At 35.7% G+C, this 137,758-nt stretch overlaps 2 protein-coding genes and 1 long non-coding RNA gene across 4 annotated transcripts in view; 1 reads left to right on the plus strand and 2 right to left on the minus strand.

Moving 5' to 3' along the window:
• Window positions 1-3,951, minus strand: part of ADAMDEC1 (ADAM like decysin 1) — a 15,232-nt gene extending 11,281 nt beyond the window's left edge. The window contains exons 1-4 of the mRNA XM_072796245.1: window positions 3,804-3,951; window positions 1,735-1,850; window positions 803-879; window positions 1-54 (exon numbers count right to left, since the gene is read on the minus strand). The exon at window positions 1-54 is cut by the window's left edge and continues 25 nt beyond it. Of these exons, the coding sequence (XP_072652346.1) occupies window positions 1-54; window positions 803-879; window positions 1,735-1,850; window positions 3,804-3,891 (335 nt within the window). The 5' untranslated portion in view covers window positions 3,892-3,951. The remainder of the gene's footprint in view (window positions 55-802; window positions 880-1,734; window positions 1,851-3,803) is intronic.
• A 31,112-nt stretch (window positions 3,952-35,063) lies between these two features.
• On the minus strand, window positions 35,064-90,293 carry ADAM28 (ADAM metallopeptidase domain 28). Of its 2 annotated transcripts, none has more exons than XR_012016524.1 (23): window positions 90,115-90,293; window positions 83,400-83,503; window positions 81,485-81,561; window positions 79,647-79,725; window positions 78,429-78,505; window positions 76,597-76,780; window positions 74,199-74,270; window positions 73,209-73,280; window positions 68,273-68,442; window positions 65,534-65,618; window positions 59,724-59,854; window positions 58,542-58,719; window positions 57,082-57,171; window positions 54,467-54,662; window positions 49,357-49,459; window positions 48,038-48,197; window positions 47,210-47,290; window positions 46,801-46,883; window positions 39,675-39,783; window positions 38,672-38,750; window positions 37,827-37,892; window positions 37,300-37,362; window positions 35,064-35,737 (listed from the first exon to the last, which is right to left on the minus strand). XR_012016524.1 is itself a non-coding variant. In XM_072796246.1 (23 exons), the coding sequence occupies exons 1-23, from the start codon at window positions 90,284-90,286 to the stop codon at window positions 35,717-35,719; spliced, it is 2,448 nt and encodes an 815-aa protein (XP_072652347.1). In that variant the 5' UTR covers window positions 90,287-90,293; the 3' UTR covers window positions 35,064-35,716. The 2 variants fall into 2 exon arrangements, 1 of the variants encoding a protein (XP_072652347.1); XM_072796246.1 differs by having other exon boundaries at window positions 46,805-46,883.
• A 4,611-nt stretch (window positions 90,294-94,904) lies between these two features.
• On the plus strand, window positions 94,905-118,954 carry LOC140616491 (uncharacterized). The gene is made up of 3 exons (XR_012016961.1): window positions 94,905-94,981; window positions 118,199-118,319; window positions 118,789-118,954. It is a non-coding gene; the product is annotated as an uncharacterized lncRNA (long non-coding RNA).
• The last annotated feature ends 18,804 nt before the right edge of the window (window positions 118,955-137,758 follow it).

Raw genomic sequence — 137,758 nt, forward strand, 5'->3', positions numbered from 1 at the left:
TCCTCTCCCCTGGGTGAGTAATATGTTTCAGTGTAGTCTGGCCCCAGGAGATGTCTGCAAAGTTCAAAAAATTGCAAGATACACTTAGGGTGGTAATAGGGGCTAATGTTCCTGATATGATATTCAGCACTAAAAGAATGATTATGCCTACAGTGAGAAACAGCAGACATTTTGACCCGTTGATCCTTTTTCTAACATTGAAATGCTGCTACTGAAGCAAATCAAAGCATTAATTATATCCATTAGATTAAAGGGAAGAAATGCCCCCAGATACTTTTCAGCTGCAAATTCTCTGTCCTCAGATGGGTTATTTCGGAATTCTTTGTGCCAAAGGCCCAGCCTGTAGAGGGTCTCTGAAGGGTGCTGGGTCACAAATATGCATAAAAGACCATTATATTCAGGGAGAAGTTTACTAACAGATGTAAAGCTCGGTGGAGCCCAATCCCCAGAAATCTATCTCAAGGCTATGTGCCCTGAATGACTCTTACATATGTTCTTATCAAAGCAATGGGAAGCCACATCAACATTTTGAGTTCATATGGGTAGATTTTCAGTAAATTGGGAGAAGATTAGGAAGAAAAGCTTTTATCTGCGTTGTTCTCCTTGCTTTATATTTTGCATGAAATTTCCTTAGAAAGCCTCAATCTTCTTAGATAACATTAGCACAATATAATAATAATACCTAGAATTTAATATATTTCATGTCTTCTATCTCAAATCACAGTAAATAGGGTCTTAAGGTTTGTTTTTCATATTCTGTTAATATAATGTAGTGATCAGACTTTCAGGAAGTACAACTTACTTGCTTTTTTTCAGGTGAAGAACAACTTCTTTTCCATTTAATACAATCTGATACTGAAGTTCAGGTTCATATCTTTCCTACAAATATTTAATAATATACTGATATCAATTTATACTTCTGAGTCTATCTAAAATAATTATAATACAATGATAAATTTAGTATACAGGGAAGCAGAATTGCAAGTACCTCTACTATAAAATGGTTCTTATAGATTTCAAATATATAAAATAAAACATGAATTTTATATTAAGATGGATTTCCAAAAAGTACAATAATGCAGTAATAATACTCACAGATTAAACTAACTCTACTATGTAAGATAGGAACTTACTATTTGCCCCACTGTAAAGTATACTGTCCTGTGTATCCTAATGAATCATTCATGGTATAATAATAGTAAGGCATGTATTTTTATTACTTTAAAGCCAAGTAAAATATACCAAGGAAAACTAACTAGAAACACTAAGGATTAAGGTCAAAATTATAAATATTTGCAGTAATGTAACCAAAAGTTAATATCTTTAATAAATTTTGTAAATCTTGCCAATTAATGAGATAATGGTGAATTCTCCATTAAAGACAAAATGGCCAAGGAAAAGGCAATTCAGTGGGGCAGGAGGTGATGGTAGGGTTTGGTGAACTTGGCAAGAAACATTTCTTTCTAGAAATGATTGCCCTTCATGTGCTTCCCCCTATCCTCCAAACTTGAAGAAATGTCTAAGCAGCTTTATTCTTTCTGATAAAATGATATAGTTAACTCTCTTCCTACTGCTTAAATGTAAAAGCATCCTGAGAATTCTGCATTCTTTCCTAGACCAAGGGAGCTGTAGATATGGGCTTCAAAAGGAACTATTAGGCATCACCTCTATTAGTAAAAAGGCTCTTTGGTGGCTCTTTGATTGTGAAATCTCACCATCATTCACATTACTTACATCTTTGCCATTCTCTGTCTGGTGGTTTTGTATTTCCCTTTTGTATAAAATGTGTAGTTTTTTAGGTCGAACTACTTCATAGAGCTGTAATTCAGGTGTTTGCTTTATGGCTATTGCTAGAGAAAAAGAAATAATATTGATATAATACATTTAAAGGTTTTGGGTTTTGTTTTGTTTTGGGTTGGTTGGCTTTGTTGAGATGGCCTAAAAGACTCCATTCCCATCCAGAAAGTAAGCATTAAGAAAAGCAAGGTCTTCCTTCCTCCTTCTCCTTATCAGCTTTGATAACAAAGAATTTAATTTTGCTCTATCTACTTATTGTGGAAAGATATGGAGATGATGAAATAATTCTTCAGATGATCTCTCAGTACATCAGAGATTTTTAGAACCAGAATTCTTCCCTGTGGCCCAGTTCACTCTTCCAATGTAGTCCTCTTCAAAATTGTTGATTTTCCTCTCTGTGTTCTCAAAGATCTCTGTTTTTACTTTCTATGTCTTTTTCTCTTTGTGGTGCAAAGAGATTACCCCTGATTACCCCTTCCAAAAATCCAATATTTCATTAGCAGATAATACCTCATTTTGGGGACACCTGGGTGGCTCAGTGGTTGAAGGCTTGCCTTTGGCTCAGGTTGTGATCCTAGGGTCCTGGGATCGAGTTCCACATGGAGCCTGCATGGAGCCTGCTTCTCCCTCTGCCTATGTGTCTGCCTTTCTCTGTGTGTCTTTCATGAATAAATAAATAAAATCTTTAAAAAAATACCGCATTCTTAGGGAAGACACTACTTCTGTAATGATAAACTATTATGTTCTTTCTCTCATTAGCATTTGCTCTCAAGACTTCAGGTTTCATAGTAAGCAAAGTTTTTTTTATCCCCTGCTGGGGCAATTTCAAAGCATCAGATAGCAAGTAGGAAAATTAGATAGCAAGTAGGCTAAATGTGCTTCTTGATACACTTGGTATAATAGTACATAGACTGTTTTGTATTTTGCTTGCATCTAGTAGGAAAAGAACTGATATCAGAGCCAAAATATGTGGTCTTAAGTCCTAACTAAATGGTCTTATAAAAATTATTTTGCTTTCCTATCAGTTTACTTATCTAAAATGGGGATTCATGTAAAAATTAAATAACATGAAAAGTATAAAATTATGTAGCACCAGTCTAGGAAGATGGGAGGTGCACCTTATCTACTTTTTCTTTTAATTGTTCAATCACCCATCAAAGTCAGTCTTATTTTTAAATGCTCCCATTTTCAAAGATAAATGTCAATGCTTAGAGACAATTCCCCATTGAAAGACAGGGTGACCTTGGGAACACCAAGAAGTTTTACACCTGATTGAGGTGGGGAACCTAAAGGAAAATAATCAAGCAAAAATTTTCTCCTACTCAACCCCCAGAGTTTGGCTATGGTGCTATCCCAATAAGGACTCCTTACACAGGAAAATAGAAAGTCTATAAATATATTTCTAAAAGTTTTTTTTATTCAATGGAGAATAAGAATCCAATTAATGGAAAAAGTTAGGGGGTTGAGGTTAGAATAAATTTAATAGATCTTTATGAGTAACCGTTCAGTTGGTTAAGTTTTAATTTTGCTTAATATTGCTGTTAAGTCTAATTCAGTGCTAATTTTACTTAAAAGTCTTCCTTGTCATCCATCCTAGCACAGTTTTTGGTCAAATTCTATCTTGATAGATGATTTTCTCCTTATGGAGTAGAAAATATCAATGTTATTCAAGATAACATTGGAGATGGTGAGAAAATTCTTGATTTCTGGCCTGGAAGTTAATCCTCTGGTGTTATTTGGTTTGTGTGCATTTTAGAAAATACAATTATAGATCTAGTAGCATTATTGAATGAGAAATGAAATTTCAGGTACATCCTAACTAAATTATTATACCAATCACAACACCTTGACTATAAGCACGGAGTTTATGTAAATTGAGTAAATATACCAAAATGCCAACAGTAGTGAGCTTTGGGTCATACAAAAATGTTGCTTTCTCAAGAGTACTTTAAAAATGCATAAAATAATTTGACTTTTGTATAAGATGTCAGTATTGTAGTGCTTACCTTGAGTTTGAATGATGAGCCAGAGGACAGAAAGTAGGGTCAAAGACATGTTGCCTACTGCAGTTAGCTGAGAAGTGGCACAGAGCATGAAACTGGTCTTCCCAGCACTCTAGTTTTATCTTCCAGTACTTATCTTTACAAATTGAAAAAAAAAAATTCCACAAAAAAAAACCTCAAGCATTCTTTGTGAGATTAGAGAATGTTTCTTAATAGTATTGGGAAATTGCCAAGAAATTGCAGTGTCAAGATCATGAGAATGTTCCTCATTTAAGAGAGGTGTTTATGTCTGTGGTTACAGCTTGTTAAGGAATTTCTATCTGGACAGCTGCTTAGCCCTGGTGTTTCTATATTGGTGGGAAAGAATCAACTGAGACTGAGATGCTTATGTACATATTTGTATATTCACCAAACTGAACCATCACAATTGCTATTCAGTAACCTTATAGAGATTAATATAAAATTTTAAAAATATATTAGAAATCCATACATATTTTGAGAAATTGGCACAGAGAACACAGAATCTATAAAGCAAGTAGGTAAGATCTTACAATCTTACATGATGTAATCTCTTATCTTTAGTCTCCTTATATATAAAAACAGGTAATAACAATACTTAGCTTCTTTTTTTTTTAAGAAATTTTTTTTTTTTAGATTTTATTTTATTTAGTCATGAGAGACACAGATAGAGAGGCAGAGACAAGACAGAGGGAGAAGCAAGTTCCCTGTGGTAAGCCCGACGCAGGACTCGATTCCAGGACCTTGGGATCATGTTTTGAGCTGAAGGCAGATGCTCAACCACTGAGCCACCCAGGTGCCCAGACCTCAAGCTTCTTATAAAATTCATATAAGATAATACACACATGCATGCACACATACACATGTAAGATACAAAGAAATGCCCAATGTAAATTATTTTAACAGTATGTGCCTCAACCAAATTATCTTGTGTATGAAGTATATTTGAAGCATACTATGAGTTCTACTACAGAGAAATACAGCATTTTTCTGATTACCAAAATAATGCATTTTTATGGTCATAAATATCAAGAGAATATTGAAGAAAAAAGTTGATTACCCACTGGCCTATTAGAGGAAAGTACTTCCATTTACATTGTAGCATTTTTATACATTTTCTATGTATTAATAAAAAAAGAAATAAAAGAAAATTAAAATTTATAAATTTTAGTTTTTATTGTATAGAGGATTTTGGGAACCTGTTATTTTTTTGCACAGCATGAAGCATTTTTTATATATGTCTCAGTATGTGTATATTTCTCTGATTGCCACTTCTAACTATTCTTGTGGGTAAATTACTAGTTACTAGAAATGGTATTATTTAGTTAAAAAAGGAAAATCAATGTGAGATGCTTCATATACATTGACATGGGACTTTGCAGAGAGTTATCACCATATACATTTCCATTTATAGTTTTCCCAGTCTAGAAATCTATGCTCTTTAACTGATGAGGCTACTTTTCATCAATACATTTGGGAACTTGCTAAGATCTGATTGTAAGTTTTATAGTTACTTCTCTATGTCTAGCCTGTTTTCTATCCTCTTGCATTCTTTTGAGTCATTTAAGTTTTCTCTGTAATTTTATACTTGTTTTGCTGATCCAGAAGATAAACATTTTACATACATCCTATTGTGGTTGCCATTGAAATTTAACAGAATATAATCTTAATTAACATCTCTACTATCAATAATACAAAGCTTTGACATGATTTAACTCTTCTCCACAACACACTCCTTGCTACCTTACATGGTGTTGTCAAATATTTTAGCTCTATCATGATTCTCACCCCCCAAGTTATTCGTTATCATTAGTTGTGTGTTTATACAGATGATGCTAATTGAAATCACTCATACACACACACACACACACACACACACACACACACACATATGTACCACCTTTTTTGCCCACAGGTTCTTTTAACCCCAGTTCTTTAAAAAAATAGAAATTTCCTAGTGAAACATATAGTTGACCCTTGAACAATGTGGTGGTTGGGAATATTGAACCCCTGTGCAGTTGAAAATCTGGTTATAGCTTCTGACCACCCAAAAACTTAACTAATAGCCTACTGTTGACCAGAAGCCTAATGATAACATATTCGATTAATGCATATTTTGTATGCTATATGTATTGTATACTGGGTATACTTATAATGAGGTAAGATATAGAAAAGAAAATGTTGTTAAGAAAATCATAAGGAAGAGAAAGTGGATTTATAGTATTGTACATATTTTTCTAAAAAAAAAAACAACAATCCAAGTATAAGTGGACCTATGCAGTTTAAACCTGTGTTGTTCTGGGTTAACTGTATTCCTTGATAAACACTTCATTGAAATTTTCTCAGAGAAGTACTTTCATGATTTGTTTTGTTTTGTTTTGTTAAATTTTTGCTAAGAGTACATTTATTTTACTCTATTCTTTAATGGTCGTTTAGCTAGAAATATAGTTTTATTTTTTATTTTTTTAAGGATTTTATTTATTTATTCATGAAAGACACAAACACACACAGAGAGAGAGAGAGAGAGAGAGAGAGATAGGCAGAGACACAGGCAGAGGGAGAAGCAGGCTCCATGCAGGGAGCCTGATGTAGGACTTGATCCCAGGACTCCAGGATCACACACTGGGCCGAAGGCAGGCGCTTAACCTCTGAGCCACCCAGGGATTCCCAAAATATAGTTTTAGAATGAAAATGTCTTTCGGTATTTGGGAGCTATTTTATTACCTTTGGCAACTATTTTTGCAGTTGAAAATTCTATTTTCACTCTATTAATTGGAATTTCCTTTTGTTCCTATTTGTAATTAATAAATTATCCAAGAGTATTGCAAAATAAGTTAAATATTTATGGAGACCATGTTAAGTTTGAGTTTATATTAAGTTAATACTACATTTCTGGGCTTTCCAAGATGACTCTAATACTAACTCTACTTTTGAGATATTCCTGAAACAAAGTCTAATTAAGATAAATCTACAAACAGATACAATTTATACAAATGGTAAACATGATGATTGAGATAAGTGTGTTGTGTTAGGGTAGATTTTAGAAGTATATCATTTGGTGGGTGGAGAGAACTAGATAATATTAATTGAAAATTAAATAGGGAAGAGAAGTTAAAATGCAGGAGAAGTAAGGAGACCCAAAGCTTGCCTTATTCCTTGAACACAGTTAGATAAATATCAAATCATTTTGAACATCCAAAAAACTGATCTGAGGATAGAAAGAGCAAAACTGCACAACTAGAGGTAGAAAACACTGCCATAACCTGGAAGGCTGATCTGTGGAGAGTTGATTTGGGGGATAGAAGCTGCAGCTGGTATGAAGAAGAAGGAGCCTTGATCATGGAGAGAGGAGTGAGAGAAAAAGAAAGAGTGAAACCACATGGAAGGAATTGCACAAGAAAAACTCTTTCCCAAAACCATTGACTGGGAAAGAGGAGGAGATGAATACCACAAGGTTTTTTTCTTTTGTTTTGTTTTTAAGATTTATTTATTTTAGAGTGAGGGAGAGTGCAAGTGGGAGGAGGGGCAGAAGGAGAGGGATAGAATCCCGAACAGGCTCCCCACTGAACATGAAGCCTGTTACGGGATTTGATCCCAGGACCCTGAGATCGTGACCTGAGCTGAAATCAAGAGGCAGACATCTGACTGACACACTCAGGCACCCCCAAATACCACAGGTTTTTAGAGAGCACAGAATCTGAAGTTTTAGAGGTCTGTACCATCATTACGATCATGCCTGGCAGGCTTCATGGTATGCCAGTGGGGAAGGAAGATGGAGCCCCAGGAGTGGGCAGCATGGTCTGAAGAACCCCTGGGTCATAGGGAAGAGGCTCAGAGTACATTTTGGGGGTGATGGCACAGCTTCTCCAAGAGCAAGAGAACTGGCAGCACCAGCATGCTGTCCTGTCCTCTACCACTGGAACAAAGACAACAGCTCAAGGCAGCAAACTTTCATGCTGGCTTTTAGCTGCACTTTACCACAAACCCTGAACTGCTATATGGTTGCACAACTTATTTCTGGGACAAGTCGGCACTGGCTGCAGTGCAGCAAGACCCTTACTCAGAGGATCAGCATGGGTCCAGGCCATGTAGATCTCTAAAACTTGGAGTTTTGAAATCCAGTCATTTGTGCCTGAGATAAAACACAGGAGTGTTGTGCAGCCTGACAGGCAGACAACTGGAACACAGGCAGGATGAAGGCAGGGATCTGGCAGCAGCCTGAGACACAAGAGAGGTAATTGTTTGCTCTTCTGAGAGGGCTTCCTGAAAAGTGGTGGGAACAAGCTCTTGCTCTAAGGATGAGAGAGCATGGCAACGCCATTCTCTACCCCCATCAGCCTTGACTGACTTCAGGGAGCAAAACAGCACCACCCAGTGGAGGCCAGAGGGGCTTACACTGAGCCCCAAGTCCTGTGACCTGCAGGTGCATCTTCATTAGGGGAGTTCACCTAAGAATCAGAGCAGCAGGCCCCTCCCCCACAAGGCCCCTACAAACCACTCACTTGCACTGAGTCTACTAATTTAGAGTGCTGCAGAGCTTCAACTCTAGGAGAAATAAGATATAGCTTCCCCTTTTTCTTTTTTATAATTTTTTAAAAGATTTTATTTATTCATTCATGAGAGACAGAGATCGAGAGAGAGAGAGAGAGATGCAGAGACACAGGCAAAGGGAGAAGTAGACTCCATGCAGAGAGCCCGACATGGGACTCAATCCCGGGTTCCCAGGATCAGGCCCTGGGCTGAAGGCAGCGCTAAACCACTAAGCTACCTGGGCTGCCCACCCCTCTTTTTCTTTTTTAATCTAACTTCTTTTCATGAACAGATCAACACACATGTAGGATCTAACTTCATTTAATTTTTTTTTTAATTTTTAAAAATTTATTTATTTTATTTTTTTCTAGATCTAGCTTCCTCTCATAAGCAGACCAAAACACACCTAGGATCTAGCTTCTTTTTGTTGTTGTTGTTATCTGTTTTTGTTTTATTTTGCTTCGCTTTGGACCACTTTTTAATATAGTCATTACTTTCAGGAGCAGGAATACAACAGGCTTTACTAACAATCACACACACCAAAAACCAGTGACCCAGACAAAACAAGATAGAGGAATTCATCCCAAAAGAAAGAATAGGAAGAAGTTGTGGCCAAGGATTTAATCAATACAGATACAAGTAAGATATCAGAACCAGAATTTAAAACAATAATAATAAGGATACTGGCTTGATTTGAGAAGAGCATAAAAGACACTAGAGAATCCCTTACTGTAGAGATATAAGAACCATAACTAGTTAGGCTGAAATTAAAAATACTATAACTGAGATGTAAAACTAAACGGATGTAATAACAATGTGGATGGATGAAACAAAAGAATGAATCTGTGAAATAGAAGATAAACTTATGGAAAATAATGAAGCTAAAGAGGTAAAGAAAGATATTGAATCACAAATGTAGACTTGTAGAAATCAGCAACTCCATAAAGCATAGTAGCATTCATATCAAAGGAGTCCCAGAAGAGAAAGAAAAAGGAACAGAAGGTTTATTTGAGAAATTATACCTGAAAACCTCCCAAACCTTCTGGAGGACACAGATATTGAAATCCAAAAAGCACACAGAACTCCTATTAAATTTATCAAAAGCCAGTCATCACCAAGACATATCATAGTCAGATTCACAAACAAACAAACAAAACAAAAAACAAAACAAAACAAAACAAACAAACAAAAAACACAGACAAGGAAAGATTCCTGAAAACAGCAAGTGGATAGAAGTCCTTACCCTATAAGGAAAGACAGATCAGGTTCACAGCAGATCTATCTATAGAAATTTACCAGGCCAGAAGAAAGTGGCATGATATATTCAATGTGCTGAGTGGCAAACATATGTAGCCAAGAATACTTTATCCCACATGACTGTTATTCAGAATAGAAGGAAAGATGAAGACTTCCTAGACAAATAAAAACTGAAGGAGTTCATGACCACTAAACCAACCCTGCAAGAAATATTAAAGGGGAATCTTTGAGTATAGAAAAAGACCAAAAGCAACAAAGACTAGAAAGGAACAGAGAACATCACCAGAAACATCAACTTTACTGGTAATACAATGGCACTAAATTCATATCGTTCAATAGTCATTCTGAATGTAAATGGACTAAATGCTCCAATCAAAAGACATATGGTATCAGAATAGATAAAAAAAAAAAGACTCATATATGCTGCCTAAAAGACAGTTTAGACCTAAAGACATCTGCATATTGAAAGTGAGGTAATGAAGGACCATCTATCATGCTAATGGATGCCAAAAGAAAGCTGGAGTAGCTATATTTATATCAGGCAAACTAGGTTTTAAGTCAAAGACTATAACAAGAGATGAAGAAGGGCATTACATCATAAGTAAATGGTCTATCCAACAAGAAGATCTAACAATTGTAAATATTTATGCTCCCAAGTTGGGAGCATATATATAAATTGATTATTTATAAATTGATTATTAACTAACATAAACACATTGATAATACAATTATGGTAGGGAACTTTAGCAACCTCTCACAGCAATGGACAGATAATCTAAGCAAAAGATCAACAAGGAAACAATGGCTTTGAATGACACACTAATATAGGTAGGGATAGATGGAACATACCTCAACATCATGAAAGATACACAGCTAATTTTATTCTCAATGGGAAAAAACTGAGAGCCTCTCCTTAAGGTCTGGAACAAGACAGGGATGTCCACAATCACCACTGCTATTTAACATAGTATTTACTGGAAATCCTAGCCTCAGCAATCAGACAACAAAAAGAAATAAAAGGCATGTACAGAAATCTATTACATTTCTATACACCAATAATGAAGCAGCAGAAAGAGAAATCAAGGAAACAACCCCATTCGAAATTGCACCAAAAGCCATAAGATACCTAGGAGCAAACCTAACCAAAGAGGAAAAGATATGAACTCTGAAAACCATAGAACACTTATGAAAGGAATTGAAGAGTATACAAAGAAATAGGAAAAAATTCCATGTTCATGGGTTGAAAGAACAAATATTTTTTAAATGTCTATACTACACAAAGCAGTCTACACATTTAATGCAAACCCTATCAAAATACCAACAGCATTTTTCACAGAGCTAGAACAAATAATCCTAAAATGTGTGTAGAATCACAGAAGATCCTGAATAGTCAAAGCAATCCTGAAAAAGCAGAGTGGAAGGCAACATGATTCCAGACTTCAAGTTATATTACAAAGCTGTAGTTATCAAGACAATATGGTACTGGTACAAAAACAGACACATAGATTAATGGAACAGAATAGAAAACCCAGGAATGGACCCACAACTATATGGTCAACTAATCCTTAACAAAGCAGGAAAGAATATCCAATGGAAAAAAGACAGCCTCTTCAAAACTGGACAGCAGTATGCAGAAAAATGAAACTGGACCACTTTCTTACACTATACACAAAAATAAATTCAAAGTGAATGAAATATAAAAATGTGAAACAGGAAACCATCAAAATCCTAGAGAAAAACATAGGCAGTAACCTCTTTGACCTCAGCCACAGCAACCTCTTACTAGACACATCATGAAAGGCAAGGAAAATAAAAGCAAAAATGAATTATTAGGGCTTAATCAAGATAATAAGATTCTGCACAGGGTAGGAAACAATCAATAAAACTAAAAAGAAGCCTATGGAATGGGAGAAGATATTTGCAAATGACATTTCTGATGAAAGGTTAGTGTTCACAATCTATAAAGAACTTAGCAAACTCAACACCCAAAAAACAAATAAGCTAGTTAAGAAATGGGCAGAAGACATAAACAGATATTTTTCCAAAGAAGACATCAACATGGCTAACAGATATATGAAAAGATACTCAACATCACTCATTATCAGAGAAGTACAAATCAAAACCACAATGAGATACCATGTCACACCTATCAGAAAGGCTAGAATTTACAACACAGGAAACAACAGATTTTGGTGAGGAAGTAGAGAAAAGGAAACCCTCTTGCACTGTTGATTAGAATGCAAACTGGTGCAGCCACCATGGAAAACAGTATGGAGGTTTCTCATAAACTTAAAAAAAGAACTTCCCTACAATTCAGCAATTGCACTACTAGATAGTTACCAAAAGGATACAAAAACACAGATTCAAAGGTGTACATGCACCCCAATATTTATAGCAGCATTATGAACAATAGCCAAACTATAGAGAGAGCCCAGATGTCCATTAAATGATGAATAAAGAAGAAGTGGTAAAAATATACTATGGAATATTATTCAGCCATCAAAAAGAATGAAATCTTGCCATTTGCAACAATGTAGATGGAGCTAGAGTGCATTATGTTAAGTGAAATAAGTCAATCAGACAAAGATAAATATTATATGATTTCACTCATCGGTGGAATTTAGGAAACAGATGAATGTGTGGGAAGGGGACAAAAAGGAAGGAGAGAGAGAGAAACAAACCATAAGAGACACCTACTGATAGAGAACAAACTGAGGGTTGATGGAGGGAGGTGGATAAGGGGTGGAGGATGGATATTAAGGAGGGGAGTTGTTTTCATGAGAACTGGATGTTATATGTAAGTGATGAATCACTAAATGCTACTCTTGAAACTGATATTACCCTATATGTTAACTAACTGGAATTTAAATAAAAACTTGTAAGGAAAAAAATAAAACAAGAACAAATAAGAGAATGGGCATTCCAGTGAGAGAAAACTATGAGCACAACCATGAGTATGTAGAAAATCATCATATGCTTGTAGAACTATAATATGTTTTCCATGACTTTATTTTTTTTAAAGATTTTATTTATTTATTCATGTGGGAGAATGAGAGAGAGAGAGAGAGAGAGGCAGAGGGAGAAGCAGGCTCTATGCAAGGAGCCCAATGTGGGACTCAGTCCCGAGTCTCCAGGATCAGGCCCTGGGCTGAAGACAGAGCTAAACCACTTAGCCACTCAGGCTGTCCTCCATGACTTTAATATAACATTAAAAGTCTTGGGTAAATTACACAAAACTTGTGGTATATGGAGATGGAGAGACAAATGCTAAAGAACTTAAAGAAGATGACACACACTTGAGAAATATTTATCTCATAAAATCGTCAGATTTGCTAATTGATTGAATGTAGCAACTGACAGATATAGAGGAATCTGGAATGAGTTCTAAGGTACAATGGAAGCAACTGTATGGATCTTTTGATGGCATCTTCAAATTTGGTCAGCTGATGTGAGTTACATTTTAGTTATACTTCTTAAAAGCAGGAGCTATATTTCCTGATATACCTTTCAGAAGCACAGCTCCTTGAAGATAATAGATGTTCAAACATGCTCGTTGAACATGTACATCATGAAAGAAGTTGTAAACTGAACTATCTGGTTGGGCTATGAATGTGTTTATTAGATGGTTGAATATAAGCCTGTAAATTAAAACTGTGAACATAACAGTGAAGTGATTGTTTATCTGCTGCATCTGGAGGCAATGAGGAATGACAGATATGTGTACCCTTACGAATACAATATCCAAGGAATGACTAAACATAGGACTTAATTTATGATGATAAACCTAAGAAATCATTACCAACATCCTGACCACAGAGAAATTTGTTTTCCATAAAACTCACAACATAACATTCTGGAATTTTTTATAATGAAGCATACTTAATGATTGGGGCTATGTGTTTAAACATTGTCTAACTAGAAATGAAAATAGTGCAGCATTATGGATAAAAATGGCAATAATCCCTTAAAAAGTAAAAGTTGTTATATATTACCTTATTTTGTCATCATAATAGATCTAAATAGTTCAAACATTTCAGTTCCCATTTTATAGATGACTCAAAGAGATTAAGTGACTTACTTCAAATAATCTGCAGCGTGTGCAACATATTCCCTAAGTCATTTGAGGTAGAAGAGTGTTTGGTATAAGAACTAAAGTAATTCAAACATTTTATTGTGGGAGAGATTATGATGGCTTCAGTTGCCTCAAAGAAGAACCCTATTCTAAGAATATGAGAGGATAGGAATTGGGTACCAACCAAGAGATATTTCGAGCTCTGGTGGATGAGTTTGTATCAGACCATTCATCCACTAATGACATCTTAATGAGCTAAAGGGGGAAAAACGCCTATTTCTAAGAATATGAAAGGAAAGGTTTGAGAAGAGAGGACTCAGAATAATTCATGAGAATAATGGAAGAGCTAAGGACAGGTTAAAAGATTGGTTAATATTGACAAAATAATAAGGTTACAAATCACAGAAATAATTAGATGTACAAGAACTTCATATTAGATAATGTGTTAGGTTTTCTAGTTTTTTGAAATGGAAGTGAAGTTTGTTACCATTAGAGTTAAAGCTGTCTCATGGTAAAGTCCAAGAACTATGATGTTAGTATACTTTTTGGTCTTAAAATCCTAAAAGTTTTAGAATTATAACAGAATATTTCAATAGGGAGAAGTTGCATGGTGCATTACCAAAGGTAATTCCAAGGCTAGTAACATGTCAATTTCAAATCTCAGAGGTTTTACACATAATATAGTTTATTTGAAGTTCAATCAGCTGCAAGGGGCTCTGCTCCACACAGATGGGGGCTGTGCCATTTTCACAGTAAGTTTCAGTGTTACTATGGAAATCAACATCCAGATGGAAGATGGAGAAAGAGAAAGAGTGAAGCTCTTTGGGGATAAACTGGAAATGGTGACATCACATCTTTGGAACTCCATTGGCCAAATTCAGTCACATGGTCATATGTAGCAGTAAGGGAGGCTGGAACTGTCTAGCTATACCACCCAGAGAAAGGAAAATGGGTGTGATGAAGAACTACCAATGCTACACAGCTTTAACATGGGTTTGTTAGATACAAAGTCATTAGATATCAAAGATAAGTAAGACTAGAAGAGCAACATGTAGCTGAGCAACATGAAACACCACAGAAACAGAAGTGAGGGCAGCCCCGGTGGCTCAGAGGTTTAGCCCAGACTTTGGCCCAGGGCGTGATCATGGAGACCCGAAATCGAGTCCCACGTCGGGCTCCCTGTGTGGAGCCTGCTTCTCCCTCTGCCTGTCTCTCTCTCTCTCTCTTCTCTCTCTCTCCCTGTGTCTCTCACGAATAAATAAATAAAATCTTAAAAAAAAAAAAAAAAGGAAACAGAAGTGAGAAAAGCAATAGTTCTAAAGCCACCCTTGGTGAACTAGCAGTTTTCCCACTAATATGTAAAATACTTGGAGTATATGAAAACTATCCCTGAAATAGGTGGAAGGGAACAAGATCATTGCATGGATAGTTGACTGCAGGTACTATGGATGGTAAAAGGATTGAAGAAGAAGGGTAAGTTTGCGGTGAACAAAGGTCTTTAGATATTTCAGTAAAAGGAGTGAGAGAGGGTACAGTAGAGTTTGCCATTTGTTCAACAAATATTTAGAATTATTTACGCTCCAGGCTTTGTACAAGTTTTCTGGGGATGTGAGAAATAGCAGAATAGTAGAATTGTGGAGAAAATTATTCTGAACAGTAGGTGGAACAATGCAAAAGGGGAAAATATAAAGTTGGACATATATATATATATATATATAAAATCTCTATATATGATCTATCATCTATCTATCATCTATCATCTATCTATCTATCTATCTATCTATCTATCTATCTATCTATCTGATCTATTAAAGGGATTTGAGAATAGCTGAGGCAACAAGAACTAGAATAGACGTCCAACATCCCAGAAAGTGAAAGGCAGTACACAGAGGGGAGCTTGACATTCCCCTCCAGATACTTGGCAGTTCTTCAGTTTCAGCTAAGACATTAATTAAGAAGCTGTGCAGAGTTCTCAGTAGTTTTACAAATACTATGAAGGTAAAAATTGGAATTAAATGTCCCTCAAGAAGGAGAGGAGTCTAATAAACTCCCCAGGATTAGCTGGGATCTGTGAAAGAATGTACTGTTAGTAAAGCTAAACAAAAAATACTCTAGCCTTTACAGAGATTGAAAACTAGCTTCGGATCAACTTAGTCCCAGACTGTACTAAGGTGATCTACCTTGATACTGACTGCCTGCAGAAGATAAGGTACAGTTTGATATATTTTGAAATATTTACCCAGTGAAATACAACACAGCAATGAAAGTGTACTATCTGCTACATGCAGAATCATGAACAAATATCACACACATATTTTGAAAAAAGTCAGGCTCTGTGATCCTCCTGAAATGAATTCCTAAACAGGCAAAACTCAGCTCTGCTTTTAGATATCATATAATGATTTCCTGTGAGAAGGAGGAAATTTCGTGACTGCAAAGATATATGACTGAATCTTCCAGGAAATGTTAGTGTTACATTTCTGAATAGAAATGGTATCAAATAGGATATATATCTTGTGAAAATCCATTGAGCTGCACCACTATAAATTTTGTGTACTTTTCTGAATATGCACATACATATTATACCCCTGTAAAACTTAAAGTTTGTATTTTAAAAATACATAAAAATATCAACAATTTACAACAGTTGGTTTGTTGGGAGCTATCTTAAAAAATTTTTAAACTGTTATTGCTACAGTCTTATTTATGCAACAAAGACTGCATTTTAAAAATAGGCTGTTATGAAATCTGCATTCTTTAAAAAGAAAACATTTCTAGGAGCCACTACACAGTTTAGGCTGTTATTATAAAGGCTTTCACTACAACAAATTATTATAAGCATATGTCATCTCAAATTTGTATACTTCATCTAGACTTATTCCTGGAAGGAACATAATGATTTAATCTGTTTTAAGATTAATATCTCTGATAAAACAAATAATAATTTCAAGAAAGAATTATATTAAATTCTGCCAACATTTTCCATCCATTGAAATTCCTATAAATCATTCTGCAGTTGCAGCAGAAGGAAGTTAAATGTGTATTTCATTTTCCTTGGGAAAGTATTTTGACTAATAAAAAGACCCTGAAGCCAGGTAATAACAGACAAGAGAAGAGTAAGAAAAGAAAAGACTAGAAATTCTAATAGGACCTAATAATATTTGAGACTGGAAATTTTATAGACTCTACTATTTCCATAGATTTTTTGGCTTAATTACAATAATTAATTTATAACACATTATCGGTCTACACATAGCCCAATTAAAATAAATTAAGATTAAAATTTAGTTTAATTATCCATTTTAATAATTGGTTAATACTCAAAAAAATAACTACCTAAAACAAAACTGCATCCTGTAACAATAATGTACATTTCACCAGTATCTAACTGACACATCTGTCTTGCTGCTCAAGCTAAATTAAGCATTGCTTTGAATTCTGCATTCAACATTTCTTTCCTTCTCTTTTTTGCAATAATCTATTTTATTTTCATATGGTTCTACTTGCCTATTGGTGTACAACAAACTACTCTAAAACCTTAGTGGTTTAAAACAACAACAACAACAACAACAACTATTATTATTAGTAGTAGTAGTAGTGGTATTCATTTCTCACTACTCTGTAGGCCAGGAATTTAGGCAAGGTACAGTTTGTCTCTATGCCATGATGTCTCTGGGGTTTCTGCTGAACTAACGCAAGTGGACAGGGGCTGGCACACAAGCAGTCCAGTAACATCTATCTGTCTGCCTCTCTATCTCTCTCTCTGTCTCTCTGGTTAGTTTTGCCTTCACAGCATGAAACACTTAGAGTACACAGACTTCGATCTTGGTAGCTTAGAACTCTGGGGAGCCAAACCCAAAGCTGTGAGTTCTCTTAAAGGCTAGGCCAACAAATGGCTTAACATCACTCCATTAGCTAAGCCATTCAAATATAAGAGAAAGGGAAACAGGCTTACCTCTTGATCAGAAGAGTGTAAAAATTTTAGTATCACCCTTACTCAACTGCACCTTTCCACACACGTTTTAGAATAATTTCAAAATTTTTAAAAATTCTGGGAATTTTATTGAAATTTTATGTAATCAATTTTTGGATAACTGATATGTTTAAAATACTAAGTTTTCCCGCCTAAGTTCTGATCTACCTCTTAATTTGTTTAGTAATTATTTTATTGTATCTAAAAAATGTATTTTTTTTCTGTAAACATTTCCCACATCTTTCAGATTTATTGCTAGCTGCTTGGGACTATTGTAAGGTACTCTATTTTAAGCACTTTTGTTACTTTTTAATATTTTTAATATTTAATATTTCTTGCTTTGTTTTTTATATGTTTATGCTTTCTACATGTTTATGTGTTGTTTCAACAACATCAGACATATTTTAAAAATCTGTTTGGCTTTTGTATGGAATGTAATGAAATTTACTTTTTCATTTCCTCTGTATTTCTTACTTTTTCACCTTTTCCCTCTCTCTCCTCTCTCCTCACTTTCTGGAACTCCAATGAAATGGATGTTACTTTTTTGCTGCACTCCCACAGGGGTGTGAGGTTCTGTGTGTCTATTTTCACAGTATTATCTTGCCTGAATAATTTCTATGGTCTATCTTCAAATGTAAGGCTGTTTTCCTCATTCTGTTCTTTAATTCATCTTTTGAGGGTTTTTTTTTTTTAATTTCAGTTACTGTATTTTTCAGTTATAAAATTGCCCTTTGATTCTTCTTTGTGACTTCTCTTTCTGTACTGGGACTTGCTTTTATTACTGAGAATGTGTTTTTTTCTTTTGTTTCAAGCTTGTTAATAATTGCTTCCTTGTGCATCTTTATAAGGACTGTTTTAAGAGCTTAATCAGATAATTCTATAATATCTGTCATCTCAATGTTGCCATCAATATTGTGGTTTGTTTTTTATTTGTTTGTTTTTTTGTTTGGGGGGTTATGTTATGTTTTGTTTTGTTTATTTGGCTGGAGGCATCCCTAGTTCTAGGTATGAGAGGTGATTTTTTTTTTTTATTAAAACTTGGGCTTTGGAGATATTATATTTTGAAACCACATATTGCTTAGGTTTTCTGTTTTAGGTGGCTTCTTCTGACACAACCCTGACAGAAAAAGGGGGATACTGACTCATTACCTCCTAGTGCAGATAGAAATCCACATTCTCTACTTGGTTTTCATTGACTGTGAAGGTGGTGTGTGTTTCTCGTTACTGATGGGTGGGAAGGAAGGTTCTAGCTCTTTACTAGGTCTCCACTGACACTTCCTTCTTTGGAGGGGTAGGAGCACCTTGTTACTGAATGGTCTCAATTGACACCTTGTTGGGGAAGGTGGTCTTGTTACACCTGGGAGGTAGCAAAAGATTTGACCCTCCACTAGAGGTCTTCTGTCAAACACCCTGCAGCGAGTGGGTAGGGAGCACCTCATTATTGCAGGTAGGAGTAGAATCTAGGCTCTCTACCTCATTTCCACTGAGACCAAGGAGAGGGGGCTATCATACTCATTACTATTCAGTGAGAATGAAAAGCTCAGGCTTCCACTAAACTCTGTCTGACATCACCCCAGTATTAGGTTCAGGTAGTTGGAGGCAGCCTAGCAAGAGTGTAGACTCACCAGTGAGTCTGTATGCGTGTATTAGGAGTGTAGCTGTACATTATATTTCTGTAGTGTTTGACTGGAGCAGAATATTTATGGTTTAGAATTTTCTGTATTGCTAGACTGTCTTGTTCCTAGTCCTCTGGCTAAAGTAAAGAGATTTTTTTGGGGGGGAGCTTTTCTTATCAGTAACCACTGACATGTTCAGATTAATGGCTTTTACAGATCCAACAATCTGGGCAAAATAAAAAACCTAGGGAACTCACCACTATAACTTTTCTTGTATCCTGAGGTCCTAGAAGTTCTGTAATTCTTTCCACCTTTCAGTTTTATTATGTTTCTTATATATATTCCATATGGAGGTTTTAGTTGTGCTTCATGAGGGAAATAGGGAAAAGTACATCTATTCCATTTTCCTGATTAAATTGCTTTTAAAGGATTTTCCCTCTATTTTACTAAGACATTGAATTTTTTGAAATAATGTTTTCATACTACTTCACTGTTGCCCTTTTAATAGCTAAAGGATCTGTTGTGATGTCATTTCTCTCATTCCTTATACTAACAATTTCTACTTTCTCTTTATACTTGATGCTTTTTGATAAATTTTGTCAATATAATTTTTCCTTTCAAATAATCAAATTATGATTTTGTTAATTCCTTAATTGGTTTTCTGTGTCACTTCATTTTTCCTTATTTTCACAAATTTAAATTTAATTTATTTTTTATTTAAGTCACTAATTTTTCATTATTCAAATAAATCATGGATTTTAAATGTCTAACATAAGCACTGGGATACTATGCATTTCCTATTCTTGTCCAACAAATTCTTATTTTCTATATTTGTTTATCTTTTGGTTAAAAATATCTCCAAATTTCAGGGTTTTTTTCATTAAACCATGAGATTTTGAATTTTGCTACTTAATTTTTCAGATATTTGGAGCTTTCCAAGATATCACTTTTTTAAAAAGATGTTATTTATTTGACAGAGAGTATGAGTGGGAGAGGTGGGGAAGAGGGAGAGGGAGAAGTAGACTCTCTGCTAAGCAGAGAACCTGTCTTGCTGCTGCATCCCAAGACCTCAAGATTATGACCTCAGCTGAAAGCAGATGCTTGAGCCATCCAGGTGCCCCAAGATATCATGTTTTAATACAATTCTAATATATTTCTGTTGTTTGCTGGGAAACACTTTGTAATATTTCAACCTTTTGAAATATATGAAACACATTGATCAGCACATTATCTATCTTAGTGGAAAATCCAAGTATGTCAAAAATTATATATATTCTGTGGTTATTAGCATAGTATTCTTTATTAATTAGGCCATACTAGCTGCTTTATTGATAGTGTTATTTAAATCTTCTGTAAACATACTGCTAACATTTTTCCTGGTTATTCTATCAATGATTATGGATTTACCTATGTCTCCCTAATGTTTATCAGTTTCTGTTTCATGTATTTTTAAGTTTTATTACTAGGTGCATATCATTTAAGATGATTATGTCTTCATGATAAATACCCCTCTTTATTTCCAGCTGGAAAAAGCCTACTTTTCTCTGAAATTTATACAGCTATACTAACTTTTTAATAGAATGTTTATGTGGCATGTTTTTTATATTCAATTTTATCTTTATAGTAACATTTAACGTATGTTTCTAATGATATAAACTGGACTTTTCAGAATCTTTCTGGAAAATTTTCTCCATTTGATATTTGCAATTTATGAATTTGTTTTTCAATCCATTCCCCAATACTATTCATTGTATTTTATTCTGTATTTCAACTATCGTATTTTTTTACCCTTAAATGTTTTCTTTGTTCCTATTTTTAAACATTTGCTCTTCCTGGTTTCATATTAGGATTATCTTCCCTTATACTTATTAGTATATTTATACCTATAATATTATGTTTAGCTCCTCTCTTCTAATATTTCCGCATAGGTTGGAATCTGTAATCCAATATGTTGGTTTTGTTTGGAAATGTTTGTGTTCCCTAATGTGTTGTTTTTTTATCTCATTTGTACATTACACAATTGCTTATTCTATTAAACAATGCACATGGAGATGGGCAGTCCTATGTTGTCAGCTGGAAAAGGTTAGGGGGTGGGGAGCTGATGAATCTTCTGCCAAGTGGAAAATGGAAGATACCAGAAAACGAGTCAATTGCTCCCCACCCACAGACAGCTCTTAGGTCAGATCGTCACCTTTTGTCCCCAGAGAAGCTGTGTTAGAGAGATAAATTCCTTAGATGCTGCTTCCCTTGTGGGTTTTGATGGGAGAGCATGAGAAAGCCACAGCCAGAGATTAGTCTCATTTCCCCTGGCTTGATACACTGTACAGGGTTTCTATCTCTTCCTGACTTTATTCCTTTTTTTCATAGTTTATTTTTTATTTACATTTTTTAATTTAAATTCAATTTGCCAACATATAGTATAACCCCAGTGCTCATCCCATCAAGTGCCCTATTCAGTGCCTGTCATCCAGTTACCCCATCCCCCCTACCCACTTCCTGACTTTATTCCTGATTTCACCTGGACTAGCCCCAGTTCCTGCAGGTATGCTGTCAACACTGTGTATTCTTGGCAATGCTGGCAAGCAGCCAGCAAAGCAAAATTGCAGATTCTATTCCTCTTTCACCGTCTCTCAGACTAAACCAAACTGCTTACTATCTGTTCCACACTACAGCCCCACACAGAAATGTGGAAGCAAATGCCCCCCTCCCCCCCATTCACACATTCCTAGGGGATCTTGCCAGTTTTCCGAAATTCTGGGACAAAGGAAAAGGATAGCTGCGCCACATCAGCAATTTGCTTGAAATCACTGTGTTTTGTTTTAATGCAAACAATATATACATGTATTCTTTTCTCATTACATTTACTTGGAGTTAGATCATTCAATTGAGTGGGTCCTTCAAAACCTCTTTTTAGTATAGAACCTATTTGTATCAATCTAGCTTCATTTCTTCCTCTTTGCTTTTACATTTCCTGTTTTAAGAAGAAAGCAGAAGTGTAAACCAAACAGCTCATGTGCTTTTAATTGTGAGACACTGTTGCACGAAGTTGCTGATGGAGGGGTTATCTGAAGTCATCTGAGTCAGTGAGTGGGAAATTCACCCTCTGAACTTAGAGGCCTCAAATGTAAGTTCTACCATGTTATTTCCAGTTGCGACAACATAAAAAGGTGCCTGTATCAGTTCAAAAGGCTATGTCTGGAAAATAAGCATATAAAAAATGCTTGACATCATATATCATTAGGAATTGCAAATGAAAACAATGAGATACCACTACAAACCTATTAGAATGCTGACCAGAATGCTGACAACAACAAATATTGGCAAGGATGTGGAAAAATAGGAACTCACATTCATTGCTGGTGGGAAAGTAAAATGGTACAGCCACTTTGGAAGGAAGTTTGGCATAACATACTCTTAATGAATGCTCCAGCAGTTGTACTCCTTGATATTTACCCAAAAGAGTGAAAATTCATGTTCACACAAAAGTGGGTGTATATGGTAGTTTTATTCATAATCGCCAAAACCTCAAAGTAACTAAGATGTCCTTTAGGGAGTGGATGGATAAACTGTGGTACACTCAGAAAAAGGAATTCTATTTAGTGCTATAAAGAAGAGAACTATCAAACATGAAAAGACATGGAAGAAACTTAAATGCATATATTATCCAGTGAAAAAAGGCTATATGAGAAAGGTTATATACTATAAGATTCCAACTACATGACATTTATAGAAAGGGGAAAACATTGGAGACAGTAAAAGGATCAATGCCAGGGGTTGAGGAGGAAGAGACTGAATCTGTGATGCAAACAAGATTTTTAGGTCAGTGAGATAGACTGTATGGTACTATAATGGTAGATGCATGCCATTATACATTTGTCCAACCTAGAGAATGGATAACACTAAGAGTGAACCCTAGGGTAAACTATGGACTTTGAGCGATAGAGTGATGTGAAAAAGTAGGTACATGGAACATACAAATGCACCGCTTTGATAGGGATTGTTGATAGTGGGGAGACTAATGCATGTAAGGGGCAGAGCATATATGGGAAATCTCTGTACCTTCTGTACTCAATTTCTCTGTGAACCTAAAACTGCTATAGATAATATAAACTATAAAAAAAGTTATGTCTTTTCTGTTTGAACATGGGCATGAAGCACAAAAGAACAAGTTCATGACAAGTGTGCATTGCAGCTGAGTAGATGATTCCCAAATATTTGGCTTCCTTCTAATTGCATGTATCTTCTTGTGTATGCTTTATATACAACTTTTTGTTGTTGTTTATCAACCATTAAGAGAGAAAAAAGACTCAAATTTCTTGTTCTTGATTATTTACAAGCTGATTTTTCAATATTTTCTGTAGCTTTAGTTTCTAATACTTTGTTTTCCTTCTATTCCAGTTAAAGCACTGAGGTTTTATCAAGAGCACAAACAAAATATTGTATGTTTAGAATTTAATTACAATACTTTGGATAAGAAGTTGAGATTACTGGAAAACATGTATTTTTAAATGCTATTAATCCAGTTATTTTCTTTTTCCTGGCACTAATTTGCATGAATAATCAAAATCAATAATGGAAATAAAACATAGGTAGCAAAGAGTGGCTGAAATATTCCCATTAAACCTTTGGTTTCTAATCAGGAGTATTTTTTAAAGTAATATAGATTATTTCATTGCTCACTTTTGGTCATTATTATATGGTGTTGGGAAAACTGGACAGATACATGCATGCAAAAAAAGAAACTGGGCCACTTTGTTACACCATGTATGTGTACATGCACACATACACACTCAAAATGTATTAAAGACTTAAACGTAAGACCTGAAACCATAAAATTCATAGAAAAAAACATAGGTTGTAAGCTCTCTGCCATCAGCAACATTTTTTTTGGACATGTCTCCTCCTGTGTGGTCAAGAGTAGCAAAAATAAACAAATAGGACTATATTAAGCTTAAAAAATTTGCACAAAGAAATCATCAACAAAATGAGAAGGCAACCTATTGAGTAGAAGATACTTGCCAATGATATGATGATAGGAGTTAATATTACAAAATACATATAAAGAATTCATACAACTCAACAAAAAACAAACAACACCATTAAAACATGGACAGAGGACCTGAATAGACATTTATTCAAAGAAGACATACAGATGACCAACAGACACATGAAAAGATACTAAACATCACAGATCTTCAGGAAAATTCAAATCAAAATGACAATAAGACAAAACCTCACAGCTGTCAGAACAGCTATTATCAAAAAGAAATAAAAAGTGTTTATGAGGATGTGGAGAAGAGTGAACTGTTGGTAGGAATGCAAAGTGGTATAGTCTCTGTGAAAAACAGTATGGAGCTTCCTCAAAAGCTAAAAATAGAACTACACTACGATCCAGCAATTCCACTTTGGGATATTTATCCAATGAAATAAAAACATGAATTTGAAAAGATATGTGTATCCCTATATGTTCATTACAGCCAAGCTATGGAAGCAACCTAAATGCTTGCCTATAGATGGATAAAGAAGATATGGTATTACATAAATCTTACTCAACCATTAAGAAAAATTCAATCTTACTATTTGTATCAACATGGCTGACCTGAAGGGCATATGCTAAGAGAAATAAGTTAGACAAAGACAAACACTGTATGATTTCACTTACATTTGGAATCTAAAAAAAACACAGCAAATTTACAAATAAAACACAGACTCATAGATACAGAGAACTGGCAGTTGCCACAGGGGAGAGGAGGTTGGGGGATGAGTGAAATAGGTAAAGGGGATAAAATAAGTAGGACAGCATCGGGAATATAGTCAATGATAATCACTTTGTGTTGTGACAGGTGGTAACTAGACCTTATCAAGTTGTTCATATCATAATGTATAAAAATTTTGAATCACAGTGTTGTACTCCTGAAACTAATATTGCATGTCAATTATAACTTAATAAAAATCATTATACATGAAAAACGCTCTTGTTATTGATTTTTAGGAAATGAAAACGTTATATATAACTTTGTTATTCATTTTACTCCAAGCAGAGTTGTTTATAAATAAAATCATTGTAGGGATAAGAGACCAAATATTGTGATACTCTGTATATACTATAGTGAACAGAATGATCAATTCAGTGAGCCTAGGAATGATTCAGAATTCTCAAATAATCAATTGAGATAGAAACATTTGTAACTAATGGCTGTGCAGTGATATAAAATGTAAGCAATTTCACTTAGTGTAAAAGCATTGTTGCTTTCAGACTTAAATTCCCGCAGTAGAAAATTTAAATATGTTATGATATACATTTACAAAAATTCCCTTAAGTACTGTTGAAATAGATGAAAATGCTTATTTTATTTGTTTAGTGTCGATACGAGATCATAGCTTGAGAAGGAGCTATTACTTTATTTCTCAATTCATGATGTGAAGCTCAGTTAAAAATAATTACTCCATTACTTTGACAAATGATAAAAGTTACTGACAAAAAGTATGGGCAGATGCCTTCAACTTGAATCTAGGCATTGTTCCCTACTGGGGTTCATTTCTTACTGAGTATCCAGAGCGTGGATTAGGGCAAGGAGCCAAAAGTCTGTATATGTGAAATACCTAGGGCCTACTGGCATGAGAGCCCAGGAGAAAGGCAGAGACCTATTCCCAGATTTAATCTGAAATTAATACCATCATGAAAACTTCAATCAGATCTCAGAGACAGAAGAGCGGTACTCTGGTTTTGCTTTGTTTATGGGGTTTTATTATCCTTCTTGATAGAATGTGTGTTCTTTATTTAATGGACACTACAAATCTAGAATCAATCCTGTTTACTTCTCATTTGTTTACTTTTTTGTTTGTAGATAGTTTAGAATAAAACTTGGAGCTCATATTCATCATACTGTTATATTTCACTGGTCTCATCTGATCCATGGCTTTACAATTTCTACAACGTTCTTTGCTTTTCTGTTTTCTGTTTTCTTAACTGTTTATTTTTCTTCTGTTACACTTTTCTAAATCTCCTCAATTTGTGTATGCACAAATGTGTGTGCATGATTAGTGCAGGGTGGTACCTTTAAACATATAAATGGGCTCATTAAAAATAAACTGTTTTAACTTCAGTCTAGCCTCAATAAACCTGATGAATCATGACTTCATACATGCATTGTTGAACCTCATTCTCTTCCTAAAATGCCCTTTCCTCCCTTTCCTTTAATAGTCTTGATAAACTACCTATATTTTAAGATTTAAATGGCACCTCCCTGAGAAACATTCTTTTTAAGATTTTATTTATTTGTTCATGAAAGACAGAGAAAGATGCAGAGACAGGCATAGGGAGGGGCAGACTCCGACAGGGGAGCTGGATGTGAGAATCGATCCCAAGACTTCAGGATCACAGCATCACGACCTGAGCCAAAGGCAGACGTTCAACCATCTAGTCACCCAGATGCCCTTCCTGGGAAACTTCTCATGCCCTCCTTAGATAAGCATTTCCTCTAAGTCCCCTTGTGCTGGTATTTTAGCAAAGTACCTCTATTTTAGCAATTACTTGATTTCTGTATTTATGTTGGTCTTTAAAAGGAGGCTGTGAGTCCTTGGGCAGCAGGGGAAGAGTTTAATCCTTCCATTCCCAGTGGCAACATAATAAATGAGGGTTTTGTAAATGTTGGAATTAAAGAACAAAAGAAAACAACCAGTACAACACATAAATCCAGAATCTTGATGGAAGACCTTTGTTAAACAAAGACTTTTTGAGGATCTCCATTTTCTAGGCTCTCTGGTGATCACTAGTCACAAGAATGGGGACAAAAATCAAGTGATTTTCAGAAAGAGTGAGCAGTCAGGGGGCCTAAGATTTGACTCCAACATGAATTTTCACTGGAAACACTGTATAAAAATAAGTAATATAAGAAATGTATATTAAAATAAAGCAAACAGTAAAATAAAAACAAACAAAATAAATTGTGGTTGGAAATAAAATGGAATGCCTATACTTGCAATATAATATCAAATGTGCCTTTTTGTGCAAAATAGTTTTGCTGCAAGCAATGTGGTTGTGTAGAAAGAACTAAAAACTTTGATTCAGAATAGTTGGATTTGAGTCCCTATTCCAGCACTTACTTGCTGTGTGAAGTAGGGAAAAACCACCTATTTTCATTTTTATTTTGGTTTCTCATCTGTTAAATAAGGACAATGATTCTTCACACGGATTTGTTGTAAGGATTAAGTAAGTGGAAGTGAAATCATACATACACACATCCATGTATGTTTCTATAAATCATACTGCATGCTACAAATGTAAAGTTTTATTATTATCCTATGATATTCGCATTTTAAAAATCATCAAATTGACAATCAGCTGAAATTTCACTGTTTCTAAAGCTTCGTGGATTAAGTACATATTCATTTCCTCAAATCATCAATTCAGGATCATTGCACAGGACCGCCTCAGGTCTAAGACAGTGTTTGATTTTACCCAGAAGTTCTGCTTGATATTTAGACTTAATGTCCCAGGAGAAATCTGAATAGAAATGTGGAGACAAATTCTGAAAGGACTTGTAGAGGGTGAGGGAAGGCCACCCCAAAACAGGCCACTAGAGCACGAAGTTTATTCTGTGTTGAAGGCAATTAACAGCCCTAGGAAGCTCAAGAGAAACTTGTGCTTCTCCCTGGACTACACAGAAAGGTTTAAATTGGAGGGCTTTCCTAGAATAAGGCTTATTAGCAGAGGTAAATTTTATCAGAGTGATCCATCTGTATGGGAGGGCAAACATCTAGTTACCAAATACCTATTTTTCTTAATGCCCTGTAAAGGGCATTCCTTTTCTCTGAAGTCCCAGATATCTCCTCCTTGTTTCAGAATGACATTTACATCTCATTTTGCCTGTCTTTGCAATTTCCTTGTGTGTTGGATCCTCCTTACATACTCTATTAAATTTGATTTTCTCCTGTGAATCTGTCTCCTGTCAATTTGGTTCTTAGTCCTTGAAAGAGACAGGAATTCTTGCTTCCTGACACATTTCAGAGGAAGAATGAAACACCAAGAAAGACATAGTCTCATCATGAAATATGTACAAATAATGAGTAATTTTTCCCAGATTCCCACTCAAAGCTGGTGAAACAGTAGCCCACACAGAAAGGCCTCACTTCTGACAAATCCAAGGACAGAATCATCCTTTTAGACAATGGACTTCACTTCTTTTTCATTTTATATATTTTTTAGATTTATTTTTATTTATTCATGAGAAACAGGAGAGAGAGGCAGAGACACAGGCAAAGGGAGAAGCAGGCTCCATGCAGGGAGTGACGTGGGACTCAATCCTTGGTCTCCAGGATTGCGCCCTGGGCTGAAGGCAGCGCTAAACCGCTGAGCTACCCAGGCTGCCCCATTTTATATTTTCATATTGCCTTTACATGTTTCTAAAACCCTATTTGGAAATTGGTAAGTCATTAATTGTTAATTCCATTTCATGGATGAGGAACTTTCAAGATGCCCAAAGAATTGAAATTATTTGTTAAGTCTAAAAAGCCTTTTATTGATAGAGCTAGGGGTTTGTCTTTGCTTTTTATTCCTGAATGTTTTCTACTTCCCTTGATTTCCTTTCTCTTGACTTGCCCTGTTTTCCCATCAGATTCTTTAGCTATCCATTGGATCTGCTCAGCTCTGCCACTGGCAAGTAGAACTAAAGGAGTCTATGCCTAGAATTGACTTCTGTAGACTCCATTCCAATTATAGCTACAACATGTCCCAAAAGACACACAAATCTCTGTGAGCTACTTCACAGCAGTTAAAGAGTTTAGAAAGCCAAATTGGTGACACACATTGACTTACAAGGGAAAAATGCTATGTGCTGAATTAGAACAGCTGGCCTGTGAATCAAGTCTTTGCTATGAGAAATACAATAATTTTTACAATTCAGAAGCTATGACTGTTTTCCTCAGAAGTTACTAGGACATCAGGAGGAGACCATTATCTACAGCCATAGTGTCACCACCACGTTTTTCACTGAGATATATTCTTGAACTCTCTTGTTATTCGGGGTTGTACACCATGGATTTCAACACTGAGCTGAGGCAGAGGGTTGATAAGGCTAAGAAAGCAACCTCAGATATGGTTCTTTGCTAAGACAAAGATAGAAATAACCCTGATTTAAAACAAGGTTCTAAAATGCTAGGAATAAAGTAAGTAAAATTATAACTTAAAAGTATGTTCACCATGAAAGAAGTACAGTAAAATAAAGTGTCAAAAGCATTATTTGTCTGGAAAATGAGCAAGGATAAAAGCAATCTTAATGTGAATGAGTATGTGGAACTCCAGAAATTATCCCCAGCAGCTTCAAACAGAAAATAAATATAATAAAATGATAATAGGCTATCCAACCATGAAAAGAATGAAATTCTGGCCCATTCTACAACATGGATGAACCCTGAAAACAGTGTGCTACATGCAATAAGCCAATTATATAAATTAAAAAATATTATGTGACCTCACTTATATTAAGTACAAAGAATAGGCAAATTTATATGGACAGAATGTAGAGTAGAGGTTATTAGGGGTGGGGAAAAGAGTAATGGGAAGATATTTAATGGATACAAAGTTTCTGGTTCAGATGATAAACAAGTCTGAAAATGGATAGTAGTGATGATTGTATGGCATTGTGAATGTACTAAATGCCACTGAACTTTAAGCTTGAAAAAAATCAGAGAGGAAGACAAACCATAAGAGACTCTTAATGCTAGGAAATAAACTGAGGGTTTCTAGAGGGAAGGTGGGGGGGGTAGGGGTAGCTGGGTGATGGGTATGGGGGGCATGTGATGTGATGAACACTGAGTGTTATACGCAACTGATGAATTATTGAAAACTGCATCTGAGACTAATGATGTACTATAGGTTGGCTAATTGAATTTAAATTTAAAAAAAGAAAATGGTTAAGATGGTAGTTTTTTTGTTATGTATATTTTTTAAAAAACCCACAAATAACTAGATTATAAAAATAGGTAATGGACCTAAACAGACATATTTTCCAAGGAAGGCATGCATACAAATGCCTATATCTGTTGGTCTATGAAAAAGCATTCATCTTCACTAACCATAGGGAAACACATCAAAACCACAAAGAAATACCACTTCACAACTGCTAAGATGATTATTACCTAAAAGTCCAGAGATAACAAGAGTCTGGGAGGGTGTTGAAAAAGAGAACCCTTGTACATTGTTGGTTGGAATTTAAAGTGATGCAGACACTATGAAAAACATTATGGAAATTCTTCAAAAAATTAAAAATTGAATTACCGTATGGCCCAGCAATTCCACTTCTGGATATTTATCCAAAATAATCGAAATCAGAATCTGGAAGAATTATCTATAATCCCATGTACATTGTAGCACTATTCACAGTACCAAAACTATAGAAACAATATAAAACATCCAACAGTGGATGATGGATTTTTTAATAAGATTTATTTATTTATTTTAGAGAAAAAAAAGAGAGAGAGGAGAGAGAGAGAGAGAGAGTATGCACTCAGGGGGAAGGGTGGAGGGAGAGAATCTTCAAGCAGACTCCCTGCTAAGTATGGAGCCTCACGTGGAACTGATTTTAAGACCTTGAGATAGTGACCAGAGCTGAAATCAAGAGTCAGATACTTAACCAACTGAGCCGCCCAGGCACCTCTGGATGATGGAGTTTTAAAAATGTGATATATACATATAAAGAAATACTATTCAATCTTAAGGAAGAAAATTCTGTGATATGTAACAACATGGGTGAACTTGGAGGACATTATGCTAAATGAAATAAGCCAGTCGCAGCAGGACAAATATTGCATGAATCCATTTACGTGAAGCATCTAAAGTAGTCAAACTCATAGAAGCAAAGCATAGAATTGTGATTTCCAGGGACTAGGAGAGAGAATTGGGGAGTTCCTAACCAGTGGACATAAAATTACAATTATGCAAGGTAAATAAACTCTAGAGATCTGCTGTATAACATTGTGCTTATAGATAACAATGTCACATTGTATACTTAAAAATCTGTTAGGAGGGTACATTTCATGTCAGGTGTTCTCACAACAATTATTTTTTTTTTATTTTTTTTTATTTATGATAGTCACACAGAGAGAGAGAGAGAGAGGCAGAGACACAGGCAGAGGGAGAAGCAGGCTCCATGCACCGGGAGCCCGACGTGGGATTCGATCCTGGGTCTCCAGGATCGCGCCCTGGGCCAAAGGCAGGCGCCAAACCGCTGCGCCACTCAGAGATCCCTCTCACCACAATGATTTTTTAAAATTTATTAAAAAAAAGAGTTTGGATTTCAACACTAGGTATGAGAGACAAAAGAGTCAAATTTTAACAAGAAGATGCCTTCACAATAAATTACATACCATAATTTTCTTCTGCTTAGGGATTTAGCTTCTATAACAATCTTACTTACTTAGCATGATAATAATAGTAATATTATACTAGGTATGAGCAGCTTTGCAGACCGCCTGGGGCTAGTTGCTAAGCAATGTCTAAAGTTGTCATTGGCAAGGGAAGGTTTTTTTCTGGAAGCAGCAGAAAAGATTAGGCAAATTCAAGAGCAGATATGCCAAGATGGTTTCAGATTTTGTTTATGGAGGCCTTCCCATAATGAGTCAGGAAGGCCTGATGAGATAGATCTCAGTATCACCACAAGGTGTGCCATTCCCTGTGTGGCCCAGGTAGACAGTGTTAGCTAAGAAGAAAAGAGAATCTGGGCAGAGGAGAATATGCAAGATTTATTCAGGGCCCCAGCTACTTACAAATTACACTCAGATACAGAAGTTGCTTTTCTAATTGAATTTTAAAAGTAAAATTCTGGAAACAAAAGGCAAAAATAGTTTATTAGCAGGCTTTTATAAAACTGAAGTGAGATAAGAGAAGATAATGTTATTAAGGAAATGTGAGAATCTATTATAAAATGCCTCAGAATTAGTAAAAAGGAACATTTATAGTATAAAAGGGAAATTAGAAATTTAAAAGGTAAACTTAAGGAATCTTCAAAGAGACCAAGGGAAGCAGGCAAACAGATGTGAGAAAGAACATGATATATGAGAAAATTGGATATCAGAAATCTCGTGTAGATAACGGATACACTTGAAAAAAAAGAGAATAAATGAAAGAGAATATAGAGAGGAAAAATTTTTGAGATGACAGAATTCCTGATAGTGGTAAATTATATCTAAACCAGTCCGGAGTATTTGAAACATTTGATCTCTACTCCTTTGTGGTAGTTATCTATTGCTGCATGACAAATTTCCCCAAACCATGGCAACTTTAAAGAACACATTTATTTTCTCAGTTTCTGTTTTTATAAAATCTGGGCAAATATTACCTGAGGTTCCTGCTTCAGTCTCTCTCATGAGGTAGTGATGAGGCCCAACTGGGCTGGGAACTGCTCCCAAGATCATTCAGTGGTTATTGACAGAATTAGTTCCTTGAGTGTTGTCAGACTGACTGGCTCAGTTCCCTGTTGGCTGTCACTCAGGGGCCACCCTCAATTCCTTACCATATAGGTGTCATTATTACTCACATAAGATAGCTCCACCCTTTCCATAATTTCTGATTACAGCTAAAAGTTGTTCTTTTTCATTCATACTTCACACAAGTTTGTCATTTCATCAAAGTTAAAAGCATTTTCAAAAATCATAAAAGCAATAACTTGTTGAAGTACTAAGGAGTATTTAGAGGAACCATATGGTCTATCAGTCATAGAGTACTTGAAAAAGACCATAATTTAATCTATTTTTCTAAAGTAGAGAAAGTGAAAATAACTAATTATAATAGTAAGTTGTGGCATATCTGAGGTGGTTAAATGTCATGCTGTGGAATTCTTTTAAACTTTGTAAGTGGCAGGGGCACCTGGTGCCTCAGTCAGTGGTTGAGTATCTGCCTTTGGTTCAGGTTGTGATCCTGGGGTTCTGGGATTGAGTCCTGCACAGGGCAAGCCGCGGTGAGTCTGCTTCTCCCTCTGTCTGTGTCTCTGCCTCTCTCTATGTCTCTCATGAATAAATAAATAAAATTCTAAAATAAGGTTGGTAAGTGGCATATCTCATCTGGAAATAGGACTGTGAAATCAAAGTCTTTGCTTTAAATTGTCTAAATTGTTCTACAGTTCTACTCAGTAGGAAACTCTGCAGGGCTTGGGTTCAAAGTCTTAGGATAAGAGAATCATTTCCCCATCAGTATCCTCCAGTTGCGTGTCTTCATAAGGAGCTATGAGATCTCCACATCATAGACTTAGTGTCATCATTTCCGAATTTACAAGAAAGTTCTACTTGAGAGCATATGTTTTATTTCTAGCTCAGTTCGTGTGGTGGCTAACTGAAGATTCTTACGTTAAAGATTTCCATTTTGTTAATATTGAGAGGAATGAGACAAGGACAAGAATTAAAATAAAAATTAAAAAAAAAAACAAAGAAATAAATCAAACAATACAGCAAAGATCCATAGGTTTGTCTTAAGTAAGATTGTGGCCTCATGGGAAATAGGGATTTATTTCTGGGTTAGGACAAGGTTTTCCAAAACATCACCCCACAGATAAAGCCATAGTTTTTAATGTGTTCTCAAGTAAACTCCCACATGTAAAGAAAGCCTGCTATAATAGGAGACATTTGACAGATGGACTCTGGGTTTGTTGGGGATTGAGTTTATATAGAAACTCATACTGCAGAAAGAAATGAACTTCTTGTGGAAAAAGAAGTCCCCCCCACCCTTGGAAAAGAAGGAGTATGGGACCAAGTCCGTGGTGGAAACGGGTAAAGCAGCCCAAGATCAAAAAAAAAAAAAAAAAAAAAAAAAAAACACACACACAAAATTGTGGTGATGATGAAGTGGCCCTAATTGCACATGTGGAAAGCATGTGCCCTAATAATGGAAGCAGCAACTTTATTAGTTAGGATAATTTCTGTAGCAAAAAAAGAAACAACTTCAAATGGCTTAAACAATATAGAAATTTTACTGATCACATTATAGGACATCCCAGCAAAGTTTAGGGTAACTCCAGCAGTTATTAGCCTACCAGTTCAATGACATCATTAATAGGTCGTGTTTTATTCTTTTTATCTTCCTGCTCTATTTTATTCAGTATATCAGTCCTGCCCTCATAATCACAACATGATTGCAAAACTTCCAGATAGGCTATCCAGATGCCAACATCCAGAGGAAGGGACAAAGCTATCTTTTGAAAAATTTCCCAACTTATCTTTTCTCTTATCTCACTGGCAAAAAAAAAAAAAAAAAAAAAAAAGATGGTGGCTGGGGGAGCCATACACTTACCAAATCAAGCACTAGTAAGGGAAATAAGATTATTATGATTAATTTAGAATTATAGAGATTTATCCTGGAGATGGAATAAGGATTGCCTTTTCTAAAATATGAACAACTGAATAAAACTGTTGTTCTAAATAACAAGGAAGAATAAGGTTTTTTGGAAGGCAACCAACAATGTTTATTCCAACATCAGTCAGCTAAGCTAATGATTGCTATGGGCATTCTTATTCCAATGCTGCCAAATCATTTGATTACTTTTATGAAGCTGGAAATCTGGATGTTTATGCAAGATCTCCCAATTTTTAAATATTGGCAATAAATTCAAAACATTTAAAAATACTTTATGACCAAAATTACTCCAGCCAAATAAAAGAATTATGTAGTCCAGATATGTCCTGCAAGCTATTTGTTGACAACCTCTGGTTTATGCTATTAACTTATGTAACTAAAACTTTCTCTACTTCGAAAGTGAAGTTCATATTAAGCTTGTCAGTCACTGAATTATACAAATTCCTGGGGAAAATTTTTTTGATTAATAAAGTTTTATTAATTTGTAGCAAACTTCAAATGGTACAGCTAATAAGGATTGCAAAAGATAATGTAGGAATAAGATGTTTTATCAATCAGAGAGAATGTTTATATACTTTTGTTCCTAGGGCTCTAATTTGACAGGTTAATGGTTAAAACATCAAGATGTTGTTAGTCATCTAATGATAAATATACAATTTTCTTCCATTGCCCCCAGTTTCCTGTGATTTCTTGGGGGATTTTTTGTTTTTTTTTAATTTGAGGGTAAATTATTTCTTACTAAATGAGAAAATCAAGATGTTCAAAATATTTGAGGAAATATTAGCCAACATTACAATAAGAAAAGGGAGGATGTCTAGAAATGTCACCTAATTAGAGATTTCAGATTCACAGCTGCTTGTTTAGAATCCTCTTCTTTCTCAAGAGTATGGAGGATAGAGATTGCAAATTCATACAAAGATTCTCAAGAGTATATCTCTCTTGAAAATTTCTGTTTAATCTCCTCAAAGTATAAGATGAATCAAGAAATGTTAACATCCTTAAGTATCAAGAGCAAATAATGAGAAAGTAAGTATATTTCTCTTCCATCCAGATTATCCAGTTTTCCAAATTGATCATTACCCCATCCATCCTTGCTTTGTTGCTGCTTTAGACTTTTGGATCGGATCCCTGAAAAAAGACAAAGTTCTTAAATTATCAACTTAATTCTAAAAACTTAGATATTCTCTAACTTTGAACTATTAAGAAATTAAAATCAATTCTGTGTAGTCACACTTTCTATTTTATAGATCATTTGATATTTCACAGTGAAGCAGCGGAAACATGTGAAGGCAGGGAAAGAATGTGAGAAAAACACCACACTGGAATCCAAATATACATCTGATTAATTGGTGTAAAATGGAAAAGATGAAGGATCAAGAGAAGAATTATGAGACACTGGGTAATTAACCTATGGGAGATGTCCTCTATCTCAATTCCTGAGGAATATTTCTGAGAAAATAAAGAATATTGGGATCATCAACACTTCCTAGCTAAAACTCTCCCATCTTCTTCCACTTGGTTTTGACCACACAAAGAAGGGAGACATATCTTAGATCCTATAATCATACACATACTGTTCTTCATGAATATCTTCTAGGAAGATAGGGTTAGAACTTCTCTCCTTGATAGTAGGAGTGTGACAAGATTACAGTAGTTTGGCTATGGATCTCTCACTTTATTTTATCCTTAAAAACAGATGGAAGTATTTTTGTGGTATTATGATATATTAAAGACAAAAATAATAGTAGGTTATTAGAAACGCTATGTTTTTCCAATCTTAAGCATATTTATTTCCTTATTTAAATCATCCTTTATCTTTCCATCACTCTAGTTCAAGTTCCAACCAGTCAATGAATCTTTCTCCTACTTTAACTACTCTGAGTTCATTCATTTTCCCCTTTACCATATTCTTCTCAGTACCATTTGCTTTGTCAGAAAAAATATGTGAGGAATTAAGCGCTCTATACATATATGACTAGCTTTCACACTAAAAATGTAAACATTCTTGAAAAAATGATCTTAAGTTTTAGTTCTTTCTCATTTACCCACAGCAGAGTATCAAGTATGAAGAAATATGTTCAGTAATTACTTGAGTGAATGAATTCTACTTTTACTTCTTAAGTGCCTAACTTTTATTACAGATTTGCCTACATATGGTCTATTTTTCATACCTTGAAAACTGTAGCTAATATATATACCTTATTCTATCTACATTAAATTAAAAAGTAAAATATATAACAAAATTTTATATTCTCCAGAATAAGCATCTAGAAACTAACCTTTGAAGGAAACTGTTTACCTCCTACAGCAAAACTATTTATCAATTCATGATGATTATGTAACAGTAGAACTATTTTTAACAATAAAAATTAATACCCATACTAATTTTAGATAGTAAGTAGGACTTACTTTCTTTTTTTTTAAGTTTTTTTTTTTAATTTATTTGAGTAATCTCTACACCCAACATGGAACTTGAACTCTCAACCCTGAAATCAAGAGTCACATGCTCTTCCAACTGAGCCAGACACATGCCCAGCGTAGTAGGCCTTGCTTTCTTAGATATACCTATGTGCTAAAATATCTCAGGTTACTCTAAGGAGCATGTATCCTGAGAAAGAATCTATAGAGACATTATTCACATGGGGCCCAAAGGACATTTAAAAAATCATTAGTGACTACCAGATACTTACAAGGAAAGAAGATGACACAGATGTAGGAATCGGTGGTGGTGGAAAATCTGGCTTCGTAATTAGCTAGTGAAAACATAAAAAATTAATTCTAAGATGGGGCCTTGAAAACATGTGCTTAATGGAAAGGCTTAAATCATTCTCAGAAAAGGAGAACTCATGATCTTACTCATGAAAATAGTCTAAATGTGTAAGTTCAAGTGCTTTCATTAGGCATACATATATAAATCAGAAATCAGGCCAATGACAATTGACAGATGGTGAAGACACCACTTTATGAAGCAGATAGATACTCTTGTAATAAGTCACCAGCTTTTCATACCCAGTAATTCAGATTTAGGGGTTAAATGTACGAATATAACCTTCTCACATGTTGCATTTTCAAAAAGTTTTGGCGGAAAATCTATGTTTTATATTAATATTCACAAAGATTTTAACATTCTTCTGAGGAAATAATTGGGTATTGTGGGTTATGTCTCTTACTAGTTCCTTGAGATTAGATTGGAAGTGATCTTTAGTTTTCAACTCACAAAAGAAGCTGGAGGCTCATTGCCCTCTACTGGCAGATCAGGTGAATGGAGCTTCATCTGACTCATCTAAAAATAATAATGATATATTTTTTAATGAAATGATCAGTTTTCTAAGTTCAACTTTCAAATAAGCAGTCCTTTCAAGACCTAGGAGATCAGAACTAAGATGACACCAAGTGACCGGAAGGGAAATCACAGTGGTCCAGCTGCTGCATTCTGCTGTATCCAGAGCTGCCAGAGACAGGTACATTTCCATTAAAAACATTATTGCCAATGACACTACCATTAAACAACCTCTGTCAAATTTCTAAACTTGCAAAACAAGGCAATGGCTTTAAGGGTTATACATATTATATGTATTATCATGCAAATATACATATTATTTTCTTTATTGGGACATTTGTAAAAGGAAAAAGGAATCAACTTATCGTCAGAAAAAAAGAAAAAGAGAGAGAAGGAAGAGGAAAGAGAGATAAGAAAAGAGAGAGAAGGAGGGAGGGAGGGGACAGAAGACAGGAATCGAGAGAAGGGGAAGGAGCAGGGGAGGGAAAGACAGAGACAGAGAATCTGGAGTCAGCTCTCCTTGTTCTCTTTATTTTCTTTGCATTTGTGAACCTCAACAAAGCAGCCTCAGCATTTTAGAAAGATTCTTTTGCACTTAAATAAAAGGCAAAGAAGAATTTTTCTGAATGCATAGCTACAGAGCCCCAAATCCTTGCTAAATACTAACTAGTGGACTGGATTTGTAAAACATGACTGAGTAGGAAAGACAGGTGGTCAGGACAAGACAATGAGAGAATCACAAACTGGGACCCAAGGCAAGCACACTACAAACTATGGTTCACCTCTTGGGGTTGAACAGCCTTCCCTGTCTGTGGGTTCCTCTTCTGTCTGCGAGGCCTGGTGCCAGTAGTAGACAGTGGCCTGAACGTGAAAGCATATCATATAAATAGATTTAGTAGTTCCTTCACCATGATGAGGACACTCTAGAGAAGTCTGCCAATTTCCTTTGCCCATTGTGTCATCTTTGGTCATTGGCTGGGCTTTCTTCTGCTCTCTAGGACATTCGTAAGGCCTCGTCAGAAATTCATAATCACCACCACTAATTTTCGATCAGATTCTCTACAGAGCCCTGATTTCAAATAATAATGATTTGAATCAGCGTTTACCTAGATTATTGTGTCATTTAATTAATTATTTATTTTATTCATTCTATAATTAGGAAACCCTTTATTGTGAATAAGTCAGTCTTTTAAAAAAAGGCTAGAAAGATGTTGTAGTGCCAAGACCATGTTTAAAAGACTAACCAATGTAGGTGCAAATCAAGATTCCATCAACTTCTTTTGTAAGACTTTGCACATATTTGTTAACCTCTCTGAGCCTTTGTTTCCTTAGAAAAAGTATGAAGTGCCTTATTTTGCAAGACTGTTTTAGGATTAATATATAATACCTTTTCATCTATAAAATGGAAATAATAGTTACTACCTCACAACATTCTTGTGAAGATTAGAGATAATGAATGTAAAGCAAAGCAAAGCAATTGTTACAAAGACAGTGACCAATTAATGTGACATATGGTATTCTTATAATGGGTGTAAAATCTTTAATAATGAGAGTTATAACTTGTTATTAATTATAAGTACAGTGATCAACATAAAAAATGCACATACTGTCGTGAAGGATTTCCCAGTAAAATCGATACCTGGCCTCTGGTCCAAGAAAAATATATCTGTACTTATTTCTGACTATTTGAGGTAAACCACAATTAAATTTGAGAATTTGGGTCATATCCTTGAATTTAAAGTAAATTAGAGGCCAAAAACTCCCCAAAGCAAGATTGAAGCCTACCTCTGGACTTCCTTCTGCTTTCCTCTGGTACTTTGGTGCCAGATTACCACAGCAACCACCACAGATATGACAGCCACAGGGAACAGCACCCCAACCACAATGGAGAAGTCTGCAACAAAGAGAACCCAAACAAGATGAGGCTATGAGAAATTCATAAATATCCACCACTCTGGTCCTTATTTCTGTATCTATCACAAATTGCATTTATGCTTTCCTCCAGAGAACACACACTCCCTGGAAAATCTCTCATGGTCAGTAAAATGAAAATGCATTTTGTTTAAAAATTTTTTAAAGATTTTTTATTTATATATTCATGAGAGACACAGAGAGAGAGGCAGAAACATTGGCAGAGGGAGAAGCAGGCTTCCTGTGGGGAGCCTGATGTGGGACTTGATCCCAGGACCCTGGGATCATGACCTGAGCTGAAGATAGATGTTCAACCACTGAGCCATCCAAGGGCCCTGAAAATGCATTTTGATCATGAGAAATACTATGTAGATAAAGGAAGTAAAGGGGAAATGCATATAAAACATTGTATGTGAAGTAGGTAAAGCATCATGCTACTGAGAATACTTAGAAGGGATGATGAGTATAACAACTAGAAACTGTTGAGCTCAGAGATTAGAGAGAACAGGAAGTAAGGAGGATGGAAGAAAAGAAGTGAAACATTTTTAGGATTTGGCATTGGAATCAAACAAAGAAAAAGAAACTAAAGCCTTGAGATCATATTCCTGTCAGTAGCAAATGAAGAGTGGAGACATGAAGAAGAGACTTGATAGAGGCAGTGGGGACTGTTTCCTGATGTTTGCTCCATCTTGGAATTATTACGGGCAGAGAAGAAATTATGTGACCCTGTGAATTGAGGACCACTTTGAACAAATTTCCTGAGTGTACATGGTGTTTTCTCTTTTAACTGCTAATCTAAGTAATGACTGTAACTTTAATTTTTTGCTATCTCCAATAATTTCTCTTATAATAATCTGAAACTTCAGAAACCAAGAGGTACATGTTTGAAGAGGAATGAGAACAACTATTGCTTTCTTATGAGAGATCAGCAAGACAATAAGAAGATTAATTTTGGTATAAATGCAAGAAAAGTTCCTAAGTGTGAACACATATACATGCACATGGAGACAGATATGTCAGAAGTATAATTCTAAGATAATAACAAATATCTAAACTTTCCACCCTCCATAACAATTCCTATCCAAAAAGCCAAAGGAAATAAAATTCGGAGGTATTTCAATTGAATATACATGGATAGACTCAGAATGAAAAAAACAGTACTGGCACTAATGTCAGATTTCTAACTATTTTCAGAAACTGACATGGTATCAGAGGAAATAAAGAGGAAATTGACCAGACTTTACAAATACCCCTACTTTGCAATTTTTTAATGCATTTTTTTTCTAATTCATGAGACACACACACACACACACACAGAGAGAGAGAGAGAGAGAGGCAGAGACACAGGCAGAGGAAGAAGCAGGTTCCATGCAGGGAGCCGGACGTGGAACTTGATCCCTGGTCTCCAGGATCATTCCCTGGGCTGAGGGCAGCGCTAAACTGCTGAGCCACCCGGGCTGCCCTTTTTTTTGCATTTTTTTGATGCAATTTTTTTTTTTTAACTTCATGAGAAACACACAGAGAGAGAGGCAGAGACATAGGCAGAGGGAGACAAACACCCCTACTTTGAAAGGACAACGTCTATAGAGAAAGTTGGGGTATAAGACAAATGGGGAGTATTATGATAGGAAGGAGGTATGCTGTTGAACATGGAAATAATTGAAGAGAAAGTATGCTCTTCTGTTTCTGGTAATGGTGGTCTAGGAAATTCAGACCAACTCCTTCACTAAAACAACTAAGGCATTTTTGTGCCCCCCACTCTCCCCCCAAAAAAACAAGCAAAGCAAAACAACACTTCATCAAAGACATGGTAGTACTAAAAACAAAATAGGGGAAAATTAATTTGAAAAGATGACTGAGAGGGCAGGAACCCAGAAAGACAGAAAGGAGAATGATCCTGGGTGGAAGTTCAGAAATGCAGGAATGAAAAATAAATACACCAAGTAAGAGCCCTATTATGAACTATGGTCTTTGAGTAATTATCATCTGTTAGTGTAGCTTTATCATTTGTGACAATGGACCACCCTGGTGGGAGATGCTGATAGTGAAGGAGGCTCTGTGTGCTGAGGCGGGGAGGGGCAGAGGCATATGTGGATTCTCTGTACTTTACTCGATTTCGCTGTGAACAGAAAACTGCTCTAAAAAGCAGTCTACTAAAAAACAAAACGAAACAACAAAAAAAAAGAAAACAAATAAACATTTTTACGATGACCACTAAAATAATATAAAATAAATGTGCAATTTCCAAATTAATAAAAAGAAAAATGGGTAGATTAAAATCCTCAGTAAGTCCATACGAAAGCAAGGTAGGAGAGAAAATGGAACACAGAATAGGCAAAATAAATAAAAATCATATTATATGATTGTAGACTATACCCAAGTATATCTGTAGTTGCCTTTAATTTAAGAAAATACTGCTTATAACAACATAGAATACATATTTTTTCATGCACAGAATATTTACAAATATGGGAATATTCTGAGCCATAAAGCAAGTTGCAATACATTTCAACATATTCTTAACACAGTTTTTCTGACCCTTATGTAATTATGTTAAGTATTAATTTAATAATAACTGGAAAATTCACATATGCTTATATGTTAAGAAATATAAAACTAAACATTTCAGGGCCAAAGAAGGAAGCAAGTGGAAAATAGAATATAATTTGAATCAAATGATAATGAAGATATCTTTTACCAAATGGGCTACAACTGAGAGTTCTTAGAAGAAAATGTATAGATTTGTCTTTAAAAAAATGTGTTTTAAAAGAGAGCTGAAAATTAGTGAGTCAAATTACCATTTCAAGAATTTTTTAAGATAAAATAAATGTAAGGAAAGGAAATGGAATAGTATAAATTATAAATTAAGATAGCAAACAAGCGTAAAAAAAAAGAAAAACAAGCAAATTATTTAAAAATGCCAATTTAAAAATTCCATTTGGATGATAAAATAAAAGAAAAAACCAATTCCACAGATCCCATTGATAAAAACATAAGAAAATATTAACAACTTTAAACCAAACTACATAAATAAGTAAATAAATTTAGATGAAGCAGAAAAATTTCTAGGAAAACATAACATACTAAAACTTATATAAGAAGAAATTAAAAATCTGAAGGGTCTTATAATTACTGAAGATATTGAATCTTCCATTTTTATACAAACTTTTCCAGAAAATATAAATAAATAAACACTTTCCAATTCATTTTCTATGATTGATGTAACCCTAATATTCAAATTGAGCAAGAAATTGCAGGCCAATATTACTCAGGACGTAAAATAACAGCAAACATCATCCATCAATATAGGTAAGAGATACTGCATCTACACTGGGTTTATCCAAAGATTGCGAAGTTAAGTAAATGTTCAGATATCAACCAATTTATTTTGCAACACTAATAAAGGGGTAAAAAAATCTTAACTAATAAATAAAGAAAATGTATTTGATTTAATTCCTAGGATTAGACGTGAACTTCCTTAACCTGATAAAGGAGACATAAATATGTACAGAATACCTTCAGATAACAGGGCAAAACACAGAGTCTTTACTTTGAGACTGAGAAAGAAACAAAGAAGCTTACTATCACTATTTCTATTCTGCATTGTACAGGGGGTAGTACTCAGTGAAGAAAAACAAGTACAAGAAATTAAAATTGTAAAAATTAGAGAGAAAGAAATAAAACTACCATTTTCTGAAGCAATATGACTGAATATGTAGGAAACTTAAAGGATTTATAAGTTATCAGAATTATTGAGCGGTTAGCATAAGTATTTGACATAAGAATAAATATACAAAAATGAGTTGAATTTCTATATTCTAGTAATAGTTGAAAAAATATTTTTTCAGAAGATACCATTTAAAATATGCAATGAAAGCTAAATTCCTATAAGTAAATCTAACAAAATACATGAAAAATTTCTATGGTGAAAACCATTAAATGTTATTTGCCAGAATTAAGAAAGACTAAATATATGGACAGATATTTCATATCAATAGATTAGGAAATCAATATTTTTAAAGATGTATTTATTTGAGAGAGAGAAAGAGAGCAGAGGGAAGGACAGGGAGAGAGAGAAAGAGGGAATCTCAGACTCTCTGCTGGGTGCAGAGCCCATCACAGGACTCGATCTCATGACCCTGAGATCATGACCTGAGCAGAAATAGTCAGACACTTAACTGACTAAGCCAGTCAGGTGCCCCAGGAATTCAATATTTTTAATATATGCTTATTCTCCTCAAGTAAATCATACTTGTGGTTTATGTTAAATGAAAATCCCAACAGGAATTGTGTGTAAATTGAAAATCTGATTATAAAATATGTGTGAAAGTACAAAAAGCTAATAATCAATTTGTTCTTAAAGAAGAACAAAGTTAAAGGACAGCATAAAAATATAAAAAGATTGAGTTTAAAACAATATGCAGAAATAAAATATATGCTTTCAGAAAAAAATATAAAGAATCAAAGTAAATTTAGGGTGGCATCTGTTTGGTACTCTCAGTAAAATGAAAACAGATTGTTCAAGAAGATACGAAATAAGAGAAGACAATAGAGTGGCATAAAAAAGGTTTAAAGAAACACAAAAATGCCACTGACCATTTTAGACTGTCATTATAACTAACAAATAGAAGTGTTAACATTGCCAAAAATTCACTCTATGACATAGAAAACAGTTTTGAAAAACTTTCCCCAAAATAATAAGAGATAGACAATGACCAAAAAAGATAACAAGAGGCTACGCAGTCAAGATATTTGATATAAATAATTTATATTCCTGAATTCGAAACCAAGGAAGTGGAACACAATCAATTTAAAAATCTGTAATAATGGAAACATTCCTTGTACTAAGGAAATTACCAAACTCTCAATTTGAAAGACCTCACTGGCCAACAATCAAAATAATAAAAAAAAACAACACCTAGGCATGGCATGATGTGATTAGTTTTCATTAAGGAGCAATTCTGAAAACATTTAAGGGAAAATAAACTAATGATTTTTAAAGGGTTATTTCACAATAACAAGCAAAATCAGGGTAGCCTTAATTTTTTAAAAAGATTTTATTTATTTATGAGAGAGAGAGAGAGAGAAGCAGGGTCCATGCAGGGAGCCTGACGTGGGACTCGATCCCCAGTGTCCAGGATCACGCCCTGGGCTGAAGGTGGCACTAAACCGCTGAGCCACCCAGTCTGCCCTAGCCTCAGTTTTTGAACATTAAGTATCTGTATCTACTTCTTGAAAGAGTCATTAAATTAAAACTTTAAGTCAAAAAATGTAATCCAATCCAACCTACTATTCATGTTTTCTGTTTAGCAATGGAAATAAATCCTTATAAATGCAGTGCAGAATTCTTATAAATGCAAAAAGAAAAGAAATGACTAATGGAAGTGATTTAGCAAATCAAGAGATGAAATAAAATAGAATTCAAGAATAGGGAAGTCATAGTTTAAAAGGATTTTTAGTGAGTGTTGAAACCATTAATGAATTTTCTAATTAATGTAGTTGATTGATGTTTATGCATCTATTCCCCTACCGTATCCAAATACCAGATGACACACCCTAAAGAGCATATGTGTATGTGTGTATATGTGTATGTGTGTGTGTATATATATATATATATATATACATGCAATAATATATTTAGTATTTAAATATATATGTAATAAAATCACAGAGCACTAGAAAAATAGTAAAGAATTTTTAGAAATTTCAGGAAGAAAAGTAAAGGGATTTAGGCAGACAGAAACAGAGCATAGTCCAAGCATCAGAAGTAAATGCTATTCTTTCTTGGGAAGTCTAGCAAAGAACCAACACATTTTTAAAAAATAGCCCAGAGGTGCCTGTGTGACCAGATGGTTAAGCATTAGACTCTTGATTTTGGCTCAGGTCATGATTTCTGGGTTGCACAATTGAGCCCCATCTCAGGCTCCATTTTCAGCATGGAGTCTGCTTGAAATTCTCTCTCTCTCCCTCTGTCCTTCCTCTCCTCTAAAAAATAATAAATAAAAATAAATCTTAAATAAATAGCCCAAACATCTGAAGTAGATGCTCTTCTTTCTTGGGAAGCCAACAGAGAATGTGAACTTGAGACAGATGGTTTGTTCAGCTCCATCCTCATCCCCATCTGCATCCCTACCCCTTGTGTATACAGAACAATAGTGAGAACAGAGACCCAAGAACTGCTCTCTAGAAGCGATGGAGGATGTAAGAGCCAGAGGAGTAGAACAGAGACAAATGGTAGATATCCACAGTCGATGAGACAGAGAAGGGAGGATCAAAGAAAGAGTGCTGAGAGAAAGCAATTCTCTCAGGAAGTAAATGCAATGAGAAGCTCTCCCCTGTGCAAAGTACTCCTCACCATGGTGACTGGAGGTGAAAATCCCCACCCTGGCTGCTTTCCACCCTAATGGCCTGGAGGGAGGTCTCTATCTACTGATAGAACTCACAGGCAGATCTTCCAGCTGAAGAAGTATAAGTAGGTACAAGGACAGAAACATGCAAAGAAAACCCATGAAAAGTAATTCAAGTCAACTCAATCCCACCTTCAACTGAAGGTCTCATATCCTGAAGAAAAATAGCACAATAAGATATGGGATGAAAAACGAATCAATCAAACTCAAAAAAGATGACTCAAAGAACAAAACTGAATGAACAAAAATAATCTAAGCCATATTCTTAGAGAGCTCTATGAGGATATTATATCTATATATCAATTAAAGTTGATGGGAAAATAGAACAATCATAAAGCAAGAAAATTTGGGAAATTCAAATTAAGATTGCAAATGTAAAACTTGAGGAAATATTTTTGTATGTATAGTAAAAGCATAAGGATGTGGAAAATATGATTAAAAAGTTGTTAGAGACCTTAAAGATTAGTATTATAGATTTAGTATTTATTCAATTAACAAGAATTCTGAGAGAAAAAAGTCAATGAAATCTTACGTAATATGAAATTAAAGCTTAGAAGAGCAATTTTTTTTTCAGGATAAGCATGTAATGTTACCTACGGAAGACCACTGAGGAGTCATCACAATCAGGAGGGGCCCATCCTTCTTTACACTGACACTGGAGCTCGTGGTCACACACCTAGGGAAGCAGTAATCCTGTTAGTTTCCACATTAAGCTGACACCAATTCAAAGGCCCTATTCATCCATTCAGAAAAAGGACTAACCCTTGCTCTGTCTATATCTATCTATCCATAGCTATCTATATAAAATATGAATTTATCACAGGAATTTCAATACCAAGTTCTTCAAAGAAATTTTTTTTTCATTGAACCAAACTATGGAGCTGTTAAAGCAAACTTAATAATTTTAATCATTTAATGCTGGAACATTACTTTAGCATCATCAAGATTGACCTAAAATTACAAAAGACTCAGCAAGCTTGGGAAAACATTTCCAAAACTTACAGCATGTCCTTTGCACTTGGAGGAGCAATTGGTTGATTTGTATGCTCTTTCGATATCCACACATTCGGCATTAATGCAAACCTGAAAGTGATGTGAAAAACACCAACTAGACATCAATACCCAATGACTTCAGCTCTGTAAACTGCTGACTCTGTGGAATTTAGTCTTCTATTTTTACCCATGACTATTGTTATCAGACTTAACTTTTTTATTATGGAAATCACAGCATTATTTTCAAAGTAAAAAGATGAATCTAGATAATTTTCATAAAAAATTTTGGTTAGTCCTCTAATGAACACTTCCTTACTGCATTTATCTCTCATGGGTCCCTTAATCCACCTCTTTAGTCCACTCCTGAGACTGCTACTGTATTGCTGAGCTAAGCATTGAACATGATACAAGGCACCCATTCCAAACAAAAATATTATGGAAAATATGTTACTATCACATCATCTGCAATATTATAATACCTATCATTTATGTAAAAATAAATAGTATTGTTATTATTATCTTAATTATTATCAGGGTGGCCATCATTTATCTAGAACCTACTGATTTAGGGTCAATAAAATTAACCAAGGTTTAATAATCTAGTACTGAGCACCCAATAGTTATTTATTAAATAGTATTGAAGGAATGAATACATTCATGCATAAATGAATGGTATAAGTATTGCTTTGAAAACAGTGCCCCATGATGCATAAGGAGTCCTTGGGAAGCAAAAAAAAAAAAAAAAAAAAAAAAAATAATATATATATATATATATATATATATATATATATATATATATAAAACACATTTTGATTAAAAGCTACATTTTCAACCTACCTTCTTGTTTCCACACTTCGTTCCATTGGCTACCATGCCTATTTCTTGACTGCTGTCTTCAGGATTAAATGTTTTACATGTCAGGAAAGTTACTATATGTCCTCTCCAGGGCAAATTTTCTGACCCACCTTGACAGAACAACTTCCCACACATGGCATCACTGAAGAAAAGCCAAATTTATTGCAGTTGAAATACCAGGATCCAAATGGCAATTCTATGTAGTTCTAAATCAGCTCCCTACCAATATTTAACTAATCGTATTTCTCCATATAGCTGAGACTTCTAGTCTCCTTTATGTCAAATTTCATTTTTATTCTTCAGTAATAGAACCACTGAATATGAGCAAGGCACATTTTCCTCAAAAACAAAACCTGCATTTCCCAGATTCCTAGACAGCTAATTTTGGCCAATTGCCTGTATTCTGGCCAATTGGAAGTAAGTAGAATCTTATGTTCAAAGTCTTGAATCTGCCCTGATTTCTTATAAAGGAGAGACAATGGAATTTTATCATCCTTTAGGCTCAGGCAACCCAAAGGGTGACACTATGTCCAAAAATATAGTTTGGTAATATTTATCATCTGGAAAAATTACTGTTTAATAGAAAAACTTTGAGAATGTTAATCTTGTTCAGTCTATTATACATCACCTAGTATGTGTAAAATTTGGAGCAGGTACTAAGTTTAATCTATTATAATTTAAATTTTAAAAGTCATCTTGAAATTGTAGAATAAAAAAAACCTTACACAAAAATCTCAACTCTTTTGCTTATGATATTCTAGAATTTTTTTCCATAATATCAATGCAAAAAGTAAAACAAATTCTTCAGGTGAATTGTCAGTCTTTTATCTTACTGTATTTTTTCTTTCTGTAATGCCTTGGCAAGCTTAAATAAAACTATATAAGCATTGTTTTTGGATATTCTTCTGAGTAGATAAATATTTCTACTCCTAGAATTATAATGAAACACTTGGATGGAAAAGCTGCTAAGTTGTATTGAAAAGTCCACGTATAGATTTCCAGCCAGGTCCATTCACTGCTGCATGTTCCATCCAAATATTGCCTCTATTTAACAGTGACTGTACTTGATGTCATCTGAAGCTTCCACCATGAGGGACTGGAAAAAATAGTTCATTTCTTATTTGTCTTTTAACTTAGTGCCTAACCTAAAACATAGAACATAATAGTCACGTGAATGCTTATCAAATGAATGATGTCCAAATTAACTTTTGCTTTAATTGGAATAAACCAGAACATGTGTCTGGAAGTGTGTGATTTCTCTACTCTATGGAGCAAGAAGATTCAAACAACAAGCCACTTACCTTGCTTTGCAGGGGATAGGTCTGTCCTCCACTTTGCGACAGTATCCATACTTTGATCCACCTTCATTCCTGCTGTAGCACGATCTATCTGCAACCTTGGTCCCTGGAAACAGGCATGGTCAGTAGAGACATATTAGAAATGAGATAAGATATTCAATTCTACAAAGAATCAATGAAATATAAAATTAATGAAATACAAAGCATATAAACTATATCAGCATAATCCCATTGACCATTGTCAGAAATAAAGGCTGCAATAGTTTGTTATTAAGAAAGCTGGCTAGAATTTAAAACAATCCTTTAGAGGTGCCTGGGTGGCTCAGTCAGTTAAGTATCCAGCTCTTGATTTCGGTTCAGGTCATGATCTCAGTGTCCTGAGGTCGAGCCCTATGACAGGCTCTGCACTCTTCTCGGAGTCTGCTTAAGATTCTCTCCCTCCACCCCTTCCCACCTCATGCACACATTCTCTTGAAATAAATAAACAAATAAAATCTTACCAAACACATAAATAAAATAATCCTTTAAATATTTAACTTTTGAATAGTGACTATCTAAATATTTGGAAATGTGGTTGATTTTCAGAAGATTAAAAAAAATCCATCTAAATATGAAGACTAGCTAGGAAAGCCACAATCATTATAGTAACCACCCACCAGCAGACATTGGAATGCTCTCCTGCTAATACTTGCTACTGTCACAATTATTTGCTATGCTTAGTCAAACTTCTGCTTTGTGGAGACACAACAATCAGCATCACATATTTAATTTCTAATGCAGTCTTCCTTAGATTCCCATCAGATGAGCAATAGAACATAGTGCTTACGAGCTCAGGGGCTAAGCTGCAGCTGTGTGACCTTGGCCCAGTGCCTTAACCTGTTGGTTTATCTGTAAACTTGCATCATTTTAACTGAATTTCATGTTTCAATGCCAAGATGATAAAATAAATTTTATTATACTTTCTTAACTATTTGATCTTAATAGCATTTATAAGCTCTCCATTATTATAATAAACTACACTGAAAAAAATTGAATAATTAGGCATGAATAAAAAGAAAAAACATATTTGTAATTCCAAACTTCAGATTTATTGCTGCTAATATTGTGGAAAGTATCATTTATACACCTGGTACCACGCTGCTTCCCAATTAATAGTATACTTGGCCTTTCCCCAGGCACTAAATATTCAGCAGTATCATAGCTCTGAAAGTCTAATTGAAAAATTTCTACATAATTTATTTGACTAAAGCTTATTCTTGAGCTTTGAGATGTTTCCCAATTATCCTTTATCAATTTTAAAAGTGCTCACCAGGCTATAAAATGAATGAATGAATGAATGAATGAATGAATAAATAAATAAATAAATAAATAAATAAATAAATAAATAAATAAAAGTGGTGGCTGAAAATCCTTTGTGAAAAAGTACTTCTGAATGCACTTTCTGGGGAAAGCTGTACGTTTTCTTTTTAGGTTGTACATACGGTTTTCCAAGTCATCCTGGAAAGACTGTGCTAATTCATGTCCTTTCCTTACCAGAGTGTGTAAAACTTGGTGTTTTGACACATCTTGACTGAAACTGAGCATTAACTGTAACAAAATTTTGTCAATTTGATAAATGTTGAAGGAAATCAATTTTTCATTCCTATTTCTTACTATATTTGCATTTCCTGACTCATCAATGTGTCACTGCTTCATACTTCTTGCTAGTGCATTAAAATGACTTTAATGTTTTTTAGACATTTGTACTCCTTTATGACAAATTATCTTTTAATGCCTTGGTCACATTTTCAATATTTGAATTGCAAGTGATTTATAGAAATGATGTGATATCGGAGAGAGTGATCTCCCCCTTATATATAAGCCTTTTCAAACATTGAAGATTAATTTGAAACAAATTTGTGATCCCTTCTGAATTACAAAATTTGGAATTTTATTTAGGGCAATCTGCCTCTCTGATCTTTTATACAAGCTACCTTTAAATGTGTGATTTAAGCAATCTTCCCTATTTCAATATTGGATAAATATGTTCAACATTAATTCAATAATTTTGAACATTGAAAGTCAGGCAATGTGCTAGGACACACTGGGAATACAGTTGTGAACAAAATACACAGTCTCTAGGTAGTGGGAAATTTACAGATTTACAGGGGAGGCAGACAATAAAGGATCAAGCAAAAGAAGAAACTTATAGTCTTTACTGCAGTGATTTATCACCAGATAATAAAGGGGATGCTCAGAGCTTCAGCTCTGGCAGATTTTCTTTCCCCAGGTTCCTGCTGTATGCCAAAGTTAGCCAAGGAAACACAGGGTCCTTCTTTAACCCACACAACCATTTTTGTTTCCACTTGTAACTTAGCATGTATGTCTGCATGACCTGTTAAGCAGGAGGGCTACTGAGGCCAGATTCCAGCACACCAGGGTCCTTCCCCATGCACCAATGGTTATCAAGCTTTGCTCCTCAAATTGTGCCTCAGCCCACTCTTGCCTGATACAAAGGGTTTTATTCAGAAAGTCTTCAAAGTTTTAATCCATGTATTTCTCAGATTGCCTTTTTACTGGGTATATTGTCAATCAGTGATGTTCTGCTTTTATCTTCTTTTTTTTTAAGATTTTATTTATTTATTCATGAGAGACAGAGAGAGAGAGAGAGAGAGACAGAGACAGAGACAGAGACAGAGACATAGGCAGAGGGAAAAGCAGGCTTCATGCTGGAAGCCTGATGTGGGACTCAATCCCAGAGTCCTGGGATTATGCCTTGAGCCAAAGGCAGACACTCAACCACTGAGCCACCCAAGCGTCCCTTCTTTTGTGTATATTTTCAGGAATTATGAAAAGTTTGTGGCATGTGAAAACCTTCTTCAAGTATTTTTAAGAATATGCATTTTCCCTATTAAAACATTCCTTCAGTTATTTAAGTAAGTGTAGTAGAGGAGGGTGTGAAAATTAAAGATGTGTGCACAATGGACATCACATACAGAAAGTCCAAAGAACTGATATTTTTTAAATTGCCTTTCCAATTTAAGTTTTGGTTTATGGTTTTGGAGATTGTTATGTTTTTATTTTTCATTTCTTTTTTATGGTATAATCAGAGAACATGGCTTATAAAATTCTATTACATAGCTTTGCACAGTTGCAGTATCATAGCCAATGAGGTTCATCTGAGGTGCGATTACTAATTTAGAAAACTAAAATTCCAGTATAATGCGCAAAATGAGCATTCAAGAGACTTCACTTTTCCAAATTGCTCCTCTGAATTCCCACAGTCCTTCTTTTCTTTTCTCCTTCTCTCCTTATGCTCTGCCCATCTCCCAGCACCCCTGGCACTGCTACACACACACACACACACACACACACACACACACACACACTTCTAAGAGTGTACTTATCTGAGAAGAATCTTGATTAGGGTTCCCAGATAAAGTATAGGGATACTCAAATTTGTTTTTTTTTTTTTTTTTAGTTTTTATTTAAATTCCAATAGTTAACATTAGTTTCAGGTGTTCAATACAGTGTTTCAACACTTCATACAGCACCTGGTGTTCATTACAGCAAGTACACTCCTTAATTCTCATCACCTGTTTCACCCATCCCCTCACTCATCTTCCTCTAGTAACCATCAGTTTGTTCTCTATAGTTAAGAGTCTGTTTTTTGGTTTGCCTCTCTCTCTTTTTCCCCCTTGTTTGTTCTTTTGTTTCTTAAATTCCACATATAAGTGAAATCATGTGATAGGTCTTTCTCTGACTCACGTATCTCACTTAGCTTTATACTTTCTAGCTCCATCCATGTCATTGCAAATGGCAAGAGCCATTCTTTTTATGGCTGAGTAATATTCCATTATATATATATTATATATATCACTCTTTTATCCATTTATCAGTGGATAGATACCTGGGTTGCTTCCATAACTTGGCTATTATAGATAATGTTGCTATAAACATCAGAGTAGTGTATCCCTTTGAATTAGTATTTTTGTATTCTTTGGGTAAATCCCTAGTAGTGCAATTGTTGTATTGTAGGTAAGCTCTATTTATAGCTTTTTGAGGAACCTCCATACTATTTTCCACAGTGGCTGCACTAGATTGCATTCTCACCAACAGTGTACGAGGGTTCCCCTTTCTCCACATCTTTGCCAGCACTTATTGTTTCTTGTGTTGTTGATTTTAGCCATTATGACAGATGTGAAGTGATATCTCATCGTAGTTTTGATCTGTATTTCCCTGATGATGAGTGATATTGAACATCTTTTCATGTGTCTGTCGGCCATCTGGATGTCTCCTTTGGAAAAATATCTATTCATGTCTTATGTGTGTTTTATAACTGGATGATTTGTTTGGGGGTGTTTAGTTGTATAAATTATTTATATATTTTGAATACTAATCATTTATCATATATGTCATTTGCAAATATCTCCTCCCATTCCATAGGTTGCCTTTTAGTTTTGTTGATTGTTTCCCTCACTGTGTGGAAGCTTTTTATTTTGATGAAGTTTCAATAGTTTCCTTTTGCTTTTGCATCCCTTGCCTCCGGAGACATATCTAGAAAGAATTTGCTATGGCCGATGTCAAAGAGATTATTGATTATGTTCCTCCCTGGAATTTTTATGATTTCAAATCTCACAGTTAGGTCTTTAATTAATTTTGAATTTACTTTTGTGTATGGTGTTTAAAAAAGTGGTCCAGTTTCATTCTTCTGTATGTTTCTGCCCAGTTTTCCCAACACCATTTGTTGAAGAGACTTTTTCTCATTGGATAGTCTTTTACTCAGTTTTACTCAGTTAAATTTGAATTTCAAATAAAGTTTTCTTAGTGCAAGTTTACCTCAAATATTTCATGATACATGCAGATAAGAAAAAAATTATTAATCTGAAATTCAAATTTAGCTGGGCCATCTTTATTTTTATTTGTTGAATCTAGCAATCTCCAAATTGATCTTATGTCTTAAGATGTATTTATCCAGGATTTTGAGCTGTAGCACAGTTTCTAAGAAAGAAGATTGGGTCAGAATACTACTTTGGCCATGATTAAACACTGCCACCTGTAATAACATGATTTTTCATTGCATGCACATACAGAGGGGCAGGAAAGCCAGCAGCACTGAGGCTTGTTCTCCTACCTGATCCCCATAGCTCGGTGCACTGCTCCTGCAGCGTGGGGCACAGCCCCATCAAACAGTAGCCCTTCCCATTTTGGCAAGGGAAGCCATTGACTCGGAATCTGTCATCAGGGCAAATACCAGATTTGCCATCACACATTTCCGGCAGGTCACACTCATCTTTTGCTGGTCTGCACACTGCACCAGCCTTTTTAAACTGCAGGGAAATAAAAATGAAGAGAAGGCTTTTTTTTTTTCCATCTGACTTACTCTAATATCTCAAATTAATGCAAATAATATTTTTCCCTTTGGCCTTTTATTGGCAAGCTCCTTCGAGGTATCATTCTATTCCATCCCACATCTGTGCTATGTAAACTAAAGACATCTCCTATTATATTATTTTTATTGACTTCTGCCAATGGCCTAAGTCTTCAAGTAATCAATATTTCTGAATTTATAGAGCAAGCACTATAGAAATATCAATGAGAAAAGTATAGAAGAAAACCAAGCCTCATTTTAGATGCAAAGAAGGGATTTTTTCCTTTGCTGAATGCATATTTGTCATGATTTTCAAGGAGATTTACATCTGCAGCTTCAGAGATTTACTGGTGAAGTGAATCTTCTGTATTAAGGAAGGTACATTTACAAGCACCGGATCCGTGTGCTCTGAGACTTTCCCAGGCATCATGTTTCCTAATCCTAATTCCTTTTATTTGCTCAAATATTTCTTTTTAACTCCTTTCTTCCTATGCAATGATTTATTATGGGGGAGAAATAACTAAATGTTCATTTGATGTATTAATTCCATGGCAATCTACTACTGCAAATCTTGCTCTTATTGCCTAAGAGAAAACTTAGTAAAATAAATTCTGCTATTTATGCAGATCTGAAGAGGTACATCTTTCCCTACTGGAGGTGAGCAAGTGTGCTCCCCTATCATCAGAAAATTTACAATATCTTTACATTGATAACAGAATGGAATCCAAAATCTAATTAGATCATACAAGACCCTCTAAATTCAACCCCCACTACTCCAGCCAGACTAGCTTTCTCACCAGCTATCACATAAGCCATGCTTATACCTCCTGTCCCATTTTTATTCCCTCTCAGCCTTCTAATTTAGGAATTTTTTTCTCTTTTTCTGTACTTATCTAAAATCTATGCATTACGTTAGGACAGCCTCATTTTCCAAGAAGCCTCGTCTGATATCTTCAGGGCACACTGCTGCCTTTCTTTCTACACATGGTGGGAAGAGCCCTGAATTCAGATTTGGAAGATAGAGGTTTGAATATTGGCTCTCCCAGGGGCTAGGAATATACCTTAGAAAAGGGACTTAATCTCTTTGAAAATCCATTTCCTGAACATCTACTATTTCCTTTACAGAGTCATTATGAAAACTAAGTGAAAATATAAGTGGAAAGTATTACACAAAGGGCATATATCCTTATAATGTCTACTTGGGCATTAAATAATGCATTATATTTTCACCTGTTTCAGGTATGTATAGCATTACCCTAAAGAAACAGCATGTTCTTTGAAGTCAAAGACTACTTTTTTAAAAATCTTTTACAATTTCCAACAAATAGCACATAATGATCACTTGTTGAGTACTACTTAAGTTCTCAAATTTTCTTCCTTTTGGCCTTTTATTTCTTTCCTTTCCCCCTGATTTAAAAAAAAAATTCCCAAACACTACCTATAAGCTGGTATGCCATCTACCTACACATTCCCTCTGCAGACAGATATTGAGCATTTAAAATGTATGAAACTCTGTGCCAGGTGTGGGTGAATCAGCCCCTTGCCCTCTAGAAGCCAGTCTAACTAAGGAAACATATATAAACAAATAATCATAATAGAAAATTCTATTCAATGATAGAATGTAAAATCCTAAACTTGAACCTGAAAGGAAAGGCAATAAGCTTTGAAGAGAAAATGATACAGAATCATCACTTTATGTCTGTGTTCTACTAATTTCACCCTGAAATGACTTCAAAGTCTGAAGTCAAGGGAGATCCCCATATTACCTAAAACAAAAGCTTTCCCACCAAGCCCATTATTAAATGAATATGCAATCAATTATGAGGTTTGCTGCAAGAAGGCTCTGTGGTATCAGAAGCAGCGGCAGGTAGGAGTCCCCAGGATTGGCTTTGGAATTGTTCATATTTGGAGTTTGCCATTCAGTGGCCTATTATTTTGCACATTTTCTATTCTGAGCTTCTGTTTCTTCAGAAGCAAAATAAGATAATAATACCTAACCAAAATATTGTTGGGGGATCAAATAGCCCATGTTTGTAAAGCACTTGTATATAAATGGTAGGCATTGTTATTTTATAGACAGAAAATTGGTGCTCTGCTATTTCATTTAACATAGTCCCTGAGATTTTTGATATAGCAAAATAAACAGTAATCATAATTATTAAAGTGGAATAAAGGGACGCCTGGGTGGCTCAGTCGTTGAGCATCTACCTTTGACTCAAAGTGTGATCCCAGGGTCCTGGGATAGAGTCCCACATTGGACTCCCTGCGGGGGAACCTGCTTCTCCCTCTGCCTATGTCTCTCCTCTCTCTTCGTGTCTCTCGTGAATAAGTAAATCAAATCTCTAAAACAAATAAAGTAGAATAAAATAAAATCTTACCTGGCATTTTTCACAGCATTCTCCTATTGCACATTGAAAATTTGCTTTGATTTTACAAATTTTAGCATCACAGCAAATGTTGGTACATTCCTAAGAAATACCAGAAACAAATGCAAATGGTGATTGAGTCTCATTTTTTTTTTGCTCTCATTTCACCACATAATATAAATAATATAAACTTTTATATTATTTATAAGTTTTTCATCACATAGCCCCTACTGTGATATAGGCTGAAAATAATTTTTGGAAAATAAAAGATAGAACAAAGCTCAACATTAGAAAAATATACTTTGGATATTTTTCCAAATCCAGCGGTTTGTCATGTATCTGAATTCTACTGACATCTTTTTAAATTTTATTATTTTCTCTAGTTCACTCAGCCTCCCATGGTAGTAATTGATTTTTTTTTTTTTTGGTAAAATATGAGAGAAAACAAAAGGAAAAAGAATAGTTCTTAAAATAAAAGTTATCTAAATAGTGAAAAATGTAATTAGTTGAGCTCATTTGTTTTATCCAGCAATATATTCAATCTCTAGAATATGTACTAAAAATCTAAAAGTATAATTCTTTATCCAATTTTGACATTTAATTAAACTCTGCATCAAGCAATAGACTCTCTTGCTCTCCCCACCTGGTTTCTGAGAAACCAGGCACCTGCACGAGGTTTTGGGGAAGCTCCTACCTCAGAAACTTCCTCTTATAATTGTTCAGTTTCCTTAAGAGAGTGCTGTATTTAAAGTTACAACTTTTTAGGGTTAAAACTGTTGCCCTTATTTCAAATATAAACATCATTTTGGAAAGATTTCTCTTTTTCATAGAATGAATACATTTGTGGTCATATTTTGAAATTACTGAAGAGCTGACCCCTTGAGGCCTTAACATGTCACTCATATGAAGTGTTGATAAAATGGGGGCAAAGGTCCCATTCAGACCCCTGGCTGCCCTGTCAATAGAGTGCGATCAGGCTAGGACTCCTAAGGGTAAAAACTCGTAAGTTGCAAAGAAAAGAACTAAATCCTAGTGCAAGGTGGCTCTGGACAAACATTTGAGTCTACATCTTGACCTTTCCCTTTACCAGCTCTGTGACCTTGGGCAAGTTATTTACATCCTCTGAGCACTACTGCAGTGCTGGGCTGAAAGTAACTGCTCGGTAGGTCCTAGGTACATAAGAAAGGTGAAGTATTTCTGCCAGAAAGGGAGGGATGAAGATACAAAGCCCAGTTGTTAACTGGTTTTTGAATAACAGGAAATGGAGAAAGAACCCCAAGAAGGAAATTAGGAAGGTCTGTTAAGCAATGTAGTATTCATTGTTAGAAAGGTTGGCCTGACAAATGTCTACAAATTAACATATGCAAAATTACAAGAAGTGTCCAATTTCAGAGTAATAATATAGTTTTATAGTATATCTTCTTAGCAATTAAAAGACAAATTAGATCACTTTAGAAAGTATTTGGTGGTACCTCCGGAGTCCCACAATCACAGTCCTCTCCCATTTCTACCACCTGGTTCCCACAGATTGGGATGGATATGATATCAGTGGGCAATGGGGCGTTGAAAAGGCAATTTGATAGTTTGTCTTCAAAGAACTTGTCATAGCTGACACGGCTGCAGGAACTGAAGTCTGTAGGTAGGTAGAAGCTATGAAGATGAAGAAAGAGGAAATGGAACAGTCACGCTGAGCATGAAGGGAGCAATATCACATTGAAGATAACACCCAAAACCTGCCCCAAAAGATTAAACCCAATCCGCTGCCCAACTGCTACGTTATGAGCTCATTTGTGCACCTGCATTAGCCATCCTGGATGGACACAAACACTTCCAGCTTAATGGAAAACTATGTCAGATCTCAAAGTGTAGCAACTAGGCTACTGTATAAAAAAAAAAAAAAAAAAAAAAAAAAAAGATATTTCTGACTTATCCAGATAAACTTATTCAGCCTTAGGCCATTTTGGTTGTGAAGTCCTAATGGTAGTAAAGTCATATTTATTTATGTGTCTCAGAATTCACTCTCCTCAGAGGAATTACTTTGGACAGAATGTCTTCAGTTCACAAATAAAGCTGAGGTTTAAAAATGCAGGAGTATCTGGGAGAGATAACATAAGATATGTGCCTGGCATGCCACCACAATGCTACTTTGTGGAAGGGTGTGAGAGACTAACCCTAGATTGAGTGAGATGCAACAGGCAAGGAAAACAGATATATAAAGGGGATTGTGGGATTTTGAAAGACAAAATTCCCTGGTAACTTTGTTTAGGCAAGGCAGGAATGTATAATCTCTCTGTCCTCCTGCAAGGATATTCTTCTTTCATTAGATTTTTCTCGAGAACCACTCAATCTGAATTCATTGAAAATTTGATAAATACTAATGATTTCCTGAAACCAGGTCTTGTGCAGATGAGGTGAAGTAAAAAATGTCAATCACCCCAGCAGCAAAGACACAATATGTTTGAATGATGTCTTAGGTAATGAAAAATATTGCATATAGATGAGGAATAATGTGGTTTGGCATAGATATGCATTCATGATTATACTATTTAATATTTAAAAGTTTGAATGTGTTGCTGAAGATGACATGAAAGATAAAGCACAGCCCAGGGTGAACCAAAATCAGGGACAGATAGCATCTTCCCAGAGAGCCTCACCTTAGTGCTCTGTCCATCACACATATTGTCGAAGGGCACTTGCAAACATAGGAGTCATGAAACATTCCAAAGTTATGGCCCATTTCATGGGCCATGGTCCCTGCTACTCTAAGCACGTTGCTACTGTGGTCCTAAGAGCAAGAATAGGGAAATAGATCCTCTGGTTTTCAAACTAAATTATCACTCAGGGTATAATTAGTTTTACTAACTGGGGCAGAGAAAATGATTTTACCTTTGGCTTTTTCCCTGCTCACCATTTCTCTTTCTCTTCCTCCCCTTCTCCCTTCCTCCTGCCACATGCATACAGGCACGCACGCACACACACACACATACACACATACACACACACACACACTACTTTGGTACCAAATACACATCACTGGGCACACTGATTGCTCTTTATTCTTGTAAATGGAGAATATTTATAATAAGCAACGTTTTGTGGTTTCCTGCCATGAGATATAGTGACTAAATGTCTTCAACGATGATAAGGAATCAAAAAATTTTTAAAACAATCTACCCCCCTCCCAGGCTTGCTGTTAATGTCTTCTAATTTGATGGGAAGTCTTTGATATGTTTAGCTAAAAGGGACCTGAAAGTGCTTGTTAACCCAGGACTTTAACACCACTGGTATCTCTATCAAATCTGTTACTGCCAAGACTAGATGTCAGTGACTTCTAGACTTGCCCATTGCATGAAGTCCAGCCAATAGCCAACTTCATTACCAGATTATTTCTGATGAGAAGTGTTGGACTGGGAGCTCCAGGTTTTTCAGGAGCAATAAAACAGTCCTAGAGAATCACTGCAGGCTGTAATTTCCCAGTGAGGAGACAGGAATGTGCCAATTACATCCACCCACTGAAACTTGATTTCCTTCTCTACTCCATTCCAAAGAACCAAATCAAGAGATTCATATGGCATGGTACAAGACTAGCAAACAAGGAACATCTGTGTAAGACAGGAAGGTAATACTTACAATTCATGATATTGTATCATTCTATCAGGATGAACCTGGTAAACCTTGCTATTTAGTAAAGATGGAGTTACTCAAATGGGGACAAAGCCAAACCAAAAAAAAAAAAAAAAAAACTAAGAAAAACTGGAGATATGTTTAGATTTTAGACATTGCCTTATTTGAGGTTCCTTAAATTTATGGTATCTCCCTTTAAATAATTATTTTCATAACCTCTATGTTTCTTTCATTTCAGATGAACTCTATTATATGTCTCTAAACTTTACCCACCCTTTGAAGTTTACTTTAAAGCAAATTTCCTGACCAAATTAACCTTCATCAATAATCCTCTTCTCTGGATTCCTACTGCAGCTTTCAATTCTACTATCACATATTATTAAGTAGTGCTTTAAATAGTCTAATTTCTTTTCCAATTTTATGGTAGCTCTTTCAAGTCAGAAAAAAATATATATATAAATATATATTTTACTTCTATATATATATATATATAACGAGAAGTCTGGTGTAAACTTTATCTTTTTTGCTCTGAAATGTGTCTTTTTTTTCTACCTCAAGATTTCCCCTTTCTTTTTAATTATCATCAGTTTGATTATAATTATGATATAACTAATTAGGTTTTTTTGGAAAAATGGGTAATTTTTCCCATATATATATATATATATAGAGAGAGAGAGAGAGAGAGAGGTCTCTACCACCTGGCAGTGGAGTAGGAACACTATAAGGACCTACCCAAGACACTAAGGAACTCCAGACTGAGGCTTAATAAGAACAAAAGAAAATATCCCCTCTGATCGAAAGCCTAATCATCATCAATAACAGGTAACAACTAGCTATTGAGAGATTCAATAGCATAAACTCTCTGGGGAATCCAGGAAAGACCTACAGATGAGTGTGAAACACACACTGAGAAAAATCCTCTGAAAACCAGCCCTCACCCTAAATACAAAACAATGTTAGAGCAATTTAAAGCATGTGATGTACTGAAGGCAATCATAGCAACAACAACAAAATCCCAAACCCAGCTCAACTCCTGCTACAGTGATTCAAATCCTCACACAAGAGGCCCAGCAGAAGGAAAGAAATGATCATTTCCAGGCCAAAAATTATACACACACACACACACACACACACACACACACACCTCAGACTAGTGTCTTTCACAGGATGTCTGACTTTCAACAAAAAATAATAAGCATCCAAAAGAAAGAAAAGCAATACCCTGCCAATCAACAGATCCAGATTCATATCTGACACAGATGTTAGAACTATCAGACAACACTTCAAAACAACTATGATTAATATGTTAAAAGCTCTAGTGGAAAAGATGAATATCACACAAATCTGGATGAGAACTTTCAGCAGAGCTAGACACCATAAGAAAGACTCAAATGGAAATGCTAGAAATGAAATAGACAGTAACAGGTGAATGAGGTATTCAACAGGCTTGAGAATAGATTCGGAATAGCTGAGGAAATAATCACTGGTCTTAATAGTTCAAAAAAATTAACCAAATGGAAACACAAAGTTCAAAAAGAATAAAAAAGAAAACAAACAGCAGAACAGAGCATACAAGTTTTGAGGGGCAATATAAAATGGTCACAGACATACGTATCCCTGGAAGAAAAAGGGGATAGAATGAAATAGAAGAAATATTTGAAGAAGTAATGGTTGAGAAATTTCCAAAACACATCAGATACAAGCCCTTGGTCCAAGAAGTTCCGGGAACACTAAGTGGAATAAATTACCCATTTTAAAAAAAAAAAACCCTACTTAGTTATACCACAATTATAATCAAACTGATGAAAATTAAAAAGAAAGGGGAAATCTTGAAGTAGAAAAAAAAAGACACATTTCAGAGCAAAAAAGATAAAGTTTACACCAGACTTTTCATCAGGAACTCTGCAATCCAGCAGACAGTGAATTGAAATCATTAGAAGTTCTCAAAGAAAAACCCAGAATTACAAACCCAGTGACACTATATACAAAACAGAAATAGAGATAAAGTCATCTGAAAGTAACTAAAAGAATTCATTGACAGCATACCAGTATTACAAGAAAGTTTTTTTTAAATCTTCTGGTAGAAAAAATATATATACCAGACAGAAACTTGTAGCTATACAAAGAAATGATGAGTGTTGGGAATGTGATAAGATGAATGTAGGTAAATATAGATAAGAATAATACTATTTTTTTCTTATTTTAAATTGCATTGGGAGATGACTAAGAAAAACTAATAATAATATATTGTGTATTTATAATGTACGTGAAGTTAAACACATGATAACAATAGCATAAAAAATGGAAGGGAGTAACTAGGGGTATACTGTTGTACAACAACTCCAGAGTATTTCTTTTTTTTAAAAGATTTTTATGTATTTATTTTTTTAAAGAGACAATGTGCAGGGAGGAAGGGCAGAGGGAGAGGGAGAGTCTTAAGGACTCCACGTTGCACAGAGAGCCCAATGTGGGGCTCTGTCTCATCACTTAGATCATGAACTGAGCTGAAACCTACAGTCTGATGCTTAACCAACTGCACCACCCAGGCGCCCTGAGCACAAAAGTATTTCAAGGTATAAACAGACAAGTGGAGCTGTATAATAAACCAGGGCAACCATTAAAAATAAACAAATAGAGATAACAATGAAAAGCTAATAATGGAAATAAGTAAAATTATTTTCAAAAATCCTTAATCCTAAGGAGAGCAGAAAAATGGAATATGATGGAATATCAAACATGTAGCAAGACGGAAGCTTTTAGTCCAATAATATCAATAATTATATTACATATAAGTGATTTAAATACAACAAATAAAAGACAGAGAATGTCAAATTAGATAAAAAGTAAAGCCCAAGTATCTACTGTCTACCAGAAACCTTTAGATGTAGAGAAAAATATATGCTGAAAATAAAAGTAAGGAAAAGGTTGTATCAAGCAAACTTTAGCCACCCACAAAATGTTGGAGTAACTATAATGATATCAGAAAAAGTAGACTTCAGAACAGGAACATTTCAGGAAAAAAGAGAAATATAAAATAATAAATACATTAATTCTCCAAAGAGACATGATAACTCTATTTGTGATTTTGCTTAACAGAGCTTCAAAATACATTAAGGGATAACTTATAGAATTGAAACAATAGACAAATATACAATTACACTTGGATACTTAACCATTCTCTCTACATAAATGATTCAAAAGAACTGAACAACAGGATAAATGAACTTGATGTAATTGACAATTACAGAACACTCCCTCTACTAACAGCAGAAGACATTCTTTTTCAAGTTCACATGCAGTATTGATCAAGAACAAACCTCAAAAAGGTTTAAAATATCAAAAGTTTACTAAGGAAAATATTTTGTAAATACTTTTCCCAGACTATTAGGGACTGAATTGTGCACCTCCCACCCTAGTTCATATATTGAAGCCTTAACCTCCAATGTGACTGTATAGGGCTTCTAAGGAGGTAATTAAGGTTAAATAAGACTGTACTCCTGGGACCTTAAAACAACAGGACTGAAGAGAAAGGGATGTATGCTTCGAGGAAAAGCCATGTGAGGACAGCAAGAAGGTGGCCATCTGCAAGCCAATGGGGGAGACCTGAGGCAAAGCCAAACCTACCAACACCTGGATCTTGGAATTTTAGCCTCCAGAACTCTGAGAAAATACATTTCTGTTGTTTAAACCATACACCCAGGGTATTTCGTTATGGCAGCCCTAGTAAATGAATACACAGATCATAACAAAAAGAAATATAAAAAATCCATAATAGAAATTATTACAGTACACTTCTAAATAATACATGAGTCAAAAAGGAGATCAAAAAAGAAATTAGAAAATATTTTTAACTGAATTAAAATGAAAACACACTTATCTAAATTGGATGGATTCAACTAAAGCGGTACATGGAAGTAAATTTATGCATTAAATGTTTGAATTTGAAAAAAGTCTCAAATGAACAATCTAAAATTCTTCCTTAAGTAACAGAAAAAGAAGAGAACAAATTAAATGCAGAGAAAGCAAAAGAAATTCAATAATCAAGACAAGAGTAGAAATCAATGAAACTGAAAACAGGAAAACTATGCATAAAGTATCAGTAAAGCAAAGGCTGTTCTTAGAAGTGAATAAAATTAATGAACCCTCACTGAGACTTACCATGAGAAAAAGAGTAAATTACTAGTAACATGAATGAGAGAAGACATCACTACAGATATAAAAAATTCTACAGATATAAAAAAGGATAACAGGAATATTGTCAACACATTTATGCCAATTTAAATGAAATGGACATTTTCCTTAGAGACACAAATTATCAAGGCTCAGTCAAGAAAAGATAAATAGCTTGAATAGTACTATATTTGTAGAAGAAATTTTATTTGTAGTTAAGAACCTTTCCATAATGAAAATGTCAGACCCATGTTATTTTACTGATGAATTGTACCAAATATTTTAAGAAGGAATAATTCCAATTTTACTAAAACCTGCCAGAAAATTGAAAAGTTGGGAACATACCAATTTATGTAACCAGATTTACCCTAATAACAAAATCTGAAAAATACAGAAGAGTAAAAGACAACTACAGGCTAATACCCTTCGTGGTTATATAGAATATAGAAATCCTCAAGGTATGTTAGCTTATTAAATCTAGCAAGATATAAAAAAAATAATGCATTATGGCCATGCTGCGTCTATGCTCGATATGCAAGATTGTTTCAACATTTGAAATTCAATCATACTACCTATCATATCAACACACACACACACAAACTACATGATTCAGAAAAAAGAGCGTTTGACCAACTTGACTGTAGAACCAACTATTTATCTTCAAGCAAACCTGAACAATGCCAACAGAATGATAAGGAGAGCACATTGTAGACATGAAAGCAAGGCCCACAGTTGTTCCAGAAAGTTTTGTTGCTCTGCAAGAAAGAAAAAAAATTGATGTAACAACGTATGATTCTCAACTATATGCTCTACAGACAATTCATCCAGGACTCTAAATGCTTAACAGAGAAACTCACATTGTAAATAAAAACTTAAATGTTTCCTTCAGGTTTTCAGGTTTTGAATTTGCGTTAGACTTTTTTTTTTTTTTTTTGCGTTGGACTTTTTTTACATGCAATGGTAGTCATATCACCTAAATAGACGTCCCTGGATATAATAATTTTCAATACTTTATTTATATAGATAAATAAATCTTATTTGTACAGTATTATTGTAATGTATGCTTTGTTTTAATTTACGTCTTTCTTTCACATATTTTATATTCAATTGCTTTTGTTTTCTTTTAGTACAGTTTTAGCTATAGTGGGATTTGGAATTTGGGCCCATTCTGGTGGTATTTGTGCTACTGAAGCATTTATGTTAACAAATATTGAAATATTTGTTACTGGAAAGGAATTTGAACCACTTGTATTTAGTTGCATAGATGATTGCTCTGGTCTTTTGTAATTTTAATTTCTTTTTTTTTTGTTTTTTTTTTCTTTTGTAATTTTAATTTCTTTTTTAAGTTTTGTTCAGTTTGTTTTTCTTTCAATTTGTAATGATTCCTTGTGCTGCTTTTGTTATTATTCTGCTATCTGTTCAAGATCCTGGCCCTGGGTTGTCTCTAATAGTTTGCAAAGAATACATTATTTTAAAAATTCCTTAGTAAATGCAGTTACATAAAAGTTGAACTTATATTTTCCCACTTATCATTAATAACAGAGAGTATTGATTTTGCCATGCAAAACAAGGAAAAATAGAGAATTTCTTCCTGCTTTACATTTCCTTTGAAAAATTTTCAGATATCTGTTACTTGAAGTGGTATTTTGCAGTATGTATGATATTTTGAAGATTCATGGCGTTCATATCCTCTTCAAAAAGTATGTTATAAAATTACTTATATTCAAAAAAATAAATAAAATAAAATAAAATTACTTATATTCAAATGTGCATTTGTGTAGCTTTAATACCCACTACCAGCTCATTTGCAATAAATAAAATTTTCTCCCATTATGGAGCTAGCTATTTTGGTTCCTCTTTTTAGTGAGTATAGTTGTAACAAGGTTTTTACCCAGTTATGTTGACTTGTCAGGTAAAGGCTATGACTTTCAGTTTATAAGGAAAGGGCAATTATTTCCTTCCATCATATCTAATTGGTACTTTTATCCTGTTTATTCTAGTCTAGTCAGGAAATCTATTTTTTTTTGAAATCTATTCTTGATATTGGATTGCCATTTTGTGCCCTCTTTAATGCCCATTGCCCAGTTACCTCATCCCCCCTCCCCTCCAGCAACCCTCAGTTTATTTCTTAGGGTTAAGAGTCTCTTGTGGTTTGCCTATTTCTCTGTTTCCATCTTATTTTATTTTTCTTTTCCCTCCCCTATATTCATCTGTTTTGTTTCTTAAAATACACATATGAGTGAAATCATATACTATTTGTCTTCTCTGACTTATTTCACTTAGCATAATACACTCTAGTTTACATAATACACCATGTCATTGCAAATGGCAAGATTTCATTCTTTTACCCATTCATCTGTTGAAGGACATCCGGGCTCTTTCCATATTTTGGCTATTGTGGACATTGCTGCTATGAACATTGGGGAGCAGTGCCCCTCTGAATCACTATTTTTGTATCCTTTGGATAAATACCTAATAAATACTGTGTGATTTCTAAGCTTCAGTTATGAGAAATCTGGAAGCTTTCTCTTGGTCCTCTTTGAAAGGTTCTTCTAGGGGAAAACTGGTCACCTTGCAAAATATCCGGAACCCTGAGACTGCCATGCTGGAAGGAGTCCAAGTTAGCTACATGAGAGCTATGTATACGGAGATGACCAACAAGTGCCTGTGCTTCAGCCATATCAGGCAAGGAAACAGACATTTAAGAAGACTTCTTTTTAGGTCAGGAAGTTATGGGCTGATATGTTATGTGTAGTAGATAACCAGCACAGAGTATTAATTAATTCTTATTTCCTGTAACAACTCCTGTTTTCTTAGGAAGTAAAACTTGAATAATTTTGTCATTCCTTGTGGCTTCCTTCTATCTGATTCCAGCTGCAAACTATCCAGTAGAATTTTCTTGATTTCTTTTGCGGGATATGCTCAGCAGTCTTGTCTAATTTATAATCACCAGATTTACTTCTCATTTTTCTTTTTTTTAATTAGTCATTTTAAAAGCAGGATGGTAGAGGTGTGGGATTAGAATATCATATGCGATTTTCTTTCTATCCTAGAAGTTTGTCCTGACTAGTGCTTAAAGCTGATCAGGTGTTCTAAAACATTGAAACAAAATTTCTCTTGCCATTATCTAAACCTGTCATTCCTTCCTGTATACCCACTCAAAACAGACAAAATTCCAATGAATCATTGCTAAGTTGTTAGCTTTTCTTTCAAAATAAAAGAACAAGGTAACTAAGGTAAGACCATATTCACCATAAGATTCAAATGAGTACGTTTTAAACTTTTAACCCCCCCGTGTAAGCCATTTCCTCTTACCCTGTACCCTGAGATACCACTTGCTTTGTCAAGGCTTTGGTAAGTTTCTATGCAAAATACCACTTAACATATAGAGAGGAAAACCTATACATACGTGATTAACTGAGCGATATCATGAGGTTTTCTTTTTCGGAGGACACTTCCCCTCCATTTGGAAAAATTTTCCAGGGTGGAGCTTGCATTTGGGGTTATCTTTATTTTATCCTCATCATTCCAGATTTCTATACCGACTAAGGCCACATGAGTATTCAGCTTTTTATAAAGCTGTCCAAAGAGAATACATGTCAAAAGAACGACATAATGGTTGTATTATCTTTCAATATTTTCAATGCACTTTACATTTTCGAACTTAATAATAGCAGCACTGTAAAAACCTTCTTTCCAAACACACTTGTGAAATGTACCTGTGTTGCAAGGCAGACACTCTTAGCTATTTCAGGCCAGAGAACTCTTTTTTTCGAAACAAAATTCCCACGAAAACAAACTTCTCTTGCTTGCAAACTCAAGAAACATTCTAATTTTCTGTTAGTAGTTCATTACTATGACTTCAATTTGAGTGTATTTATGAAGTTAAGTGCACTTGCTTTGCAATGTTCTGAGTCATAGCAAGGTTGACGCAGTGGTTTGAACTCCAGGAAAGGAACATGCTATAAGAAGAGTCCTGCGTCTGTGAGTCACAATAAAGTAAGTGATCCTCTAATTCTTAAACCTGGACCGAACCAAATAATCTATAATGCACAGAGGATAACCTTTACAAATAATGAGCTAAACTTAGAGACAATATGCTTACTCTAAAAACAAAAGTTGAAATTGCTACTATAGTTTACAAAACTGTGCAGTGTAGGTTAGAGTGTAAACTTCTAGTTATTAGATGAACGAGTTCTGGGGATCTAGTACCAAGTACCACTTGGTAGTGATAGTTAATAATACTATCTTAATTACTTCAGCATTGGTGAGAGTAATTTTTAAATGTTCTCTCCACAGAAAAGAAATGGCAGCTATGTGACATGATGGAAGTGTTAGCTCACCTATGGCAGAAATCATTTTGCAAGTAAGCATATCAAATCAACACTGGACTCCTTAAACTCACTGAGTGCTGGATGCCAATTATGTCACAATAAAGCTGGGGAAGAAAACACTGCACAGTGACAGGCTTTCTCATGGGGCAACTTCTGGCTGAGAAACCTGAAGAAATGGTTTTAAGTAGCTTAGAAAACAATAAGAGCATCGAGGAATGCAATTATCATCAAAAGAAAAGTCAGAATCTCACCAGATGAAAGCCCTCCCCTTGACGAGTCCCTCAACTTCCTGTTTCCATTCTTGCTTTATTTCACTCACCTGACAAAAGTCCAGTCCTGGTTCAAACAATTCCTCCCTACATCTCTCCTGCACCCTGCTCTGGAACACAGTACATTCTGCTGACTGCTTTCACTTGGAAGCCATCACTATCAACCTCAAGTAGTCTTTACCAGTCTCAGTGAACCTGCTGCATTTCCAAAATCTATTTACTCTCAGAGGCTTCTGCACATTTTTTTTCATGCTCACTCTTCTGTTTTTAGAAATTGTGACACTCTCTATTAAAACCTCACTTGAGCAGATGCCTCTGCTTCCAAATTCACTCAGAGCAATCAGAAGCAAATGTCTACCTTCTGACCTATACCTATTCAAACAATCTATGCCTCCCCTTCTTTACTATATGAATCAATGCTGTGAGCCTAACCTTTCCACTAATGCACTAGATCTCCCATTTCTTCTCAAATCAAGGAGATTATTCCAGTAATCCTTCCATCTTCCTTGCAATTCTATGCTTAGTCTTCCACGGAATCATTCCCATCAGCATAAAAAGGGTGACCCATCATGGTGGGGGGACAGTTTTATAGCCTCTCCCCCTATCACATATTCTCCATTCCATTCCTCTGCTCCCATTTACAGCAAAACTTCTGAAGAGGATTTTCTGTATCTTCTCCTCTAATCCCACTTCCTATTCTCATTGGACTCACTCTAATTATGCCTTGTCCTCTTACACTCCACAGAGACTTGTGTCATCCAGTTGACCAATAACTTCTACTTTGTTAAATCCAATGGCCAATCCTGAGTAGCAACTAACATCATTGATCATTTCTTCCTTTGATAGAGTTTTGTTTCAGGTAGCTTCCAGAACAGCACTATCCACTATCCCCTGGTTTTCCTTGAAGCTCATTGTCTACTTTTTCTTGGTCTCTGTCAATTTCTCCCATACTCTGATCAATCTTCAAAGAAGCACCTCAAGGATCTGTTCTCAGTCTCTTAGTCTCTTTTCTACTTATCTACACCCACTCCTTTGGTTATCTTATAAGAGGGTTGGTAAGGTTAGTCTCTAAAGTTCCATAGAAAATGCTTCAGACTTTAAGGCTGCATGGTTATAACTACTCACCACCACTGGCACTATAATAGAAAAGCAGTCATAGATGTGTAAACAAATGAGCGTGGCTATGTTTCATTAAAACTGCTTTTATAAAGGCAGAGGCCAGATCTGGTCCACAGGCTATAGTATGCTGACCCATGTTTTGTGCTAACTGTATGTTTTAAAGACTTATGGATTTATATTTCCACCCAAACCTTGCCCCTGAACTCCAATAAATCTTGTATATCTAGCATTTTCACCTGGGAATCTTTCTTTCCTTCCTTTTTTTTTTTTGGCATCCATGAATCTTTGCTTTAATCTGCATTGATTCAAAATTTTACAATGATATAACCTGGCACATACATGTTACTAGATGCTACACATGTGGAAGGCATTGACAATATGGACAATATGTCTACCCTTCATCTCAGGAAATTTCCTAGTATTATTTCTCTGATTTTTGAAATTTAAAGTCTCTAATATTTTCATTTTTAAATGTAAAAATGTTACATGAAACATCATGCATATATTTTAAAAAATTACTTAGTCATAGGACACTTTTAATAAAACTTAGCAATCCACTGTTCATTATTACCCCCACTAAGAAGCAATAATATTTTTGTTGAGATATAATTGACATATAACATTATATTAGTTTTAAGTAAACAAAATAATGATTTGGACCTAGAAGCCTTTATACAAAAAGAGGTCTCAAATTGAATGTGTCCAAAATGGAAATCCTCATCTTGCCTTTGAGTCACTATCCCCCACCATATTACCCATTCTTAAAGTTGCTCAGGCCCAAATCCTCAATGTCCCTTGACTCTTTTTTTTCTTATACTTTTCATCTCTCATCTACCTCATCTACTCTGTTGACTCTAACCAGAGATCAGCTATTCTCAATAGACCTACTACCACTGCTTTTTCTCAAGCCACCATCATCTTTTGCCCTGAATCAAGTAATGATTTCCCTATCCGGTTTTATTTCTGCCAATTGCTTTCCTTCAGTTTATTTCCAACATAATGGCCAATACAATCTTTTAAGAACACACATCTGAACGTCTTACACCCCAGCAGGTTCTCCCAATGTCTTCCTCACCCATGAATAACAAAGTCCTTAAACAGGCTTACCAGGAGTTGAAGGTTCCAGACACTGCTACCTGTCAGATATCATTTGCTCCCATCCTTGCCCTGACTTACTGCATGCCAGCCACAATGGCCTTCCCCCTGTTCCTCAAATATGATGATCTAGGTTCTGTCCTTAGAACTTCACTCTGCCTTGTTGTCCCTCCCCAAGGATCAGGCACTTCTTTCTCTCCCTTCCTTTCTCTACTCAAATGTCACCTTGGACACCTTGGAAATGGCCTTCCCTCTTTAACACAATACCAAGAGGAACCTCTCTCTCTCTCTCGTTTTTACACTGCCTTTTTTTTTTTTAATAGCACTTATAATCACCGTTCTACATACTTTTTATTTGGTGTGTTTATGTTTGTCTTGAACAAGAATGTAAACTCCTTGAAAGGTTATTTGTCGGTTTTGTTCCCCACTTTATTTCTGTCATCTAGAAAAGTCCCTGTCATGGAGCACCTGGGTAACTCAGTCGATTAAGCATCTGTCTTTGACTCTGGTCATGATCCCAGGTGGGATCGAGCCCTGCATTGGGCTTCCTGCTCAGAGGGGAGCCTGCTTCTGCCTCTCTCCCTGCCTGCAGTTTCTCTGCTTGTGCTCTCTCTCTCTCTCTCTCTCCCTCTCTCTGTCAAATAAATTAATAAAAATATTTAAAAATAAAAAAGAAAGAAAAGCTCCTATCACAAAGGAGATGCTCAATTAATATGGCCAGTTTGGAGAGTTCTTTAAAAAGAGTCAGCATTATCTTTGTGGTGAAGAGACAAGATATGGATGGCATTGTTCATTAAATGTGATTTCAAACCTTCACTTTCTCTCTATTCTTAGAGAATTTGCAGGCTTTTACAAAGAGACTCACCCACTTACGTAGGCAGACTAACTGTATGTTCAACTAACAAGACATTAAGATTTAAAAAGAAGGGATACAGAAGTCATTTTTAAAGGGTTTTGTTAATTAGATGATAAAGTCTTATTTACAGACCAAAATCAAAATCTTTTCAATTGAAATGGACTTTGAAATCCAACGAGACCAAGTTAAAAATCTTATCTCTAGCATTTCCTAACTCTGATTTTAGGAGTTACTTTGCTTCCCAGAATCTAATTCTTCAGATATAAATTAGGTTTAGGAATATCTCAGAGTTATTTTGATGATTCAGTGAGATGATATAGTGAAAGATGCTACTGTGCCAGAATTTGGCTGATTATATTTGTTTTTTCATGTTCTTCTGTACATTGGCTTCCTGTGGGGATTTGCTGGCCAGTGATGTCTCCCCAGACTTTAAAAAAAACAAAAAACAATTCAAACCAAACCATCTCTTCTACTTTCATCAACCTGAGCATAGTGTGGCAAGTAGGTGAGAAACATCTCTATCATATAATAGTAATATTCAATTAAGTAGCAAAAGTTCAAGAACCAATTAGCAATTTTAGTCTTAGGAGTATTGACTTTATCTCGCTGCTTCATAAGCATTCATAGAAACACCCAAATTGTTAAAATTACACTTAATAAAGTATACCATACCATGTTGACATAATTGGCCATTTCAAACACCCTCTTTCTTATTTTCTCTCGATCTTGATTGTACTTTTTAAACTAAAAAACAAAAAACAAAACCAACCATGACAAAATATGGGCACTGATAGAAATGAGTATAATTGGAAGGTAAAAAAAAGAAAAGGCAACTTCAGTTTATTTTTACTTATCAGTGGTTATAATTAACAATCAGTTATAAAAGGTAACAGTTAAAAGCTAGAAGCAAAATGCTTCCTTATTTCTTTAGCTAAACTAAAGCACTTTCAGAGTAGAGATGATGTTTACTCCTGAAGTAGTAGCTCAGTGTAACGTTCTAGGGAATTATTCCAAATAAATTTCCATTTAAATACCATGATTTCATAAACTGTGCAGAATCAGTGTAAGAAATAGCTTATTCATTTAAAAAATGTATATGAATGGTAAATGGCAAATGAATTTAGTATAATGAGAAGCCAACCTTTAGGGCCCAAACAAATTAACTTACTCATATTATCATAGCACAAAACTTTTCCTTTTGAGATCACACACATGTAAATGTTAGGTTTCTAATATATGAAACTGCATTCTTGTAAAATAATATAAACAATGTATATTACCAAAGAAAAGCCTTTTTTAGAAGATTCCATTCATTAGTCTTGTACATTTATCACTCCTTGATGAGGATAAACTCTAACTTACCAGCGATTTTACTGCTTAATAAAAGACAAAATGACAAAGGTATTTAATTGGAAACAAAGTTGGAGACAATAATAAAGGATAAAGTGCAAAAAATTGACTTTATGTATATTATATCAGGTGCACATTCCTGAAAAGGAGAAATCATATCATTATCTTTCAAATTTCCTAGAATAAGAACATTTCTTAGAAAAGAATAATTCATATTCATGATTTTTCAAAACTGATCCATATGTTTAATACTTCCCATAACAAATTATATAAAAGGGGATTTTAAAAGACACATTTATCTGTTATAATTACCTCACCATTATCCAGGACCAAATAATATTCTATGTATTTCTTACGTTCTGGACCCTTCTGGTCATTTGATTTCTGTAATAAATATAAAAAAGAAAATTACTGAGACAACATCATTCTCTGCAAGAGTCATCCTTTTATTTGAAATGTGTAATTTTATAAAAGATTGTTTTTTAAAAAAAATTATAAAAGGTCTGGCAATAAAGGAAAACATACCATTTTAACTCTAAGGAACCATAATTATCCACAGACAAGGCTCAGATATCAGAGCTTGAAGGGACATCAGTGGTAATCTAGTCTGACCCCTTCAATTTGCCAGAATTTAAATGATTGCACAGCTAACTCATAGGTCTGCAAAGTTTGGATTGTTTTTTTCACAATGGGCTGTCTCCACTATTCCTGCCCTGAAATAGAGAGACTCTGACTTCAGCACCCTTCTAGAGTTCTCTTGTTGTCCTTGTTGCTGTTGTTGTTGTTGGTGGTGGTTTTAAGTAGCCTTTTATCCCCCTCCCAATGAGCACCCCCTTCCTTAGCAATGGGCAATGCCCAGAGCCACCATGGTACCTAGTCTGCTCTTTTCTCCTCAGACAGAGCTGAATCTCTTTCCCACATTCGAAGCTTCCCTATTTTCTGTTCCTTTTTCTCCACAAAACAAAACAACCATAACAAAAGGTACATTTCATAGTGGATTGTTTCACTGAAAAGTAGCAGATACATTATTCATACTAAATAATAAACTATCAAAGTTTATTATGTTGCATTTCTGGAAGTGCTTGTCTTTTAACAGGTAAGTAAGCTTCCATTAGCAAGAACACATTACTGAAGGTAGACTTTTAGGTGTAGTCCAATGAGCCACACACTTCCCTCCCAGGGTCCAGAGGAGCAGCATATTCATTAGCACATAGTCTGTGCTCTAGCACAGTACTCCGGTGCTGTGGCCACTAAGAATAAGGCAGTGAAATAGAAATGGTCTGTAGTATAAGGAGCTCCCGCTCAGCAAACAGGCAGAGATAAATCAGGTGGTGATTAGTTCTATGCAGAGGATTAAATGGAGTTATGTGGAATTGAGTGATGAGGTAGTTATTTTAGAATAGATGGTTAGGGAAAGCTCTAAGGAGTTGGTCATGCAGCAGACATATTATTGAAAATGAGAAACCAGGCAAGGGAAGATAAATTGGAAGATAATTCCAGCAGAGAAAAAAATGAACAAAAAGACTGAAGTGAATTGATATTGACATGATTAAAGCCCAGGAAAAAAAGTCTATGTTTGTCAGAACATAATAGGGGAAGTCGTCAGTGGGTGGGGAATAGAAGGTAGAGAGATTACAAAGGGAAGTGGGGCCCTAATCATACAGGGATTTGTAACTCACTGTCATCCCTCCTCTGTTTGATCTCTCCATACCAGTGACCCTCATAAAAGCTCAACCCGGGGCCCCATTCTTTATTCATAGATCCTTCCCATCCTGTATTACACCTTCTTTAAATAGGAACTCTATCTATTTCATGCATTCATTCAAGTGTCTAATACCACAAACTTAATGTGGTCAAAATATAACTACCAATTCCCAAACCTCAGACAAAACTTGCTTCTCCCTCATTCTTCCTATCTCAGTTAACAATACTATCATTCATCATTTGCTCTGGCCCAAGTCTAGAAATTATCCTTGATTCTTTTATCCTTCATCTCTAGGAGTAGTTCTGGGTTCCTAGATAACACATCAATGGTAGAATTTAAACCCACAACAAACTGAACCCAAAGGAGATTTTCCTTTATTTAGACTCATTCTACCCAGTTCTTATGGATTCTGGGAACTTTTAGAAGATATGATTGGATATAAAGTGTCCCCTGAAGGATATGAAAGTAATTATGGCAATAACTTTTTATGTACACCTTATGGTTTCAAACAGGCCATATTCATTTTTCTTCTGTGACTGTAACTTGAATTCATATATGGAAGATTATTCTAAGTCCCTCTGGGCATAGCCTGTACTTAATTTTGCTCCCTACTACATTCCCACCACCTATGGCAAGAAAGAAATCTGTTGAGTGAGTTCATTTATGAAGACAGTAGGATATTTTATGTCAAAGTAATAATACTTAAACCTTTTTTGTATGTTGTAGTATTGTCAATATTGGCTGTTTCTAGAGGGAAAGGCTTATATATATATATACTTCTTTTTAACCCTGGCACATTGTTGTTGATAATAGCTAATCTGCAAATACTTATTAAATAAATCATCAGTGTACAACAAAGTTCTGATGTCTACAGCCTACCATAGTACTAAGAGTTCAACAATGACTATAAAGCTTCCCTTAATTGTCACTACTAAGACTGGAACCCTGGGTAGCCAGGACAGGATACATGAGAGCACTGCAAATAAAAAATAAAAGTAGGCATACCACCAGTCTGGTGGCCACACTCTGCCGAGATCCATGTGCCCACAATATGTTATCCATCCCACAGGTGCTGTTAGTCTTCTTTTCATGGGGATCATACTTGAAAAGTGCATGTTCCTGCCCATCATCATTGGTGGGGCTTAAAGGTTCAATGAGGTACTTTTGATCTCCCTGACTGAAGTAGCCCCTGAAAAACATGAGAATCCGGGCTTTTTAAAAAATATTTCTGCTTTTGAGTGCTATAGGCTTATAGACTACAAAAAGTTACCAATACCACATAATTTCAAGCTCATGGCAGTAGAATATACTGTAACATTGCAGCTAAAGATACCTAGAGATGACCTAAACTTATTTTTTTTCCTCCCAACAAATGGGACCTATTGGGAAGAAGTGACTACTGTAATGTCACATAGCTAACTTACATCAGTGCTGACACTAGAATGGAAATTTCCTGATTCTTACCCAGTGGTCTTCCAATTCTAGTACCTTGTCTGCTCTACAGGTGCACTGAAAAATGAAGAATTTGGGGTCTGAAAAAGAAGAGTTAAGAATCTGTGTCTATAACTTCTTAGCTATGATACAATGGGAAGATTACCTAACCTCACATAGCCTCTCTATTTATAACATTAGCATAATACCTACCCAATAGAATGATTATTAATATTGAAGAACACAATAAATAAAGCACATGATCAACAAATGTTACCAATTTCTTCTCAATTATCTCTGCTGAAGCCCCAAGCTAAGAGTCACTTAATCAATATTTAGGGAGCACCCATTATACATTAGTCACTGGATTAAGGGCAGACAATAAGATAGAATCATGGTTTCTTTTCTCATGAAGCTTATAGTCAAATGAGAAAGATGTATGTGGAACAAATAGTCACATCTGACCTATAAACAATACAATTATATGACATATATGAAATACTCATAATTACAGATAACTGCTAGGATGAAAAAGTATAAGAATATATAATAGGAGACTGGCTGAAGTGTACACAGAACTAGAAGACAAGAGTAGATATGAGGAGATAAGTAGGTAGTCTGTTGCAATGGTTTGATAAAGGATCATGGTAGTTTGGACTAAGATGTGCCAGTAGAGAAAGAATGTAGTGAATAATCTCAGCAAATATTTAGAACATATAATCAATAGGGCTTAATAATGGGTTGAAAATGGGTAGCTGAGAGTCAAAAAATCATCAAGGAATTTAGGTTTCTGAATGGGACAAGTGGTTGGTTGATTATATTATTTACTCAAATCAGGAACACTGGAAAAATACAAGATCTGGGAAAAAATCACTAGTTTGATTTGGAGTTCATTAAGATTTACATTTCATTAATCTATCCAGATATGGAAGAGATACTGATAGAGGAAAGACAAGATTAGATAATCAAGTCTGGGCATCAGAAGAACTATCTCACCGTAGACAGATGTCTGGGGAGTCATTAATATACAGAAGAAAAGAATGGCATGGGCATGGTTAGGACAAGCTTAAGAAAGAGTTTACAGTAAAGAGAGAAGTTTGGGGGAAAAAAAGAGAGAGAGAGAAGGTTGGAGAAGAGCTCTCATTCCCAAAAAGTTAGACTCAAAAATCTGTAATTTGAAAACAAGCAGACAAACATACACATCGCTGCAAGCAATTCAAATGTGTAAATTTACAAGCCACTATCAAGAGAAGCCCTGTTTCTTTTTAATTTCAAAATCCTGTAATCCTTCAGATTCATATTTAACTACAGTATGATTCATCATATTTGAGATTATTCAGGTTTATTAAAACACTCACACTCTGCCCACTAAAACAGGTATACACAAACCGTTCATGAAGGCTTACCTTAGACCCCTACATGTGCTGATGCTAGCATCTGAAACCTTTTCATTAATGATGTGTCCTTGGTAATAGCAGTCATCCTAAATAAATGGAAATGGGGGTTTTGTAAAGGAAAGTGCATGTTTCTGAGATCCACTATGAAATTTTAACTTGAAATCTTGAAACAAGATCTATATTGTTTCCAAACCATTTTATGCTGAACAACAATCAACTCAGAGATGTAAAAAAATGGTCAAGAAGTTTCTTATGGTTAAAATTTTTAATATTTAGTTAATTAACCCAATGCTTAATGAGAATTTCCTAAATAAATATTGGTTTTGCAGAAAAAGGACAATGGTGGTGAATGCAGTTTGGTAGAGACAAACTTATAGATAGAAGTTTAAAATCTGAGCCTTCAAAACATCAGACAATCATTCTCTCCCTTGGCTGATTGCTCATTAATGTTTTTTTTCTGACACCTGTAAGCTCTTTCCAGTGAATGGGTTATTGAGACTATGTTACTATTCTTGATTTATTCAAAGAGTTTCAGCAGATTAACTGGGTTAGTGTAACATCCACTTCTCTATATAGCCAAATGCCCAATCCTAGCACTTTTCCATGTGGATGTACTTTAATCAAGCACACCTTTCTACTTTGAGACAGATGAAGTACTGGCCCACATAAATGTCTAAGTTATCACTATAGAGAGAATGCGTGAAGGCCTTCCATGGAAAAATGGAGCTCTAAAAAGATGGCAACAATAGAATATACCCCCCCACACACTACTTCACACGCCATCTTCTCTAAATAAGAGTCAAGAATAAAAAATATTTTCAAAAAACAGAATTGTATAATTCTGTCATTGAGGAAATAGTCTTGAGTTCAAGAGACAGAATGATCTACAGAGGTGATTGGCGTTGACTAAGAACACAAGATGTAATGAATTCTTCACTCTTCTAATGAAAATGAGAGGTTCGTTCCCACTCTCCTCTTCCAGTTGGAAGGCAGGGAATGCCTTTGTTCTTGTCAAACTGTACAGATTTCAAAGTATCTTTTTTTTTTTCTTTTTTTTTTTTTTGATTTCAAAGTATCTATTAAGAAATTACTACTGCTGGAAATAGAAGATCTATTAAGAAATTACAACACCAATGTTGTAAATGTTGTTTCACTTTCACTATTTTTTTGGCAATGACACTGCCTTTGGGTGTGTCAACTGACAATGATTCTAAGATGCTCTTTTACCATGATTTGTGGGCTTGTGGTGATCTCCTCTCCAGTGGAATTATAATGTGTTTCCGTGTAACCAGGAGCAAGGAGACCACTGGAATAAAAAAAAAGAAAGAAAAAAATTCAGGCTACTCATGCTAATTGAAAAGTGTTGTGATCAGGCAAAAGCTTCCATTGGATGTGCAGGAAAGTTTAACTCCTTCTCCAAAGCTCTCAAAACTAGTCCAAGCATGAAGAGGATGCTTACAACGCAAACACTGAGAGGGCTAGAGACATTCCTGAGCAGAGTGGAATAGTGTCTGCTTTCTCATCAGGCTTTGATACTTCTCAGGGGGGATATTTGAAGAAGAAATGTAACTGAGAAGGGTAGAGTTGCTAAAAATGATTGGAAAGAGCAGTGCTCCTCACCAATTTACTGTAACTACCTTTCCCCCTGTCCTGTTTCAGTTCCCTGCAAAGGCTAGCAACTATAGCAACTGAAAGTTTCTTGGGAACTGCTTGCGTTTAGTAGTTGGGGCCCTTCTGGCATTTTCACTGAGCTTCTCAGAATTCTTTCAACTACCCAGAAGCATGTAGGAGTCTGGTTATATATATATATATATATAACTCAACCACTGAGCCACCCAGGTGACACAGGCTGAATATACTTTTTAAAGAGGCAGGGCAAGGAGGAAAGGGTGTAACCAGTATATGTTAATGCTATCTCTTTATCAGCCACTGAGTTAGACACTTTACATAGATCACTCTTTTAACCCTTTCTGCAATCCTATAAGGTAAAGATGACTCACTTTATGTTTCAGAGGAGATGATACAGTTCCAGTGGCAAAAGATCATATCTAGGTCTGCCTAAAACCCACACAAGTACTATTTCCATCCTGCCACACTGTTTCCAAAGGTCATCAGTTGTTATTTTTTTTTCTTTTTTTGGGAAAGGCAATAGTCTATTTGAGAGAAAACATCTTGCTGTGCTGTATAGAATAGTTTAGGGATTGAAAGCACAAAATTAGAGGAGAAAACAACTTTTGAAATAGTCGAAATATGGGATGATCAAGAACTGAATAAGAGCTGATTGGCAGCCCGGGTGGCTCAGCAGTTTAGTGCTACCTTCAGCCCAGGGCGTGATGCTGGAGACCCTGGATCGAGTCCCACATCAGGCTCCCTGCATGGAGCCTGCTTCTCCCTTTGCCTGTGTCTCTGCCTCTCTCTCTCTCTCTCTCTCATAAATAAATAAATAAAATATTTAAAAAATGAGTAAGAGATGAGCCAATGAAACTGGAAAGAAATATTGAATGTAACTGACTAGAGTGAAGAAAATGAGGAACAAAAGACAATGTAATGCATGAGAAACTGGGTGGGTTAGTGTGTAGCTGGTGGAAGAGCACTGAGGTTGGAATCAGGAGAGTCAAATTCTGGTTTTACTGCTGATTAAGTCTTTGGTCCTAGAGTTTATATAATTATATATGCCTTTTTTCTTTTGTTTCCCCTGATGGAAATGGTAACAAATTGTTTTAAAACCTACTCTTTCAGTATTAGAATAATAAACTACAATAATGTAGAGAAGATTTAAAAATCTGCTTTTTCATAGAATTTGATAAAATGTATATCTGCTTGTATCTCATTCATTGTGTTTTATTACTAGAAGGATTGCAACACTAGTAAACTGTTGTTTTACTCAATGCATTTTCACTACTTGGGTAGGAACAACTATTCGGCAAACTCCTTGGGCTGATTGAAAGAAAAAGCATATTAGCAGAGGTTTTTGATAGCTTTAAGCAGAAACCACCTCAATTAGCCCACTTTCCACATGCTAATTTGCTGTTGGTAAGGATATCATCAGAAGTAAAAACACTTACTTGTTTTTTTTCAAGTAAAGTACTGCAATTTTCCCATTAACAGTCATTTTATACTTCAATTCGGTTTCAAATTTTTCCTGCAAAAATGCACAAACATTTACTGGTAGTTATAAACACATACAAATATTCATTTGGCTGTGTTCATCTTTTTTTATGTTCATCTTTTTAATCATTAGCAAACAATGCTTGTTTTCCTTAATGACAGTCTATATAGTTTATAAAGCAAATGTCTGCTTCTAGCTTCTTTTAACAAATTAAAAACTCTGCCAGCTGGATAGACCAATTACCTGAGACCTTTATATCCACCCATCTATCCATCCATCCACCCAACCACCCATGCATTTTACAAATATTACTTGAGTGTTAGTTATACGCATGACTCTAGTCGGTTTTGGAAATTCAACTCTAAGCGAGAAGAATTGATACCTATTGTCAGAAAGTTTATAATCTTGTAGAAAGACAGATAGTAAAAGTGATTGTTGTCATATGATAAGGGATATAAATATGAATGCAATGTAGGATGTCTAACATCTTAACATTAGGATAGGCTTTTTTAAGGAAGTAACATGCAAGCTGAGATATGAATTAGCCAGGTGAAGCAAGGGTTGGGGGAGTTATTTGAGAAGAAGGAATAGTGTGCACCCAGACCCAAAGACTACGAAGACTCTTCTTACTGATTATTTTTTTTCTGGAGGTCTTCTCCAGGCTGACTGGAGGTCAGAATATGGACAAAACAACAGAAGTAGGTACAACTAGTTAACTGAGTTGTGGACTAGATAAACAATGTATTTGTGATAAATATCAAGCACATTGTATCACTACCTCCATCTTCTCAATTATTCCAAAAGTTAAGATTGATCATCTACTAGGTGCCAGTAACTAATCTATGGCTTTCATCAAAATAAATTGTTCAAAAGCTTAAATTTGTTTTGTAAGGAAATCACCTTATAACTGTGATAAAAACACTGGATATGTATTCAAATTTTCCTTAAAATATTTGATGACAAAAGAGATCTGGCATTTTTAAGAGAATTCTGAGAAGCATTTAAAGGAAGCCATACTGATGAGGATTCAACGCATAGAGGTCCCATTCAAATTTAACAGAAACATTTTGTTGGGGGAGAATTATTGTGATAAACAAGGTCTGTTAAGGGTTTTGCTATTAAACGTTTGCTTTAGAAGGAAAAGGTTCCATTGGGAACCTTACCCAGTGGGGGAGTATGTACTTCAAGGGATTGTCATCTTATCATATTTCCACAAATTATTATTTATGTCTCATTTATCTATATTTTTCCTGGCTCCCAGCAGAAGACTTCTGGGTGCACGAACTTGGAAAATTGTTGAAAGAATCATCATGTTTTAACTTTATCTTTTGATTGATTGTGTGCTTTTTCATTAAGTAGTAAGAACTATACAAACTTTAATAACTTTCACTTTAAAAAAGACAAAGATAAATTTCATGTTTAATTAGTAATTCATCCTAACTTAATATTCATCCACAATATTTTATTTTCTACCTCAGTTGTAGTTCATGGCTTTGTTTGTATGTGTGTACATAGATACAGAGATGATAGATTAATAATAGATAAAATAAGTTGTATCTAATTTCTTTGGGAGTACACAGAATTATAAATTACCATAAAAGTATTAATGTTTACTCTCTATGTGACCTTAGGCAGTTTATTTCAACTGTCAGAATCTTAATCTTCAAAATGAGGCTGATAAGAAAACATTACATTATTGCAAAGATTAATAAAAATAAAATAAATGCAAATGTTTATATATAAGTATGTATATATATGTTATAGTTTACACATCTATAGGTATATTGTATGTGTGTGTGTATATATATATGTGTGTGTGTGTGTGTGTGTGTGTATTTTTTCAAGATTCTTTGTTAAGTCAAAAGCCGTACCTGTTGGTCTGGGTCCTTGACCTCTCTTTTATGTAGTGGATGAAGTCTTCTGGGATAAACCACTTCATAGTTCTTTATTCCAGGGAGTTCCTTGATAGTATTTACTGAGAGGGGAAAAAGGGGTAAGAAAAGATTTAGCAGAGCAGAACAAACAAGCAAGAACAAGTAAGCAAGCTGGTTGGTAATAATCAGCCTTATTGCATTTCTGATGAATAATGCCACACACAGAGGCTTAAGTGAATTATGTCAGAGAGTTAAGTGTAGAGACAGACAAAACCAGAAACCACAAATCTTGAACCTATTATCTTCAAATATTTCCCCACTGAAAGTTTACAAGTGTTTCTCTATTTGGTGAAAATATTTCTGTTGGATGTTTCCATTTCTCTTTGCTACCTTGAATCCTCTGCAGAGGAATGAATGTAGCAAGCGTACAGGCAAAAGCTGGTACAGGAAGGCAGAAGCCAAACTAAGACACTAATCAATGTCAGCATAATTAAGTAGAAGCATTCTGAAAACTACACAGTGTTACAAAAATGAAATAACTAGTGTATGCCATTTCTGACTGGAATATTTTCTCTTATATGTTTCCAACTGTGATTATTTATACCAATGAATAAAACTAAAACACAATAAGGAAAGCTCCGATAGCTCCATACAATGTGTGGATTTTGCAATACAGATAAATAATACTTTCATTTTTGCTTACAAAGCATGAAAAGAGTGAAAGTTAGAGAAGCAAACAATTAGAACAGTTTTACTTGTCTGAAAGGAGAATTTTTGAGGTTGAAGTCATACAGAGAGAATTGAACAGTTATCTCATCCAACCTTCTACTGCTTTGAATTCTCATATCAACATGTTTCTACAAGTTATTTTTTTTTTAATTTTCTTTTGTTTTGAGAGAGACAGAGTGAGAGCATAAGCAAGGGAGGGACAAAGGGAGAGAGAGAGAGAGAGAATCCTAAGCAGGCTCCATGCCAGCACAAGCCCGACTTGGGACTTGATCTCACAACCCTGAGATCATGACCTGAGCCGAAGTCAGAGTCAGATGCTTAACCAACTGAGCCACCCAGGTACCTCTCAACAAGTTATTCTTAAGAGGAATTAAGAGTTTTCCCAAAGCTAACATTTAATTTTCTATTTTCTTTTTTATTTGCCCACTTGATCAAGTCCTTAAGGAAATGTCAATAGACCAGTCCTTTGGTTTCTCAAGGGGCTGCTGGTCAACCCAGAATATAGATGCAATAGGAGACAAAGACCAGAGTATGGGCAGCCTAGCAATTTACTTATATTGCAGACTGGAAAGGCTTTAGTTATCTATGTCATGTTTATCAGAGTGCTCTCTAAAGATAATCTCATCTCATTAAAGTATTCAAACCTAAATTCTATGATAATATAAATTTATGTTATTATTGTTGATCTTTTAACAAATAAAAGTGAGTCATCTTGGATGACTTGTACACTTATTCCAATGCTTGGTGCTCCAGAAAATATTTTTAAATTTTTCTTTAGAAACTAAAGCAGAAACTTAAAAAAATTCCTAGTTATGTCAATTTTCTTTTATCATCTTAGGATGGCTAAATGCACTTGACAACTCAAGGGCCATTTACTTCTAACTTCGAAAAATAGGAAAAGTAATTAAATTGGCTAAAAACTCATTAGGTCAAAAATGGACAATCAAAGGGGTGCATTAGCTTCTCTTGCTTGAGATTTACTCTTTTCTATAATTTAAATTCAATGTAATAAATATATAGTATATTATTAGTTTCAGAGGAAAAATTTAGTGATTCATCAGTTGCACATAACACCCAGTGATATTCCATCAAATACTTAATGGCTATCACCTAGTTACCCCGTTATATATTATATATGATATATATATATATATGATATATATGTGATATATATAATGGGGTATATGGTATATATTATATATATGGCATATATAATATATATATGCCATATACATTTAATGTATATTATATATAATTAATATATGTATTATATATTACATATATAATATACATCATATACCCCATTATATATATATCATATATACCACATATGCTTTATCCATTAATCTGTTGATGAATATCTGGGCTCTTTCCATAGTTTGGCTATTGTGGACATTGCTGCTATAAACGTTAGGGTGCATGTGCCCTGAGATTTATTCTTAAAAACATTTCAAAATCCCTTAAAACCATAGATTGAACCCTAGAAAACTTGAACTTTGGGTTTGGTTCTAATTTTTTAATTGTTTGAAAAGACAGGGCAGATTAAATGATCTTTAAGAACAGTTCAAGTAGTCTGTGATTTTATGCAAATAAATACAGCATTCCCTATAATCTCTTTGAAAAGGTGATGGTCATTTGGGTAAAGTTTTAACTGATTGTGTAAAATAAGTCTCATTACACAGTCACGACTTCCAGAACTACGTAAGTGACCTCAATGACTTCTTGCTGTTACAGAGATAATCATTGGGCATTTTTATTTCTATGTAATTAATTTTCTGTAAGGGAAAATAGTAACATTACTTTATTAAAAAAATGACAGCAAAAATTCAAAAGCCCAAAGGAACATTCTTAATCATTTTCTTAACATTTAATTAAAATATTCATAATTATTGTAATTATTTCAAAATAATAAGATGCGAAGAGGTAAGAAAATAACTTTCAACAGAAATGAACTGATGGTATTGACACAATTCTCTAGAGCTTCTTGTAAACCCATAAAACCAAACAAGCATACCATAAGGCAACTGCATGCTATCTAGTGGATTGTGTCCAATCAATGCAATTCGTCCCATTAATATGGAATTCATGAGGCCATATATTCACCAATGTTGCAACCAGAGTAACTCTTCTAAAAATGCTGTATGAAAAATTGTTTCATCCATTATACACATTATTCTGAGAGTAAATATTAGTCCAAGTTTCCCTGAGGTCATAAAATAATAACTAATCATAGCTGACTCTTTTCATAAAAGCAAAAAATCATATCCCACACACATTCCCCTTTCGGAAGTGGTGAGGGAAACAAGCAATCTAACCACTGCAAGTTTTCTTAATATACACACTCACATCCAGACTTCTAGTTAGTATCTAAATCTTAATGTTTCATGAAATCAGAAATTACCAATTTACTTAAATATAGAGTCAAATATAAAAAGTGGAGAAATTTATTTCCAATTCTTTAATAGCCAAGCACTTCCAAATGGCAAACAAAATAAATCAGCAAATAAACCAGAATATTTTTTTTTAAAAAGCTTCCAGCAAACTCTCTTAAGTTTGAAATCAACAGATTTTTAGCTCTTCTGAAACCCTTGCAACACATTCTCTAAAGGAAACAGATAGAATTTCTTTTAATGACTCTTATTTCTGTGAAACCAAGAAGGCCCCAAAAGAATGAGATTTGAGTTATAACAAATTAGACAGCAGTTAGAGATATGCTACAGACTTAAATATTGTTTGGCTCATTCATCCTTAAGGTTGATGGAAATGACACAACCTCTTCCCAGCTGAATAACATCAGGCTAATTATTTTGAAGCCTGTGGAATAAACACAACTAACTGCCATCCAGGGATTATACAAATCTGAGATGTAACACAATATGTTTCTACTAATGCATTTTAATTCTTACTTTCTCTCTCCCACAGAACTCACTTGTTGGATTACTTCTAACTAGCAAAACTAGATCGAGAAAAATAAAACTATTACTTCGGATTGTGTTAGATCATTATTTTACTGTTTATTAGTTTTAGAAAGGTTAAAATGCATTGACAACATTAATATAACACGCACTGCTCTGGATTGCTAATTTATTTTCTAATGTGTTTGGGGCAATTTTGGAGTCTAGCCCCCTTGTACATAATATTGGCATTTTCATTTTTGTTCACATCTGTTCCAAACTGTTTAAAGAATGTCATTCCAAACTAAACACATGACATTAAGCCCTGAATCAGAGTTTATTCAATATTGACTTCAGATCTGGGCTTCTCTGTATCCCTTCAAACCATCTGTGATTTTATGTTTTTATTATTATTATTTTTTAAGATTTTATTTATTTATTCATGGGGGCGGGGGTGGAGAGAGAGAGAGAGGCAGAGACACAGGCAGAGGGAGAAGCAGGTTCCATGCAGGAAGCCCGACATGGGACTCCAGGATCACACCCCGGGTCAAAGTCGGCGCAAACCACTGGGCCACCGGGGCTGCCCTGATTTTAAATTTAGTGTAGTAAAAGTGAGTACAAACATCAAAGAAAAACTCATCCTGATGAAGTCTATCATTTTGGCTATTAAGACTAAATTATTAATACTTCTGAGGGTCATCTAGTCACCTTATGAAGACAAGAAAGAATTGCTAATATGAAACAAAATAATTTCTAAAACTACTGTACCCTCTAGATAGTCTGCTGGAATATATTAAAGACCTTTCTCTTTTGCCAGTGCACTTACATCCTCACCCCAAACAACTGTCACATCCTTTTAAATATTTGGGTTTTTTTTCCTATGATGAAACCCTATAAGTTATTTTTCTCGGGGGATGGTGAAGGGCATACAAACATCTGGCCTAATTATGTTTCATTCTTTCATTCCATGTCTATGGAAACTGAGCACAAGTCATGGTCTAAGGTACATATTTTTTTCTTTGGATGATGGGGGCAGATAAACAAAAAGAGATAGGAGGGGATCCCTGGGTGGCTCAGTGGTTTAGCGTCTGCCTTCGGCCCAGGTCATGATCCTGGAGTCCCAGGATCAAGTCCCACATCAGACTCCCTGCATGGAGCCTGCTTCTCTCTCTGCCTGTGTCTCTGTCTCTGTCTCTCATGAAAAAATAAATAAAATCTTTTAAAAAAAGAGAGAGAGAGATAGGAAAAATCAAATTGCTTTATTTTTTTACATTCTGGCTGGGAAATAAATCCATTCAGGAATAATAGCAGTGGGAATAATACCTAGGACACAGTCTTGAAAATACAAGATGAAACATAAAGAGGGGGTGGCTCTCTGTTTAAGATGGAAGATAAGGGGCAACTGTCTATATGTCCCCCTGTTCTCACAAAAGACACTGCAGAACCTTTGTCCCTGCCACCAAGTACTTGAAAATGTCACAGTTTTAGGTATGATTTCTAAGGAAGTTGGCTCTTGGTGCCATGTTGTGAATGCAAAGACGGGACAAATCAGCACATATGCCCAATTTTACTGAAAAGGTTGTCATGTGGGTGGACTCCAGGGTTAACTGTCTGATTCCGTTAATAGATCCTGGTTGATCTTCATGCTATTGGATAAAGTTAGTTCCCAAGCAATTCTTATGTTCCAACTAAGTAAAGGATCCCAAAGAATTTTTAGGGATAGCACTTTTGGGGAATAGAAAGATTTCTATTAAGTTTGATTTACAAACTAGAAATTTTGAGTCAATACCTTAAATATGTAGTATAGTTCTGTATTTAATGATATTAAGTAAAACTTTCACAAGTCTGGAAGACAAATCAGAAACCTGGGGTGGGGAAAATCACTTTTAGTGACAAAGTGCTGAGTGAGTGCAAGGGGGAGGAGAATCTTTCCCTCCCTAACCCTACACTTCCTGTTGATGATCCCTTCCCATTACTAGCTCCCCACAAGCATTCTAAAACCCAAGAAAAGGTTTGCTAGGGAAGAATTCCCAGGCACTGAAGCTAATGTGGTGACTTAAATAAGCTCTAGAAATAGAAATAAGACAAGGAAATGTGTCACCCAACCTAATTTAACCAAAATCTAATTGGTGAATTTCTCACAAATGGAGACACATGCTAGAAGTGATTTATTGTTGGAAAGTAAAATTCCTCTACTTTTGAATTCTTCAATTCAAACTGGAAGTGAATTATCAGTTTAAGTTTAGCAGTAACATTGTTTTAATCAAGTAATAGCACAATGCTTTATAAATATTGAATTGGTAAACTATTTCTAATTAGGCATATTTATTATCACTAGTAAAGAAAGGACTAAACTTAAAAATGTGCCCTCAAAATGAATAGGATGAGCCAAAGAGGTCTCTTTAATAACAGCAGATACTTTCCAAAGCCTTCTCCACAAGGACAACTGGTCAGATCCCTTGCATCTTTGCTGCTTAAAAAATAAGGAGGGATTTGATGGATTTCATTTTTTGACTCAAAGATCATACTCACTATTTAAAGTAAGTGATATGAAGTTTTTCTGGTGATTTCTATGTATTCTCAGATGAGACTTACCCATTCAAGATGTCTCCTTGCCCCTCCTTTGCATTGAGTGTTTACATCAGTCATGGCCCCTCCAAAATGACAGATTAAAACTAGCCCAACTGGTTAGTAAAATTCATTAAAAAAAAGAAGAAAAGAAAAGAAAAGAAAAAAAGAAAAGAAAAGAAAAGAAAAGAAAAAAAAGAAGAAAAGAAAGAAAAGAAAAGAAAAGAAAAGAAAAGAAAAGAAAAGAAAAGAAAAAAAAGAAAGAAAAGGAAAGGAAAGGAAAGGAAAGGAAAGGAAAGGAAAGGAAAGGAAAGGAAAAGAAAGAAAAGAAAAGAAAAAAAGAAAAGAAAAGAAAAGAAAAGAAAAGAAAAGAAAAGAAAAGAAAGAAAAGAAAAGAAAAAAAAGAAAAGAAAAGAAAAGAAAAGAAAAGAAAAGAAAAAAGCAACCTATTGAGAGAAGATGCAAAACAAGCCATTCATTGACATTATTTACTAGAACCCGAAAAGGAATCAGACACTGACCTGGAACTGGCCAAAGGAGGAAAGTGGTGGTCAGAAGAATCCCCTGCAACATGATAGGTGAGTTCAGGGGTGCAGCGCCTGCCCTTCGTGCTCCCTGGGAGAGCACTGCTCCTCTGCTCCTCCGCTGTCCCTGCCTCCGCTCAAGCAAGACAGAATGAAACTCTGGGCTCATTCCTGTCTCTGCTTCAGGAAGTGTTTACTAAAGGTGTTGCACAACATTGGAGCTGTGGTCCTGCCACAGTGTGGCACAGCAGGCGGAAGTTCTGGCCACCTCCCAGCTCTTGGACTCCCTTACCATGAGCCATTGTTTCTCTTTCCTGCTTCCCCATATTTCCCTACTCTGAAGTAATATGTTTCTAATTTATTGCTATAACCCAATAAGCTACCTTGACATAACTGGCTTTGATAGACCTTGAGAAGTGTGTGTATTTATTATCAATTTATATAAATATTTATATATGTATTTGGTATGTTGGCAACAAGTTGTTGCAGATGTTATTCTTCCCTGACATACATACATGGTCGGTGAAGCGATTTCTAATCCATTTAATTATTACATAAAATTGTCTTTTCCAGTTATCTTCTATTTGATTCTCATACAGTGGTGCTCTGGGGAGCTTGAACATCCTGAAATAAGAATGTATGGCGAAACAAGCTCAAGGTTTGTCAGAACCCCAAGGGCATTTGTATCATTACTAACAACCAGGAATCAGGAAAAGCCTTCAAGACCCAAAGGATGTAATTTCTAGAAAAACTTAAGGAGCTGTCATTGGTGGTAGTGAGGCTAAGCTGGCATGTCCAGATGTCACACTGAATAACAAACTAAATCAGGTTGAGTTGCTTTTACTAAATTCAAAGTTCTTTATACTTATTATCATATTAATTCTTATGGCACTTCTGTATGACACATGGCATCTTACCTCTGTTTTGTAGATTGAAAATTTAGGATTTAAACAGATAAAGGATTCAAAAGATTAAGACTCAGTTGTTCTTTTATATACTAAATAAGATTAAGCCGTTGGCCTAAGGTCATCTATCTAGTAAATGGCAGGAGTGGAATTTGGACTCAGTATTATCTGAGCTCTTAGTCACACATTCTTTTTTTTAATTTATTTTTTAAAAGCTTTTATTTATTTATTCGTGAGAGACACACAGAGAGAGGCAAAGACATAGGCAGAGGGAGAAGCAGGATCCCCAAGGGGATTATATATATATGTGATATATAATATATATATATTATATATATTCCTATGAAATACAAGTTCTATGAGACAATCCTGAGGTTATGACTATGACACCAATTCTTGGTCCATTAAAATGACTCATTATGCTATGGATTCTGAAGCATATTTTTGTAATAGAGTGATTTTGATGAAAATGGGGTTTCTCAAAATGTCATTCAGGCATCAACTAACAATACAAGGGAATGTTTAAATCTAGTCCCTAAGCTTTTCAGCTATAGAACTGAGAATATCACAAGTTTCTTTTCTTTCAATCCAAGTTCTACTGCTTTGTCTTTTTCAGAGAACAGAAAGCTTATACCTACTTTGTAATTCACATGACTTTCCCCCATTAATTCTATGCACATTCATTAGTACCTCTTATGGGTAAGACATTGAGGTCATAGGTAAAAATGTAGTCATTCCTTTTGAGATGCTTACAGTTCAGTAAGGGAGATAGGCAAGACCAGTTACCATGAAGATGTGCAGGGTGCTGCCTATATATCATGAGACACTGCACAAATAGGAAAGATTTAGGCATGGAGGTCAGGGGCTACCTCTAGCAGGACAAGGAAGGTTTCCTGGAGACAGGTGTAATGAAGTTAACAAAAAATTAACTATGAGAAAAAGTGAAGACATTATGGCATAACATACTAGTTTACGGTAATACTTCAGTATTACCATACTCCAAGAGAGCCTTGAGGAATGGAAAGAGATTCAATGTCTGGTTTTGTCCCTGTAGGAAATGGGCACCACTTGTAGGTTCTAATCAGCACAGCAATTAGCACACTTGCCTGTTTAGGTGGGTAATGGGTAAGGAAAAGAGGAACAATATCTGTCTGCATAGTGATGCACATGGCATTTTTAAATTGGCAATTGTTCTTCAGCTCCCTTCAAAATTCTCCTGTAGTCATGACATGCCTTTAGCCAAACTGTCTCCCAGCTATCATTCTTATAAGTTTGGTCAGTCTGCATTGCCTGGAGGTATATTTATAGTGCCCCTAATGTCTTAATGTTAAAAATTTATAACAGTCTCTAAATGAATTTTATTCTCTACTTCCCTCATTTCTTTGAAGCTGTATTGAGCAAACATAAAAGTTGAATTTTGTGGTTTAGCTTAATTTTTCCCTTTATTTCTTTGTTATAGATGCAGTGTTACCACTTAATATCTATGGCTGTCATTATTGGTCAGAACAGAAAACAAATGAAAAAAGAAAAGTTACATGAGTAAACCATGTACATTTCACAATATAGTAAATTCAGAACACTTCAGTGGAATATGAAAAAGCAGAAGCTAGCACACAGAGCTGTGATAAACCATATTTATCAATGGTGTCACACAAATACATATGTGATATATATGATGTAGATATATGTCTTATATACACACTTGTATTATTCCCTCAGAGAATGGATTCACCCAGTAGAGCAGGTAAGAAGAAAAATATTAGTTTAGGATGTATTACATGTAGGCAGGATGTTTAGTTGTTAATTAAAAAAAAAAAAAAACAGTCTAGAGATCTACTTCCAAGAATGATAGATCACATGTATTGAGTTTTTATATGTGAAAACATATTTTTATCCTTGCAACATTCCTGTGAACTGGGTAATAGTTTTATTATCATTTTATAAAAGAATACTCTAAGGAGATGTTAGGTAAAATCATGCAGTTGTTCTATAAAAGAAGCAAGATTTAGACCCAAACAATGTGACACAAGGGGCAGGCTGATATATGCCCATTTACAGGGCCTCTTAAATTATCTGATGCATCACAATCTCCAATAAGTTTCTGTGGATGATAAACTTCTATGTTATCTTCAATTACTATTTTATTCACAAAAAGAGCCTCTTCAATTAGATTTCAAAATTTTGGGGGTTAAAAACCACGTCAGGCTTTGCTGTGATCCCTACAATCTCTTGTATCCCAAATGCTTAGAGAATGTTTATTAATCTATTTTTGCAAATTTTTTTTCATGACAACTACTCCAGGGACCATGAATATCACACAACATGTGATTTGGGGATATGGGCCCCTACTCCTATGGAACCAAAAACATACAGTGTTATCCCCATACCTAGGAGACAGCACCTCCTCTGCTGTTAGTACTCAATGAACATTAATTTATAACAATTCTCTGGATTGAGATTTCAGTCATCTTCCAAGAATTCCCAATGATCAATCCACATAAATAACTTTTTCCTAATATTTTTGTTCAGAAAAACAATTTTGGGGTATTTTTGTCCAGAAAAACAATGAGGTCTTTCAAATTCATATTGCAAGATATTATTAGAATAGAGATTCAGGGGCAGCCCAGGTGGCTCAGCGGTTTAGCGCCACCTTCAGCCCAGGGCGTGATCCTGGAGACCCAGGATTGAGTCCCACATGCAGCTCCCTACATGGAGCCTGCTTCTTCCTCTGCCTATGCCTCTTTTCCCCTCCCCCTCTTCTCTCTGTGTGTCTCTCATGAATAAATAAATAAATATTTTTTAAAAAAGAATAGAGATTCAGACCAAGATAAACCTTTCATATAATATTACTACTTATAACAACAATAATAATGGTAATAGCTAAACTTTAACACTTACTAAGTGCCAGAAACCTGGCTGATGGTTTAAATATGTGATCTCCTTTATTTCTCACAGAAATCTGATAATCATAGTAGTAGATGTTGTTATGTTGTTGTATCATGAGGAAGAGCACAGGATCTTGAATCAGAAACTTCAAGTCCTACTCTGCCAATTGCTGTATTATACTGGGATCAAACTTTCTCTTAAATATTAATGACAGATAAAGTTAAGTTCTGAAGTCATATAACAAATAACTTCCAGGGTGTCTGGGTGGCTCAATGGCTAAGCTTCTGCCTTCGGCTCAGGTCATGATCCCAGAGTCCCAGGATCGAGTCCCACATCAGGCTCCTCATGGTTGAGTCTGCTCTCCCTCTGCCTATGTCTTTCCCTCTCTCTCTCTCTCTCTGTCTCTCATGAATAAGTAAATAAAATCTTTTAAAAAAATACATTAAAAAAAAAATAACTTCCAGAATTCTGCTTCAATGGAGTTTACAAGGATCAAATGCTATTATATATTTGTAAAGCATCTTGTAGGAGTGTTGGCAATACTGATTCCATATTTGGCCCTCCATCTTGTTCATGTTCATGGGATGACCTTCCGTGGTTGCTACATGTTCCAGGCCGCTTGGAGGTTAATGTATGCCCCCACTGAAATGCAGGGAGGCTTGTTCTGGTCTTCCTGAAAGTTATTTAGATAACCAGTAGAGATATCATCCGCCTCTACTCCTTTGCATAAATGGCACCACAATGTCTGTTAAGTGTTAGTGATCAAGTAATTTAGCATGCAGATTCTTTGACCTCACCACATGCCCTCTAAATATCTCCTTACTTTATAAAGTCTGTAGACAAAGATTTGGGCTTTGTGGGTAATAGCTGTGTTGTTATCTAGATTGTCGACCACCAGATTCCCCCATCAGTTATGTTACTCTGAATAGAACTCTATGTAAACTGTATGGAATATTCTGCTTTGTGTTTTGGTCTCCAAGCACCTTCCCAGTTTGGAGGATCTCTACTGCCCCTCTTCCATCTTCTAACAATTGGCAAACCAGCCACGAGATGGAAAAACAAAACAAGCACAGGTAAAGTGGCCCTGCCCCTGGAAATCCCATTGTCCATGGAGGAAATCCTAAGCTGGCTAGCCACTTCCACGTGAGAGACTTGGCCAGATATTTCGAGCATTTTAGATCAGCACATAAGTACAAGGATGCCCTGAAAATGCCCAAGGTATTATTAGATATCAGAAATGGTGGGGGAAAGGAAATGGAAAAGGAAAAGTGAACCAACTATTTCGGCAGTGGTTCAGTCATTGTTTTGTGCATTATGAGACACCACAGAAATGGAATCACAAGAGACAGCACTTTGAGAGCTATATCCCTCTCTTTGCTTGTAACAAGTAGTAAAAAGTTCTTTGCTTTGAACACTCCCTTGGGTAATGTTTAAATTAATGTACCCCAAGCAGTGAATCTTTTGAGTTCTGTTACAAATTTGGCAGCTCAGATGGGACCTCTGGCCTGACTCCTTTAAGTTCCCCCAGCTCCCAGCATATTATGCAGTGGGCAGCAGCAGCTCACCTGATCCAGCTCCTCTGTGTTGCTGGAAAACCTATTGGAAGGGTGCATAGGAGAACCTCTCCTGACACTTTGTTGGATCTGTGTACCTTGACTAGCTGAACAGGTTCAGTGCCCGCTCTGGGCATTTTAATCAGAGTCCCTTCAGACAGATGAGTGGTAATTGCCCTACAAACCAGCTTTAGGGCTCTGTCTCTATCTTAAGCAGCAGGAAGAATGAACTGTCTGGAGAAGTATTTTAAGAAATACCCCCCTTTGGGATAAAAAGAGAGAGAGAAAAGCCCCTTTGCTCAATGCACTGGCAGACTGAATAATTTTTTCAGGTAGAGCCTCAAAATCCCCAGATGAAGGAGGTCAAAAGACAATTTTAAGATTACACCAAGGATAATCTTAACACTCAAATGGTCTAAATGAGGATCTTTTAAAAAATATCTAATGAGTGTATATGTGCACTCAACTAGAGAAAGCCAGCAAGTAGACTAAACAACGTAAGATGCATATTTTGATTGGTACTTGGAAGCTTCTAAAAACACTGACAGTATAAAATGGAACCAGATGGGTAGATTAGTCTATAATGTCATTTGGGTTGCAACTTAATTCCCTTAGGGATTGAAAGCAATTGTCTTTATCTTGTAAATCTTTGCAAAAACTAGGAATGAGGCCCCAGAAACAAGCCAAAGCTTTTCAACATTTCTGGGAACTCTTATCTACATCATTCCCCATTCTTAAGACTGAAAAATTTTAAAAAGGGAAAAAGAAGTCTTTTAAGAAAAGCATCTCAAAATCTAGCCACAGCTTCTATGAGGTTACTTTTCAAGTATAAATATAAATCTTCACTATATAGGTTTTTTATTGTGTCTATCTATATGTGATATTTTCTCCCTCTGGATGGTATTGTTAATATTAATTTGCAAAGGAGCTCTATTTTACTGGTTAAAAGGCAAGCACTTGTAAGAATTAGGCATTCTATATATTTTTTAAAGATTTTATTTATTTATTCATGAGAGACACAGAGAAAGAGGGAGAGACACAGGCAGAGGGAGAAGCAGGATCCCCGAGGGGAGCCCAATGCAGGACTCCATCCCAGGACCCCAGCATCATACCCTGAGCCAAAGGTAGACACTCAACCACTGAGCCACCCAGGTGTCCCACAATTGAACATTCTAAAAGTAAGAAAAAACGGAGCTTAGCCAAATGTTTTTCATATTCATATGATCGTGTGAAAAATATTCAGTATTAAAACTAGTTTAAGTTTTTTGGTTTAATTAAAATATGCATGACTTTTGGAGTTATAAACATCAAATACAATAAAGATAATCAACTCTGATTCTACTTGAATTTACTACTTAAATTCATGTTGTATCTTTTGCAATTTGTCAACAAAAATGTTTTAACATGATAGTTGATTTTCTCTGTCTTATGAAGTTTTCATGAGTAATCAGTAAGTAGGAACAAGTAGGTTGAAGAGATAAGATTTGTAGGTAAACTTCTAAATAGCTTTCATAATCTTTGGTAAACTAAAACTTCAAAGTTTGGCTAGGTTAAGTGATAAATTTGATTGAATTCATTGGATATCTAAGTCTTTTTCAAATAAGATAAAATACTGAAATGTTGATTACTAAACATAGGTTTATCTACTTTTGTCTGATTACGGATAAAGTAAATTTGAGTCTTTTAGGAATAATATTTTATGCTTTATTGAAAAATGGTACCATGGAAAAACACATTTTTAGAGATTATGAAATGTACTCATAAATTTGTCAATCCAGAGAATTCTGGTATAATGGACAGGTCACACTTACTTACTACTTAGTTTTCACTCAAATGTAAGGCTTCTAAACATAAAGAATTCTAATAAATGTCATTAAGACTACTGGAAACAATGAGAGAAATAGCTCTGTATGCAAGAAAAATGAAGTATGCGTTTTTGGTAAGAAATGTATGAACAATGGGAATGCATTTTTGTTGTAGGAAAAGAAAGTAACTTTCTCCTAAAATGAGATTGGTTGTTTGGAGAGGGAAAACATGACAAAATCTGAATGAAAAAAGAAAGTTGTAGAAAGCTTATGCGAAGAGACTCCTTGGAAAAGAATTTTATGCATAATCAGGACTGACTAAGATTGGAATGAATGAGTTTTAATATCAGAAGTACAATGGCATAAGATTGGAATTTGATTTTTCTCTGTGTTAAGATGATAAAGGTTTTGTTTGTTTTTTGTTTCTTATTTTATTATTGGTCTGTTCTTGATAGAAAATTGTAAAACAAAAGTGTTTATCTGCTCAGAAAAAAAAAACTTTCTTATATTTTGTCTTTATTGGGTCTTTAATTACTTAGGAAAGCTAAATCTTCTTAATATTAAAAGAGCCAAGTTTTGCTGAGAACTCTGTAAACTTCTGCATTTGCCCTTAGAATCTTTTGTTGCCATCTTGGCTAACAGATAATTAAGTTTTAAGTTTTGTAATGACTTATAATCCTATGTAAGCTTGTGCTTTAAAATCTGATATTTTTAACAAATTTCTCAAAATTCAAATTCTAAATGAAATCTTTTTGACTAATCAGGCTTTATTTGGTATGTTAAATTAAGTTGGAAGCATATCCAGGAAAGAGAGGATAAAACTTTTTAGATTATAATGCATGAGCAAATGCTGTAACTGTTTTAGAAATTAACAAAATTCCTGAAGTTTTCATATGTCTTGGTATAACTTCATTACTTGTAATTCTGATTATTGATACTAACTTCTCATCAGATCTTTAATCATGGTCATTCTTGAGTCTTGTTTATAGCTACTATTCTGATGTTCTTACAAATGTGTTTTATCTCCAAAGAGATTTATGAGAAGGAGTTTTGATGAATAAAGGTTTTTCATACCTTTAAGATTACAAGACTAAGTTGAGTAAGAATTTCCAGAACTAAAGGAAAAACTGCATTCAAACAGAACAAGAATTAATAACATGGGACAGAATGAATCAAAGAAGATATAGTTTTTCTGACTCCTGTTTAAAACATTGCTGACTCTTATATTTGCTCTACCAGATTAAAAAAATTTATATATATATATATATATATATATATATATATATAATCATTTTCTCCCTACCTAATTCCTCAAGAATTCAGAAACTCTCAGTGAGTATTCATTGTTTCATGGCAATTACAGTTATTGCATAAGTTCAATAAGAATCTGTTCTTACAACAGAACACCATTGGAAATGCTGGTTAAATGACCAAGGATTTGACTAGAATTTCATATTTGAGAAAGACATACATAGACTCAGATATGACCAGATAGCTTTAAGGAACTAAGGTAGACTTTATGGAACCAATGAAGCCCCTTGGAAAAATTGGACTGGCACCTTTTTTTACAGCATTCCCAGGGAAGTTCACAACTGAAGTACTAAAAGTCACTTTGTGACAGGCTCAGGAAACTCAAGATATTTTGGAGACCTCAAAAAAAATACAAAGTAACCCAAATCTTTAGGTAATGCAGGCAAATCTGATGGCAAGTATTTGGCTTACACCTTAGCCTTGATTAATTACATTTGTATTATAGGAGTCCCAGAAGAACAAGAGAGGGAAAGAGGGGCAGAAGATTTATTTGACCAAATTATAGCTGAAATCTTCCCTAATCTGAAGAAGGAAACAGACATTGACATCCAAGAGTCACAGAACTCCCATCAAAATCAACAAAAGTAGGCAAACACCAAGACATACCATGGTCAAAGTTGCAAAATATACAGACAAAGAAAGAATCCTGAAACCAGCGGGGGATAAAAAGGTCTTTAACCTATAAGGGAGTACAAACAAAGTTTACACCAGATCAATCCACTAACTTAGCAGGCCAGAAGAGAGTGGCATGATATATTCAGTGTGCTTAATGGGAAAAATATGCAGCAAAGAATATTTTGCCCACAAGCCTGTCATCCATAATATTCAGACAACAGGTTTTCCTCGTTAGTATAGTGGTGAGTATCCCTGCCTGTCATAATATTCAGACAACAATGCTTTGAAACCAGAACTCAATCACAAGAAGAAATTTGGAAGAAACTCAAACACGTGGAGGTATCCTGCTAAAAGATGAATTGGTCAACCAGAAAATTAGAGAAGATTTAAAAAGATTCATGGAAACTGATGGAAATGAAGATACAACCATTCAAAATATTTTAGATACAGCAAAAGTAGTCCTAAGAGGGAAATACATTGTAATACAAGCATCCCTCAAAAAGTTGGAAAAAACTCAAATACACAAGCTAACCTTGCACCTAAAGGAACTGGAGAAAGAACAGGAAATAAAACCTACACCAAGCAGAAGAAGAGAAATAATAAAGATTCAAGCAAAACTTAATGAAATAGAGACCAAAAGAACTGTAGAACAGATCAACAAAACCAGGAGTTGGTTCTTTGAAAAAAATCAATAAGATAGATAAACCATTAGCCACCCTTATTAAAAAGAAAAAAGACTCAAATTAATAAAATCATGAATGAAAAAGAAGAGATCACAGCCAATACCAAGGAAACAAAAAATATTTTTAAACGTTATTTATTGGCTATATGCCAATAAAGTAGGCAATCTAGAAAATGAATGCATTTCTGGAAAACCACAAATTACCAAAACTGGAACAGGAAGAAATAGAAAACCTGAACAGACCAATAACCAGGGAGGAAATTGAAGCAGTCATCAAAAACCTCCCAAGACTCAAAAGTCCAGGGCCAGATGGCTTCCCAGGGGAATTCCATCAAATGTTTAAAGAAGAAATAATATCTATTCTACTAAAGCTGTTCCGAAGGATAGAAAGGGAAGGACTACTTCCAAACTTGTTTTATGAGGCCAGCATCACCTTAATCCCAAAACCAGACAAAGACCCCACCAAAAAGGAGAATTATAGACCAATATCCCTGATGAACACAGATGCAAAAATTCTCAACAAGATACTAGCCAATAGGATCCTATAGTACATTAAGAAGATTATTCACCATGATCAAGTGGGATTTATCCTTGGGATGCAAGGCTGGTCCAACACTCGTAAAACAATCATCATGATAGATCATATCAACAAAAGAGAAAACAAGAACCCCATATGATCCTCTCAATAGATGCTGAGAAAACATTTGACAAAATATAGCATCCATTACTGATCAAAACTCTTCAGAGTATAGGGATAGAGGGAACATTCCTCAGCATCTTAAAAGCCATCTATGAAAAGCCCACAGCAAATATCATTCTCAATGGGGAAACACTGAAAACCTTTCCCCTAAGATCAGGAACATGACAGGGACGTCCACTCTCACCACTGCTATTCAACATAGTACTAGAAATCCTAGCCTCAGCAATCAGACAACAAAAGAAATAAAGGCATTCAAACTGGCAAAGAAGAAGCCAAACTCTTCCTTTTCACGATGACATGATATGTACTTAGAAAACCCAAAAGAAAAAAAAAAAAGAAAACCCAAAAGACTCCACCCCAAGATTGATAGAACTTATACAGCAACTCGGCAATGTGGCAGGATGCAAAATCAATGCCCAGAAGTCAGTGGCATTTCTATACACAAACAATGAAACTGAAGAAAGGGAAATTAAGCAATCAATCCCATTTACAATTGCACCCAAAAGCATAAGATAACTAGGAATAAACCTAACCAAAGAGAAAAATGATCTATACCCTAAAACTACAGAAGACTTCTGAGGAAATTGAGGAAGACACAGAGAGATGGGAAAATATTCCATGCTCATGGATTGGAAGAATTAATATTGTGAAAATGTCTATGCTACCCAGGGCAGTTTACACACTCAATGCTATCTCTATGAAAATACCATGGACTTTCTTCAGAGAGTTGGAACAAATCATATTAAGATTTGTGTGGAATCAGAAAAGACCTCGAATAGCCAGGGGAATATTGAAAAAGAAAACCAGAGCCAGGGGCATCACAATGCCAGATTTCAAGTTGTGCTACAAAGCTATGATCATCAAGACCATGTGGTACTGGCACAAAAACAGACACATAGATCAGTGGAACAGAATAGAGAACCCAGAAACGGGCCTCAACTCTATGGTCAACTAATATTCAACAAAGCAGGAAAGGCTATCCACTGGAAAAAGGACAGTCTGTTCAATAAATGGTGCTGGGAAAATTGGACAGCCAAGTGCAGAAGAATGAAACTAGACCATTCTCTTACACCATGCAGAAAGATAAACTCAAAGTGAATGAAGGATCTAAATGTGAGACAATAATCGATCAAAATCCTAGAGGAGAACACAGGCAATACCCTTTTTGAACTTGTCCATAGCAACTTCTTGCAAGATACATCTATGAAGGCAAGGGAAACAAAAGCAAAAATGAACTATTGGGACTTAATCAAGATATAAAGCTTCTGCACAACAGAGAAACAGTCAATAAAACTAAAAGACAACCTACAGAATGGGAGAAGATATTGGCAAATGACATATCAGATAAAGGGCTAGTATCCAAGATTTATAAAAAACTTATTAAACTCAACAGCAAAGAAACAAACAATCCAATCATGAAATGGGCAAAAGACATGAACAGAAATTTCACCAAAGAAGACATAGACATAGCCAACAAGCACATGAGAAAATGCTCCACATCACTTGCCATCAGGAAAATACAGATCAAAACCACAATGAGATACCACCTCACACTAGTGAGAATGGTGGAAATTAACAAGACAGGAAACAACAAACGTTGGAGAGGATGTGGAGAAAAGGGAACCCTCTTGCACTGTTGGTGGGAATGTGAACTGGTGCAGTCACTCTGGAAAACTGTGTGGAGGTTCCTCAAAGAGTTAAAAATAGAGCTACCCTATGATCCAGCAATTGCACTGCTGGGGATTTACCCCAAAGATATAGATGCAGTGAAATGGCAGGACACCTATACCCCAATGTTTATAGCAGCAATGTCCACAATAGCCAAACTCTGGAAGGAGCCTCAGTGTCCATCAAAAGATGGATGGATAAAGAAGATGTGGTCTATATATAAATGGAATATTACTCAGCCATTAGAAACGACAAATACCCACCATTTGCTTCAACGTGGATGGAACTGGAGGGTGTTATGCTGAGTGAAGTAAGTCAATCGGAGAAGGACAAACATTATATGGTTTCACTCATACGGGGAATATAAAAAATAGTGAAAGGGATTATAGGGGAAAGGAGAGAAAATGAGTAGGAAAAATCAGAGAGGGAGACAGAACATGAGAGACTCCTAACTCTGGGAAAGAACAAGGAGTAGTGGAAGGGGAGGTGGGTGGGGGGATGGGGTGACTGGGTGATGGGCCCTGAGGGGGGCACCTGACAGGATGAGCACTGGGTGTTATACTATATGTTGGCAAATCAAACTCCAATAAAAAAATATACAAAAATAAATAAATAAACATACAGGAGCCTCGTTCTAGCATAAAATTCTGTGTAAGGCAGATCTGTCTCAAGCAGTGAAGGCAGTTTGTTCCTTTAAGTGCCAGAAGGACCTTGTTATAGCTTCACTTCAGCTATTAAAGAACCCGCAACAAAGGCAGCCTTATGGGATCTTTTCAGGATGCCATTTGATGAAAATGACAATGAGAATTTCTTCAACCTCTAGTAGTCTTGTGTTATTCCTAAAGAATTAGATTTTCTGTTACTTTAACAGGCTAGTGTTCAATTGAAGGATTCTGTGGTTAAAAAAAAAAAAAAAAAAAGCCTGTCATTCATAATAGAAGGAGAGATAAAGAATTTCCTAGACAAACAAAAACTAAAGGAGTCATGACCACTAAACCAGCCCTACAAGAAATATTAAAGCGGATTCTTTGAGTGTAAAAGAAAGGCCAAAAACAATAAGGACTACAAAGGAACAGAAAAAATCTCCAGAAGCACCAACTTTACAGATTATACATGTCACTAAATTCATATCTATCAATAATAACTCTGAATGTAAATGGAATAAATGCTCTAATCAAAAGACACAGGGTATGATAATGGATTCTTTTTTAAAGACCCATCTACATACTGCCTACAAAAGACTCATCTTAGGCCTAAAGACACCCACATATTGAAAGCAAGGGGCAGGAAAATGATTTATCATGCTAATGGATGTCAAAAGAAAGCTGGAGTAGCTATACTTAGACAAACTTGATTTTAAACCACAGCCTGTAGCAAGAGATGAAGAAGGGCACTATATCATAATTAAGTGGCCTATCCCATAAGCTCTAACAATTATAAATATTTATGTCTCTAACTTGGGAGCACCCAAATATATAATCAATTAATAACAAACATAAAGAAACTTATTGATAATACTACAATAATAATAGAGGACTTTAACACCTCACTAACAGCAATGGACAGATAATAAGCAGAAAATCAACATGGAAACAATGGCTTTTAATGACGTACTGGACTGGATGGACTTAACAGATATATATACAGCACATTTCATCCTGCAGCAGCAGAATACCCATTCTTTTCAAGTGTACATGGGACATTCTCCAGAAAAGTTCACAAATCAGGCCTCGTTGAATACAAAAAGATTGAGATCACACCATGCAAATTTTCAAACCACAACACTATGAAACTTGAAGTAAACCACAAGAAAAAAATTGGAAAGACTGGAAATACATAGAGATTAAAGAACATCCTATTAAAGAATGTAGGGACTAACCAGAAAATTAAAGAAGAAATAAAAAAACAAAACAAAACACGGGAGCAAATGAAAATGAAAACATGACAATCCAAAATCTTTGAGATGCAGTAAAGGTGGTCCTAAGAGGGAAGTAATATAGGCCTACCTCAAGAAGCAAGAAAAGTCTCAAATACACAACCTAACCTTATACCTAAAAAAGCTAGAAAGGAACAGAAGATAAAGCCTAAAGCCAATAGAATGTGGGAAATAATAAAGATTAGAACCAAAATAAATGATACAGAAACAAACAAACAAACAAAAACCTCCACAGAGCAGATCAATAAACTAAGAGCCGGTTCCTTGAAAGAATTAATAAAATTGATAAACCCCTAGTCAGACTTATCAAAAAGAAAAGAGAAAGGACTCAAATAAATAAAATAAAGAACAAAAGAGGAGAGATCACAACCTAACCAGAGAAACATAAACAATTATAAGAGAAAATTATGAAATACATGCCAATATAGTGGGCAATCTGGAAGAAATGGGTAAGTTCAGAAATTTATCCATACAGATAAATTCATGTATAAATGTACAAACTGTCAAAACTGAAATAGCAAGAAATAGAAAATTTGAACAGATCAATAACTTACAAAGAAATAAAAACAATAATAGAAAGTATCCCAACAAACAGAAGTCCAGGGCTAGATGGCTTCCCAGAGAAATTCTACCAGACATTTAAAGAACAGCTAATACCTATTCCTCTCAAACTCTTCCAAAAAATAGAAATGGAATGAAAACTTCCAAACTCATTCTATGAGGCCAGCACTACCTTGATTCCAGAACCAAAGACCCCACTAAAAAGGAGAATTATAGGCCAATTTCTCTGATGAACATGGATGAAAAAATTCTCAACTAAATACTAGCAAATCAAATCCAGCAGTTCATTAAAAGAATTATTCACTTCAATCAAGTGGGATTTATTCCTGGGCTGCAGGGATGGCTCAATATTTGAAAATAAATCAATGTGATACACTATATTAATAAAAGAAAAGATAAGAACCATATGATTCTCTCAATAGATACAGGAAAAGCATTTGACGAAATACAGCATCCATTCTTGATAAAAATCCTCAACAAAGTAGTGATAGATGGAACATACCTCAACATCATAAAGGCCATATATGAAAGACCCACAGCTAATATCATTCTCAATAGGGAAAAACTGACAGCTTTTCCCCTAAGGTCTGGACCAAGACAGGGATGTCCACTATCACCACTGTTATTTAACAAAGTACTAGAAGTCCTGGCCTCAGCAATCAGGCAGCAAAAAGAAATAAAAGGCATCCAAATTAACGAAGGAGAAGTAAAACTTTTAAAATGTGTAGATGACATGATACTCTATCTAGAAAACCCAAAGACTCCACCAAAAAATTACTAGGACTGATATACAAATTCAGCAAAGTTGCAGGATATAAAATCAACATACAGAAATCTGTTACATTTCTATTCACCAATAATGAAGCAGCAGAAAGAGAAATCAAGGAATCTATCCCATTTACAATTTTACCAAAAGCCATAAGATACCTAAGTAAACCTAACCAAAGAGGTAAAAGACTTATACTCTGAAAACTATAACACTTATGAAAGAAATTGAAAAAATACAAGGATATGGAAAAACATTCTATGATCACGGATTAGAATAAACATTGTTAAAATGTCTATACTACCCAAAGTAGTCTACACATTTAATGTAATCCCTGTCAAAATACCACCAGCATTTTTCACAGAGCTAGAACAAACAATCCTAAAATTTGTATGGAACCACAAATGACTGAATAGCCAGAGAAATATTGAAAAAGAAAAAGCAAAGTGGGAGGCATCACAATCCTGGACTTCAAGCTGTATTACAAAGCTGTAGTCATCAAGACAGTATGGTACTGGTACAAAAACAGACACATAGATTAATGGAACAGAATAGAAAACTCAGAAATGGACCCACAACTGTGGTCAAGTAATCTCTTTGACAAAGCGAGAAAGAATATCCAATGGAAAAAAGACAGTGTCTTCAACAAATGGTGTTGGAAAAACTGGACAGCAGCATGCAAAAGAATGACACTGCACTACTTCTTACACCATCACAAAAATTAATTCCAAATGGTTGAAAGACCTAAAGAGACGGGAAACAATCAAAATCCTAAAGGAAAACCCAGGCAGCAACCTCTTTAACCTCAGCTCTGGCAACTTATTAGACACATCACCCGAGGCACGGAAAACAAAAGCAAAAATGAACTATTGGGACTCCTCAAGATAAAAAGCTTCTGTACAGAGAAGGAAACAATCAACAAAACTAAAAGGCAGGTCACACATCAGAAGATATTTGTAAATGACTCCAGAGAACAATATAGAGGTTCCTCCAAAAGCTAAGAATAGAACTACCTTACCAACCAGCAATTGCCCTACTAAGTACTTATCCAAAGGTTGCAAAAAATACAGATTTGAAGCGGTATATGCACCCCAATGTTACAGCAGCATTATTGAAGAAGGCCAAACCATGTAACAAAACCAAATGTCCATCAACCGATGCAAGGATGAATAAGATATGGTATATTCATACAATGGAATTTTACTCAGCCATCAAAAAGAATAAATCTTGCCATTTGCAATAACGTGGATGGAGCTTGAGTGTATTATGCTAAGCAAAGTAAGTCAGAGAAAGACAAATATTGTATGATTTCACTCATATGTGGAGTTTAGGAAACAGATGGATGTGTGAGAAGAGAAAAAAGAGGGAAGCAAACCATAAAAGCTTCAACTACAGAGAACAAACTGAAGGTTGATGGAGAGCGGTGGGTGGGGATAGGCGAAATGAGTGATGGATATTAAGGAGGGCACTTGTTGTAATGAGCACTGGGTATTATATCTAAGTGATGAATCACTAAATTCTCCATCTAAAACCAATTTTACCATACTTGTTAACTAACTAGAATTTTTTTTATATTTTATTTATTGATTCATAGACACAGAGAGAAAGAGGCAGAGACACAGGCAGAGGGAGAAGCAGGCTCCATGCAGGGAGCCCGATGTGGGACTCAATCCCAGGTCCCCAGGATCACACCCCAGGCTGCAGGCGGCACCAAACCGCTGCGCCACCGGGGCTGCCCAACTAACTAGAATTTAAATAAAAATTTGAAATGAAAATAAAAGATCTTAGCCTTGAAAGGCTATTCAAAATTCAATCTGAAATTCCTTATGAAAAATTATGTCAAAACAGATTTAAAATAATCTATGTGGCCAGCAACTCTTCTTGCTGCACTTAGGTAAATAATTAGGCCAAGTTCATTACAAATAAAGTAGTCTTAATTTGATGGAAATGAGGGTGATTTGAGAGAAAAAAATATGTTTCAATAACATAATTTATGGGTGTTAGATTCTAGCTCTCATTAACTGTCCTTGAATATTTGCAGTTTACCTATAAAACTGAATTGTCCTGATTTCCTTGCATATCTGGCTAATTTCCTACCTCATTGCTTGCACACTATGGGCCTGACTTTGAAAGCCCACTTTTAGGACCACCTCCTGACATGAGAAGACTATTTACCTGAACTAGCCTTATTTTGTTATGAAATAGGGAACAAAATATTTCTATAACTGTACATGAGAGTTCCAAAATAACAGCTTTAGGGAGGGTAGGGCCTCAACCTATGCTAGAGAGTATCTGCAATTGGATACAAAGCTGTTTCACTCCTCCAATCCTGATATGGTTGCTTCCGCCTTGAGCAACTGATATCCCTCCTGTTGCCTCCAGAAGCTTCTCCCCGTCGTGGGCCACCATCTATGCTGAGATTCACTGTCCCTCCACTGCTGCGTCTGTGGGGATGCTGAACTTAATGCCTCAGAAGCTTATTAATCACACAGAAAAGATCTCTTTTGCTGATGCCTTCACTACGTAGCCCATCTCTTAGCAGGTCACTGGGGGAGCTCTAGTTCTAAGTGTTTTCTGTTGTCTTTTATGTATAATAATCCCATGTTGATGTTTGTATTGCTGTTATGACATAAGGATGCCCATCCCTTCCCGGTACCTGACTGTAGGGTCATTGTGCCAGAATGCCTCGAAACCCATCTGATCCCGTCAGTAAGTTACATGAACAAATCTCTCTGTAAACTATATGAAGTCTCCTGCTTCATTTTTTTTTGTTTTTGTCTCAAAGTGCCTTGTCAGTTTGAAGGATGTTTTACTGTCTCTCCTTTCCAACACATCTGTAAAATATCTATTTTGTTTTCTATGCTATACAAACTTCATTTGGTTAAATGTCACCTAAAAAAGATAATTCTAGCAAGGTTATCCTTTATTTTAAAGGAATTTATTATTTATTTATTTATTCATTTATTTATTTATTTATAGCATGCATGAATGGTGGGGGAGGGGCAGAAGGAGAGAGACTCCCAGCTGAGCATGGAGCCCACGTGGGGCTGGGTCTCATGATCCTGAGATCATGACCTGAGCGGAAAGCAAGAGTCTTATTCTTAACCGACTGAGCCTCCCAGGTGTCCCAACAAGGTGATCCATTTTTAACCATCTGATTAAAAATAATGCCTATGAAATTTGATTTGGATGCAATAACAGGATTACTGCTTTGTACCAGGGTTCCAAATTGTGTAGTTCCTATATATTGTAATCTATGGGATATCGAGAAAGTCCCCTTCCTCTGATATATGTTTGATACTATTTGAAGTGCATTGTACTCAGTGTCCCTAATTCTTGTAAAAACTTCTCAGTGTAGATATTATCAACTCCAAGTTCCATCAGAAGAAACTGAGGCAGGTTCTTTATATTAGCGTGGACCCATCTTTACTACCAAATATCAAAGACAGTTGATCTTTTTCTAAGCATGTGTGACAAATCTTAGTACCATTGGGTATAGGATATTTAATAGAAGTTTTTGTTTCATTAAAATATTTTTAAATCACTGTGCTGTCACAAACTGTTTCCAGAACAGACACAGACAGCACTCCTTCAAACCAAAGACAGACTGTAAGGTGACTGAATCCTGAGCACTGCCTTGACTGTTTACCCCGCATCCAGAAATGAACTGCACAGATTTGGCACTGAGTTAGATTTGGCACTGAGTTAGGTCATTAAAGGGTGCGTTGAGGGGATGTAAGGAGCTCAGGTTTTAACATGGCTGGATACATTCCTTCTCTCTGCTCTATACACACATTGTACACACGTTGATATTTTATCTAATCACATCTCTCCCTCTACTGAGGGTAGCAGACCAAACAAAAATACAAACTTAGAATTTGAACATAATCTCAAGAGAAGACAGACTGGTCGTCAGATTCAACATTTTTAAATATTTTCTTATATTTTAAACAATTCCACTACTGAGAATCACTCTAAGAAAACTGTCTAAAATATAAAATGGCTTATATGCATCAAGATGTTAATTATCTGATTTATAAAGGAAAAAGCTAAAACTAAATGTCCCCCAAGTAAGGAGATGGCTCTGGAATTTACTACCTACCTATTGAGAGAAATATTAAACCATTATTTTAAATTATCTGTGCAATGAATTTTAATATTGTGGGAAGTCTCTATGTTCTAATATTAGAACAAAAGTAAAGCAATAAACTTATATACAAAATGATCAGAACTAAATAAAATCTTCACAAACCTATTCAGAGTGAAAAACAAAAACAAAATATTGGAGAAGCTTTTCTCTATGTGCTGGGAAGTTGAGTGTTTTTACCTCTTTTCTTTCTGTATTTCTTGATTTTTCATTAATAGTTACTATATTTTTATAATTTAAACATTATATAATAAATACCAAAAAGTCAAAATATTTTCCAAAGTTAGTGACAGGCCTTCCCTTCCCTAAACTAAGTTCTCCTTTAGGATATGTTTTATTTTATTTGTTTTTTAAATTTTCTTAAGATTTTATTTATTTATTCATGAGAGACACACAGAGAGAGGCAGAGACATAGACAGAGGGACAAGCAAGCTCCTTGTGGGAAGCCTGATGTGGGACTCGATCCCAGGACCCCAAGATCATGCCCTGAGCCAAAGGCAGATGCTCAACCACTAAGCCACCCAGGTGCCCCATCCTTTAGGATATGTTTTAGTCATCCTTGTATCCCCAAGACCTCAATATAGTGCTTTGAAAATAGTAACTACTAAATAGGGGTTTGCATGCTGAATTAATGGTTGGAGGAGGATCACTCAAAAAACAAGCTGAGCCTCTGAACCACAAGCCACAAATAACTGAGTTTTAGAATAAAAGGGAGAGAAATAGCAATTAGTCTTTTAAAACCAAAATCACTTTAAAGCCTGAGGGTTCCCTATTCTAACTTATTGTATTCCTACCTGTGGTAAGTAGATAGTGCAACCCAAATGAAAGAAAGCTATTTGCTTTTAAGCTTAGTAAATACATTTTTACATAAGAAAGCCAAGAGATTTTTTTATCACCTTTCAGGTACTGTATTTACCTAAGAGTCTAGTTTCTTGCCCAAGTCTTAATATTATAATCAGCCAATAACCTGGTGGCACTGAATTATTAGCTATATGTTTAAGGCTTGCTACATTCCATTAGGTTCTTTGGACAGGCATTATCTCCTTTTGCAGATATGTTTATTTACATTGTATTGCACTTTGCAAATTGAAGGTTTGTGCCAATCTTGCATCCAGCAAGCCTATTGGCACCATTTTTCCAACAGCACTTGGTCGTTTCATGTCTCTGTGATACATTTTGGTAATTCTTGCAGTATTTCAAACTTCTTCCTTATAAAACCAGATGATGGTTAGCATTTTTTAGCAATACAGTATTTTTAATGAAGATCTGTACATTATTGTTTTTAGGCATACTGCTATTGCACACTTAATAGATTACAGGACTGTGTAACATTATTTTTATATTCACTGAAAAACCGACAAATTTATTTGACTCACTTTATTGCAATATTCAGTGCACTGAAGGATTCTGGAACTGAACCCACAATATCTCCAAGTTATGCCTGTAATACAAAGTGGTCTTTCCTCTCATCATGCAAAATCTAAATCAAAAGACAATAGGAAATCAGCAGAGATTTATTGGGTCCAATCAAACCGATTTACCATCTGCATAATCTAATGTATTTAACAAGCAGACAAGGGCTTATTAAAGTACAAAGGGCTAGGAGGGCACTTCAACATCAAGGCAGACTGAAGATAGACATTGTCCATCCTTATATCTGATCCTTCAATTTCTGTGTTCTATTGCGGACCTACACTCTCCCCAGCCCTTCATCTGGTATAAGAACTAAGTTTAATTTAAAAAAAAAAAAAAAAAGGACTAAGATTAAGATCCAATATTATGTGTTCCTTGACATCTGGGGAAAAACAAGAGGGCCTGGACTGGCCTAAACATGAATATCCCTTTCTACCCTATTTCCATGGGTCAGGACCTCTAGTTAAACACCAATCTTAATTACAGGCCCTTATCTCCTGCTTATCTCCTAAATAGCAGGCTTCAGTTCCCAGCCAACCTACAGAGTTACTCAAACAAGCCAATCACATGCTTCCATGGAAACCAGGGGGCATCTCATCTCCTCTCACAGTCCCTAGTTCATTCTGTCCCCAAGTGCAATCCTTGGGTGTCTGGGTGTGGCATGCATGGCATGGGCATTCTCCAACCCTGGGCTGTGGGTATTTGTGACATAAACTGTTGTTGACCTCATCTGTCCATGTAGAGGGTTGTGTGTTAGGCCATCCTCATTACTAGGGCAGAAATGGCTCCCTTACCAGTGGGGTAAATAGTAGGCAGTAAGCACCCCAGCACAGATGCCTCCAGTAACAGTTACATGTCCTTGGCCTTGAGAAGTATTCTGTTTATATCTTCTTTGATTCATTATGTTTTTATTTCACAGTTAAAACTCCCTCAGGGAAATATTATTCCTCTTATTTATAATCAGGGATAGAGGGAGGTTTCTAACGTTTACTCAGGCCTGCCTACACATGAAAATCCAGAGTGATTAAAAAATCTTCACTATCTCCATTAAACCTAATTCCATCCTTTACAACTTTTGGGCTAAACAGGACCTGGAGTCTGATGCTCACATTCACTTCTCTGTCCCTTCTGATCTCTGACCTCATCCTCTTGCTTGCTCTAATGTAGCCACACTGAATTATTTCATATTCCTTGAATATGACAGACCATGCTTGCCTCAACATTAGCTTTCACTGTTAACTCTTCCTGATATATGCTTGTTTCAGACAACTACCAGAATGATTACCTAGCTCAAGTATTTGGTCTAACGTTGCCTTCCTGGTGAGAGGTAATCTGACTGTAATTTCTATTTTTCTCTTCTTTAGCACAATCTATCACCTCCCTGTTTTATTTTTTTCCATTGCAATTATCAAATACTAGCATTCTATGGTATATGCATTTATTCATTTGTATGGTCTATCTCTTGTCCACTTGAATGTTAAGTTCCAGAAGGGCATGCAATTGTTCAGTAAGCTATCCCCAGGACTTGTAACTGTGTATGTTTCAGAGTAAGAGTCTGATAAATTTTTTATTTGTTAAATGAGTTAGTTTAAAGATTTTTAATCAATAAAAATTAAATTTATAAAAAAAAGAAATTTTAAAAAGAAGTTCTTTAGGTAGAAGGAAAATATAGGTCAGAAACTGAGATCTACATAAAGTAAAGAAGAGCATCAGAGAAAGAATAAATGAAGGTAGAATAAAATTGTATGTGTGTATGTAGGTAGGTAGGTAGGTAGGTTTATGTCCAGTGCAGAGCCCAAAACAGGGCTTGAACTCATGACCCTGAGATTAAGAAGTAAGCTGAGATGAAGAGTCAGATGCTTAACTGACTAAGTCCCCCAGGTGCCCTGGTAAAATAAAAATTTTAAGTTTTCTTTTTCTAAAAAGAAAAAAAAGAAGATTTTTAAAAAGTTTTTGTAGTAAGAATTCTTTCGTTTATTAACACAGAATGCTGATATTAATGTTTTTAACTTTAGAAAAATTCAGTAGCTCATTTGAGCCTCATTACATACTGTTAGCAGGAAATCCATCATACTTCTCTTTTACACACACTCTCAAAAACCATTCAATAACTCAAAACAGTTCAAAACAGTTTTACATAGTTGAAAGAATGGCATGCCCTTCCAAGATATCAGGCACAGAATGAAGATTAGATTCTGACTGGTCTGTTATTGCAAGTTTATTGTTACTGAACTGAAATTGATCTATACTGTAAAAGTACTTTTACAGGCCCTGTACCCTCCCAGGTTAAGATGGTGTCCCAAGTAGAGCACTAAGGTTCTTAGTTCACATTGACTTAGTCGGCTGCTATTTACAGTAGCTCGTTTTTATACCAGAGTGGCTGGATCTAAAGGGATAACAGCTCCACACGGATTCAAACCTACTCTTCTCAGTCGAACTTATATCTTTATCTAAAGCTCAGTTCTGCAGCTTAAATCCCCTTTTCCCACATGTATTTAATCCAGAGGCCTGAAACATTCCCGGATTTGCCTCCCACAATTGTGGAGGCTGGCAAGTCCAAAATCTGCAGAATATGCTAGCTAGCCAGAGAGCCAGAAGAGCTGATGATGTTAGTTCAAGTCTGAAAGCAGTCTCCTTCACAGAACGCCCCCTCTCTCAAGGGAGGTTGGTCTTTTTCTCAATGAAAGCTTTTAACAAACTAGATGAGGCCCATACATATTATGGTGGGTAATCTGCTTTACTGAGGTCTATGGATTTAAGTGTTAGTCTTGTCTAAAAAATGCCTTAACAGGAACAGAATATTGTTTCACCAAATATCTGGGTATTATGGCCTATCCAAGTTGACACATAATTAATCGTCACAGGGGATATAGATTAGGATTTGACTCTTCCTAGGAAACCTAGGGCTCTATTTAAATTGTCACTTTCTCTACAGAGATCTACTGCATTCCAAATGGGTATTGCAACTTTTAGACCATTAAAAAAAGAGAAAAAATGGGCAACCCGGGGGGCTCAGCGGTTTAGTGCCACCTTCAGCCCAGGACCTGATCCTGGAGACCCAGGATTGAGTCCCACGTCAGGCTCCCTGCATGGAGCCTGTTTCTCCCTCTGCCTGTGTCTCTGCCTCTGTGTGTGTGTGTGCACCTCTCATGAATAAATAAATAAGAATCTTTAAAAAAAAAAAAAAAGGAAAGAGAAAAGACATTGTTATATGCTCATCCACTAATCCTAGAAAAATGTGTGCCCTACATTTTCATACCAAAGAAGGCCCTCCACATGATTCTTTGTAGGACAAAGAGGATGTTTCTCTGGCTTAGAAATCTTGAACCTGTTCTATAAATTAAGGGATACCCACATGAGCAATAATGCCTGAAGATGTGACAGGTTAATACAAATGAACTATAAACACTTAGAATTGAAATCAAGATGCTGATGACAATTCCTGAGTCAATGTTTTCTGAGTAGGGTCTCAGACCCAAGAGTTCACCTTTTGACCAGGAGGGATCATGTAAGTCAGGACAAAGAAAAACCCTGAAGCTTGGTGGTGTTCTTACTCTCAGATAAATTATATGGAAGAAAATTGTTTGACAAAAGTCACATTCAACCAACTTATCTACTTATAACTAAGTCATTTTACAAATTCTGTTTCTGTGTCACATGCTTCTGGGCTCATAAGACATGCTCAGTAAGGTTGATAGGATCAAAATACAGGACAAGCTTGGCAATCCTTGTGATTTCTTTCTCAGTTTAACCAAGCAAAGTTGTTACCCCAATGCTCTTGTCAATGTGTGATCATTTGTACATGTATGAATAGAAAACATCCAACTAATTATTCATATATTCAATTAATTTGGGATTGGGTAGATGGAGATCTGCTTAACAGGTCAAAAATGAAGACATCTGAGAGTGGCTTAAGAAGAGAGAAGGTAAATGTAACTAAATGTCAAGGAACTGAGAGAAAAATGCTTGAAGAAATTAAAATTTAGAATATAACATATATACTGATGGTTGATTTTACACTTCAACTTGACTGCCATAATGCCTAGATATTGCTCAAATATTATTCTGGATGTTTCTATGAAGGTATTTTTGATGAAGTTTACATTTAAATCAGCAGACTTTTAAAAACCACTTTATTGAGGTATGATTGATATGTGAAAAGCTGTATATATTTAGTGCATACAAGTTGATGAATTTCGATATAAATATACACCTATGAAACCATCACCACTATCAAGGACATAGACATATTTAACTCCTCCTAAAATTTCCTCCTTCTCCTTTTATTATTATTATTGGTTTTTATTTTGTTTTGTTTTGTTTTCCCCCAAGGAGTTTATCTGCCCAAATAAACTCCTTTATTTATTTGGGCAGACCTGGGGACAGAAAGGCTCTACATCTAAAAGAAGGTGTTGAGACTTGTGGTGAAGCATGGTTTGTGCTGGCAATGCAGAATTCAGTGGGGCACCAGGGACTTGATCTTGGAGTTGTGGAACCTCTTGATTGCTGTTCTTCAGCACTTGCTGGTGGAAATCTCCTCCACCTTCATCATCTAGATTGAAAGGGCCCCAGGCAAGGTGCAGGATACCCATGTTTCAGTAGCACCAAGGTAATAGGACCTACAGTGGTCAGGTCCAGGTGCCCTGGGACATATGTGGGTGCAGCCAGGTGAAGTTCTTCAACTGCAAGGGAGATTTCTTGAATACCTATCCACAGTAGACAGTTTCCCCTAAGATTTCATCTCCTTCAGCTGAGACACAAAGTAGCAAAAGCAACACTTGGTGACAACATGATGGGGTGAAAAGTTCACATGTGATAGAGGGACAGAGTGCAGCATTTGGGGGTAGACAGGCAGCACCCATCACTTTGTACTCTTGCAGTGTGCTCCAAGCCTTCAGACCTCACTCCCTACTCCCACCACCCCCAAGAAAGGCTTATTTATTATTATCATCATTGTTGTTATTATTCTTACTCTTATTTTATGTGGTAAGAACACTTAAGATCTATCCTCTTAGTAAATTTTAAGTACACAATATAGTATTATTAATTGTGGGCACTGTTCTGTATAGTCTATTTCTAGAATTTATTTAACTTGCATAATTGAAACTTTATACACTTTGACCATCAACTCCCAGTTTCCCCTCCCCTCACCGCAGTCCTAACATCCTACTCTCTGCTTCTATTAGTTTGACTATTTTAGATTCTACATGCAAATGAGATTATACTGTATTTGCCTTTCTGTGTCTAACTTATTTTACTTAATATAACCTTCTCCAGATCCATTCATGTTGCCATAAATAGGATTTCCTTCTTTTTTGAGGCTGAAAACTATTTTATTGTATGAATATACAAAATTTTCTTTGTCCATTCATCCATCAGTGGACATTTAGATTGTTTCCATACATTGTGGCTATTGTGAATAAAGTTTCAATGAACATGGGAATGTCTCAAGATTCTGATTTTGATTCCTTTGGATAAATACTTAGAAGTAGGATTGCTGGGATTGGGAGAGTGTTCTATTTTTAATTTACTGAGGAACATCCATACTGTTTTCCATAGTGGCTGCACCAATTTACATTCTCAGCAATGTTGTACGAGGGCTCCCTTTTTTCCATGTATTCACTAGTACTTATCATCTCTTGTCTTTTTGATGATAGTCATTCTAACAAATGTGAAGTGATATCTCATTTCCCTTTTGATTTACATTCCCCTGATGATTTTTTCATGTGCTTATTGGCCATTTGGATTTTTTTTTTTATTTTGCTTTTTGATGATAGTCATTCTAACAAATGTGAAGTGATATCTCATTTCCCTTTTGATTTACATTCCCCTGATGATTTTTTCATGTGCTTATTGGCCATTTGGATTTTTTTGAAAGCATCTATCCAGGTCTTTTGCCTATTTTAATTGGATTATGTGGTTTTTGCTAATGAGTTGTATGAGTTCTGTATTATGTTTTGGCTGTTAACACCTTATATGATTTATAGTTATTTTCTCCCATTCTGTAGGTTGCCTTTATTGGTTTGCTTGCTGTTTTTTTAAAGAGAGGTAGACAGAATGGAGGAGCAGAGAGAGAGAATCAGGCTTCATGATCAGCGTGGAGCCCCTTGCAGGGCTCAATTTCACAACCCTGATATCATGACCTGAACCAAAATCAAGAGTCGGATACTTGACCAACTGAGCCACCCTGGCACCTCCTGTAGGTTGCCTATTTATTTTTGTTGAGGGAAGTCATTAAAATGATGCTGATGAAATTTGGAAGTTTTGGGTTCATGAGAAAATGGCTAAGAACGAATTCTTGAGATATTTTTGGTGCAAAAAGGTGATTTTTATCATAACACAGGGACAGGATCCATGGCAGAAAGAGCTGCATTGGGATTGTGAGGAGTGATTGATTTTATACCTTTTAATTAGTGAGAGTTAGGGATAGCAACTCTAACGAATTTGGAAGGAAGGCTTTCAGGACCTTGAGGGGCTGGCTGCTGTTAAAGTTACTTTTGAGCTTTTTTTTTTTTTAAAAAAAGATTTTATTTATTTTTTAATGAGAGACACACAGAGAGAGGGAGAGAGAGGCAGAGACACAGGCAGAGGGAGAAGCAGGCTCCATGTGGGGAGCCCAATGTGGGACTCGTTCCCGGGACTCCAGGTACATGCCCTGGGACAAAGGCAGGCACTAAACCGCTAAGCCACTCAGAGATCCCCACTTTTGATCTTTAATAAAATATAAATATTAAGGCACTAAGGCAGCCATGAGGTCCTTGAGGAAAGTTACGTTCTTTATGTTTCAGGGATCTATCAGTGGGTTGGCTGCAAGCTGTAAGAAGATTTAATTTAAGCCACATTTCTCTTGCCTTTGTTTCCTTCCTCAAATTGTGGCCACTGATTGACGTGGGAGTTGAATTCAAGCACTTGGAGGCTCTTAACTGCCTCCTTTGTCCTTGGAATATGGATTACGCTTGCCTTTCCTGATCCCACAGGCTGCTGCAAGGATCTAGCCTTGAGATAGAGAACACCTGCTTGGTACACAAGACCAAGCCCAGTTAAGAACTCTTCGTAAACTTTTAAGGTTTGGTGGGCAGGTGAATCCTTTTGTCTTGCTGTCACCTGACATAAATCTCCTATGCTTCTTAAAGGGGCCATCAACCAGTGAGGAGTGGTCTGCCTCTTTCTCTGGTATCTCCCTGCCCCCTGCATTCAAGATCCAGTTTCAGATTCTACCCAGAAGCTCCCGCGGAGATCACGAACCAACAACTGGTGAGCCTGACAGGAGACCAAAGAAATGGGAATAAGGCATCCTTGGGGGAAATCCCAAATTGACCATTGACCTCTATGTGGGGAGGAGGGCCCCACATATTAGATGCTTGTGGACCACCCTGTGAGCACAAGGGCACTCCCCAGAACACCAGCTAACCTAATCCATTTGTTGGAGGAACCACACATGCATAGCACACTGCCGCAGGAAACGGATGCATGTGGAAGCTGCAGCAGGTTGGCCTCTACTGTGGGCAGTACACTGGCCAGCAGTGTCTGACTAGGGGCTCTAGAGGCTGAAGCTCAGGTCAGGAAATTAGAAGATGACCTAAGATAGAGAAGGACATGTGGGTGTCTTGTTAGGCTGCCAGTTTTAAGGCTGCCAGACAAGGTGGGAGAGCAGGATACTGAATTAGAACCCTTAACTTGCTGCTTTGCTAAGCTAGGAGGAGCCAAGATTCCTCGATTTAAGTTTCAGGCACTCGTGACAACACTGGATTAGGACGCCAAGAGGTGGGAGCTCTGAGAAAGTGATGAAAATGAAGAGGATACTGAAACAGGTGAAATGCTCCATGCCTTCTGATCCCTCATGCAAAGGAAAACTTTGAATAGCAATTAACCCAAAAAACTCAGGAGAAAACTTGTATTCTTTCTCTGTCCTTTAAAGTTGCAAATCTTAAAAAATAAAGTAAATCTTTTCTTGTCTTCAAAATGTAAACACTCCAGAAGATTTAAAAAACAAAAACAAAAACACTGCCCACAGAAACTGAAGAAAAAAAAGAGGACAGGGGAGGGAGACCTTTTCAACTACAGACTGCTGTAGAAGTGCCCTTGTCATTTGCATTGTAATGCACCTGCCACAACAGCTAACTAAATACTAAATGTGTATAAGTGTTCCAAAAGATACTTGTATGGTTAGAATCTGTGCTTTTAATCCTTTTATTTTTTAGTGTGAACTGGATGAGGTCATTGAGAAAACATGACCACAAGTTGACCCTTGAGCGGCACCCAATCCATTTCATTTGTCCTGGCATAATGTTGTCAGCTATAATTTTAAAACGTATGTGTGTGTCACAGAAATAATCAAATCCCCTTGTCAATTACATTATAATGAACTCTTACCACATCTTTAATTGTGGCCATTTTTAAGTCTTTGGTCATTTGCAGACAAGTATTGTTTCACTCTGATGCTTTGGCAAAAAAAAAAAAAAGGAAGAAGTGTTCCTGCATAAGTGCTTCATCTCTAAAGACATTCATAGAAACGATTTTGAGAAGTATAGCTTTCTGGTAACTAAGATCAATGTGCCTTCATGAGGAAGGGACAGTGATGAATCTTTCAAGTGCTCCTCCAAGGCTACCTGCATGGCCCCACAACATGTCATGGAATGGCAGCTAGGGACCCATCCTCTTTTTTCTCTTTTCCCACATCAGTAACATGGGCCCATTACATTGATAGTATAATGTTAACAAGTGAGGATTTGCCTCAGTTGCAGGACATCCAGCAGACTTTGGTGGAACCTCAAAATGAACCTGAAAAAATCAAGGACCTGGGGCATCTGGGTGGTTAGTTCATTAAGCATCTGCCTTCAGCTCAGGTCATGACCCCAGAGTCCTGAGATTGAGGCCCACATCAGTCTATCTGCTCAGCAGGGAGCCTGCTTCTGCCTCTCCCTCTACCTGTCACTTCCCCTGCTTGTGCTCTCTCTCTTTTTGTCAAATATATAGATAAAATCTTAAAAAAAAAAAAAAAATTCAAGGCCCGGGCACCACTGTAAAGTTTTGGGAGTCATCTATGGTCAGGCAAGATGGGTGTTGTCCAAAAGGTTGTGATTGATAAGGTGCAAGTTCATCCAACTCTTAAGAATGTGAAAGAGGTGCAAACCTTTGTAGAGATTTGGGGGTTTGGGAAGACTTTTAATCCTCCCTTGGCACAGTGTACCCATTGCTTGTGCTGCCTGATAAAGAAAGGGGACCAATGCAACAAGCTCCCTTTAAGAAGGTAAAACTATTAATAAAGCAGATTAAAGTTCTGAACATTTCCTAAGCAGAGTACCTTTTGAGTTAGTTGTGTCTACGAATTTAGAAGGTATGGGTCAGACCCTCTGGTAGACATAATAAAGGAAGAATGTCCCTAGAGTTTGGGTCCCAGCTCTGGAAGGGGGCAGAAGCAGTGAACATGGAACTCCTCTAGCTAAAAAGCCTTTCACACAGCAGTCAGTGGGCTGATCTCAGAGATATCTGGCTGGATCAACCACTCATGAGCTCTAAATGTGAACCTTTTGTACTAACAGTTGAGCTATTCTAAAGAGATTAAACCTATGGCGTGGACAATGGAAAACTGAGGAGTAGATGATCATAAATAAGCCCTTATGGGGAGAGAGAGAGAGAGAGAGAGAGAGAGAGGCAGAGACACAGGCAGGGGGAGAAGCAGGCTCCATACAGGGAGCCCAATGTGGGACTCAATCCCAGGACTGCAGGATCATGCCCTGGGCTGAAAGCAGGTGCTAAACCGCTGAGCCACTCAGGGATCCCCACACGTTCCAGCTCTTAAGACACTGACAGAACTGGAGGAAGAGGATGCCTTAGCTTGGGTATAAGCTTCAGTAGATACAGTAGATTGGGTACATCAAAAGAGCAGTTACCATAGTGCCCAAATAAGATGGCATCCAAAACCTGTCCTTACTGAACACCCAAATAGCTCTCATGAGAAAAGCTGTCTTCCAAAATTAATAGCCTAGGACATTATTACTGCCTTTCAAGGAGACATCTGTGCCATTATCCAGACAGAATGTTGTGTGTTCATATCTGATGAATCTGTTAATGTACCCTCTTTATTAAGTCACATAAGGACACAAGTAAACACTCAATGATCTGACCCTTGCTTTAAACAACGGACTTAATAAATCAGCGGTTCAGATCATGCAGTTCTTAATGGAAAGTTGTCACTGATTTTGGGACTCATGGTCTAATCTATATTATCCTTTGCTGTGCCTGATTTGTGGCTGTAGCAGCTGCCTCTAGTTCAGCCAGATAGCCACCTAAAGAGCCACTTCCATGCTAGTGATACCCCTTGTTGACTGCTCAGGAACCCTGGCAGAAGAGGGGGCCATGTGAGATGGTAAGAGCTGATCACAAGGGTGGAGTGCTGAGGGAGGTCATCAAAAGATGACTTTTAAGATTTTTGAGGCAGGTACAAGGATACATTTGTCTAGCTGTTGCCCAAGACAAGCCTCGTATGCAAGTTTCCTTTGCTTCTTTAAACTGCCACCACCTACAAACATGGAGTGGCCCATTTCTTTCTTCCCTCTCTCCCTGCCTTCCATGTCCCAGGGCCAGTTTCTTTTTTTTTTTTTTCTTTTTCCTAGGGCCAGTTTCTGATTAGACCCAAGAAGCTCCTGAGGAGGTTACAAGACAACAATTTTGTTGATTGTTTATTTTGCTCTGCAGAAGTCTTTTAGTTTGCTGTAATCCAACTTATTTATTTTTGCTTTTGTTGATGGTACTTTTGGTGTCACATCCAAAAAGTCATTGCCAGAACCAATGTTAATGAGCTTGTTCCCTACGTTTGCTTCTAGGATTTTTATGGTTTCAGGTCTTACACATGCCTTTCATCCTTTTTGAGTTAATTCTCTGTGTCTTTGTAAGATAAGGGTCCAACTTCATTCTTCTGCAGGTAATTATCCAGTTTTCCCAATATTCTTTATTGAAGAAACTTTTCCCCATTGAGTATTGTTGGTACCTTTGTCAAATAGTAGTTGACCATTTGTGTGAGGATTATATATGGGTTACACTGGAGTTACCTATTATAAATGGTTAAACATAGAAATATCTGAAAAGGGGCTCCTGGGTGGCTCAGTTGGTTAAGTATCTGACTCTTGATTTAGATTCAGGTCATGATCTCAGAGTTATGAGGTCGAGCCCTGCATTGAGCTCTGTACTCAGTGGGGAGTCTGCTTGAGATTCTCTCTCTCTTTCGTCTTCGGCTCCTCCTCCACTCTCCCTCTAAATCAATCAATCAATCAATCAATCAATCAAATCTTTAAAAAAAAAGAAAAGAAACATCTAAAAAATGTATTGGCAGCTAATAAGAAGTATACACACTATGAAAAGTATTTTCTGCAAGAAAAAAAGAACAAAGCAACCTGCTCTAGGTAAGGAATTTGAGGAGCGTGTTGGATGTTGGGATCCCTAATTCTGCAGTTTAATTCCATCAACATGCATATTAGGAAACACGAGAACCAGAAGGATATCTTTTGATCCAAGTTGAATATAGATAAAATAACCAACTTGGAATCTATGAAAATATGTGCAAAGTTAAGGCAATGGAATGTTACTCTCAAGTTTAATAAAAAAGCATGAATGTTAAAAGAATTTTATGAAAAGTATATAAAACAATTTAAGAGGCATATGTTGCTCTTCAAAATGTATTTCCTTTAAATCTTTGTATAGCAGGAAGAGAAAGGCATGAGAAAAAACCACACGTAGACATGCAAAAAGATCTGCCTATAATGAGAAAACCGGGTATGATGACAATATGAGCATAAGGACCTAATATTTCTGCTCCAGACAATACAAGTCCCTTGGAGACAGAACACAGTGTAGCTTGGGGGTCCTGCAGGACAGTTGCTATACTGCTGTTGGCAATTATTCAAGAGCTGTAGACAGTCAAAGAGGTCTTCCATTTAAACTATGAGAGCTAATATGTCTGAAGTTTGTGCTTTTTGCTCAACTTGGCTTGAATCATACCATTACCATTTTGTGAATTCATCTACACAGCCATTTTCCAGATCACACACTTATTCCTAGCAGGTTGAGCCAGAATGAGCTCTATGAGTTCTATGCCACTTCACTCGGACATAGGCAAAACTATTTATGTATACCTGTATATTAGTATACATGTGTTAGTGTGGCTGTGGGTGTGAAAAGGAAGAATTACAGATTATTACATAGCTAGATCACTAGATGATAGCTAGATAACATACATATGATAGAAAATAAATAGATGATAGATGATAGATGATAGATAGATGATAGATAGATAGATAGATAGATAGATAGATAGATAGATAGATATAGAGGTCTCTATATGCTATACAAATTACCAATATCATGAACTTACTGGTAATTTGTATTTTCTTTTATACTTGTGATTTCTTAGAATTTTCTAAAATGAACATTATTATCTTTATAAAATAAGAAATCAAAACTTTTTAAAAATTTTTCAAAGCTAAAGAATTTTAGAGTGATGAACAGGTCAAGAATGAAGCTATTTCTGGAAATGGCATAAAAAAGAGAGATAATAAATGCAACTGAATGCCCAGAAACAGAGATAGGCTAAAATTTCCTATTAGGTTACATGAACATTGTAATTACATGGGATGATGATAGAAACTAGGGTTTGAAAGAGGAAAGCCTGTGAAATGTGTCCTAATTCTAGGTGAATATACAGAAGTAGTTTGGGAGCTGAGCAAATGTGGAGAGCTACCTGACTTCAAGGAAAAAGACATGCTTGCAATATGTAGAAGAGTAGAGCATGCAAATGTCAGTGGGAAACTTATGCAAATTAACTATTGCTCTCTCCATTCCTAGGCAGTGACAGAATGAGGGTTGTCTACAAAAAAAAAAGCTACAGACATGTGCTACCCTTGGAGTAGCTGAATGAGGTGAAGAGATGTTAAAAGCGACTCAGGTTTTGTAAACAATGGAACTCATTCTGGAAGGCACACTGAAGAGCCTGGAAGACAGAGCAATGGTGAGGTGACAAGTTGGCACAGAAATACAGAGAAATTTTTAGAGTACAGAAAAAAAAATTCACCAAAGTGGTTTCCATTTGAAAAGATAACCAAGGATGCCAGGACTTGAAAGAAATAGGTACAATTTTTGGAGAAAAGATACAGCTGTAGGAGAAAAATAAGAAGAATGCAAAGACGAGAGTTTTCCTGTACATACACTGTCTTGAACTATCTTCATGTATCACAGAAACTTCCAGAAGCAATCTCAAATGTCTAAAGCATGCATTTCCTAATGAATCATTGCCAGAGTTGCTTGACATACCTTAGCTGCTGGGTGCACACCTTAGAACTTGTTTACTGTGGGAAAGGTATTTATCAGGAATAGTGATACCTTGTGAATGTGACCAGAGCAGTAGAATAAATAGAATGAAACATGACACACAGAATCCAAGGAGCTATATGGGGTTTTGCATTGTTATTGCTTGTTCCTAGGAAATCAGCTGAGAATAAGGAAATTTATAGCAGAAAAGCTGATTAGGAGAAGCACTGATCTGCAGATGAAAACTGGCTGTGTATGTAAACAAATCATAATGAAATTACTGGCCCAGAGACCTAAGGAAATGCATTGTCAGTTTTCCTGTCAGAACTTTGTAAATGGCCCCAGAACAGTCTTATTCATGTTCTCAGCCTTCTTGATTCGTACTTCTCTATTTATTTAAGTAAACAATCTTCATTAAAGGTTCAATTTTCAGCAGGTTCAACTGAGGTTCAAATTTCAGCAGATGTTAGAATCAATCACAAAGGTACAATATTTAAAACTCTTGTACAGGAATAGAAATAGATAAGTGAGTGGCAGGCTGAAGACATAAGCAACAGTTCCAGTGATTGTTAACAACCTGGATACAAGCTTGGGAGCTGAGAGAGAGGAGGAGCCGATGAGCAAATGGGGAGAGGACAGTAATATTTAGAATTAATGAAAGGTAAAAGGGACAGGAAGCCTGGGGATGCTAGCTGAAGCAAAGTTAGCTGATAATGTGTGTGATGAGAAGGTACTTTCAAATTGGTAGAGGAGAAGGAGAAAATAGAGCCAGGAACGGGAAAACTTGAGCTGTGAATATCAAACCTGCTTTCCACAACACACTCTTTTTAACTCCAACAGAGATGCTGCTGAATCTTTCAGGGATCTGAGCTACTGAGTAGTTTGGTGGGAAGAATCCCTAGGGAGCCTTGGAGCTAAACCCACTTATTTTCCCAAGAAAGCTGAGGTCAGTGAGGCCAAGTTACCTTTAAAAAAAAAAAAAAAAATCCCACCATCAGTTCATGCCAAAAAAGGAAATAAATTCAGTTGTCCTACCTCTTAATCAAGAGCTTTTTTTTTTTTCTTCAAACCTCTGCTCCAGTTATAGCATTTTGCATTTGTTAATTTAAGCAGAAATGGACCATGGCCAGGGCATGAGATTTGTCAGTGTAGGCTGAGAGGAGCTGGCATCCCGTAACAGTGTGATAAATAAAGGATTTGAAGGCCTTGTGTTTAGAGGTAAAGCTCATGCAAAAAAGTGCATTAGACAATTCAGAAGCTCATCATGAAACAAATCTCTCCAAAGCCATCTGTTCCCACCAGTTGTGTATGAAAAAAAAGGACAAGGCTTGCTGTATTTCACATAAGAGGGCGCGGCCTATACCAGATTACAAAATGAGTCATGACTAACGTATACTTCTCTTTATAATTTCCTGTTAAAATAAAGCTTGATATCAGAAGGTGCCGGGGTGGCTCAGTTGGTGAAGCATCTGCCTTCAGCTCAGGTCATGATCTCAGGATCCTGGGATCGAGCCCCACATCAGACTTCCTGCTCAGCAGAGAATCTGTGTCTCCTTCTCCTTCTGCCCCTACTCCTGCTCATACTTTCTCTCTCTATCTCTCAAATAAATAAAATCTTAAAAAAATTGATATCAAGGTAAATTGTGTGATGCTCATTGTCTTCCAAAGACCATACGTGCATATTAATCATTGTTTGTTCTCCTTACTGTGGCTCTAGCATTGTTTCAGCCCTGAATCTCCTGCTAAACTTCAGATGGCATTTTGAGATCAGAGCTAGAAACTTAGGAGACATCCAGGTAGATAATTTGAGCTTAAGCTATCTACAAATTTGAGTTTTCGTATGTCTAGCCCATTAAAAAATATATTTTATTTATTTATTTATTTATTTATTTATTTATTTATTTATTATTTATTTATTCATTCATTCATTCATTCATTTATTTGAGAGAGGGGGGCACTGGCAGAGGGAGAGAAAGAATCTCAAGCAGACTCTGCTGAGTGTGGAGTCATGCAGGGCTGGATCTCATGACCCTGAGATCATGAGCTGAGCCAAAATCAAGAGTTGGACACTTAACTGACTGAGCTACCCAGGCACTCCTAGCCCATTCTTGAAATGAAAATCTTTACTGGTCCAGAAAGGACACTTGATGAATTGGAGCAAAAGCTTTTATTCAGTTGCGTAGTAACTATTTTGGCAAAATTATAAAAAAGATACAAATGCAACATAAAAGCGTGAATTTAGCCCCTAATGAGAGGTTTAAGTAACAATCTGCAAAAGCAAGTAGAAAAAGAAAGCTTTTCTAGGTTCTTAAAATATTCTGTGAAAATATGTGATTTTTTAGATATTAATAATTGCTTCTACCAAAAAAGGTGGAGCAGAGGTGGTCATTGAACACACCAGTTATGACAGACAGGCTTTGCTTACTATAAGACTTATTAGGAACTTAAATGTTACTATACTTGCTTACATGCCAAAATAGTATCTAGAATTTCCAGAAGATATTTGGTCTTGGAACTATTTTTTGATGGAAGAATGGTTACCATCTGTTCCAGTGATCTGCTGCTGCATAACATATCATCTCACACACATCAATACTTATAGACAATAATATATAAAAATTGTCATCCCTCACATTTCTGGGATTTGCCTGTGCTAGGCAGTTCTTGCTTGAGATCTCATACAATTGCAATGTGACAGCAGCTGGGACTTGAGACACTTGAAGGATCATTTTCCCATGCTGGATGTTAAAGCTGACTGTTCCCTGAGACCCAAGCCAGGCATCAACTGGACCACACACATATGGTCTCCTCACATGACCTGGACATTTCCTCAGAGCACTGCCTCTGAAACTTGGGTGGAATTTGTATTTATAACTTCACTTGGTCTGAAAAGTAAGAAAAGACACATACTTAGGGTGATTTAATACCTTTGTGATGCCACATCACACAAAGGATAAGTGAATGCAAAGTTCTACTTGCCTGAAGCTGGATTGGAGTTTCCCATGAGTTGATCAATCATGGGAATCCTTCTTGTACTTTGACCTCATACCAAGTGTGACCATACATCTTAGCTTGCCTGGGGCGGCCCCCATTTATTCCTGCTGTCTTGGCCTAACTACTGGTATTATCACTTTTCTTTCTCAATATTGCTTGATTTGGATGGTAAATTATATAGTAACTCATCTATCCGCAAACTCTCAATTGGATACTTGCAAGACTTTATGTTGCTCACCTATAGCTTTTGGTATATTCATTCCCCTCCCCTTCTCAATTTCTATTACTATGCCTGGACTTCTGTAATGCTTCAGGGTATAAATTTGGCTCCTCTGAGCCTAAGCTTCCTCTCCTATAGAATTCTTTGCATTTCTCATTTAGACTGATCTTTCTAAGATGTGCTTCTTTTTTTTTTTTTTTTTTTTGTAGTCTTCATGAATTTCCCCTCCTTCTAGCCACTCCAGCTCTTCACAGCAATTTTACTGGCGTTACCATCCATAGACTCAATCTGTCTCATACCAGCATTTGTGTAATCCTAACAAACATAGGATGTTAGATGTAAACTATAGTCTCTATTCCTCTCCACACCAGTAGATACTATTAGTAGGAATTGTTGCTCCTTCTAGACTCAGGAATAAATGGTTCAGTCATACCAGTTAGATTTCTATGATATTTTCTGAGTTTCTCTTGCTAGACCTTTGTATTTCCAGGAAAAAGTTCTAGATACAAGTTATAAGACTAATATAACCCCTTCTCCAACTCAACCAAGTGCTGGCCTAGTCCACTGTCCTGTGTTTTTGATTTGGGATTCTGTTAACTTTTGGTAGGGAGAGATGTCCTGATGCCTATCACAATCCCACCTTAAGACTTGAACTCTGCTTTAGACCCAAATCACTGTGAAAGATCTTACATCTATGGAGAGTTCTCACAAATAGCAATTGCCTCCTTAATTTCTTGCAGAAAAATGAAAATTAACCTTTGCCTGAATTCTCTACTATTTTTTTCTGAATGCCTGATTTGTTGGTCACCTAAATTATTTACCAAATCATATATTGTCTTCTCCACCCACTTGTATCTCTGCTGGCAGTCTTGTAGCCAAGGCACTTTCCTGAGCATCTTTTTTTTTTTTTTTTTGTCAAAATCCCCACAAATAGACCAGAGTCTATACCTAAATCTGTAGAGATAACACTGTTAAAATTTATTACAGAACAAGAGGTCCTACATAACTGATCTTCTTCTAAGTACTCAGTCTTCCTTTCTATAATCTCCAAAACAAATCCCTTTTATCCAGGCTAGTTCAGCAAGCAGTCCTTTTCTCACTTACATGTAGAATCAAAAAAAAATTTTTTTTAAAGAAATTGAATTCATAGTAACAGTAGAATGGTGGTAACCAGAGGCTAGAGGATGGGAGAAAAGGGAAGATATTGATCAAAAGGAATTAACTTTCAGTAATAAGAGTAAGTTCTGGAGACCTAATGTATAGCATGGTGACTATAATTAATGTGTTGTAAAATTGCAATTTGCCAAGCAAGTAGATCTCAAGTGTTCTTACCATAAGAAAGAAAAAGGTAACTATGGGAGGTAATTAATTATTTTGATTGTGGTAATTATTTCAAATATATACACATATCAAAATATCATGTTGTGCACCTTTGATATATACAACTTTTATTTTTCAAAAAAACTTATAAAATCAAAATAAGCCCCCAAAATACCTTATACATTGTTACTCATACCTATTCTCCCACCTTCCCTACTTAGATACAGATGGTCCCTGACTTACAACGGATGGACTTATGATTTTTTGAAGTATAATGGTGTGAAATTGATACACATTCTGTAGAAACTATACTTTGAATTTAGATCTTTCCCTGGTCTGCTAATATGCAACACAATATTTTCTCATAATGCTGGGCAGTGGCAACAAGCCACAGCTCCCGGTCAGCCACCCAGATCGTAAACAACTGATACCCTTACACAACCATTCTGTACCCATAGAACCCTTCTGTAGCTCACTTTCAGGACAGTATTCAATAAATTACACAAGATATTCAATACTTTATTATAAAATAGGTTTTGTGTTAGGTGATTTTGCTTAACTATGGACTCATGTAAGTGTTCTTAGAACATTTAAGGTACACTAGGCTAAGCTATGATGTTGGGTAGGTTAGATGTATTAAATGAATTTTTTTTGACATGGGCTATTTTCAGTTTACAATGGGTTTTTTGAGACATAGCTAAATTGTAAGTCAAGGAAAATCTGCACTGTAAAATCTTCATAGCTTAGTTTTCCTGTGACTCCCAAAGCAATACCTTGTATCCAGCATGGTGCTGACAGCATCTGCATTCCCACCAGCAATGGAATTGTTGGATAATGTGGTAGTTCTGTTTTAGCTTTTATTTTGAAGATCCTCCAGACTGTTTTCCATAGTGGCTCTGCCAACTTACAATCTCAACAACAGTGACAAGGGTTCTCTTTTCCTCACATTTATGCCAGCATTTATTATCTCCTGTCTTTTTGTTGATGGCCATTCCAACAGGTGATTTTAATTTGCATTTTCCTAAAGACTATTGATGTTGAACATCTTTTCATTACCCATTGGTCTTTTACATATTTTCTCTCAAGTAATGTCTATTCAAGTCCTTTTACCATGCTTTAATTGGGTTACTGACTTTTTGCAATTGAATTATATGAGTTTTTACATATTTTGGGTATTAACCTCTTATCATATGTATGGTTTGCAAATATTTTTCCCATTCTGTAGGTTATCTTTTCACTTTGTTGATGGTTTCTTCTGCTGTGCAGAAACCTTTTAGTTTGATAGAGTCTCACTGTTTTGTTGTTGATACTATTGTTTGTGTTTTAGGTGTCCCATCCCCCCAAAATTATTACCAAAATCTGTATCAAGAAGCTTAATTTTTATATTTTCTTCTAGAATTTGCATGGATTCAGGCCTTCCACTTAAATCTTCAATCTTCTTCCAGTTAGCTTTTGTGAATGGTATAAATTACGGGTCCAGCTTTGTTCCTTTATATGCAAATTCCTTTACATTCCCCCTAATTATCACAGCACCATTTATTAGATTGTCTTTTCTCCGCTGAGTATACTTGGTTCTCTTGTAAAATATTAGTTGCCTATATATATTTAGGCTTATTGCTGGGTTCTCCATCCTGTTCCATGGTCTATTTGTCTGTTTTTATGCCAGTACTACACTGGTTTGACAACTATAGCTTTGCAGTATAGCTTGAAATCAGGAAGTGTAATTCCTTCTGCTTTGTTCTTGTTCCTCAGGATTTCTTTGGCTATTTAGGGTCTTTTGCGGTTCTGTATAAATTTCAGGAATGTTTTCTCTATTTCTATGAAAAATGCCATGAAAATCTTGATAGAGATTGCATTGAATCTATAGATTTATGATTAGGAACTTGAAACCAGATTTCTAAATAAATGAACATTAAACAAACAAATCTTAAGAGACTTTAGGGAATTCTTAGAACTTAATGATAATAGTAATATTATCTAGCTCCCACAGATAAAACTCTATGTTCTCTAGAAGGTTAAATTGGTAAACACAGGAAGGGAACTATATTCCACCTGGAATCATTAAAGTTGGCCTAAAAGAGAGAATGGCAAAGATCCAAGGATTGTTGAAGACATCCTCTCATTACCAAAGCAGGAAGTAGGCGGACCTCCTCAAACCACCAGCTCAGCTAAACAGAAGAGAATAGATGGATGATTGCCTTATCAGTAATATACATCTCAGTGGGGAGTCCAGAGTTTGGAACACTTTCTTTTCTTTTAGGAGAAAAAGACAATGAGAATACAGAGTACATAAAATGGTAAGGGAGGACAGAAACAGAGTATTATTAATAAAGGCAAAATATTACACAAAGGAGAGGCTGGAAATACTAAAAATAGATACCAACATTACAATTTTTATTTTAGCATTTGCCTCCTTTGAAAGTGTAAATCAGTGATTTTTAACTCTTATCTAGTTCACAAAACCTTCAGAAAATTTGAGGACATCTGTGGATTTTATCCCAGATAAATGCAAAAAAAAAAAAATCTGCCTAGATTTTTATGTGGGAAATACTCCCTGAAATTCATTTATAGATCCAGTTACAAAAATCTGTGTTCTAGAATGTACACTGATTCCTAATATTAAAGGTAAACTATAATAGTATTGACACGGAGGTTGTTCCCACCCTGCTGAAATTGCCATCATCACCCCCTTGAACTAACCAGCCAGGAGAGAGGGGGGCTTTGCCTCTAATGAGCTGCCTACACCTATTTTGTCAGGAAGACCCACTTCCTGACAAGGCAGGGCAGCTGGTCCTGGAACATTTCACTCATTTCCAAGAACACTATCATTCTATATTGCATCTATTCGGTCATTTTCAAAGTCTGAGAAGTTCATTAGGGATAGCAAAGAAGCCAGGAAAATAAAGTAGACTTTGACTGGAAATTTTAGGGTCTGGCCTCGGACCAACAGATTCTGTGACCTTAGGTATTAACCTTACTGTGACTCTGTTTTCTCATGTGGAAAATAATACAGCCAGTAAGATGGTTTTTAACTTTCCTTTCTGCACTGTAGATGCTTCTAGATGAAAATGAGACAGGACTTGGGTTTGGAGGGTCTGGTAGGATTGATAAACAGGGGATTCTTAAGGTAGGATTAAGAAATCAATTCTACATCTTTGGTAAACTTTTATTAAGTTTCCAAAGTGTATTAGGAGTTGGGTTTAAAATTTTCTATAAAGAAATAGACATATGAAGTTATCTTCATTTTAAGGGTGTGGATATATTACTTTGGAGCAGGAATGCCTTCCATTTATAATACAATGTAGAACATCTATTGAAAATAGGCAAGCCACCAAGATGTTTTCTTCATTCTATTATCTCTATAGGCCATATTCTCAGGTAAGCTATGTCAAGCCATAGACATTTCTGTTTTGTAGGAATGTTCCCAGTATGTCACTGGGAGAATTCTGGGCTCATGCTTTGTATTACTTTTTTAAATTTAATTCTTCATGTTTCCACAGAACAATAGAAGCACATAGTTGTGACTATTAAGGTGAGGAAAATACAAACTTGTTAAGGTGATACTACTTTGAAAATTTCATATATGCTTATATATTATTTATACACATATAAACACAGTTATATATAAATTATATATAAATGTATTCACATATACATTTATATCAAATTGCATATAAGCATATTCATATTTATGTCTTCACTTAAAATAGACCAACCTCCAGAATAGATATAAAGGTAAAGCAAAACATCTTTCCTGGCATTGAGGAGCTTACAATCTGTCATAAAATTCACACATTTCCTGTATTTATTGTCTAATATTACTTTTATTGTCTAGTATTACTTTAAATGTTATTCTATTTATTTAGTTATTTGTAATTTTTAAAATGTTTATACTAACATGATCTCATTTATTTTGGCTTAAGATCACAGAATAAATATTTGATAATGAGTTCTGAATTTTGCCTATATAGGCAAAAAAAGGCAAAAAAAGTCAAAGGACAGTTTTTTTTTTAAATATTTTTTTCTTTTTATCCCCCCTCACCTTCTTTCCTGCTAAATATTTTATAGACTATGTGTGAATCTAATAAATCAAATATCAAACTATTAATTTTACAACTCTTTAAGATTAAAATCAAGTCTTCATATTCTAAGGTTCCTTATAAAGTGTTTCTGAGTTTATGCACTGCTGGCATAAGCAGTAGCTTACACCAGTACATTCATTTTCAGCAAATGACTATATTGAAAAATAATTCCTATGCCACAACGAATGGAGACTATCCATTTACCTGCTAAGCTTTCTATGAGGGCATACATAACACGCTGGCAATAAAAACAAAAAAGCCCTGAATTTTCTAGGCATGCCAACATTTTTAGGCATGGTGCTAGAGCCAGCATCAGTAAAACCTATGAAAAGGCAGTATGAAATCAACTATAAAAGTCAGATAAAAACAGTGGCTTGATTCTAAGACAATCCAGTTCCAAACTGAACTGGATAGTGCTAGAATTTTATGAAAATTTTCAAAAAAAAGTCACCCTAAAAATTTATGAGGAAATTTATAAAGTTGGAAGTTGGTTCCCCTAAGGATTGTTACCATAATTCTTGGGTCAGACTGCTTTAAAATGTCTACACTTTGCTCACTGGCTTTTCAGGCACCACCTGCAATCATGTTTCAAACAGCAAATGATTCCATAGAACTCTGTTGGTTCTGAATCAATGTTTCTTTTTATTAACTAATTATTGTTATTACTAGTAATAATCATGTAGGAAAATTGCTCAAGTTTCATAAGTGAGTTAATCTCATGATATTTCTGGAAGAATTCCCAGAATGAATAGTTAAGCTAAATATGTAGGGCTTGCCAATCACAAAGGAAACTAATGGAATATAAGAAACACATGGTGGTGTTTCTACACATGGTAGGGCAGAACTGTATGCACTTCTTGTATTAATTTCCTGTCTCTTGCTGAAGATGCACGGCTATGTCTGGGCCTATGAAAAAATAGTCTAAGTAAGCAAAGATTGCTTTTTGCGATCTTTACTCTGTTATCAGCAATTTTCCCATCAGCCATTCCATTTTTGGGGTGGCTTTTTCCATAATACCTCAAGAACTGAGTGTCTTTGTGAATATAGTGAATATTTATTGATTACCCATTATATATGGGCAATATTCTAGGGACTATAGATAAAACAAAGATGGGCCACTTGGTTGGCTCAGTCAGTGGAATATGTGACTATTGATCTCAGGGTTGTCAGTTTGAGCCCCACATCGGGTGTAGAGATTACTTAAAAATAAAATCTTGAAAAAAAAAAAAACAATAGAGATTAATGGGACATAGTCCCTACTGTCACTGAACATTACAACCTAAGATGTAAAATAAGACAAATTTGAAAATACACTAAAGGTGGAATGTAATAATTATTGTAAAAGACATTCAGGCCACACTAGATATTAGATCCACTTAGTTCCTGGTCAAAAGTTGCATGTCAGATTACCATAAATCCATTCCTTCTATCAATACAGTTCCATCAAACCAAAATATTTCTAATGAACCATTTCATAAATATTCCTATTATTCACAAAAATAATAGAAAGTGTATATTTCAGAGTTTTTTTAACTGCATGGTTAGCCTGTATAAATGCTTTTTAAATTAAATATGAATCTAATTTACATTTAGGCTAAATATTGTTAAGTAGGTAGTTGAATGAAATCAAAGTATTAATATTATATAGCTGATAATACTATTAATAGAAATAAGTACTAGAAAAAAATGCGCTTGAGGGAAACATAATGAGTTCAGTTTTACATAAGAGTTTGGTGAGGGTAACCATCAAACAACCAAAATGCAAGAATTGGACTCAAGAATAGGACTGGTATCGGGCTGCTTGGGTGGCTCAGTGGTTGACTGTCTGCCTTTGACCCAGGGTGTGATTCCAGAGTTCTGGGGTGGAGTCCCACATCGGGATCTCTGCAAGGAGCCTGCCTATGTCTCTGCCTTCTCTCTGTGTCTCTCATGAATGAATAAATAAAATCTTAAAAAAAAAAAAAAAGAATAGGACTGGTATCGAACAAATTTGAGAGTTATGTACATATTACAACTTGTGAGAATAGATGATGATCTTAAATGAAAAACTGTAAAAAGAGAAGATAATTGGAGAATGCATTTAAGTGTAAAAACTGAACTCAGAAGACTAGAAAGAAAAATGAGTTCAGTGAAAAAGTATGAGATGTGAGACAAAACTGAGGACAGCCATTGTCACAGGCCAAAGAGAGTACTGGTGCCATAAAAATAGAAATGATGAATTGTAGGAAATACAACAGAGAAGCCACAGAAAATGAAGTTTGAGAATAAGAAGTAAAGAGAAATAATAAGAGGTTAAATACTGAAAGGGGGGAGTGAGGAAATACTACTCACTTAAGAAATGTGGGGCCCAAGAAAGAGGCAGGTATCATAGCAATATAATGTAGAAGCAGGGGGAAGGAGAGTTTATACCAAGGTGATATGGCCTGAATATGTCTGATGGCAACAAGTCAATGAATAGGGAGAGAGAAGAAGCTGACCAGAGAGGGTATGATGATTTAGGAGCAAGAGAAGATCAGATTCAGTCAAGTTAACCCGAGAGAAGAGATTTTTTTTTGGGGGGGGGGGGCAGGAGCAAAGAGAGATAATAAGGAAGATGAAAATCCAGGGAACTATCCAGATAAAATGAAGAAAAATTAAAGCAGCTCCCCAGTGGATGGACCCAATCATTCTTGTTAACATGAGAAGCAAGCTATTCACATGAGCTGAAATGGGGGAGAAATGGAGATTCGAGGTAAGTGAATAAGGTATGAAATAGCCATTTTAGATAATGCAACAGGGAGATTGCAAAATTAAATTCAAAAATTGTGGAACACCAGTGAGGTACTGATTGGCATTGAATATTTCCACGTGTAATAGTCAAGTCTGGAACTATATTCTGCAGTTATCTACTTTTGTTTTAGAAGCATATTTTATACACTGGAGGTATTACAGAAATAAGATGCACAATTAAATATATTTATTTGTATTTTTAAAACATAATATGACCTCAGATCAGTGGAGGAATGCTGTATTATGCAGGTTTGTGTCAATTTTATAACATTAAAATGGTCTGTTTTTGTCAGTTTCTTACAATTATGATCAGTGAGTGGTCTAGCTATTTAAGGCAGTCATAACTTACAAGTAAAATGAGGCTCTGTAGGCATTTAAAGGCTCAACTGCTTTTAGAGTCTGTTTTTATGTAATTATTCACTTATGCCATCATAGGCAGATACATCTCTGAAAACAAATGCTTTTATATTTTAATTTAAAAAGAAAAGAGCAGGTTCAGGTAGCAGAAAAGTTTTTGACATAGGTAGAGGAAGAAGCAGGCTCCCCACTAGGAGCCCGATAGGGGACAGGGACCCCGGACTAGATCCCAGGGCATAGGGATCACGACCTGAGCAAAGGCAGACACTCAAACACTAAGCCACCCAGATGCCTCCATGGAGAAATTTTAAAGTATGCCTTTCTACCAATAATAGTTCAGTTTAAAATAAGCCAGATTTTTACCATGATCAGTGTCTTTTTCTTTTAATTTTTTTTTTAATTTATTTATGATAGTCATCAGAGAGAGAGAGAGAGGCAGAGACATAGGCAGAGGGAGAAGCAGGCTCCATGCACCGGGAGCCCGCTGCGGGACTCGATTCCGGGTTTCCTGGGCCAAAGGCAGGCGCCAAACTGCTGCGCCACCCAGGGATCCCTATCAGTGACTTTTCAAAATGAAAGTAGAAATAGATTCGTAAGTGTGCTCCTATACCACTACATAGGTTCTTAAAAATTTTCAGCAGTTATGCATTTATCTAGGGGAAATAAATCAACTGGAAATAAATGCATGTTTACCAAAATGGTTGTTTCGCAGTGCATTTAGTTCTGATATTTACAAAGTTGATATTTCACAGAATAACTTTTAGTTTGGAATTCTATATAATTCAGACATCAGTCACAAGTGGAGACAAAATGAAAACGTGTTGTTATTTTTTATGTAGGTAAACTAACACAACATACCTAATTGCAGAGTTAATTATCAAAATAATTTGTAATAGATCGTATAACATTTTCATATCTTAAAATGTTTTTTAAATCAATCCTTAGATGAAATAATATTTTCAAAATAAAATTCTACAGAAAAAAATTAATACTTCAGTGAGATTGGTATATTTATAACACTTCCCACAGTGATATTTGACAGTAAAAACAAAGAAAGTAAGCAATGTGAATTTTTCTAGGTTGAGCTCTCATAAAGTTGAGTGGAAAAAATTTATAGTATATTCTATATTATTAATATAATTTCTGTTCTAATAAAACCATAAAAAAGTAATATCACTTCCACTTTATACACAGGTGTCATCAAAGGTCGCATAAGTATTAATTGGATGAGCCTGAATTTTGAACGGATTTTCGATAGGCACGTTGACAATGGCTGAGAGAGATTCAGATATGGAAAGAGAGAAAGGAGGGATTGCAAGCTCAGGTAGCAATACAGCTCTGAGGAGTAGGAGATTGGAAGGTCCACTCATGTTAATTAATCACTGGGGAAGAAAAACCCATGTGGAAAGAACTGGATGTAGGTCTCCACCAAAGTTTCTATTATAATGGTAGAAGCAGTGATTTGTCTGGATTCAGCTACCTAGTCAATGTTCCATTCATATTTAGTGCTGACTTCCGATTAACCCCGTAAAGTATGCGAAGTTAATGGTATCATATAATAAAAGTAAGTGATAGGGGATCCCTGGATGGCTCAGCGGTTTAGTGCACGCCCAGGGCGTGATCCTGGAGTCCTGGGATCAAGTCCCACA

The sequence above is a fragment of the Canis lupus genome, chromosome 24, assembly GCF_048164855.1.
Source record: "Canis lupus baileyi chromosome 24, mCanLup2.hap1, whole genome shotgun sequence".
Classification (NCBI taxonomy): Eukaryota; Metazoa; Chordata; class Mammalia; order Carnivora; family Canidae; genus Canis; species Canis lupus.

What these genes read in the sequence shown, in the direction of transcription:
- ADAM28 (XM_072796246.1), bottom strand. Translation starts at nt 90,286, where the DNA reads ATGAGCCCAGAGTTTCATTCTGTCTTGCTTGAGCGGAGGCAGGGACAG. An exon ending in GTGATTGTGGGACTCCGGAG is followed by an intron (nt 57,172 to 58,541) that starts GTACCACCAAAT and finishes GGTATTTCTTAG; the next exon opens with GAATGTACCAACATTTGCTG. An exon ending in CTGTGTCATCTTCTTTCCTT is followed by an intron (nt 35,738 to 37,299) that starts GTAAGTATCTGG and finishes GTCTTTTTTCAG; the next exon opens with GGATCCGATCCAAAAGTCTA.